Here is a 121,896-nt window from a genome sequence, read left to right on the forward strand (position 1 = left end):
GTGTGGCTGAGGTAGTTGTCCTCAAGCTGCTCTCCAACCTGCTGTAGGTATTGGTGCACCTCTCTGCTCTTCACTAAGGCTAAATATAGACTGAGACTGTGTCTGTCATGGGCACAAGGAGAGATGGGCATTCAATAAACAAAGAGAAGGGAAAAGAAATGCGGGGGGGGATGGAGAGGGGGAAGCGAAAACAGATACTTCTTGCCAAACCAGTGAGGCAGGCCAGTTCTAGTGCCTTTTTTTAGCTGTTTTGTGACTGAAGGAACTTCCAAAAAAAGAAAGAAGGAAAAAAAAACAACATTCTGGTTGAGATTATCAGTAAGAAAAAATACTTTGAGGTCCAAGGATGTAGCCTCAAAGGATTTTGAAAGGCTGGGGGGCAAGTTTTAAATATAAACCTAGATCACTGAAGATAAAGAATATCAATTTGAAAAGGAAAGAAAAAAGTGTAAAATTGCAGAAATCTGAGCAAGATACCCCAACCGGCAGCAGCTGTGCCCAACCATGCACCCAAGCTGTGATTTGCACCGAGGTGTGGGGTGGGCATTTCGTCCCAGAGCCCTACCTGCGGTGAAGCAGGAGGTGAACAGAGGAGGGAGCATTGGCCCTGTGAGACTGGAATGAAATATATGACAGATGGTTAAAAAAAAAAAAAAAAAAAAAAAAAAAAAAAAGCAATTATCAAAGGGGAAGATTTTGGAACATATCCTTTGAAATAAAAATTTGTTTAGCATTTTTAGCAGCTGAAATAATTTTCAGAACATCTGATGAGAGATTTAAGTGCTTCATTTCCTCCTCTCACTCGCCAAGCCATCCGTTTGAAGACTGTCTGTGGCACATCTCGTTCTCTGTTTTATTGCTATTGGTATTTTTCATTGGATAATCACAGAATTAGAGATCAATGGAGGAGAGGTATGAGCCTCAATATTCCCGGACGTGTGGCTGTGTGGATGCTTTTGAAATGCTCCTTGACTTTGCAGAAGATGGAAGGAATGCATTCTGTGATTCTTTAAAAACATCTACATGAAAGTCTGTCTTATTGCATCTTTCCTTTTTTCCCCCTCGTTTCATTGTTCTTCTGTTCTTCCTAAAAAAAAAATAAAAAGTAAAAAATAATTTTAAAAAAGGGGAAAAAAGACATAAGAGGGAATTAGCCATCTACCTTGTCCATTTTCCTCAGTAAGTAATTAATGAAGTCTCATACCTGAAGGAGAGGGAGTACTCATGCTACAGGCTGCCCTGTAATGCAATAATTCAATACCACTTCTCACTGAGCTCTGCAATGTGATTTTCATTTAAGGACCTGAAAAGAAAAACTTCATCATTTCACTTCCAGCCTTTCCAGCCGCACTGATGCTGCTGTCCGACAGCCCCAGCACTCACTGCATGCCACTCGAAGTGAAGGACGGCTGGAGGTGCGCATCATCTTTGTGCTCAGAGGATGGCTCTTAAGAAGGGGGGAAATTTCACACTGAACGCTTGCTAGCTCTCAAGGAGCAACATGAAAGGAAACGGGGCCGGTTTCTGCGTGTTGCAGCGATTTTCAGAATTTTCTGAAATCGGGGCTAATTGCCGAACTGTTTCGGCGTTAGGAAAAGGCACAAAAACGTTCCAAACTGCAAAGGGAGATCGCACGAGGAGCAGCTCAGCCGCGGCTGTTGGCGCAGAGCAGCCCCTGCGTCGCCTCCCGTGTCCAGCAGAGGGTGTGACAAAGGACGGAGCCGAAACCGCCGCTCCCGGATCCGGTTTGTTGGTCAGGATGAGGAACGGCGGTTGGGAACGGGCTGCGCGGGGAGCGGCGCAGAACCCTTCCCTGGACGTGCTCCACAGCCGTGGAGATGCGGCGCTGGGGACGTGGGTTGTGCTCGGAGCTCTCAGAGGTCTTCTCCAACCCAAAGGATCGCACAGTTCTGTTCTGGGATCTGCTCAGCACAGAAGAGCCCCGTGCACTTGGAGCTGTGCCGCCCTGCACCGAGGGACGTGCTCCAGTGCAAACGTTCCCACTGCACGCTGGCTTTGCCGTTGCCGAGGGAACGCGTTCAGTGCATGGGACCCGAAGCCAGCCCTGCCCCGTCCCATCCTGCGGCTTCCCACGTGGGGAGCTTCACCTTTCATCCTGTTAGGACTCCGCTGTAGGCAAAGCTGCGACTTCCTAAAGCTGAGATAAACTAAAATAAACATGATTCAATCGAGGAGATCAGTCATGGAAGATGAGTGGGGGGGGGGGACTGTGTTCGGAAGTACACTAAATCTGCATGGATTTCACTGTGCAGCTACGGGGGGACCGAAACACGCAGAGATGTGAATCACTCCAGAGGCATGAGGTTCTCATTTAAAGTTTTCATGCCTGTCATCTTTCCTTTTTAATTTTTCATTTTGTTTTTTTTTTTTTTTTTTTTTTCCATCCCCGCAATAAAGAGCGGAGTGACTGTCTTCATCTATTTCAATCATAGATTTTTCTGATTAGACCCCCAAGGAAAATGAAAAATACATTGGGCATCTAAGTGTGACTCCCGTCTTCCTAACCAGCGCGCTGCAGATGTGTGTGTTCAGCAGACGCTGTGCAAGAACCCAGGGTGGATCAGAGAAGTGCTGCTGCCATCTGGGCTGAGGCTGCCGTTCTTTGCAGGGTTGTCCTGGGAAGCTTCAAGGTTCTGAATCGAGATTCTTTTCAACTCAGCACTGCTGGTAAATTTTGAGGTATTCAAGAAATGCGGTATTTTAGGAAACAGTTTGGTGAGAATGGCCTGACAGTTGGACTTGAAGATCCCTGTGTGTCCATCCCTTCCAACTCGGGGTACTCTCTGATCTATGATTCTAGGCTTGGACACCATATGGCAGTAGAATGAGGATATTAATACCTTATTACTTTAAAAAAACACTTCTCTGTTGTTAGTGGAGTGCTGTGTCCCAGAGTCTTTGGTGGATGTGCTGTGCATAGTGTGGGTGGCACAGACCTGGCTGTGTCCCTGCAGCCCAGCACTGACTATGAGGAAGCTGCCCCGTTCCACCAAAACCCACTGGCTGCCTTACCTGTGCCCAGCAACACGAACTCAGACTTCCACATGAGAAGGTGAAAGTAGTTGCAGGTTGGTTTGGTGCCAGACCCAGTCCCCACAGTCCCATTGGGAGCAGCCAGCATCCCCAGGCAGCCATTTCCAGGACACAGATGTGCAAGAAGCAATTGTCCTACCCATGTGAGAGGAAAGGCCCTGCTGAAACATAAGGAGACCCAGCGTGGAAGCTGAAACTAGCACCCGATGGGGGCGTGCTAAAAAATAGAATGTTCTATGAAGAAAACCCATTGAGTTGAGCCAATATCAGTAATTTGGGATACGTGGATCCAAGGAGATGAAGCATGTTTAATGTAATTACACATCCACTTCTTGTGATGTACAACCATGTGAAGCATTACTAATCCCCAAACAGATACCTGCAGGGAGGACGATCAGGAACAGCTGTTTGGACAACAAGAAGAGAGGCACGTGATCTCCAGTTCCGCAGGCTTTCGGCAGAGCTGCTCTGGAGTCAGAGCCTGTCCGGGAAGTGTGAGATTTACAAGGAATTAAACTGTGCTCCGTAAGAAAGTGCATTCATTTCTTATATAAATCGCACTGCCAGCTCATTTATTATTGTAATAACCTTCAGCATTTCCATTATTGGAGAGGACTTCTCCTGAAATGAAAAATGACTTTCCTAACTGAGTGCGGGGAGCGTGCCGTCACCCTCGTTTTGGCTTCCTATTTCAGATGGCAAGAGAGAAAGACATAAACCCTTACGCCCAAAGAGTGCTATTGATTGCAAACTAATGCATTGTTTGAGTTTATTGTGTGTTTGGGAGTTGTTAATATATAAGAGAGATAATAACTCAAGAAATCTACTCGCTGGCTGCCGAGGATGGCTGAACTATCAGTGTGGTTGTTTCCATGCACATCATCTAATTAGCAGAACCTACAAACTCTTTACCATCATATTATGCTACTGTAACAACATATATTATTAACAACTTGATTTGCGGAGGGTTTTTAGAGTTAGGGTAGTTTGGTTAGATTGTGCTTGGACTTGGTGATCTTTAAGGTCTTTTCCAACCTGAGAAATTCTATGATTCTATATATTGTTTATAATTGTTTATAACCAGCTTCCAAGTTTATTGCATTTATTATCATACTCACTTAATAAAATAAAAGCAATAATAAGGATTGCTTTTGTGAATTTTTTAGGCTTGCAGAAAGATGACTGAATTATGTGCAGCCATTTCCCGCATGCTAACAGGTGCAGGGGGTTTGACAGGGCTGCTGCAGACACTCCTGCCAAGCACTTGTCAAAGCACAGAATGAAACCTCTCCATCATTATCGGCTGGCAACAAACAAGTGGGTTTGCCCAAACAGCACATCCGTGCACACACCTGAGTGCTCGGATTGGGGTACTATCCTGTTTCTGAGGACTTGGCCCATGGTACAACTGCTGCTGTTAGTCATGAGAGACATAAAAGAAGCGACAAATATGTGCATGTATATCACATATGTATATATATGTACATGTGAAGATGTGGCCCTTGGGACATGGTGGATGGCATGGTGGGGATGGGTTGGTGGTTGGACTTGATGATCTGAGAGGTCTTTTCCAATATTCATAATACTGTGATTCTATGACCACATGCCAATAGACATAATGGGGCCACTAATAACATCACATACATTTTTACCAATGTACTGGGGGCTATTTCACAGCTATACATAAACAACCACCCGAGGGTTCATTCCTAACCATGCAGCAGGGCACAGAGACCCACAGTGCCATGAGCAGAGGGACGTGGGTCAATGCCCTGCCATCCTGAAGTCATTCTGCTGCCTCTGGACGTGTGCATTGGACTTTCTTTGCATTCACAGTTTGCAAAAAGTAAGCCTTGCTACTGGGCTGAAGTCTCCAGTGAGTGAAAGCAGAGCCTTTTGATTATCACTAGTCTTATTTAAATGGTTTTGGAGTTCATGAACCAAGGGGATTCATAGATTCATAGAATCACAGAATGGATTGTGTTGGAAGGGACCTTAAAGACCACAGAAACATAGAAAGGATGGGTTGGAAGTGTCCTTAAAGCCCCTGCAACCCCACCCTTAACATGTGCTGATTGCCCCCCACACCAGCCCAGGTTGCCCAGGACTCTGTCCATGGCCATGGGCACCTGCAGGGACGGGGCACCCACAGTTCTCTGGGCACCTCCCAGAGCATGGAGCCCCACCATTGCCAACATACCCACCTGAGCTCCATCACTGCCAGCAATGACGGAAACATTGAGGCCATGCTCTGCCCTGGAACTGTACAAACCAACAATGCCTCTTGTCGCGCTGCCATCGCACGTATGTGTTATGAGCTGCAGATATAGGTCAGGGAGCCATTAGAGCAGATAGCAATCAGAATTGAGATTGGTTTTTGGGACAGTCTGACTAGTTCAGATAAAACCAAAATCTAGCCACATTTGTATAAACAACTCAGACATAATTATTTTTAAACTATTGGCCAACGTTATGCTGCCATGTGTGTCCTGCTTTCAGGAATTAATGTCTTTCATTCGTAAGCCACCTACTGCTGTTTACTTTATTAATGACATTCTGGTCATCTCTCCTGAGGGCAGAAAATGAAAGCTAAATTTGGCTCACCATCTTCATTCCAATCATTTACTCTATCCAGCCCTGACTTTTGATAAAGCCGCACTGAATGCGGACAAATACAAAGGGAATTAATGTTCATGGCTAATGAGCAATCACGTGGCCATCGCTCTGCTTTGCTGCAGCAATGAAGGGAATTTTCCATTCTCCCTCCCCAAAGCAGCTCTGGCAGCAGCTCCGGGAGCTGGGTGGTTCCTGGGAGCAGGAGGGAGTGGGTCTCTAAGAGGAAACACGTTGTCACCATCAGACAGATCACCACGGAGCCCACGCGGTAATGGCTTTCTGAAGCTGTGCATTTTCTCCGGTCCTTCAGATGTTTGATAACGGACGGACCACCCAAGTTAATCTAACACAAATGGAATTTAACAGATTCCTTGTGTACGGCTTCTGAGCATCTCAAGTTTCTTGTGGTGCGCATATATAGAAGTGCACGAGGTTTTGTGCTAAGCAGCACAGCAAGGGGAGGTTCAGCTGTAACCCATTGGTTTTAGCCTGCAGAGCTGCTCTGTGTGCCTGGAGCAGGCGAAGCCTCCAGAAAGCACAGCAGCAGGAAGCAGCAGGCAAATGGCAGCCACATTTTCGCTTTGCACGATGGAAACAAACTTGACGCAGCAGACCAAACGTTTCAGCTCAAATAATGATTCCCATTAAAGAAATGACAACCCTCCCTTATAATGCATGGTGTAGGAAGAAAGGCATTTAGAGTATGGAAAACTAATTGGTTTAGGAATCAAATTTGAAAAATGCAACATCTTCATACGGCAGTGGGAGAGCAAACACTCCTATTTTAATGAGCTTCCTCTAAAGGAGGCTAATGTGTAATATTTCTCTGTATGAGTTTGCATTAGAAATCTGCTGGGATGGGAATACTCATTACCTGCTACTATCTGAGCTTTGCACAAAAATATTGGCTTCTCCCGAGTAACCTGACGTGATTATCAATGGTTTGGGGAAGGCATCACGTGGCCGAGGCCAGAGACAGCCATTGCAGTTTGCAGGTGTGCAGAGAAATCTTTAGAAAGATGCAATGACTTCCTAGAAAATATGCACAGTGAATATTAAATGAATCTGGGAAACTCAGTCTTGATGTCTCAGATCAGATCAGCCCCATCTTTTTTAATGACTCTCATTTATCCAATTGCAAGCCTGTTGTTTTCATTACTTCTGGAGTACAGCAGCCTGGTGGGGCTGAGACCCTTGGCAGCCTGAAGAACAGACACTGCGTAGCAGTACGGGAACCATGCAGCCATGTGGTTGTTGTGCAGCAGGATGGACAGCACGCAGCAAAGTGGGCACTGTGGAGCAGAATGTGCACCATGCAGCAGGAGGTGCGAGCACTGTGCAGCAGGATGGGCACCGTACAGAAGTTAGAGAGGGCGTCATTCAGAAGGATGGGCATCATCCAGCAGGATGGGCACCTTGCAGCGGGATGGGCATCCTCCAGCAGGATGAGCACCATGCAGCAGGATGGGTACTGTGCAGTAGGATAGGCACTGTGCAGCAGGAAGCAGGATGGGCAGCGTGCAGCAGAACAGGCACTGTATGTTTGAGGGCAGCTGTGCCACATTCAGCCTGGGTGAAAGCATGGATGGAGAGTGAATTTGCATATGGGAATAGATTTCATTAGGGATCGTGCCTACAGGTGATTTGCTCTTGTCTTTCCTTGTACAAAACCCCATGAAGCCAATTTAGACAACACTGTGCCGACCTTTGTAAAGCAGAACAGCAGTATTCCGTGATTTGATCTGTACAACTGTATTCTGTTCTCACCAGCTGTGGTTCACATAAAGGCAGTGGGACCCAGAACTGCAGCGTTTTCACCTCTCATGCCCGCTGTTCCCCACACACTGCAGTCCCCTCTGCCTGGCACCTGGGCTCAGGGTAATTCCAGAGAGGGACTTTTTCCTATTGCTGTGCCATACTTCTGTGGGGCTGACTGGCCACAGAGCGATTCGGGCCGATCTGTAGGGTCAGGCAGCCTGCTGAGAAATGATCAAATGATTTCTATGCCCAACAGCTCTGTGCAAGTGGATGAATTTTTGAATGTCATGTCTAAAGGCAAACTTTTCCACAAGAAAATGCACCCACCAGGTGCATGCAAATGGAACAGTTAAGCAGCCCTGCTCTAATTTAGACAGTTGTTGCATACAGAAAACATGCAAAAAGAGAAACCAGGAATATTTCTGGTGGCCACTTCATGCCACTGTTTGCCATTTGCTGGCAAACAGTGAAGCAAAGAGCACTTCTCTCACTTGCAGTGACAGCAGTAGTCCAGCAGTGCCCAGCTCACACCTTGCTGCTGAAGATTAAAATCCTTTTCCCAGTGACGGCGTGCATTTCCCCATCTGAAATGAAAGAACTCTTTCCTCACTTTATCTTCAAAAGCTGGAGCCAGAGCTGCTAATGAATACGTTCCTCTGCATATTAGAGTTGTTGTTTGTTTGCATTTAGCTAAAATAAATCTGAAGCACAGCTTGCCAGATGCTTTTTAAAGACAGTGGTAGAAAAAAAAGAACCCAACAAGTCAGCATGGGTGTTTTGGAAAGAATTTTATTTCCATACCTTTGTTTACTTGTGTTTCCAGCTTGCTTCTGCAAATTTTTCAAAGCATGAAGCAATTGGACTTTGCAAGGACAGAGCCAGACGTTGCTGAGAAGTGTGTGCAGGTCATAGAAGCAGCACACAGCAAAGTGCATCGGGTGCCCAGCTCTGATGGTGCAGCAGTTGCAGGATTTGGGGGAGGGCAGGATGTGGCTGGTGACTGGAGCAGATGAACCATATGCCTGCAGACTCCTGAACGTGGGACAGAAATCACAGCATGATGCTCCAGCTGATAACGAGCCCAACATCACCAGAAATTACAGCTGCTTTTCACAATACTTACACCTTCAATAAAACGCGATGCAAGGACGCTGCTATTGCGCTGAGGAGTTTGTTCTGGAAGGACAGTGCAAACAAACTGCAGTGTCCCCCAGCTCTCCCCACGACACAGCGGCCGCAGCAGGCAGTGCACGCAGCTCAGCCCTGCCAGCTCCACGTGTCGGCATTCCTTCTGCTTAATATCTCTGTAATCTCTCTGGCATCGTACACCAGCCATTTTTCTCCTCCTACTTCACACTTCTGATAAGCCGTCTGGTCCCACAGCAGATGCATTGTGAATCTTCTCCTTCTAAGTATCTTGCATATGTTTCATTAAAAGTGTTTCTTTCTTTGATCGGCTTGAAGTTCTGATGGGGAAAGAAAAAAAAAAAAGAAGAAGAAGAAGAAGAAAGAAAGAAAGAAAAAAAGAAAAGAAAAGAAAAATCCCAACTTTTGGTTAAGGGTTAGGCCTAGGGATGGTAGTGGCATTTTGGCACCGCTCAGGGCCCAGGGCTGCCTGCACTCTCCATGCCATCTCATCACCATCCTCCAGCACCCAAAGATAGCAGCCGGCCGTTGGGTGTGCAGCAGAGCAGAATGGGAGAGAACAGGGTGGGAGGTGCAGAGTGGGAGCAGCACAACCGCATCGTTGCTTGGAGATGGGAGCGCAGGGGAGATGCCTCCCACCTGAGGTGATATTTCCCACAAGAAGGTGGCATTTCCCATGGGGACACCAGCCCTTCCACTGTGGCCAGGGGATAGGGCTGGAGGGCACTCGGCACTTCATGGTGGGAGATTCAGCCTGTGCTGGTGTGGCCCTGCCTCTGTGATATCTGCTCATGTCACCCATGCTGTCACTTGGGCACGGGTTGGTTGTCACCTGGGCAGGATGGGGAGGGGTTAATAGATGCAGAGGGATGGAGGGGGATGGATGGGGTGGATGGGAGATGAGTGGGGGTGAGTGGATGGAAAGGGTTGCGTTGGAATGTATTGGGATGAATGGATGGGGAAGGCTGGACGGGATGAATGGATGGGACAGATGGATGGGGAGAGGTGGATGGATGCTGGGTGGAGATGGATTGATGGGGATGGAGGAACAGGGAGGGGCAGATGGGGATGGATGGATGGATGGGGAGAGGCAAATGGGAATGGATAGGGGTGGATGGGGAGGGATGAGGATGAATGGGACTTGGATGAGGATGAATAGATGAGGATGGATTGATGGGGATGGATGGACAGGGAGAGGAGGATGGGTGCTGGGTGGGAGTCAATGGATAGGGATGGATGGACAAGGAAGACTGGATAGGGATGGATGGGGATGAATAAATGGGCATGGATAGAGATAGATGGGGATGGGTGGATGGAAATGGATGAATGAGTGCAGGATGGGGATGGGTGGATGGGAATGGATGAATGGATGAAGATAGAGGGGTGTGGGTGGTGATGGGTAGTTGGGTACTGGGTGGGGCTTGATGCATGGCAACTGGGTGGCACTGGGTCCCTGCTCCCCAGCCCCATCACTCCTCAGTGTTCTCCACCAGCTCTCAGCGGTGCTGTAAAATTATCTCTAAAAAGGTGCAATTTAAGTCAGAGCAGGGGACAGTGCTATATTATCACTGACCCAGTAGGTTCTTGCTGCCCAGCCTTGCCAGGGTTAATCATATGGCACATTAATTTTATTGAATCACTCCTAACACAGCTGCCATTCATAAAATACCTGAGCCTGTACTTTTCTTCCTGGTAGAAAACATATTTAGTTACCATTCCTACGAATGTGTGGCTCTTAAAAATAACATAGTATACTGCAAGCCCTAACACCTATGGTATTTTAAATTCCACTAAATCAAGTAAGAGTCTCCTAAATTATCTAATCCCAACTGTTTCCATGAAAGAAGCTTTCATCTGCCAGGGGGCAGGGAGCAGTGATGTCTCTGTGCCCCACGTGTGTCCCCTTCTTGCCCTGCACTTGCTCATGGTGTACAGCACAGAGGAATTAGTGATTTCTCACTGCTTTAATTAATTTTGCATGGCCTCTGTGGCACTGCAGAGCAGAATGTGTGGGAAAGGAGACAAGCAGCAATTCACATCATTCACCTTTCTTTCTGACACCCCTTAGCTTGGGGCACAGAGGAGCCTTCCAGTGCCAGCCTGTGGGCTGGGAGTACAGCAGCACTTTCCTGCTTTGGGGGTCATCTCCAACCCACGGGGAGGTGGCGCAGAAACTTGAGGTAAGCAGGTCTGGAAGTAAGTTCATATTAATGAATAGTTCTGAGTGGCAGCCATGCCAGGACATCAGAGCACGTGCATACCAGGATGCCAGGTCACCAAGATACATGGATGCAGGGATCCCAGGTCACCAGTGGAACCGAAGTGAAAATCAGACACTAAAATCATAGAATCATAGAATGATTAAGTTTGGAAGAGATCACTAAGATCCCCAAGCCCAACCCATCTGCACCATGCCCACTCAGCATTTCCCAAGTGCCACATCTCTGCTACATCTCTACACTTCTTGTTTATTTGTTCTGATTTTTTCCCAGTGGAATCACAATTAGCTTAGATCAGGGTTGGTATTTGTTTTTGTTTGGTTGGTTTTTTTTTGTTTTTAATCACCAATGTATCTATCTGCTTTACTTCCATTACTAGGATCCATCACTTAAATTTCATTATTTAATTGCAAACAGTTCCACTGCTGTGGGGCAGGAACCCTAAACAGCCCAGGGTAAGCCTTGTTGCACGGCAGCTGGCTCAGAGAGTCCTTGTCACTGAAAGTCATCTTGCCCCCAACTGTTTGCAAGTTTCACGTTCAATTTTTCTGATGGCTTTCATGAAAAATGATGTTTCCTTACCCATCACGGAAGATATTTTCCCCGGCAGGTATGCTGTCGAACATGTTGCACTCACAACATGACACAAAGTCTAAAAATCACAGAGAGACTAATTACTGGAGGAAAATTACACCAAAAGACCAATTTCTTCGTGATGGAAGTGACAGCCCTGTGCTCAGCTCCCCGGCCACTCTGGGCAGCTGGCCCACAGGATCTATTACACCCTGCTGCACGGCACAGCATGGCATGGCACTGCGCAGCACAACACAGCATGGTGCAGCACAGCATGGCATGGCACGACACAGCAGAGAAAAGCTTGGAATGGCACTCTGCAGCACAGCACGGCATGGCATGGCATGGCACGGCATGGCATGGCATGGCATGGCATGGCATGGCATGGCATGGCATGGCATGGCATGGCATGGCATGGCACAGTGCAGGACGATGCAGCATGGTGCAGCACGGTATGGTACAACATGGCATGGCATGGCATGGCATGGCATGGCATGGCATGGCATGGCACAGTGCAGGACAATGCAGCATGGTGCAGCACGGTATGGTACAACATGGCGGGGTATGGTATGGCATGGCATGGCATGGCACGACATGGCACAGTGCAGGACGATGCAGCATGGCACAGCATGGTGCAGCGTAACATGTTATGGTATGTTATGGCATGTCACAACATGGTACACCATGGCACAGAGTGGCCTAGTATGGCATGGCATGGTGTGACAGAGCATGACAGTGCGACACAGAATGGCATGGCACAGTAAGCCTTGAATGGCACAGTGCAGCACAGCAATGCACGGCACAACGCAGCATGGCATGGCACAGCATTGCATGGCACAGCACAGCATGGCACAGCACAGCACGGATCAGCATGATGTAGCATGGCATGGCACAACATGACAAAACACCTGACCCAAAGAACGTGGCACTCCACACAAAGAGTTACCTGGGGAGCGTATATGCAGTGACACCAAAAATGACATAAAATTGTGTGCTGTCCCTTTGGGTCAGATCTAACATTACTCTGCTTCACTGAGTCAGTAACTTGCAAATGCTAAGGGATGTGGCTATGCAATTGTTCTCAATCAACACAGAACAAATACTTAAAATAAGAAGGTACTGCACCCCTTTTTTCCTCGCTTTTAGTATTTCTTATCAGAATGTAACATTAGTTTTTTGGTAGAAATGGAATTAAATTAACACTGTAATAGTTTCAAATACAGCCAAATAATCCTTCAATTGTAAGAGTTGGAATAAAGCACAGAATGCCCCAAAGATCATTTATATGAAAGCTGAAATACGGTTGATGAATTAGTTCATAATATTTACCTAGATTATGTACAATAAATGTAATGTAAATCATTTATATCCATATACTGCTAATTTAGTTGCAATCAGAAAATAATGCAATATGAATTCACATAAAAAACAATTCTGTACAAGAAAATTAAAACGGTTGAGCATATTGTTTTATATGAAATATTGAGCTATGCAATCATATTTCTTATATGTTTTAAGCTTCAGGAGGAAAAATATATTTGTTCCCTTTGGAGCTTCTTTATATGTGTATAAAAGCTTTAATTTCAATGGCCATAAAGGGGTAGAACTTCACAAAAATGCTGTCAACATTTTTTTCTCTTTTCCATCAGCATTAAAATGTGATGAACAGATATTCAGGAGCGCATGGTGCCTCAAAGTTTGTTTCCTCTGTAAGTTATTCAGAGAGCTGTTATCACTTGTGTACTAGAAGTAATTATTAGAACCTTTTGATGGTTCTTTTAAGATTCAATCCAGTGGGGTAAGTAAGAAATATGTATTTTTTCCTACCTTTCTGCTGCACCCTATGTCCAGAACCTGTGCTGTACCACGTGGCACAGAGCTGCTGGCCACCTCCAGTTGCTGTGTGCCATGCAGATGGCCCCAGGTGTCCTGAGACCTTACAAAGGTCTGTTAAGAACTCCTGGTAGGCTGAGGTGCAAAGAACTGGCCTTGCACGAAGGTAGGGAGTAATTGTGCTGCTCTTGTACAGAATAAGCAGGCTTACTTTCAAGGAATGATGCATAGACTTAAAATGACATCTCCATTTCTTTCTGTTCTGGAGGGCATTGGGGTTGTCTGACTCCTTGGGCTCTCTGGATCTCGAGTTGGCTTCTGCCTCAGGCAGAACCAGTGCCAGGAGGGCTCCTTGGAGGGAAAGGAATGAACATTCTTAGAGAGATGAAATGCGTTTCTAAGCAATACATGTGTCTGTGTGATGTACATACAACAAATCCAAAACATGTACATGTGCATATGCACACACACACATAAGAATGATGAACTTGAAAAAGAATGTTTCTATATTAAGAAAAATGAAGGAAGGAAGGAAGGAAGGAAGGAAGGAAGGAAGAAGGAAGGAAGGAAGGAAGGAAGGAAGGAAGGAAGGAAGGAAGGAAGGAAGGAAGGAAGGAAGGAAGGAAGGAAGGAAGGAAGGAAGGAAGGAAGGAAGGAAGGAAGGAAGGAAGGAAAGCATTACTACTGAAGAAGTGTGAAATGCTGGAGCAGCACAGAGCTCAGAAGTGCCATGACCTATGCACCAGGCTGCTGCAGAGCAAACACAGCATTGTACAGTTGATGTTGGTTAATTCCATTAATTATGGAGCCAGTGACGTGTCAGGACTTGGTGTCTCATGGTGTGAGGCCAATGGAAATGCACTTTGAGCAACCTTCTCTGCTGTGACAAGTGGACATCTCTCTGAGACCAACATTTGTTTCTGTCTCAGAGGCCACCAGTGTAGCATCACTGGTATGGCCAAGGATAAAGAATGATCATCAGGTCAAGGAATGGCCATTGGTCCAATGAAACATCACTCCAAGGAATGGGCATCAGGTCGAGGATGGCCATCAGGCCAATGAATGGTCAAGGTCAAGGAATGTCCATCTTGTCAAGGAATTGTCATCAGTCCAAGGAATGGCCAAAGTTGGGGGGTGATCATCAGGCCAGAGAATAGTCGTCAGGCCAAGAAAGTTCCATCGGGCCAAGGAACCACTGCAGCCCCTAGGAGTTCCCATGTACTCATGTTTGGGATGGACAAAAATTCAAACCCAGGTAATTTGTAAGCTGACCTAGCAGTGCCGTGATGCTAGAAAAGTCCATCCTAAGACCTCATCCCAGACTAATTCTTTGGAAAGTTAAATGTATTCCAGCTTTTCTGTGCACAGATAAATGCACAGCAAAACAAAGCCATGAAGGCAGTGGGTTTCACAGGGGTTGTCATGCAGATTACTTACAGGTGCAAGCAAGGTCTGACTCTTCAGAAAAATGAACTGATAAAACACACTTTTCAGATTTCCAGATACATCTTTCCAGCTCTCAGTATAGCCCACAAATGAATTCCACAATTACAAGCCCTCATTTCTCTTTGATTTAGCACCATTCCCTCCAGGAAAAAATTCCCCAGGTTAAAGCACTTTGGAAAGTATTCCACACGTGTCCACACCATTATTTTTCCCCTCTCTAGTCCCTCCTTATTCATCTGCTCAGTTTTCCTCCCCTCACAAGGGTAAGTGCTTTCCTCTTCCAAGTATCCCTTTCAAATCCATTTCACCTGAAAAGCCAAAAGCGTTTCACTGCAGCAGGCACTCCTGCCCCCAGGCCAGCCCCATTGCACTGCACAGTGACCCCTTTGGGGGCAGGGATGCAACTAGAGGGGTTCTCGAGCCATGTGGCTCAAACAAGTGAAGAGGTGTAATAATAGTTAGAATAGTAATCTTCCATTTAAGTGTATCTGTTCTGAATAAATACAGCCAGATGAAAAATTCCCATTAAAATTCCCATTTTTCTGTTGTAAACCATGCTTTTCCCAAACCAACCCTTCTTGCTTTTCCTCACAGACCCCTTTTTGGCTCTCTGTTCCCTTCTTGGGGATCTGAAGGACAGGCAGTGCCATGCCCAATCCACATCCCACAGCTGTGCTTACTGATACTCATGTCGCCACGCGGAGCTTTGGATTTATGGAGATGTAAATCAAGAAAAAAGAAATAGCAGAAGCTTAAAAATGAGAATGAATAAATTAATATTTTATGAATGTTTGCTTTGGGAGAAAAAGGCATTTTCCCCAGTGAATGGCATGCTTATTACCTTTCTGTTGCGTTGCCTGAGAACACGGAGAAGGGAGGCAGTGGTCTTGGTGAGTAAAATACACGTTTCAAAGGTTAGAAAAAGCCACCAAGCAATTGTTATTGTCTTTTCTCTTTTGTCACAATGCTGAAAATTGGAAGTTTCACCTAGTGTTAATAATATAGCATTAGCTGCACATGGCTGCTTTGCTGGAGTTAAACCAACACGGCTCCTGCTCATCCAAACCAAAGCTATACAAGAAAACAACAGCCTTCATAACATGCAATATAGGTCAGCACTGAGCGTGACAGCGCTATTCTGAAGTCTTGTGAAACTTGCCATAGGATTATCTACAGTGAGTAGGAAAATGATACAGGAAATCATGGGGCTGTGCAATGCAGAGGGAAGTCCTATCTGTTCCTGCTTGGAAATGTGGAGATGTGGCACTTGGGAGGATGATCAGCAGGAAAGGTGGGGATGGGCTGGATTTGATGATCTTTGAAGTGTTTTCCAGTCTTTATCATTCTGTGATTCTGTGAAGCCGCATCCAAGCAGTGAGTTAGTATTGTGATGGACAGATACTCATCAAACACAAACCAGCACAGCTCAGCTGACCACAAATCATTTGTCTGGATAATTTGGGAGTTTGTGAATAACGGGCTCCACCAATAGCATGGATTTACATGGGAGAGCTCAGCACAGCTACCAGCACCCAGCACAGCTCATCCCCACCAGGCAGGTTTCCATGGCACACCATCGCCTTCCTCTGCAAACCCATCAGCTGCCATCAGCAGCACTGTGCCAACGGAAGAAACTCAGTTTCCCTCTGCACTTGATGCAGAATATTTCCCATCTTGACTCTGTTATGTTTATACCAGTGCAACTGAACAGAAAATTCGGCCCAGCAGATTTAATAACAAAAGAAACCGGAAACATTTCTGGCAGAAATTTGTTTTTGCTTGAGCATTTGTTAGATTTGACAATACTATCTTTATAAGCACCAACAAATTCTGCAGCTGATGATAGAGGAGATTCCTAGGAAATTAGACAATGTTGTAGAATGTAAGGTATTTCAAGAGTATTTGGGAAATGTCTACAAGAGTCTAGCTACGGCTTTGGCTCTCAGGCACCCAGGGCAGCTGGAGAAAGGAAAAGAAGCTGAAGGACACACTGAGTGTTGGGATGTTCCATTGGCACACCAGCAGGTTGTCTATAGACGAGGTGCTCTACAGCATCCAGCCACCACTGCTGCTTTGCACCCTTTGTCACCACCAGAGCTTGTACCCACACAGTTTAAAAACACATTAGCTCCTTGTTAGCCCTGCTATCCTGTGTGGGATCTCATGAGCTGGATGTTGGAACTGAATGATCTTTAAGGTCTCTTCCATCCTAAGCCATTCTATGATTCTACAGTTACAGCTGCTGCAATATAATGAAGATGCATATGGGGAAATCACTCACAAAGCTTCTATCTGTTGCATCTGTAAGTTCTGGAATGTGGATTAGTTAAATACATAATTATGAGATAGCCTTAAAGGCAAAAGCAGTTAGTAATGAGTTTTGCTAAGGATTCTCCTGTTGTGATTATACAGAGTGTGAAACACTGCGAATCAAAACAGGAAATTTGTCTTCAAGAAAGAAGTTAAAAGATGCAGAAGGTATGACTTCCTCAGAACATTTCTTCTCAGACTAGATAATAATTAAGCACAAATTAATTTTTCTCACAAAGTACATAATTTAGGCAAAAGCGTGCATTTTTGAGGAATGTTAGAGACTGGTTCATTAATTACACAGCTTTGTTTCACTGAGAGCTGGAGCTGCAAGTTCAGCCCTCAGTCAGGAGCTTCCTTGGGAAGTGCTGGGACTGCACCAGTGGTCTCCTCTGATAATCAGAGCTCTTCAGCTTGTTCAGAGCCACTCTGATCTTACTGGGGTCTAGTTTTACCAGTCCAGGTCAATTGATCGTGCTAAACGATTGACTTTTTAAATTGATTCTTTTATACCAGCAAGACAATTTTATTCATTTTTTCAAGAGTGCCCAGAGAGTGGGGTGAAACAACCAAATAATAGTGGCCCACCTTGTGCTTGGCTTCAGAGCTTCAATCCAAGGCACACAGCACATAGGCAAGGTGTAGGCAATGTGGCTGCATAATAATTAAGAGCATCCCAAAATCCAAACCTCTGCCCTAAGAGAGATTCCTCCTTTCCAACACTTTGCTTCAGAGTGAATCAGGAAAAATGAAATAATAAAAACATTTATGCAATGGAAACTCCAAAATATTTCAGTTTGAAAATGACCTTTTGGAAATGAAGCAATTATTTTAAATACTGCACATGAAGCACGACCTCAAAACCAATTGCAATGTTAATCTTCCACTGTTTGTGAAACTTTTTCAGAATTTATCCATTGATTTTTTTATTTTTTTTTTAACTGGAGTGTTCCCATAAGCCATGCCATTTCCAATGAAAGGGTGTTTTCCAATGAGAACTCATTCAAATAATTTCTTTTCTGCCAGCTGTAGCTGCACTGACTTGTTGAAGCAAGGGTTGGGAATTTCTGGGGGATAATGTTTTAAGCATGCAGCCTCACAGCTCGTTATCAGGAGTTCTTCATCTGGAGGAAAATCTCTGCTAACAGGAGGAATTTCTGGGAGCTCTCAGGTTGAAAACAAATCTTCTGATTGAATTTCTGCATACAGCTTTTTTTTTTTTTTTTTTTTTTTTTTTTTCCCCTCTGCTTCCTACACTGGAAGCAGAATTATGTAAAATTATATCATATGATAATTTATTGTTTATGAATTGAATGAAATTGGAAGCAATAGCTGAATGACTAAAGCACGACATTGGAGATCACGCCTTTATTTCATTCCAGACTAATAAAAGATTGCTGCACCCTGACACATTTACAGCACTGGATGCAGGAGTCAGCCATGTGTTTCTCTTCCACCCACAGTGCCCTGAACTGTGGCAGGAGAACTCCATAGGAATGAGTGGAGAATCCCATAGGAATGAGTGGAGGTCCCCATAGGAGTGAGTGGAGGTCCCCATAGGAATGAATGGAGATCCCCATAGGAATGAATGGAGATCCCCATAGGAATGAGTGGAGATCCCCATAGGAATGAAAGGGGAGCACGGCTGCGTGGCTGTGAGCGGATATGAAGAATTTGGTGAAGTGCTAGATTAGGGCTTTTAAAATAATTGTGATAAATGATAGCATCTGCACACAGTAATTTCCCTCAAGATGTGTTAGATTAATTTTATGAAATTAACATCCAGAATAGCAAACATTAGCCATTTGTGTGACCGAGGCTTGGAATCAGCTGGAGCTCTCACAGCTTTTGAGCATTTTGAATGCAGAGAACAGCACAGCTTTGGGGGGGGACAAGCAAGGGAGCCCTGAACCAGGACAGCCAGGAGCAGCTGCTTCTGGACTCCCCTGGGGGCCCCGAGGGGCTGTAGAGCTCAGGGCTCTGCTCTCCAGAGCCTGCCAGAGGGAGAGAAAATATGTTTTTCTGTTTTTTTCTTTTTTAATGAAGAATGCAATGTGTAAACTTTTTTTTTTTTTTTTTTTTTTAAATCCTTTGAAGTGCCTTTGCACCTGTGTACATCTGGACTGCTAAACCAAGGAGCCCTGGGCAGCAGCTCACCTGCACTGCCTGGTGCCTCACACTGAGTTTCTTCAGCACCATTCACTTTACCTCCATTTTTACATAGCATCTCCAGAGCCAAGTGTTCGGGAGCAATTACAAGCTTGTGCAATGGTCTGAATTGTGTTTTCTTCTCTCAGAGAGAGGTCCAGTCACTGGCACGGGCTGCCTAGGGAGGTGAGGAATCCCCATCCCTGGAGGTGTTACAGGACCACGGAGATGTGGCACTTGGGGACATGGTCGGTGGGCATGGTGGGGTTGGGTTGGATGAGCTTGGGGCCTTTTCCAACCTTAGTGATTCTGTGGTTCTATTATTAAAATACTTAGTTACTTTTACTGGGAATTTATACAGTATTCTGTGCATACGGTGCTGGTCGATGCCCATCGCATTAAAATTACTTGAGGCATGCTTCCAAGGAAAGGTACTGAAGTAGTACAGGAACTCCAATTAAGGTATTTGCAATCAACATTTCCTTACCAAGGCCCAGAAGAAGGAAGAATGGCCATCAAAAGAAACAAAAGGAAGGAGGTGTGTGCACAAGGCTCTGCTTATCCCCATAACTGTGCAGCTTGCCACTGGGACAGGTATTGACCAATACCAGAAGAAAAAACCTTCCAAGCACACAGGAATTCCCAATGCTAAACAGCCCACACCAGCACGCTGTACGGAACAGACCCACAGGTCCTGTCCTGTGCTGTTGGAGGTAGGAAGTGGAAATTCCCAGAACAGGCAGAGTTGTTCCCAGCTGAGAAATACCTGCATTCTGTGCAAACAGTGACACCGAGCTCCTTCAGCTCATCGCAAACCTGCTCTGGGCTGGACTTCCAACGGCAGTGACGGGCCATCTCTGGCTGACTGCTGTCTGACGTCCTGCACTCCCTGCACAAAGGGAGCTCCACAACATCTGCTGTCTCTGCCCAGCTGGGCAGTTGGAGAGGAACAGGGAAGAGTCACAGTTACCAGAATAACAAGTTTAAACTTGGCAAAAGTAATGAATTTTATTTACAAATACAGGTAATGAGGATTACAACAGAAACACTACCGAAACTCCATCTCAAAAACAACGATTTATTGGTAATGGCATTAAATGGAGTCTCTGGCTATGGTCAAGCAATTATCCAGGAGCTGTAGAGAAGTGAAGATCTCAGCTGGCTGCAGTAAGGCCTTCCAGCGTCTTGCACATCCTTAGTGGCTCTCTCCTTTTTTGCCAACTACCTGATAGAGGAAAAGACAGACAGTGGCAATGAGTGGTGAACCTAGCAAGTGGCACTGAACTTTTTTTTTAATTAGCATCAGAAAAATCAACAACCACAACATTTTTCAACTACATTAGTGCAGCTGAGCATGCACTGCTGCATGTGAAGAAGCTGTGAATCCCTCTGAGGTGCTAAGAGGGCTGCAAGACACCAGAAACTCTTATCTTCAGTATGAATAAAAGCAGCAAAGTATCAGTCTCACTTGAGAAGAGTTAGAACTGCAACACAACACGTCACATTTAGAAATGTTATACACCAAGCATTCGACCTCAGAATGCTCTGTGAAATAACACAGAGCAGGAAAAGCAGGAAAAGAACCACTGGGTGTTCCAATAACGTTTGTTCTTTTCCCTTGGTGACCCTACTGTGTAAGTGCCTGACAGCATCTACCTTACCATGCAGCTCAAACCTGCTCTTCGAATTGTTGACACAGAAATTAGAAAAGATTGTGGACTTACGCCCAAAGGCCACATGATGGCGATCTTAGACAAGGATAATCAGAGAGCCCTTAGGCCGCGTTGCTCGGCGGTGGAGACAGGTGGGAGCAAATGGAGGGAAGAGGAGAAGAAACACAGAGAAATTAAGTAAATTCAAGTTTGGGACGGAGCAAACCAAGAAGAGATTAAATAAATTTTGAAATAAACTTGAGTTTGGAGAGAAAGAAAGTCAGCAAGAGGGAGAGAGCTGACTGAAGTCCCGCGCAGGATGAAGACGGATGGAGGCTCCGAGGGCTGCACAGGAGCCTTTGGGGCAGGCAGCGGGACCAAATGGAGCGAGCAATGCTGAAAGCGTCGTTTTCAGTGACAGATCTGCTAGGAAATGCTTTGATTTGAATCCGGAAAAGGAAAGGGTTGCCTTCCTCTGCCTGCCACATACAAGCTGATTTGGGAAAGGGCACAGGCTGCCTCACGAGAAATAAGCTCATCATCTCCAAGGGCCAGTGCAGTACGGAGATGGAGAAAGGCTACATTCCAAATTTCGGAACCCAAATCTGAACAGGAGCTGAGAGCATTCCTGAGCATGGCCGGATGGTGCCGCTAGTGGACCGCAAATAGAACACTGCGAGCAGTGCAAAGCAAAGGACATCTCTCTGGAGGACTCTGGAAGGATTTACAAAATTAAAGCAAACCCTGATGAGTGTTCCAGCACGAGTGCTTCCTTTCATAAGTGCTTCGGTGGGAGTTCCAGTTCTCCTTTCATAATGTTATCTCCATAAGGCTGAGGGAATTCAGGTTTTCATTCTGTGTTTCTATTTCTCTGATATCCTTCTTTATTGTTTCCAAGCCACAGAGGACTCATTAACAACTCAGACTTCCAAAACTGGAGTTAATTTTGCTAATCTGCAACCACCTGTGTTGGACACTCGATCTTTGACTTGGAACACCCCGGCTGCTGCAGCATCACCGTGTGGGTGCAACTTGCTGGCTGTTGCTCGCTGTTTGCTTGCTGGTGCTGGGCCACAAACGTACAGTAGGGAAGAAGTTGTATCCATCCTGCAAAGTCAAGAATGGAAGTACTGAAAGCTGCTCCTTCTTTGATCAAAAGAATGGTCTAAAATGTGAAACTTCCACCTCTGACCAGCTCCTACTCGTTCATTAAACAAAGCATTGAGCAAGCACCAGCAGCTGTGAGGATGCCTCTGAAAGCTTCAGGTTGAAGAATCTCCAAAGAGCTCTGTTATTTTTGATTAACAGTGCAAGAGAACTAAAAAGTGAGCTTAAATAAAGCAACCCAGCAACCCAATGAAAAGATACATTACGTGCCATCAACAGAGATTTTGGTGAGGTTCTGCCCCACTTTTACACATCCATCTCCTTATCATACATGTATGATCTTCTGCCCCATACAGCTCATCAGTCTTGTGAACTAGTTTTGAATTTTCTTAAACCAAAATGCTGACTTGGTTTAAGCATTTTTTATAAACTTAAAAGGTTTCTAAAAGAGGGGTTATATATCCCTCTCCCACAGTTTTCCAGAAAGACTGACCCTTCTTTAAAATTATAAATAACAAATACGTAATACCACAAGGAATGAATTAATTGCCTTCTCCCACTCCCCCTCACTCCCTTCCTCATCTTTCCTGCCCATCTGGATTTCTCCTGCTCTACTTCCATGTTTCTCTCTCTCCTGTGATGTCCCTAACTGCCTAACTTCTCTTTCTCAATTGCATTTCATACATTGACAGACACACCTTGATGCTACCATATGCCAACAATAGGCAACTCCCCAAACTGAGTATTTACATGCTTCCTCTGATGAAAATTTATAATGAAAGTATATTTCTAAGCCACTATGTTTAAACAAATTAACAAGGAGAAAAACAGAGTGTACGTGTCTGTGGGTGATCACACATATAAATATATTACTGGACATTTTTGCAGCCGAGTAAGTTTCTGGATAGTGGATGCTTCTCTGCATGTTCATTTTAAGTCTAGATTTTACTCTAAATCTCTATCAATAAACTTTTCTGTAGAGAGGCGATGCACAAAAAGAGGACAGACCGAACTGATTTATTTCCAGCCCAGCAGAGGGGGCTGCCGAGATCCCATTCAGGTCCCTGAGATTACCCTGCTAGAAATCACCTCATTTAGCTGCTTTGGAACTCCTGGATGTTTGTACAACACTTTGAATTTGTAAGTGATGCTATTACTTTAATACCTTTTTCTGCTCTGAGTGATCCTGTTGTGGCACTGAATTTCTGTAGAATTACTGCAGGCATTGCCCTACAGAGCCAGTTTCAGCTTCACATCAGCAGTATGCTAAGCAAGAATGCTCCCTTAAGGAAGACACACAAAAATGGCAAATGACAGCTTGCTGGACAGATTGCAGGGAAGAAGGGTGACAGCCAGAAAATACAGGATTTTGATTTGTGAGAACTCATTGGAAAAAGAAGGGGAGGGGAGGGGAGGGGAGGGGAGGGGAGGGGAGGGAGGGGGAGGGGAGGGGAGGGGAGGGGAGGGGAGGGGAGGGGAGGGGCAGGAGGCAGGAAGGCAGGAAGGCAGGAAGGCAGGAAGGAAGGAAGGCAGGAAGGAAGAATAACCTGCTGCTTGTGGAAAACAAACCCAGGAAAGCTGAACTGCATAGACACAACAATAGCTGCAGGGCTGAGAGCTTGTAAAGAAAGCTCGTGTCTGGAGTAAGCTTTTACAGTGAGTTTTAAACCACTTTAAAATGTCAGGTTTGGTTTTTGACGTGGTTACGTTTACCCCATAAAAATAAAGTAATTTGAAGACAAGTTCAGCAATATAGCCTAGACTGACATTCCAGGCAGTCAGGATGTGGAGATACATCCTGATGAAGTCCACAAGAAAGCTATCATGATACAAAAGCAACAACTTCTACCTTTTGGTGAACTTTGGTTATTGTTATGCCTTGTACACAAAGAATTCTTAAAGAAGGTCCTCAAGATGCATGCTACCATCATGCTATGCAGACCCAGGATGAACAAACAGGACTGTCTGTCAAGTTATTCACCTTCAGGTCAATCCATGTCAAGCTCTTAGGATATGGAGAAAATCACTTCTCTGTGCTGTGTCTGTTTAAATCAGGACGGCACAACTTACTTACCTACCAAATGGAATTTTGCAAAGGGAAATTTGTTTAATCCTGAAATACACCTGCATGCAGTAGCGATCAAAAGCATAAAAATGAAATATATTTAGTCTGCAAATGTGAAAGCTACCGCTAGCATTTTGAACCAGGCAGCATGAAATTGGAACACGGCTGGAAGAATAAGGGAGAGAAAGGAATTATACAGGAGAAAAACTCAGAGTAGGAATAGAGGAGAAAGTTAGATGTATTTGGTGAAACCAACCTAGATCAGGGTCTGCAGGTGGCAGCAGTGGGAGCTTCTGCACGCGCCGGATCTGTGGGATGGTCACTGTGTTTTCCTCAAGTACAGGTAGTATTTGCCTGCACCATTAATCACTGTCATAGTAATTAATCACTGCAAGAAGTCTGTTGTGTATTGGTGGGTTTTTTGCTTTATTTGTTTAATGTGTCTAATAATTTTCTTCCAGACAGGGCACCAAACAAACCCAGTAGTGCATACGGATGCCTGCCACAAACTGATACAGAAACCATCCAGCCCCAAGCATGAAGTAGCTGTGTGGACAGAAATGGAATTCTCAAAGGCATAAACAAACATTTGCTTTTTTGTTAATCCCAAATGATACTGATTTTAATTAACTTGGTTTCATTTCTGTGAGAGGAATGTGATGCAGGTAGTATAAGAGAAAGGACTTAAAAGACAGAACTCCGGAATTCAGTCTTAGATTGTAGATCTAGGGGGAAAAAAAGTCTATTTGAATAAGCCTTTTCTAGGGAAATTGAATATTGTTGCTACTGAAAAATAAACCAAGTAATCTCTTACATCTCTGTCAGTCTGCAACAATGATCACTTTCATTACAGACTAGCATCCATATGCTGCAGGTTTCACTCCTGCAACACTTGCTCATAAACGAATGGCTAAACCATGCTAACCTTACTCTCCCATACATATACTGATCAGTTATACTTTGTTAGCTAAGCCTGCAGTGAGGGAACAAAAATCTGATGGTTTGATGATTCATTGATTAGAAACATCAGAAGTTATGTTCTCTTTTTATCATTTTTTCTTTCTGCTTGTACATATGATCAACAAGACTTGCGTTAAGCCAGAAGGAAAATATGTTAAGATAAAATGTAGATTTCTCGTTTCAAGAACACTGCTGCTGGTAGCCTTGCAGCTGGCCATGACACTGAACCTCACCACCTGAAGCACAGTAACATACCTCCAAGGGGACTGAGCAGACCACCTTCCAGGGAGGAACAATTCCTCCCTCCTGGCTGAAAGAAAAGGAGGTTTTGCATTATGATAGTGCTCTGCTGTGTGAAGGACCTTTTCAGTCCACTCAGGTTTGGTCACTGTGGAAAGATCCAGCCCCAGCTAGCTGCTAGTGTTAAGGGTCAGCACCACTGGCAACCGCAGCGTGCAGAGTGGCAGCTCGGCTGCTGCCCTCTGGGTGCTAGAAGTGGAGCTGGGAAGCAGCAGCTGCTGTTTGAGGAGGAGCAAATAGGAGCCATGCAAGCAGGCAGCACAGTGAAGATCTCAAAGCTGTACCCAGTGTGCGTCTGAGCAGTTCATGTTGGCCAGATGTCTACCCTTCCTGATCGAGTGCTTTCCCCTTATGCTTTCCCCAAGCACTGGACAACTGCTCATGGAGCCTGGGGACACTGCTCAGCTCCTGACTGCTACTCCCACAGGTGACACAAAACATAGCCAGCTGTAACACATCCAAGATCCAGACCTGCCCACAGCAAGAATGGATCAACACAGGCAATGCAACACCAGAATACGCATACTTCCCCTGTCCAGAGACAGGCACCATGCTGTGGGTGCAAGTGGGTGAGGTCTCAATCTGCCCTAAGGCATATGGCTTCAGAAGCAGAGCCGCAGGACATGGGTAGCCAAGCAGAAAGCAGAGAGAATGCAGCACAGCAACTTTTGCTGAAGTTATTGAGGCTTCGTATGTAGAAATAAGGTCAAATAAAAAATAAAAAATTTCACTTAAATGGGGAAAAAAAAAAAAAAAAAAAAAGCTGTGCTGGTTTAGGGAGAAACTGTGACAAAAACAAATATTTACCTTACTGTCATCAGCATCAGAATCAAAAATAGAAAGCATTACTGAAGAAAGAGCATGTTAAACACTGAAGTGCTTGACTGATGTTACATTTCCACCGTTTAAGAGAGAGCTATTATTTTCCATTTCTCCTGTTTGAGCAGATGTTGTGGTTTAACCCGGCGGGTTGCCAAATGCCACAGTCATTTGCTCACTCCCCTGTGCTTCTCAATGGTATGGGGAAGAGATTTGGGGAAAAAGCAAAGTACAACTCATGGGTTGAGCTAGAACAATTTACTAAGATAGAGAAAAGGATAATAGTAATGACCATATAAATTACATGAATGTATATAACAAGTGATGCAGAAACAATAGCTAACTCCCCCTATCCAACACCCAGCTAGCCCCGAAGCAGCAGAAGAGAGTGAGACGAATTCCAACCCCTTCAAAACTCCTTCCCACGTGATGCCACATGATATGGAATATCCTTTTGGCTAGTTTAAGTCCGCTGTCCTATTGTTTCCCCCCAGCACTTGGGCTCTTTGCTGAGAACGGCTTGGCTTAGCAGGCAGCTGTAAACATTGGTGTGTCAACACTGTTTTTCTCCCAGAACCAAGACATAGCATCATATGTATAGCACACTATGAGGAAATCAGTTCAGTCTCAGCTGAAACTAAGACATCAGATCAGCAAGCACATCTGCATTTCCCCTGCCATAAATGGCATTATCCGTGAATGAAAGTGCACGCAAAAGTCTTGTGCTCATTTATTTAATATTTCTTTATTCCTTAGGAATATTTAGTGACCATTTTCCTCTAGGCTGGGCTACATAATACATCTGATAAATTTTTTCAATGGCACTACATTTCACATTCCTTGTCTCTCATCAATCTCAGATTCTGCCAAGCCCATCCCACTATACTTTTCCTTCACAAGGCCAAATGCAGTGAATACTTGGAAGGGGCACTAAAACTCCCTGAGTGCCTGTTAGAGGGCTTTCTTCATTGTGCGTTCCTACAGCTCCAGTTTCAGCCTCAAAGGACAACCAATGCTTCTTATTTATCCATAATAATTCCATACTGGGATTGCCTAAGGCTCTGATTATCCTGCGTCCCCTGGTTAGGTGTAACCATCACACTGAAAGACATCCATCATTTTGCCATTCACACACATCAAGACATTTTGCATTTGCCATTCGCACAGCTGCCAGTTTGCCTTGGTCAAATCACGGCTCTCTGAGGCTGTGCTATGCAGTACTAGTTAAGTCAGAATAATCACGACAGAATGGTTTGGGTTGGAAGGGACCGTTAATATCACATAGTTCCAACCTCCTGCTACAGGCAGAGACACCTCCCACCACACCAGGTTGCTCACAGCCCCATCCAGCCTGGCTTTGAGTGTTTCCAGGGATGGGGCACACACAACCCCTCCGGGCAACCCATTCCAGTGTCTCACCACCCTCACAGTTATGAATTTCTTCCTAATATCTAGGCTACATCTTCCCTCTGACAGCTTAGAGCCATTTCCCTTTGTCTTGTCACTACTTGCCCTTAAAAAAGTCCCTCCCCAGTCCCCTTCAGGTCCTGGCAGGCCACAATACCGTCCTCCTGGAGCCTTCTCCTCTTTAGGCTGAGAGCCCCAGCTCTCTCAGCCTGTCCTCACAGGGGAGGTGCTCCAGCCTTTGATCATCTTTGTGGCCCTCCTCTGGACCTGCTCCAACAGTTCCATGTCCTTCTTGTGTTGGGGGCTCCAGTACTGCAGGTGGGGCTTCATGAGAGCAGAGCAGATGGGCAGAATCAGCTCCCTTGACCTGCTGGTCACACTTCTCTTGATGCAGCCCAGGGTACAGTTGGCCTTCTGGGCTGCAAGCACACATTGCCAGCTCTTGTTGTAGTCAAGTCCGAAGAAATCATAGAATCACAGAATGGCCTGGGTTGAAAAGGACCTCAAAGATCATCCAGTTCCAACCCCCTGCTGTGTGCAGGTCACCAACCAGCAGCCCAGGCTGCCCAGAGCCACATCCAGCCTGGCCTTGAATGCCTCCAGGGATGGGGCACCCACAACCTCCTTCAGCAACCTCCTCATATCCAAACTAAGCTTCTCCTGTCTCAGTCTAAGACCGTTCCCCTTGTCCCATCACTATCTGCCCTCACAAACAGCCGTTCCCCCTCCTGTTTATACACTCCCTTCATATACTGGAAGGCCACAATGAGGTCTCCCCAGCGCCTTCTCTTCTCCAAGCTAAACAATCCCAGTTCCCTCAACCTTTCCTCATAGGTGCTCCAGCCCTCCGACCATCTTAGTGCCCTCCTCCTGCCCCGCTCCAACAGCTCCACGCAATCCTGCGCCTTGCAGCCTCCCAGGCGTTACTCCACTTCACTGCGGTATCCAGGCCTCTCAGCCCGGCTCAGTGCCCGTCCCACACCTCAGCACCCGACCCAGGCCCGGCTGCAGGTCCGTCACACCCTCTCCCTGCAGATCCGACGTATGACTGCTGGCCTCGCGGCCGCCGCCGGCGCGGCGCCTCCCCCCGCACGGAACCCGTCCGGCCGGTCTGGCAGCGGGCGGAGCGGCGGCCGTCGGGGCACGAGCGGTCGTTGGGCGGGCGGGCGGGCGGGGGGGGCCGGCAGCCGCGCACAGGTGGTGCGGGCGGGCGGTGCCGAAACTTGGGGCGGGGGCCGGGGGCCGGGGGCCGGGGTTGGTGCCCGTCGGCCTTGGCGAGGCGTTGTGCGCTTTGCGGTGCGGTGAGGTGTGCGGGAGCGTGGCCGGACCTGGGGCTGGGGGCGGCGGGGCGGGAGGGCGAAGCAAGGGAGTCGAGCCGCGAGGCCTGTGGGCAAATCGTTTTGTTGTGGTTTTTCTTTCTTTCTTTCTTTATTTTTTCCCCCTTCAGGACACCCGAGCCTGAAGGCCGTGTGTTCTGTTGTCGTGTCGTTTAAAAACGTGAATGTCTGCACTTGCTCGCTCAGGAACGCCGTGTGAGGCGATGCGGAGCCGTGTCCCGAAGCCGGACGTCGACCTGGCCGCGCCGCCCGCGCTCTGAGCTGCGCACCGAGGGGAGGACGAGGCGTGCTGTGCTGCGGATCCCGCTGCCTGCGCCGCGCCTGTGAGTCGGTTTCCTTCCTCGTGTGTGTTCCTGAGGAAAACAGCCATAGTGGTTGTGGGTAATTACCCGTTAGTTCGTGTTTGTACGGCCTTTAGAGCAGTTACAGGAGTCCATGTTAAGAAACTGTCCTGATTCTGTAGCAGAGCGCTGGAGGTTGCTCGTGAGGCTGGAACAGCTGCCCAGAGAGGCTGTGGATGCCCCGTCCCTACAGATGTTCAAGGCCAGGTTGGATGGGGCCCTGGGCAGCCTGGTCTGGTCTTAAATGTGGAGGTTGGTGGCCCTGGATGTGGCAGGGGGTTGGAGCTTTGTGATTCTTATGGTCCCTTCCAACCTTGGCCATTCTGTGAGGCTCATCAGGCTGCTGGCAGATGGAAGGAGCCTTCTGACGGACACAAATCTGCATCTGAGCCCTACTACCTGCTGCTTTGTTTCCATAGCATCCCTCTTCCGGACGGCTAAGTACAGAGGTGTTAAATGGCACACGAGGTGTCCTTCCACTGAGCAAATGTCAACAGAGACACTGAAACTGCGGGCACAGTATGTGGTGCTCCTGGCAGTAACCATGCTGCCTTTGCTCAGTGCATGGCAGGCAGCGGGTGCTGCAGCTGCAGGGAGCCCAAGGTCTGGGCATGTTGGTGGGGCTGCTAGCAAACTTCGTTGCCATGTGTTCCTTAACTCTATAATTGTCTCTAGATAATGTGAGTTTAATTCCCTGCTTAAGGTGTCCTTGTTAAGCTCAGATTTACTCACAGTTTTCTGCTTGGATCTGTTTGGTTCTCTTTTATAAAGCTTTCTTTTCTGAGACTGATTCAAATGTCGGGGGATGTTTGGTCTGTGTTTTTCTCCACCAGTCTCTGCATTGATATTACTGAAGTTCACCTCAGCGTATGGTTGCTTGTGCATCTGTCCCACACCTGTTTGTCCCTTTGTTAATCTGTAGGTAATGCGAAGCAATGCCCTGTAACTTATTCTCTTCATCCACAGCCTGTGAATATTCCAGTCCCTTGGCTTGCAGTTTGTGATGTTGAATTCAACAAGCCGCTTGCTTGCTTTGCATTGAAGTCCTCTATTTAAATTAGCTAGAATTCATTTTCCATCTTCTTTTGTTGCTGTGGCTTTTATTTTAATGTCACTGGTTTTCATACTGGGCTTAACTGTAATGAGCTACCTCCATTTAGATATTGGTAGAGGTTTGATTGATTCTGTTTCAATTACGAGGGGTTTTGATGTTCTTCCTTGGCTGTTTCTTTTATCTGGCCTCTGCTAAATGAGGTGCTTTGTTTAGATGTAATTGAATGCAGGATATTAGCCAGGAGCTCCTGAAACCCAACCCTGGCTCTGCCTGTGACTTACCATGTGGCCTTGGGCAAATCTCTTACCCTTTGTGACCTGTGCTTGTTGGGGTGAAGGATGTGGTTCCTGCCTTGTCCGCTGGAGACTGAAGGTTCAGGAGCTCTCAGCCCCCTTTGCAAACACTCAGTGCACTGCTTCTGCATCTCTGCTTTTTTGCCAAGCTCACAAAGTTATTCTGTGACTTACAGTGATCCGCTTAGTGCTGTGTTGTGTTGTTGTTTTTCTCGTCTGTTCTTAGATGAATCAAAAATATGTATTTTAATCTGACCAGCAGAGGCAGACAGCTTGGGCAAACTTGTAGATGCCTTTGTCTATAGGCTGGTGCAGAGGGATGCGCAGGAAAGTGCAAAGAAAAAGCGTGGAAGGGTGAGCACTGCAGAGAAAGCAACGTTAGCAAACCCAAGGACAGTACCAGGACTGTTGCTGAAGTGTCTTTCTGAGGGCAGGAAGAGGAGGTAGCATGAATGGCCTGGAGATCTGATCAGAAATAGTGCTTTTTTTTCCCAGCAGCTCCCTCAAGCTATGCTGCCTGCTGGGCAGCCCAGGAGAGTCCCCAGCTTTAGTGGTGATGGGAGAGGTGCAGTAACTGCAATCTGCAACTGTGATCTGTAGTGGGAAGTAACTTTTACAGTTTAAAATGGCTGCTGGTTTTGGTGGAGAGCTGAAACAGCTGAGAAAATAACTGTTTAAACTTCCAAAACGTCTTTCAAGACAGTTTATATATGCACAAAAATAATTATTTCTTCCTTTATTAATCTAATCCATGTAGTTTTATACCATGAATCATGGGAGGAAGTTTAATAATCTCTGTAAAATGCAGGTGGAAACCCCTGCAGAATACTCTTACGGCTACAGCTTGAACAAAGGTTGCCTCCTTTATTATCGTTTGCAAAGATAACTTGGCTTGACTTGGACTTTAGGAGAAGGAAAGTCTATATCTGTTAATGAAAAATCCTAGTGCAGATAATGGGTAAAATTAGCATTTTGTTTCTGTAAGTGCCTCATCTTCAACCGTCATTGCTTGGCTTCAGACAACTGGGACTGTGGGCTGTGGATCTGTCTGCTGTCAGCTTCCAGTTTTCAGTAAGTGGTAAATTAATCTCTTCCTTCTGTAGAGTCCTTTTGGCTCATAATGATAATTTATTTATGTTAGAATATTCTTCGTGTTCATTTTCACACATTCAGTAATTTTGTAGTTCATTGATCCTCGCAGTTGAAAAAGTTTGGTGAAATACATTTTTGGAAACGCCTGTTTTAGTGAGTGGTTGCCGTTGGTGACTTTATCCTGGAGCTAAAATTTCAAGAGTGGAAGGGAAGGCAGGTGAGGAGAAGTTAGTTATTCACTGGATTGTAACCATCTTAAATCTGTCTTCTTGTGGTGGATGTCAGTGCTGATGTGACTGCTCGCTGTCAGTGTACTGATGATGCTAGGTGCCTCCACTATGGTAATATTTGAGGGAAAAGGAAATATCTGCTATTCGGATGAAGTTCTTAGTATCTTCTGCACAGGTTGTGGCCAAAAATTGCCTGAAATGATCTTTTTTTAGAAATATTTCCTGTGAGATGAGATGGTATTGTGAATCAAAATATACATAGTTTATGTATAAAAGCAGTGTATGTATGTCTGTTTGTATACATGTGTGTGTAAAATCTGGGTCTGGGTGAGTGACAGAAATAGGTGACCTAACCAAGCTGACTCAAATGGGATGCTGCTCACAAAACAGGTTTCCCAAGGTTTTGCAGTGATTGTCTGATTCTCTGAAAGGGCTGCCTTAACCTTTTCAGTTCTGCTATGCCACGGAGGTGAGCTCAGACCTGCCAGGTGTGACGTGTATTCTGGTGAGCTGGGATCTGTGATGTGGAGGTATTGCTGCACCACATGTATTTTTCCCTTAGCCACGTTTAATCACTTGAATTAGGATGGGAAGCGTGAGTCACCTCCTGTTAAGCCTGTGTTGGCACTGCCCAACTCCAGCAGGTTTCGAGGTGGCAACTTTTTTCAAGATCACCATGCATAGAAAGGGAGTGGGAGCTCTGATAGACCAGCAAGTCGCTGCTTGTTCCCTGCACTCTGATGGAGCAGCTTGAAAGTAAGTTCACCTATTTTCCCAGGACAGATATTCAGCAGTTTTGTTTCCTGAAACTGTGCTGAGAGCTGATGTGTGTCTGCTAGGTCAGGAGCTGAGGAACCAATTGCCTGGGCAGTGTGTGTCTGGGCAGAGTCTGCTTCTCTACTGTGCCAGGCACCAAACCCCACTGTTTATGATAGTCACAGAGAACTCTTAGGCTGGCATCAAGGTCGTACACCATATCTGATGTGTTCTGAATTATAAGCCTTGTTTGTTAGTTTGTTTGTTCTTAATGCAACATTTGTTTGATTAACCTTGAAGAGTTGAGGCCTCGGGATTCTAAGTGCATTTGAGAATCTCCAACTAAACTGAATCCTAGATAACATTTCTAGGTGTGGAACTTTAAGCTTTTAATAAACTCCTCACATCCTCCTCCATCTTGCGTGTGTCATAACATACGCAGTTAAGATAAATATTGTTAAGATATAGGAAACCAAAGAGAGGAAATTGTCTGCTGAGCGTTCTATATCCAAACAAGGAAGAAGTGGTTGGGGTTTGAAGGGTGGGACAGTCTTGCACGCTGGAGCCATTGGGTGGTGGAATTCGGAATCCTGACAGGAGGAAGCAAGGCAAGTCACAGAATCATTAAGGTTGGAAAAAATCTCAAAGGTCACCAAGACAAACCATCAGCCCACCCCTACCATGCCCACTGGCCATGTCCCCAGGTGCCACGTCTCCACAGTTCTTGAACATCTCCAGGGATGGTGACTCAGTGATTTCCCTGAGCAGCCCGTGCTAGTGCCTCACCACTCAAGTCCACAGCCCTGGACATGAGGAGAGCAAGGATCTACTTGGAAGTGTTCCATGGGGCACGGTCCTGGAGAAGAGAGTTCAGATTTGTTGTCTGGTTTCCAAGGATCTCCTCCTTCCAGAGCAGGAAGTCAAGCTAGTGTGGCTGGGATGTGCATAGATCAACAAGGAACTGCTGCCAAAATTCAGACACAAAAAGGACACGTACAGAAAGATGAAAACAGAGACAGATGATGCGGGAAGAACAATAGAGATACTATTTGAGTGTTCTCAGAAAGGGTTGGGAAAGCCAAAGCCTGCCAGTATGCTGCCTCAGATGAAAAGAACCATGCCTGCAGTCACAGGTGAATTAAAATAGTTATGTAAACTATTGAGGTTGCCTTTCTCCAATGTATTTCAAAATGGAACTCTACCAACATTCCAGTATTCCGTGAGGATACATAAGGAAGTTGGTGCATTTCAGAATGATGACTGATTGTTAGTTCTGATTGGGAAATATCATTCCTCCCATGTATGTCATTTTGGGGATATTTGGGGATGTTTTGATGTAGTCATTCCCTGAAGTAAGTCCAGCTGTTCCGTATCAAGTAGATACACAGATAGACGGCCTTGTGGCTGCAGGCCTTGAGCTCATTCAGTTGATGCTTAGAGGAGCTTGTAGTGATGGTTATGTCCTTGTCCTATTTGTGCTGTTCCATACTCTTTTAAGTAAATTCTTTTCCTTACAGTGTCATTAAGGAGGTTGTTCATAAGATACATTCTGTGTGCTCGTTCAAGAACTTGTCAACTCTAGAATTTCCTACCTATTTTGAGCAGTATGTCATCCATTTCACATTTTGAAAGCAAATCTAGTTTTGTTATTTGCCTGTTATCTTGCAGAAGCTCTTCTTACAGGTAGGTTAGTTCAACAATATATTTTTAATGAAGGGTGATAGTCTATTAAAGCATTTGGCTGGAATCCCTGAAGTGGGGATAGAAATGCAATATCTTGCCATTGAAAGGCTCCAGCTCTCACTGCTGCTTTTTGAGAGCTAAATAGTGGGCTGCAGGAGGATTATCCAGACCCATGCTATCCCTTAACAGAGTCATAAAATCCTTAAGGCTGGAAAAGATCTATAAGATCACCTTGTCCAACCCCATTCCACTCCCACTATGCCCACTAAGCCGTGTACCCAACTGCCATATCTACACATACATGCTGTAATGACCCCCTTCTCTGCTGGCAGGGTGCCCCCTGGCAGTTCAGTTCTTTGGGGATGTAAAAGGAAGGGAATCCCTTTCAATTTCCCTTGGACAGGCCATCAGACTGGTAGCATCATGGGGTATTTTAGGTGATTCCATTTAGCTGTGCATTTATAAAAGAAATGCAGGGTGGTGGTTTGGGTTTATTTTTTACATCTAAGTCTTTTCATGATTATTTAGTTGATTAATCAGTTGAGTAAAGATTAATAGACCGAAGATTCTGTGTGTCAGGTGTGTGAACTTATTTTGCCTTCACTTGAGAGCAGTTCAAAGATCCAGTGGTGCTTTTAGTTCTGAGGGCCACACACGTAAGTGTTTTCAGCTGTTCCCTGCATTTTGTTCCACACATGAGGTGTTAGTATTGCAGTGGCTGTGACTGCTTCTTTGCAAGCCTCAGTGGGGAGCAGCTGAGGGAACTGTGGTTGCTCAGTCTGTGAGTCTTATGAGTTCTGTAACTCTGAGAGTGTTTAGAACAGACAATTAAAAGTTTCACGTTGCATGTCCCATGTGTTAGTGACCAGCTGTAATGTCCCAGCTAATGGCATTGGTGAGTGGCTCCTAGCAGCCTGAGTGGTTTTTTAAGAAGCTGTGTCCATCTCTATATTCTGATTGGGTGCCTGCAGGTTTGGTTTTAGTTTTAAGCTAGCTGTTCTGAAGCATTCACTTGTGTGCTGCTGCTCAGAAGTGGATCACGCTTTGAGCTGCCAGCCCACGGTCGTGTCATTTGAGCAGCATATTAAGTGCTCATTTAATATTTATATCTCTCATAAGAGATATTAAGGAAGGAAGGCAGTTCTGCTCTGTAAAAATGGAAACCAAAGTGGTTACCAGCAGGGTTTGGTGTCAGCCCCAGTGATTGCTGTTGGCTGGCATTGCTGACAGCAGTGTGGAGATAGAGTGACGGAGCTTTACATGTGCTGAGGTGACACTGGGCTGCGGGGACCCAGGAGAGGCTGGCTGGGGCTGGCAGGCTTCTGAGCTCCAGGAGGCAGCCCCTTCTTCTCCCTGGAGTTTTCAATCACATCAGAGTCTTTTCAGAAGTGTTGATCTTCCAAAGCAAGTAACTGAAGCTTGAGTACAAGAAATTTGGAAATTGCGTGGCTAGAAATGAACTGTACACACTCACTGGGGCAATCTGAACTGTTGTACCAGGTCAGTCATTAAAATGCCAGGACACTAAGTGAAGCAGTGAATAGGCCAACTGTCAGTGTAGACCTCCCTAGGAGTTGTACAGGTGGCTGTTTGCGGGGGGATGTGGGTTGGAGTTACAAGTGAGAGTTGGTTGCTGGGTTCAGTTTACAGCCAATTAATTGGAGCAGCTGAAGGTGTGGAAGTGGTCTCAGTGACCTAAAAATGCTGAAGGAGGCTAGGGCCCAGCTCCTGCACCCCTCTGATCCTGATGCTGCTGCACATGTGGGTTGCATGGCTACTGAGAGCTGGATGTTCCCAGGCTTGCTTGTTTCTGCATCCCATTAAGGATGTCCTGCATCATGACTGTAAGATCCTCCTTGGTCTGCTGTGTGTGTGTGTAATTAAATATAGCACAGTTCAGTGCTCTCAGCTGCTCCAGGGGAACTAGTTTCAAATTTGTTTTTTGCTAAACATTATTGACAAAGTAAACTTACGGAGTTGTGGTTTCCAATACCTGCTTTGTTAGCTCTGCTTCTGAACCTTTACAAAATGCCTGCAGGGCAGTAGCAGCATGAGTTCGGAACGGGACTCGGAGACCACTTTTGATGAGGATTCCCAACCTAATGACGAAGTGGTGCCATACAGTGATGATGACACAGAGGATGAGCTAGACAGCCAGCAGCCTGCCGTTGAACCAGAGCAAAACCAAATCAACAGGAGCACCAAGGAGAGCCAGGAGCCACTGAAAAAAGGTACTATTCTGATGGAAACTTGCTTTGGGTAGCTAACGGTACCAAAACCAGAGGCTAAGCCACATGTGGATCCATCTTCTCTTTGTAATTTGTGTGTTAGATTGGATTTGGACTGGCTTAGAATCACGGAATGGCTCAGATTGGAAGGGACCTTAAAGATCTTCAGGTTCCAAAGATCATCTAGCTTATCCAAATGGAGAAGCGATTGGTGGCAATTCAATCTAATAAATATCTGTATGAAAGTCAGCTTAACTCCAGTCTGCATCTAGAATTCTGTGCCACTACCTGGTGCATAACAGTAATGATCTGCCTTGTATCCTCACATTAATTAAGGTGGATACTAGAAGTACATGGCCTGTGGTCCAAGAACTGCTTGAACAGAGCTTCACTTACTTGCCTTCTCCATCACCTGAAAATTGAAAGAAGCATAACACAGTTATTTCTATTTGGTTGTTGCTTTTCATAGCTTTCTAAAAAACTTCAACGTAGAAATGGATGGTTTCTTAGGAAATGCTTTTGAAACTTTTTCCCTGAGGAGGCTGTGTATCAATTCCAGCTTTAAATGCCAAATACTGAAGGTAACAGATCCAAGCAAGCTTGCTGGGTAGTTTGTAAGTGATTCTGAAGATTGTTGTCCAAAACTTCGGAAGGCTGCTGCTGACATCTCTTGTTTAGTTTTATTAAATTTGCTGCATACTGTAATTCATATTCCTGAGTTTTTAAGCAAGCAATGAAAATTCATGGCTGAGCACATTAAATTTTTACTTATGATTGTTAATGAAAACACACTATGTTTATATTAATGCATTTTTTTTTTTTTTTTTCAGAAAAATGAGTGTATCTTTCAATTTTTGAAAAGGCTGAGAAACCCTGTTTTTTGAGTGCACGGTGCTTCGCAGTTGTTAGCAAAAGAGTGGAAATAAGGGAATTTAGTCAAGGGTGCTTGACTGAATGTTTCTCTATGCTTTCAGTTTCCTGTGGGACTTCCAAATTGTTATGTGACTTTTTCCTACTTCAGTTTATTTTTTAACTAATTTATTTATTTGTTAGTAAAGACTAGTAATCTGGAAATATCTTACACATTTTATTGGATGATATAATATGAAAAGTCAGTTCCAGTCTTGTTTCAATTGGAATTACCTTAAAAAGATGGCGTTTGAAAGAACCTGACTCTGGTAGAATGGCTTCCTCATGTGTAACAATCAAATATTGACCCGTATTTACCTTTTTCTTCCAGACTGCAGCTGGCAAGTTAAAGCAAATGATCGTCACTTCCATGAACAGCCCCAGTTTAAGAGAAAAATATTTCTGTGCTTCAAAAAAAGCAAATATGCTGTAAGTTTTCTGTGCCTCAATTACATGGCTGTAGGACTTGTCAGGGTGAACGCTTTCTTGATCTCATTAAGGTCTTTTCAAACGTTGTTGACTGGTGTAAAAGCCACGATTAATGCTCTATTAGGATTTCCAGTAGAAGCAGGAAAATGTAATTGATTTGAGTTTGTGAATAGAAAATGTAGGTATCAAGAGACTTGCTTAAGACAAAGTAAAGAATTAAAAGCCAGATATCTTCAGATTCTGAATTTTATCCTGCCAAACTACAGCTGTTGCAAACATCAAGAAAGCTGCCTTCTTTCATCAAAGAAGGCTGTGTGTAGGATTAAGCAATATTCTGATGAAACTTGTCTGGAACAGTCTTAAAATTAGACTGTAGGGAATGTCTGTTCATTTAAACAGTGTTATTGCATGTACACCTGATTAGGATCAAGGAGACTGTTTAATTCAAAGTATTAAATTTGCGGTGCCAGTTGTGATTGACACAAAATTGGACTTTGGGGTTAACATGTCAACTCTGGTGTTATTGGTGGTGCATTGGCCAGTGTGTTTCATTGTGCCTGGTGAGATATCTACCTTACAAACTTCATGTTACTGAATGCATGATTATGAACATTTTATACCAAAATTTCTGCAGCTGGAGCCATTATTCAAACAGAAGTCCTTTATGTCTAACTAGGTAGGGACCACTGATGGAGGCTACTCTGAGCAAGTTTCACATAGTCCCTCCTGAAGTCTGATTCAAAGACTTGTGTCTGAACGTATTTTTGTAGATAGACATCTGACACCAATTGTATCCCTAATAGTGGTGCTGTGTATATAGCAAATAATGCTCATATGCCTTACAGAGAAAATAGAACAGGATAGGGAGAGCACTGAAGTTTTCCCCCCTGCACCATCTTCCTATGGGAGCTTCCTGGAGACAGGCTGTGCCCTTCTGCACTGTAGCTGTGTGATGTTCTGTAGTCCCTCAGTCTCACGAAGCTAGATATGAAGTCTGTGATGCTTTTTGGCTGTATTAATGCCAGTGAAACACACTATTTTTTTGTGTCATTATGATAGTAACCCACGTGAAACTGTTGAAGAAAGCTACAAGTCTAACAAAGTTTATAGGAAAGATTTCACTAGTAAATGTTTTATTAACATATGATCTGTACGTTTGTAAAGCAAGAAGAATCTTATGTTATGAATGACATTTGATTTATTCAACAGGGAAATGCAATTAAGACGTACAAGTACAACCTTGTCACTTTTTTACCACTGAATCTATTTGAACAGTTTAAAAGAGCAGCCAACACCTACTTTCTAGTACTACTCATTTTGCAGGTAAGGCATGATTTATAAACAGAGAATAGGAATTGTAAGTGAGTTTGAGGTGCTGATCTACCAAGTTGAATAACACGATACAATTAATTGCTGTCCTTTCAGGAAATTGCATGATATCTGTGAGGGACCATATCTGAACAACTATAGAAACTAAGGATATCTTAACAGAAATCCAAATCACCCTACCCTACTTTTGTATTACCTTAGATTAGCTAGTTGTTAAATTGATTAATTTTGTGAGGAAAAGTTGATTCTTTTGTCTGTTACTCTGTAAAACATGACGACTTCCACGTCCCATTCATAAAGCAGAAGCTCCAAGAGAAAATACAAGCAATTACAATTGCTAAAGAGGAGCCAATGTTCAGGCACGACAGCATGGCCAAGCTTTGCTAGCAGAGTTTTTCTTTCCATCTTCATAACCTGATTTAAAATTCTCTGATGTGTTGGTTCCTCTTGTAATGTCATAACTGGCCTGCTACTTACTGTTTCTGAAGTGAGCCTGATGATTATCCTGTACTGATTCTGTTTGTCTCTGATAGGCAATTCCCCAGATAAGTACTCTGTCATGGTATACAACGCTGGTGCCCTTACTCTTGGTGCTGGGAATAACTGCGGTCAAAGACCTAGTGGATGACATAGTAAGAAACACGTTCTGTTGATACTAAAAGCAAAAGAAAACAGTTGTTTCGTGCAGTTGGGAGTACATTCTCTCCTCCTGCTTTTCAGGTTCGTCACAGGATGGACAATGAGGTTAATAATAGAGCATGTGAAGTCATCAGGGAAGGAAGGTTCGTAGTTTTCTTCTTAAGGTAGTAACTGATGTTTGTTGCTTTGTTACATAAACCATACGTGACAGAGAATGTTCAGCTTTTTGTTCTCTACTATTCCATACGTCTGTGTGAAAAGCTAATTGGAAACAGAAGGGAATTGCTGAAAGGAGTCATTTAAACTTAGTTCTTAGTGACACTCAATCTGTGCTAAAAGCAGCTTCATTGGAGAGGTGGACAGAAACTCATATATAAGCAAGCAGGGAAGAAAGGAGATAGGCTTTCTTCTAAGTTTTAGACCCCCATCTAAATTACTGTTTCGAAAAACAAGAGACATCTTAACCAAGATGTAATGTTTTTGTACTACAGAAAGTTTAATATTTCATGATTTGTAGGGTGGATACTATTCCAGATGAAATAATAATAATCATTAAACTATCTTGGTACTAGGTTCAAAAGCATGAAGTGGAAAGATATTAAAGTTGGTGATATCATTCGTCTGAAGAAGAATACTTTCGTTCCTGTAAGTGCTTTAGATACATTTGTTTTGTATTCCTACAGAATTCTGTAAGATCTTGACTTGGATTTATTTGCTGCTTATTTATTTGTTTTACTAGGCTGATATTTTGCTGCTATCCAGCTCAGAACCAAACAGTCTCTGCTACGTAGAGACAGCTGAACTAGATGGGTAAGAATGTACATAAGGATTTTTTTTAATTTCGGCTTACTGGTAAAAGAGCAATAAGTGTATATTTCAGAAATAAGGCAATTAAATTAATACAATTATTTTTGAGGTAAGGTTGCAATTAATTGCTTTGTCTTCATGGGAAAGGTCAGTTCCTAGGTTCTTGTGCTAAGAAGCAATGGCAAACAACTGGAAGAAGAGGATGGTCCAGTCAGGGACCACCTGTACAAACTATCCCTGACAAGCCTGATGGGATTCATCTGAGGGTGGTGAAAGTTCTCTGGCATCATTGCTGAGCCATTGTCAGCCTTCTTCAAAAGGTCACAGAGACAAGGGGAGTTCCCAAGGCATGGTACACAGCAAGGATCACACTCTTCCACCAAAAAGAGCCAAAAGGATATGAAGGAAACTACAGACCAGTCTGCCTCGCCTCATTCCCTGGAAAAACTGCAGGACAGGAGAGATCATGGGAACTATTTACAGACATGCAGAAGACGAGAATTTGAGTGGGGAAAGCCAAAGATTAACATGGTGCTTAACCAGCCTGATTATTGCTTCCGTCTCGAAATGTCTTCTATATTGGATATGGGGCCCATTTCATAGCAGAAGATGTCATCCACCTTGATTTTATGAGTGCATTTGATAAGATATGCTTATTGACAAGCTGCTAGTGTCAGAACTGGACAGACAGATCACAAGTCTGGGAGATAGGAATGGGGAAACCAGCTGAACAGTTGAGAGCGGAGGTGGCTATGAAGTCCTGCACCTGGGGTGGGGTAATCCCAGCCAGCAGTACAGACCAGGATCTGACTGTCAGGAGTGCTGCTCCATGAAGCAGAACCTGGAGGTTCTTGTGGACAGCAGCCATTAGAGCACTCTTGGAGCAGTGGGCTCTGGCAGGCCTGCCATAACCAACCAAGAGATGAAATTGTTCTGTAGTTCCTGACACCTGTTAGCCACACCAGGAAAAATGTCCAGTGCTTGATTCCAACAGTTTGATGAACAGTAAAAACTAGCAAGGGTCCATTGAAGTGCCACCAAGATGACTGAAGTATTGGTGAACATGGTACACTGAGAACAGATGCAGAAGTGGTGTTATTCTGCCTGGAGGAGTGTCATTTAATAGTAGTCTTTTAGTATCTCACAGTTGGAGTGAAGATACAGTGTTCCCAAGGATGCACACTGACAGCATAAGGAATGCAAGAGAGTTCAGGGGAAATTCTGTCTGGATTTGTGTAAGAAGTGGTTTGTTTTTCTCACGATGAAGAATTTTTACCATTGGAGTAATCAAGATTTAGGTTGATGGGATCCTGGATAACTTCATCTGTGGTCTAGCTGCTGACAGGAGCTTGGACTGCTTATTGCCAGAGATCTGCAACCTGCCCTCTCCTATTTTTCTAGTCATGTCTTATTGCCTGTCAGAGCAAGAAAATTAAAATAACCAACAACAGAAGTCCAAATAAGCAAACAATTTTCTGTGGAAGTTTTTTTCATTGATGCTGCTTAAACAGTGTAAATCTTACTATTTCTGTCGTGTTGCTTTGCAAATGTTGTTTAGTTCATGTTGTCAGAGAAGGTAGTATTGATTTTTTGTTTTTCAAGAGAAGTCTGTGATAGCAGGGACTTCACCTAATGAGATGACATTAATTTTGCTTTCTCAGTCAACTTTTAGTGACCTTGTAAGCAGTAACTTGTAACATCATGCAAAATGTTTGCTCTCACTTGGAGCTCTTAACAATGTCAGTTATTAAATATTGCTTTGAGCAAACCATTAATTGCATTTAATTACTGCTGTAGTAGTACAGCAGTGTTTCTGAGAAACCTCACTTTTCTGAGTGAGAGGAGGTAAGGGGTTGTTACAGTGTCTGATCTTGTAGGTGAGGAAAATCAGCCAGTGTAATAATTGATTGTGTTGCTTGTGAGTGTTTCATGTCTGTGGAAACACACAGCTTTGCTTATTCCTTCCAGGTGGGAGGCTGCTGTCTACTGTGCATTGATTGACTTAATTTAATTTTGTTCAAATGTTTTTCCTGTCAAAGCTCTTAAAACAATGTGCTTTTTATCCTTTATTTTTAGTGAGACAAACTTAAAATTTAAAATGGCCCTTGAGGTAACAGACAGGTATCTTCAAGAGGAGAATGCGATGGCAGACTTCAATGGTTTGTACAGTTATATTTTTTTTATTACAGCTATTCAAATGTTGATCAAATGATTTACAGTCCACGTAAATACAGCAGAGAGTAGACTGAGGCATTAATACTGGTGCTTGTGACGCTGAAGTTAGCACTGGCAAATTGCACAAGGATGCTGTGAGGATGAGCAAAATACAGTCTATCTGAAAATAAGACCTGGAGCTTGAATGAACTATGACACATTGACCTTTTATTAGCATTTGCATGTGTTTTTCTATGGGGGAAAAAAAACAGTTTGCTGTCAGAGTTGAGCCTGGAAAGGTTTCTATTCATTTACTTATGTCTTGGTAAGTCTGTTGTCTATTTATTTACGTATCTTCTGATGATAGAGAATACAACATGAACCAAAATTCTAGGGCAAGCTGACTGTGGGAGTGATCAATCAGAGACAGTGGGAACAGGGCAAGTTCTAAGAGTAGAATTAAAATGTCACTGTTTGTAGCCAAAATATTCACAGATATCTGTCTTACCTTGTGAGATCGTTGCTGGGAAGTCTTCAGTAGTAGAAGAGCTGAACACTGTGTTCGTCCTGGAATTTAAGATCCAGAGAGAGCTTTGCTCTTGCAGTCAGGCCCTTGTTAAAATTTGAGAAATATTAAAAGAAAAAGTGGGCAAGAGGTTTTTGGTGGTAAATGCTGTGTATTAAACACATTCTCAAAACTTAGGTCTGATTGAATGTGAAGAACCTAACAACCGACTGGATAAGTTCACAGGAACATTATTCTGGAGAAACAGGAGCTATGCATTAGATGCTGATAAGATCTTATTACGTGGATGTAAAATTAGGAATACAGATTTCTGCCATGGGGTTGTCATATTTGCAGGTATGTCTGAAATTAATATGTGTAACATTTGCTCATCAAAAGAGTACTCCCAGGAGGAAAATTGTGCCCTTCTCTTATAAACTTTGACTATTCCCACTTTTTAAAAATGACGTTTGCTGTGTTAAATCTTTCCTTTTTTTTTTCTTTTTCCTTAGGTGCTGATACAAAAATAATGAAAAATAGCGGAAAGACAAAATTTAAAAGGACAAAAATTGACTCCCTTATGAATTACATGGTTTACACTGTAAGCCTTTTTCTTTAAAATTCAGAAGTTTGAGTTCATTTTTAAGTAAACAGATTGAATGCAAACTTAGGAAGCTTTTTTTTTTTTTCCTCTGATATAAACAGTATACATCTTTGTTTGGAGTTGGGATGAAGTAGGGGGAGGAATCTAGCAGTTGGAATCTATGGCCCTAAAATGGAGATAGAAGGCAGCCTGCACAATGCAGAAGTGTATTTCAAAGCCAGTGTTGTGGGTGCTTCTGTCTGCACTGAACTGCTGGGTAGAGAGCCTTGAGGATCCAGGTCCTGGTCCCAGGGTCTTCTCAGCACCTGCATTTCTTCTCTTGGAACCTGTATGAGGAATGCCTCTGTCCCCCAGCCCATGCTTTAATCAGCAAGATGATTCCCTGAGATATGGGAAAGAGGTAGAGGGAGCTGGGCAGCTGGCAGGTGGAGGCACTTAGCTCAGCACCAGTACAGCCCTGCTCGGTGCATGTTCCCGTGCCCTACTTGCTGCCTTCTTAAGCAAGTGTCAAAACATGAGAACTGTGCTTGGGGCATAGCCTGAAATTAGAACTCAGATTACCTAAAGAGTCTATTTTGTGGGAAAGGTTCGCTCACCTTCTCATTATTTATTGTTTATGTAATATTTTGGTTTGAACATGTTGATTTGAGAATGAAGTCTAGCAAATATTATTGAGGTGCCATACAGCTCTCTGTATACACTGCAGATCTTTGTTGTCCTCATCCTGCTTTCGGCTGGCCTCGCCATCGGGCACACCTACTGGGAGCAGCAGATTGGCAACTCATCTTGGTACCTCTACGATGCACAGGACTACAGTCCTCCGTACCGCGGCTTCCTTAACTTCTGGGGCTATATCATTGTTCTGAACACTATGGTTCCCATTTCTCTCTATGTGAGGTAGGTCAGCACCTTTCAATAGTTGGACTGTTGATAGGATTCAGTTACTAAACTTCAGAATTATATTAGGAAGAAATTCTTTACTCAGGGGATGGTGAGGCACTGGCACAAGTTGCCCAAAGTAGTTGTGGATGCCCCTTCTCTGGAGGCATTCAGGGCTGAGTTGACCTGGGCAGTCTGGTTTAGTGACTCGTGACCAGCCTATATTAGGGGGGTTGGAACTAGATGATATTCTTTGATTGCATGAACTAACAGCCAACAAAGTTTACTTTCCATGGTGGTGACAGATGCAGCTTCACGCTGGATGGGAACACAGGTTGATATACTATCTTACTGAGAAGATGATATGCTCTATTTGTTAGGATTCTAGAAGAAAGTGATTTTTTCTGTACCATTTTCATATAAAATCATCACCCAAATCCCTTGGACACAGAATTTGAAGATACTGAATTTGTCTTACATTGATAAGTATATATGTACTTTACAATTTGACTAAGGAAAAAACTTTCCCGAGCAGTGATCTGTGACAGTATAGGAGAGTTATCTTTCTGCAATTTAAATTCTTGATCTAATTCTACAATCTTACAGTGCATGAAAGAAACTACTTTTGTAATAAAATGAAATAACATATTCATTCTTCAAAAGAAAAACCTTAATGCTCTTATCATAGAATCATGTAATAGTTTAGGTTGAAAGGACCTTTGAGATCATCTTTTTCCAACCCCCCTGTCATGGATAAGGACACCATCCACTAGACCAGGCTGTTCAAAGCCCTGTCCAGCCTGGCCTTTAAAACTGTGCAAAGCTGGCCTTTTTCTAATTTAACAACTGTGATCCCAATAACATCAAAATTTTCACAAAGTTAACAAAAAGTTGAATACTACTTTTAAGACTTTTTACTTTATCAAAATAATTTCTATTTCCAGTGGCTTTTGCTTCAGCCTCAAAGCTCCTTGTCACACTTCAGTTTCAAAGTTTAAATCCTTCATAACATACAGTAGATCTAAAAGAAAAGATTACGGTACCACAGTGAACATGAATACAACAAAAAGGAGGTGCTTTTTAATAGTAGTAATAAAAATCAAGTTCTATTCATTGGGGATTCTACAATGAATTCTTACTAGTTGCTTCTAACAAATAGCGTGTTAGTATTTGTTTTACTTCAGAATCACTAGAATTTGGGCATAAGATGCTCTGATGTCAGAGTTTAAATGCATTAACGATTTTACCCTTGACAAGCACATCTAGAACATACCTAAAGTCCTTCAGTTTCCTACATCCTCTTCTCCAAACGGTACTTAAAATGCTATCCCCATGTTGGATTTCTATTTGCTGTAGCAGCATTGATATTTTTTGGCTTGATCAGGATACAGAGGCTTTTCTGCAGTCACTGCAGTGTTGTTGAAGTTGAGCTGTGTGGTCTGACGTTGGGTTGAGCGGCCTGTCTAGGGGTTATGGCACTCTGTAATGAACTGGTAAAATGTGATTGTTTTGTCTTAAGCTCCTATGCTATATAGGCAATCTTGAGTCTCTGAAAGTACAGCCAGAGCCCTCCAGATCTGATAAAATGTCATTATTTTGAATATAAGTTACAACTGGCAGCAACAACTTCTGGTTTATTTCATTTAGCGTCGAAGTGATTCGTTTGGGCCAAAGTTATTTTATAAACTGGGACCTGCAAATGTATTACCCTGAGAAGGACACGGCTGCAAAGGCCAGAACCACCACTCTGAATGAGCAGCTGGGGCAGATCCATTATATCTTCTCCGACAAGACAGGAACTCTCACACAGAACGTCATGACATTTAAAAAATGCTGCATAAATGGCCAAAGATACGGTAAGTCCGTGCCATGACGTTGCAAGCCCCACGGGGAAAACCAGGTTCTGATTTCCACATCAAGTGCCAAAGCATTGCAGTACCAAAGGCAGGGTTTGCTGCTGGCAGTAGCACTGGCAATTCCATATCTGGATGCACAGCTGGGAGTGTCTGTGTCCAGCCAGTATCCTCTGTGCACCTGATGTGTGTCAGGGGCTCTTTGGCAGCCTGCACAACACAGCTGGCAGCCTCAGGTTGATCTCCCACTGTAAGTCTGTGAAAATGAGTAGGAACTTGAATTCTGGTTTGAAATCAGGTGCATGGAGGTCTTTTTGTTTCAAATGAACTTCCACAGCATAGCCCTGGCATTGAGTAAAGCTCCAGTAAAATTGAACTGTAGTTTTCCCCTTGTTTTCATCCTTTTGAAGGGCAAACAATGAAGCGGAATCTTCCAAATAGAAAAGTCAGAAACGAGTAATTTACAGACTGCTTTCTTTTATTAGAAATGCTCTGGCAGAGTTAATCCAAGGAACAACTAAGAAAGTGTGGTAAGAGCAGAAGCTTTTCATTTTAATGTTAGTTCCTTCTGTTTATGAGTTTGTCTGTATTTGGAATAACGCAGTGATGTTCTCCATAACAGAACCACTGTTTGTCAGTGCAAACAACAGAGTGTGCTTCTTAAACATCTGACCTCCAAGTTAAGAAGAAGGATTTCTGACAGTGAAGGCTCTGTTAAAACAACAAGGATGTTTTATGACACTTGTACAAGATGCCTTTTTTCTAATTTTTCTGGTATCACTGACATAGTGATACCAGCATAGGCAGGTATAGCCACCAGAATAAAAGGTACTGATGATATGAATGAATCTGACTTTTTTTTTTTTTTTTTTTTAATCTGAGATATTCTGGTACGATAGATGTAGCTACTCTATACTGCTGACCTTGTGAATGAGTTGTAACAATCTTTTTTTTCCTGTCCTGTTTCTTGGAACGGATGGTGCTTGCATTGCAGGAGACTGCCGGGATGGAGCAGGCCAGCTCCCAAGCCACCCAGAGGTAGGTTTGTGTGATCCAGCATCACAGACCCTGCAGTTTGTAGGAGCACTGTCGTGCTAAAGTATGAGGAGAGGCAGGTAGGCACAAAAGATTGCACATGGGATAACGCTAATTCTTCTATTTCTAAGCAGCAGGTGGATTTCAGCTGGAATATGTATGCAGATGGAAAGTTCTTGTTCTATGATCACTATCTCATAGAACAAATAAAGTCCAAAAAGGAACCAGAAATCCAGGAGTTCTTTCTTCTGCTCTCTGTTTGTCATACAGTCATGGTGGATGTTTCTGATGGTGAGTATGTATTTTTTTTCTTGTGCTCTTGGAAACAGTAATTGAAGTTCAGTTGCACAAGAGGGCAATCCAAAACTAATGTAGATCTCACAAACAAGGAGATATAGACTGTTCTTTTAAACAGAAGCAAGACGCAGTTCTTCTTCAAGACCCAGATCCTGTACTGAATTTATCTAGCTCTTTGCGGAAGGAAAGCTGTCTTTAATGATGGTTACAGTTTTGGCAAATGTGCACCTTAAGTAACAGCAGATTGAGAAAGGTAGTGGAACGGTTTATATAAACATCTTGAGTTCCTGTGAACAGTCTTCTTTCTACTCAAATGCATCTTTAAATCTCAAAAACATGAGCCTGAAATAAAATGACACTAGCATAGTCTCTGGTTCCCCATACACATGTGAAAGTGCAAACGTTTGGAAACTTGTTTTCAGTGTGGAAAGCTGAGCAATTTCCACATGAAGATTTCATTTGTTTACTCTTTGAAATACAGTCCTGTACACATACCCAAATGATGTATGTTCTGAGAATGTCAGCAGCCAGTAACAAAAATGAGTAACAGAAAGATTGACAGAAACTAAGTTTGAAGGTGAATGAAGGTGTGATGAAGACTTCATACGTGTGAAAATTAAGGTTGAACATTTATGAGATGCTCAACATAAGAGGAGAGCAATATTGCCTTACTCCAATTGTAGAGAGATCTCTTTGAAACGATGAGTTTCCTCTATGTTCTTGCTCTTGCTACTGACCTTTTGACAGTTGTTTCAATTGTACTGTGTTGGTAGTACCTGTGGGCAAGGACTTACGTTTTGCTTTGGTTTTTGGCACTTCTGTGGAAGTGTTCGAATGACAATACTTGAGAAATTCAGTAATATTTGTTTTGAGATGGAGAAGTTAGTTTTTGCTTTTCTGCATGGGTGGAAGGGGATCAATGGCTCAGCCTGTTTGGGGAATACCTGTAATAAAAAGGGATGGTCCCAGTGCTCCTGCTCTGGTGGCACTCCTCTCAGGTGCTGCAGCATTGTGTCAGATGCCACTTCAAAAGGGGAAACAACGCGACGTTACATGTTTGGCTTTCAATCACTTTGAAGAACGGGCATGAAATTCTCAGCTATGTGATCCAAGTGCCCCAGTAATGCTCAGGTGTGCCCTGGCTTGTTTTCCTTCTCACTTGTCAATGACGCAGGTCAGATCAACTACCAGGCAGCCTCCCCAGACGAAGGGGCCTTGGTTACAGCAGCCAGAAACTTTGGGTATGTTTTTCTTTCACGAACACAAAATACCATCACAATAAGTGAAATGGGGACTGAAAGAACTTACGATGTCCTCGCCATCCTGGATTTCAACAGTGATAGGAAACGAATGTCTGTCATTGGTAAGTTGACTACAGCCGACCTCTAGTTTGCAAGATCTCTTCTAGGAAAAGTCAGTTGTATTTCCTAGGTGAAATGGCTCTGAGACACAAAGTTTTATGATAGATTTTAGTCCACATTGATCTCAGTTGCAAAATAAGGCATTGAAATTAGGTGCAGATGTGTCCATTTAGCAGTCATGGTGCTCAGATGAGGCCTCTACTGAAGATGATCTTATGTTCCTTTAGTAGAAGTTTGAAGAAATGTGAAAAAGATAATTCATTCCCCATTTTCCCAGAACCAAATTGGTTGTATGTGCTTGGTAGAAATGAGGTATGCAGACTGAGGTATAAATAGTTCTTTATTTTTTGTTCTAATTACCTTTAAAAATACTCAGTCTTGAGCTGTTTGCAGACCTGTTGATTTTGTGGCAATGGTTATGATGCATAATATCTTTAGTGTATGTGTCTGCCCTTCTCCTGTGTGCAAGTGGGATGTTAATGTTGTATGAAACATCACCAAAAACATATTTTAGGGGGACAATCTAAATATCCTGTCCTGTCATGGAAGCGAAATGTACTTCTCAACCTAGGTGCTTAGCTGAACAGTATGAGGGGTGATGTACCATGGAGAAACGTGGCCATGTAGTTTGTGTAGAATGAAGAATCTAACCTGAAATATTCCTTTATGTAAATGTCCTCCCACATTTTGTCCAACGCTCCTGTTTTACTCAACAGTAAGAGATTCCAATGGACGTATCAGGCTGTATTGCAAAGGAGCTGATACAGTAATTTTTGAACGGTTGCACCCAAGGAATTTAAAGAGAGAAGCGACGGAAGAAGCACTAGATGTATGTTTGCATTTTTCATGCTGTTTTTACAATTTCATGTCGAACTTTTTTTGATCGTAGTCTAAATTAGTTGATAGTTGATGTCCTTTTGCTGAGCTATTCAAACAAATGCAGACATGTAATTGATTCTGTACATAATCCCAAACTTGAGAAACGATCATTCCCATACTAGATTATCTTGCATATAAAAAAAAAAAAGCATTAATTGTATTTTCAAGAGAAGTGAGCTTAAATTTTGTCTATTACTTTATATTTTTGTTATTAATTGACGAGTATTCCGTATCACTAAGCTCTGTTCTGTTTATCACTTTCTCAGATTGCCTTTTAACTCAAGCTGCCTTGTCAGTTGTAGTTTAATTTTTGGCATTTATGAGATGTTCAAGATTTATTGTGCTGACAGACTTTGTTTTATTAGATCTACGCTTATGACTGTAACTTTGAAGTCCTTTTTTCAAAGGGTTTTGGTTGGTTTTTTTTGTGAATGTCTTTTTCATTATTTTTCAGGTTTTTGCAAGGGAAACTCTAAGAACACTCTGTCTCTGCTATAGGGACATTAGTCATGATGAATTTGAAGCATGGAATAAAAAGTTCATGGAGGCCAGTGTAGCTGCAAGCAATCGTGATGAAGCTCTGGACAAAGTATATGAGGAAATAGAAAAAGACTTGATTGTATGTCAGACGTTAAATTTTTAATGCATTTTTATTCTTATGTAAGAAGAAACACATCTCTTTGAAAATAATTTATCCTTGTTTATAGGGCCTTTTGATTTAGATCTTTTCAATATTTTATTGGCTTTAAGACCAATTCAAATTCTAGGGAAGGCTTAAAACTGAGGGGGATGTATTCTAGTCAACTAGTTTTCTTTACTTTCCACCATTTCAATCATCCACTTCTCCAGTTTCTAACAATTTATCTTCTTACATTTTAGAACCTGTATTTCAGTGTAGTGACTTTTACATGCAAGGGTTTGTCTTTACTTAATTCTTACTTTGAGCCTTACCTCGGTTTAAGACATAGCCAAAGTAGTTTCATTCTTTACCGTAAAAGAATTGTTTTCTACAGATGATAATCCTACTGAATGCCCGTGTCTCAAATGTCTTCTAGCTTCTTGGTGCAACAGCTATTGAAGACAAACTACAGGATGGAGTTCCAGAAACTATTTCAAAACTTTCAAAAGCAGATATTAAAATCTGGGTGCTTACTGGAGACAAAAAAGGTGAGTTTGTTAACAGCCAAAGAGCTAGCAAGAATAGGATAACACTGAGAAGAGAAACAGGGACAAATGCAGACTTATTATAAGGCACATTTTCTAGAAGAGCAGTATGAAAGTCCAGCTAAATCAGAACTGTGCTGAAGTTCGTGCCAGCTATTCCCAAACCAGATTTAATGGATGGGCTTCTGTGCACCTTCTGTTCCTCCAAGAGATTAGCTTTCATGACAGATTTTGTGGTTGTCTTTCTGTAGAGAAATACCCAGTGACTGCTTTTCTCAATGCAAAGCAAATAACGGCAGTTTGCTTTTAACAAAAAGCATCTTCATTGCACCAGGTTTGTCTGGCTCTGAGGACAGAACACTTGCTTGCCAAATTCATCGTTTTTACAATGAAAATGTACTTTTCAAAGAAACTACAAATGCTGCTTACCAAGATTAATTTACTTTTCTTTTGGTAGTTAATTCTGCAGTCCAGGGACACATTTCATCAAAAAAATGGCATTAAGTTTGCAAATAAGAATGACTGTACTACAGCCTGGATGGAGATGCAGTCAGATCAGCATCACTCGTGAATCAGGATTAAGGATGGGGCAAGATAGTGTGCCATTCTTGCAGTGACTGATTCTTGTGCTGGCTTTGGTGTAATGGCTCTCTGATACGGAGACAGCATGTCCATAAGCAAGTTAAATAAGTCTGGGTGGAACTTTCTTCCATGAGTTGGCTGATAGACTTCAGGTCACTAGCGTTATTGCACTCAAAACATCATGTAGCAATTTACCACAATAGTGTATGATGTGTAGTAAACACAGAACAGGAAATACAAAGTTGTTGACTTTAAACACCTTATCCACTGTATCTTTATTGCTACACAGCTCTTGTTCTATGGGAAATAATTAACAAGTATTCCCCTGCTTCTCCATACTAATATATTTTTCCCTGTTTCTCACACTGCGTGGTAGGAACACTTCATGCTGAAACATAATTTCAAAAATTACTTTTGGCTTCCTCCCAGCAGTTACTCAAGACTCAACTTTAAGCAGACACTTTCCTCTCTTACATATTCATGTATTTATTTTTATTGTAGAAACTGCTGAAAATATTGGATTTTCTTGTGAACTCTTAACAGATGAAACAACAATCTGCTATGGAGAAGATATCAGGCAAGTGAGAAACACAAAGAATTTCTTGTGTAGGAGTTAAAAATGTTCATTTTTTATAATTAGCAGTAACATTGGTTTGTCCCAGAGTGGTCATCCAGTAACTGAACAGCATTTGCTGGCTGTTGTTTAACTGTACACTGCTTCTTGTTGTTTTTTTTTCTGGAATTTTAATTTTACAAGCCAACATCTTCATTGTGGATAAAGGTGGTAGCACTCTGGAGGAGGTTTTGAGTTCTAGTTCAACTGCTGTTGACATTAAGCTTGTGGTAAAATTCAGTTCTGTGTCCTTGGTAGCGCAGCTGATTAAAAACCTGCAACCTCTACTGGGAAAACACTAATATTGAGGGAGACAGACTTTCTGAATGATTCAGAAGAATTTGTTTTTAAGATCAGCATTTTCTAAGCTCTATGGAGAAACGTGTTGCTAGTTGGTCTTTTTTTTTCTTTTTTTTTTTCCCCCTATGTAGTGGGTGATTGGCTCTGCTCACTTCTGGGCTTCTGCAGGAGATGGTCATGCTGAGGCTGCTCGCTGTGTGGCCATGTACAGGGTGGTCTCTACAGTATGCTAATAAGCAACCAAATAAGTTGCTGCCATGGTCTGGAGGAAAAAAAAAAAGACATGAAGAGCATTTGTACTTCATTGATTTGTTGGCATTTTAAGGCACTTGATGTGGCTGGCTCCTCTCTGACAATTTCTCATCATTTAGGAGAGGGGGTTATGCAATCAGTTTGGATGGCTTCCTATTTTGATTCATGGTCCCATTCCTCTGATAATCATGAGATTTCATAAAGAGTGCTCATCTGGATTGGGCTAAGCAAGTCTTCTGCATTCCAAATCTTGAGTATTTGCCATTTTTTGTTCTTGGTACTTATCCTTGAACTCCAGCTGATATTTCATGCTGTTCTATGCTCACACAGCACAGACCTAAGCTATAAAAATATACATGTGCTGGACTGCAAAGTATTCTGAGCTTAGCCAAAATGGGCAGACCCAAGGAAAAGCTGTGTGGGGCTAGGAGAAGAATTAGGGTTGTGTAACAGTGTGAAACCATTCCTGACTCAATTTTAGGAAAGTCAAGCAAAGAGAAGCTTTGCAGCAGCTCTTGCATTTCTTTCCTGCAGATTTTCAGTCCGGGACTGATTATAGAATAGTTGAAGCACAGAATTGCTTGGGTTGGAAAAAGTTATCGGGTCCGACCATGAGCCCAACACTGCTAAGTTCACCAGTAAATAATTACCCAAAATGTTGTGTCTGCAAACTTTAATTTAGTTCTAAGTTTAGTCTTAATTCTTTTTCTTTAATAGTGTTTGCTTTTCTTCCCAGTGGTCTTCTTCAGACTAGGTTAGAAAACCAGAGGAATAGAGCTGGATCAACTTCACATTCGTCTCTAAGAATGAATGAACCCTTCTTTCAGGGTAGTAGAAATCGTGCTTTAATCATCACTGGCTCCTGGTTGGTATGTATGAAGAAGGATCTCCCCTGTATTTGAGATGTGGGGGTGTCACGTTGTCCTTCCTTGGGGATTGTTCATTTGTATCCTTTGCTAAACCAATTAATGAAAATTCTGTGGGCATTGTGCCACCAGTTGACCATTTCTGTTTGCTATTTATGTTCAGAAGTATTTTTAGTTTTAAAGATTGAAAATAGCAGTCAGTGAAGGATTGCCTTGGGATTTTCACATCACCTTGGTAGCTGCCATCAAAGTAAAACGAAGCTTCTACAAAAGCACAGAGTGAGTTTTAGAGTGTTTGTTCTTCGTGGGGATCCAAGTCTAATGGAACAAAATGAGAAAGGGAAGGAGATCACTGCCAGCTGTAGAGGGTGCTGGGCTGTACAAGCACAGAAATTGTGCTTGAAATGAAATACAGGAGTGAAAGCATAGAAACAAAAGACAGGTTTTCTGGTCAGTCCTGCAATACGGTGCTCTTACATGAGCTCAGAAAGCAGAGAAGAGCTTTTAGCAGAGGTGACTAGCAGTAATTCAGTGACTGTTACCCGCCCTGTCAGCAGGCTGCTTTTACAGACACCTGCCAAGGAGAAAAGTCCAACAGAGAGCTAAGGACCGTCTGCTGCACTTCAGCATTCCAGACCTGAGCCTTTGTTCTGTATAAAGAAATGAACATGTGTGTATAAGACACGCTTCTACCTGTGTTGAACAGGTGAATTAGCTTCCATCAGAAGAAACATTCCTTTGTAGATGTGCTGTGACACTAAACACAAGCATTTTACTTTTGTTCATCCCACCAGGTGTATTGTTTCTGTTATCTCCATGGCTGTTTATTTGCTTCTCTGGACAAACATTTTAATGAGTATTTTATTAAAATGCTGTAAATGGGGCACAATGAAGTTAAATGTGTTGTGCATATAGGCAGCCCTTGGAGTGCTGTTTTAAAATGGTGTAGAAGGGAACATAACATTTTTGTTAAACAGAATGAAATCCTGCTAGAGAAGAAAAAGAAGAAGAAGAAGAAACTTAAACTGAAATTCCCCAAAACAGAAGAAGAGAAACAAAAGCAAATTGAGAAGAAAAGAAGGGCTGAAGCTTACAAAGAGCAGCAGCAGAAGAATTTTGTTGATTTGGCATGTGAATGCAAGGCTGTGATCTGCTGTCGAGTGACTCCGAAGCAAAAAGCTATGGTGGTTGATCTTGTGAAGAAATACAAGAAAGCTATTACTCTGGCTATTGGGGACGGTGCCAATGATGTGAACATGATAAAAAGTAAGGCAGCTGTAAGACTTCTCTTGGTAGGGAATATCTCGTGAGAGTTCTTCCACAGCCTCTTCTCTATTTCTGTTTGTTCAGAAGACTCTGCCATCTGTTTCATTATCCACATTAACGTTTCTTGAGACTTGTTAGCTTCTATGACTGTGCTTTCCCCTTTTGAGAAGACCCTTTGTGAAGTGGTTCGTGCTTTTTGCTGATATGTTTTAGCTTTTTATGTAGTCTGTAAGAAGGGATTTGATTTACATCTGTTACCATGTTAAGGATTGCAGAAGTGTAACATTACCAAGACAAAAGAGTAGCTTAGGTGCACCTTGCTCTGTGGCATTAGCCTCCTGTATTGCAGCTGGTACTCTTTGAAACACTTCCTAAGGAATTCCATTGAAAAACAAACGTCTGGGATATGGTTCATGTTAGGAAGTCTGTAACTGCCTGGACAGTTGGGTCAGGGATTTATTCGCTTTGTCTCATCACTTAGTTATCTCCTCAAATTTGCCTGTATCCATTCTGACAGAACAAGCATGGAGAGAGGATCCAAAAAGCAGTGAAGATGTGAGCACTAAATAACAGGGCAAGGAACAGCATATGCATTGTTGTGTTAATCTTTAATGAAGCCTTTGTGCTTTATACAGAAATAAAATGAGGCTGGAGAATGTGAAGCAGAGAATCAGAACTGGTGAAAGATTTGCCCTTGGTGACGTTGTTCCTCTCTCTTTGTTTAGCAATATATGTTGTATTTGTCTCATTAACTTAGCTGCCCACATTGGAGTTGGAATCAGTGGCCAAGAAGGGATGCAAGCTGTGATGTCCAGCGATTACTCTTTTGGGCAGTTCCGCTACCTGCAGAGGCTGCTGCTGGTCCACGGGCGATGGTCTTACATTAGGATGTGCAAGTTTCTAAGATATTTTTTCTACAAAAACTTTGCTTTCACCCTAGTCCACATCTGGTATTCATTCTTCAATGGCTTTTCTGCCCAGGTAAGAAGGCATGCTCGTGTCCAGTATTAACAAGCAAGTCTTCCTTTTTGTTAGTGCAGAATAGCAAACGTTTAGCCTGGGAAGCGCTGGGAACCCAAAATTAGCATCAGTAATTAGTAATAATAATTACTGAGCTATTTACTTCAAGTGTTACTTCAGAACACTTAAAATAAATATCATGATTGCACAGAGAAGAAAAAAAAGGAAGAGATTTTTAAACAGTAGTTTGGGAAACCTCTCTTAACGATTCTGCTTAAAATATTCCTACGTGAAAAGAGACAATGCATTTATTTATCAGTAAAAAATCAAAAAAAATTTTTTTTTAATCTTGAACTGCTGGTTAGAATGGCTTGAAATGTGCTCACTGTAAATGGTAGTGCTTGAAATTCACATGCTGTTGAAAGGCTGTGGCTCATCTGTGTGCCAGAAAGCCTGTGAGAGATGAGATGCATCTCCATGGGCTTAAGCAAAATGGTAAACAGAGATGTGATATAGTGGTATAATGGAGCAGATTTATTTTCTAAGGTACTAGAAAGAAAATCATAGAAAAAATGAATTAAAAAAGGTAATCATCAGCTATTTAAATTCTTCCTCCTTTTCAGACAGCATATGAAGACTGGTTCATCACGCTGTACAATGTGCTGTATTCGAGTCTCCCAGTTCTGTTAGTTGGCTTGTTTGACCAGGTATTCTCCACACTGCTAACAACAGATTAATCCAAAGACATTCAGCATCGAGTTTTAAGTTGCTTCTGTTTATGCAGAAGGAATTTTTTTTTTTTTAACATGTATTCTTTACAGCATGTGAGGTAGCAAAAGACGATAAGGAGAGCGTTACTGAAGTAGCTAAAGTCAGTCAATTCTGAGGTCTTCAGTGCCAGTGCTGCTTGTTAAAAATATGTTCTGTGACTTCGTGTACACACTACAGCAAGAACTTTTATTAATGGAATAAATACATCTTGTGCAGCTTTTTTTTAATGCAATAGAACAAGTGGTGTTGGCCCTCTTCACCTTTTTTTCGATGCAAGGGTTACTTGCTGACCAAACAAATCAATGTTTGTGTTCACATCTACTACAAAAGTTAAGAAATAAGTTTAGTATCAAATTAACCTCTCATTTGAGAGTATGTTAGAGAACAGAAGTCAGGATATGCAATGGTAGTCTTCTGTTTATTCACAGTGTAGGGGAAAAACTCCAACACAATTTGTAGCTAAAAAGCCCTACACAAATGTGGATGGTCTTGTCCTTGCAAATAATGGGCTGAAAACTGAGAAGCATAGAGTCATAGAACCTCTTGGGTTGAAAAAAATCATTAAAATCATTAAGCCCTGAAAATGGAGTATGCAATAGCTTCGCTAGAAGTTCTAGTCTTGTTCCTTCCTAATTGCACGCATGACTCTGTGGAAGGTTTGGCTGCCTGCACAAATGTTTGAAAAGAAAAATAAATCTGCCATTTGAGGGGGGGCATTGTGTAGTTGAATTTCTTGCTCTCTGAAGTTCACACTTAGAACAAGAAATTGCTGCAACTTTTCTTTTTTTGTTCCATTATTAAGGATGTGAGTGACAAACTGAGTCTTCGATTCCCAAGACTGTACGTTTTGGGACAGAAAGATTTACTTTTTAACTACAAGAAATTCTTTAGAAGTTTGCTTCATGGAGCTATGACTTCACTGGTAATCTTCTTCATACCATATGGAGCTTACCTTCAAACTATGGGGCAAGATGGAGAAGCACCTTCAGATTATCAGTCATTTGCTGTCACAGCAGCGACTTCTCTTGTGTTTGTTGTCAACCTTCAGGCAAGTAAGCTTTAGCTTCCTTACTTCTCTTGCTCTGAAAACACGTTCTGGTCATGTTTTTAATTTTGTCTACTAAAGCAAAACAATTTGCAGAAGTTTTTATTTGCTTTTTGCTTCTCTGTTAACATTATGTATCTTAGGCTGAAGTGTAACTGAATGAGAGAAGTCTTAACATTATTTGTCCTGTCATTGCTTTTTGAATTAATAAACTCATTTGGAGTTTTTGTTTACTTTCAGATTGGTTTGGATACATCTTACTGGACTTTCGTTAATGCTTTCTCAGTATTTGGGAGTATTGCAATTTACTTTGGTATCACGTTTGATTTCCACAGTGCAGGAATCCACGTTCTCTTTCCTTCTGCTTTTCAGTTCACAGGTGAGTGTTTTCTGTGTCTTGCCCTTTTTTTGGAATTTTTTTATTTTTAGGAAAACCAAGTTTTGTAATTTTCTAAAATCTTTTGTATCTTGCCTCAGATCTAAATATCCTCAAAAGAGATAACACACTCCTTAATTTTATGTTCTCCTGCTAAACTGAATCCAATTGAAAAAAGGCAGTTGCCTCTAACGTAATATTTTCTTTGACCTTCAGTAATGTTCTAGACTTCTATAAATACTTTCTAGCTGGATATTTTGTGTGTTTAAAGATACAGCTGTGACTTAGTTTGGCAAAAGTTCTGTGAGATTGGGTGTTTGGCATTTGTACTAAAATATCACTTGCTTTCCAGACCACATCTGTAGCAGTGATACCAGGAGAACTTCTTGCTTTGTAACCTTTAAAGCAGGACAAAACCCTTGCTTCTCAGCCAGGCATTTGTCTTGCAGCATTGCATAGCACTTAGAGGAGTTTTAACATGGGTATGGATAAATTGCAATAGAAGTGCTACAATAACTTTGTATTATTTTACTTATTTATCCTGGAGCCTCTGAATAAAAGCTGAAAGTTATGCTGCACAGCTCAGTGCCTGGGTGCCAGCTTCATAGGGAAGAAGCTGTGGCATTCATTATCTTATTTGTGTTGTGTAGCTACTTTCCACGATCACATCATACACTAAATTCTGCTCCTTTTATTCCTAGGAACTGCTCCAAATGCTCTGAAACAGCTGTACCTCTGGCTGACCATGGCTTTAACAATTGCTGTGTGCTTACTCCCTGTGGTGGCACAGCGTTTCTTATCCATGACAATTTGTCCTTCAGAAAGTGATCGAGTGAGTGAAGTCTCATTTTTGGCACATATTTACTTACAGGCATCAGCAGCGGTGCTAATATGAGGGACAAGCTAGGGTCTGTGCCCTGCTGGGCCTCCAGGGGCTGACTCAGGTTTGCCTCCAGCTGTGTGACAAACATTGCCTTACTTCAACATGTTGTTACAACCCTCATGTGCCTCTGTGTAATGCAGACGTACATGCAGCATCTCAGCCTACAGATCAGAGAAAATGATCAGTGGCTAATCTGTCCTTTGGCTTGGCCTAGCACTTCTCTTTGTACAACCACAGAAACCTGCTTTGAGGCTACTGATGGCACAGCTTCTCTTGTTATTTGCTCTGTTTCGGAGTGTCAGTTATGTGTCATGGGATAGTGGCCAATTTTTGTTCGCGTTTATTCTGCATTGAGCTGGCAAATTGCATGTGAGTTTGCAAATAGTTAATACTGCAATTATGTCTAAAAAGATATTGTTAGTGTGGGGAGTCAACTTTTTGAAAGGGTAGATTATAGCAGGACAAGGGAAATGGTTTTAAGCTGAAGGAGGGAAGATTTAGGTTGGATGTCAGGGGGAAGTTCTTTACAGAGAGAGTGGTGAGGTGCTGGAACAGCTGCCCAGAGAGGCTGTGGATGCCCCGTCCATCCCTGGAGGTGTTCAAGGCCAGGTTAGATGGGGCCCTGGGCAGCCTGGGCTGGTACTGAATGTGGAGGTTGGTGGCCCTGCATGTGGCAGGGGGTTGGAGCTTTGTGATTCTTGAGGTCCCTTCTAACCCTGGCCATTCTGTGATTCTGTCTGAGAACACAAGAGTAGCTTTCAATCAGTGCATCTTCAATTGGCTTTAATGAAAGACATTCCAAAAATAAATGAACATAACAAAGTGCGAAACGATGCAGTAGGTCACTCTGAAGCTTTCATGCGTTTGTGCATTTATTCTTGTTTCTAACAGAATCAAATTTAAACAAGAAAACCTTCCTGCTAAGCAGTTTCTGTTCAACTATCAGGTTGTTTCCCCTCTAAAAAAAAAAAAAAAACAAAACAGAACAAGTCCTTTGCCTTAGAACCCACAAACTGATCTCTCTTTGCATGCACGCAGATCCAGAAGAACCGTAAGAAGTACTTGGCAGAAGAGGAGCAGTGGCAGCGGAGGCAGAGTGCTTTCCGCCGGGGGGTGTCTGCCCGGCGCTCTGCCTACGCCTTCTCCCACCAGAGGGGATACGCCGACCTCATCGCCTCGGGGCGCAGCATCCGCAAGAAGAGAGCTCCGCTGGATGCCGTGCTGGGCAGCACCACACGAGGCACAGGAGCTGCTGAAACGAGCTGATTCACTGCAATTCTGGAGAGGTTTCTTATCCAAAAGACTGCAAACACACACACACACAAACACACACACACACACACACGAGATTTCTTATCCAAATGACTGCAAACACACACACACACACACACACACACACACACACACACACTATTAAACTCAGGATATTTTTTTTTAAACCGAATGGCATAAGGATATCTGATTTTTGTGCTTTATCACAGAACAACTTCAGTTTGCTGGAAGCGTGGAAAAGCCAACAGCGTCCTACAGAGCTCCAAATCCTTTTGCAGCTGTGCAATGTGAAACTGAAGGACGGGTGTGCTGCAGTATGAAAAGGGCAGTGTGGCGACACCTGGAATCGAAAACTTTTTTCCACATTTTTAACATGATGTTGGTATAAAATTGCAGCTACATTTCATATCGACTCTGAAAACAAATGGCTAAGCAACAGTGACTCTGTGCACCATTTTGTTACGTTTTATGGGGATAAAGACTCAGGGGGTTGATCGCTCCTGAGAGAGACATGGATACTGTCACCTGAGCTGTACACATCTGGTGACAAACATGTAGTCAATGTCAGACTGAGGTGTTCCAATGCTTGCAAGTCTTCCTGTTTGTTGTTATTCCTTCGGTGTCTGACTGCAGCTCGCTGCATGGCATGGAGCAGCTCTCCCTGCACTTTGTACGAGAGCTGTGCCACAGTGCCTTGCACAGCTCATTCCTTGAATTTGCCTGCAATGAAGAAATCCAAATCCATCGTTACAAGTCTGTTTCTCACTTGCTGTCTTTCTGCTCAGCTGTGTAGAAGATGTCTTGTTTCTCACGCCGTGTGTTTGTTAATGGATGGCTGTCCCAAGAGCACTGCTCTTAGCTGGCAGTTTGTTCTTTTCTTAGGTACAGCTGTCACCGTTACAACCAGAAAACGGCTGCTGTAGGAAGGGTATCACGAACCATTCTTGCAGTGTACAAAGTGTTTTGTGATCTCTGTGCTTGTAGGTGTGTTCCCTCGTTTATATGAATGTGCAGCTGTTACCTACTGCTGCCTCCGGATGGGGACGATTCCTCCAACGCTTTTATAGTCAAAATCGTGGTACGCAGTAATTGTCCTAAGGAATGTACATTTCAAACACATGATGCAAATAAACGCAGTGAAGTTTTCAGCTTCTCTTCTGTGAGGCATACGGGTATCAGCGGGCGTTAGCTGGGGCAATCCCCATTGAGAGGGCACACAGCCCCAGGGACGGGGCTCCTATTCCCATCTGCAGCAACAGGAAATTTGAGCGTTTAGCTCAAGAAAAAAAATCAAAGCAGATGCTAAAACAAAGCAAAACATAAGTATTTTCTAAGTTTGATAATAACCTCTGAAGGCATAAATGGTGCTGGGGAATAGACAGCTACTGGAAACATAAATGTGTTGTTTTGTAGCTAGCTAAGCCAACAAGGCAGGCACTATGCTTTCAGGGCTGTACTCTCTGATAAGGCATTTCTGTACAAGGCCTGTTGGAGTTGGAAATTAATTCTAAGCAGTAAGATCCATCCGTAATTCCTGTGACGTTGCAGTGGCTATACGCTTTGCTGTCACTACATTGTCACAGTTGTTCACTTTAAAAGGATTTCTAGAGGTCTGTAGTCCAGTCCAGGGCTCAGAGGAGGACCAGAGGTCCAGTGCTTGTCCAGCACACGGAATACACCCAAAGATGGGAATCCCACACCCTCTCTGTGTCTCTATTATAAGAGCTGACTACCCTCAGGGTAAAATACTTCCCCTAGTATCTCACAGAATTTCCTTATTATAACTCACGTCCCGTCCTGCTTGTCCTACTGCCAAGATTTAGTCTGTGCTTATTATTTCTCATGGTAAAGTCAGATAAATAAACATGAGTATGCCACTGCTGCTATTCCAGCACAAATAAGTGGAAGGATTCTTCTTCAGATGGAGTTATTTAGAATCAGCTTTTTAAAGGTATTTTTGTGCAGAAATACAGTAAATATAAAGAGTACAAATTTGAAGCCAAGATCACCTTTGTCTCCAGAACCTACAGACTTTTTTTGTTTTTTTTTAAGAAACTGGCAAAGGGTGGCTTTAGACTAGATATTAGGAAGAAATTCATTACTGAGAGGGTGGTGAGACACTTGGAACAGGTTGCCCAGCAAGGCTGTAGGTGCTCCATCCGTGGAAGCACTCAAGGCCAGGCTGGATGGGGCTGTGAGCAACCTGGAGTGGTGGGAGGTGTCCCTGCTATAGCAGGGGGTTGGAATTACATGATCTTAAGGGCCCCTTCCAACCCAAACCATTCTATTCCACCATTCTGACAGGCAGAAAACCCCAAGAAGAGTTCAGCCTGTAGTTTGATCACGTGTGGGCAACCCGCCTGCAAGAGAGGGGCGGGACTATGCGGGGCGGGGCTTTCGGGGGCGGGGCTACGCGAGTGGGCGGGGATTTCCGGGAGCGGGGCTGACGCGAGCGGCGGCGCTTTGGCGCAGAGCGACGGAAGCGCGGTGCGGCTAATTCCGGTCGGCGGCCATGGCGGGGGAGGTGATCGGCAGGACGGCGGCTCTGGCGCTGGGTGAGGCGGCGGGGTGGTCGGGGAGGTTGGGGCGGTCAGGCACTCAGCAGAAGATGGCGGCGGCCGCCTGGAGCTGGGGTCGCGGGGCTTCCCGGTGGATTGGGCCGCGGGTGCCCGTCTGGGCAGGCCCCGAGCACGCGGAGCGATGGGTCGGCACGGCGCCCCTGGGCGCGGCCTGGCCTTGGCGTGTGGAGAATTCGGCTCTTGGAAGGGAAAACTGTTTCAGCTGCGCCAAACACGGTGACTTTGTGTGGGGCGCAGCGGAACCCTGCCGGCGGCTGTGTCATGGCAGCGTGTCACGCACGCAGCTCAGGTTTTTTCAGTCTAAAATTATTCTGCGGCGTTTAAGTAAGAAGAAAACAGACAAGAGCTGAGCAAATAATGCGTTTCTCTCCAACGCAGGACTTCTAATGCGGATTTTGGCAATTCACGGAGAACAAAGAACAGAGCATATGTCTGTGGATGACTATCTATGCTCAGCTATCTATCTCTATATCTGCACACGCATAGGTACAGCTGTAGCTGTGTGCATAAAACGCAGGTATATATAGAAGGCCTTGGTGTGCATTGATCTCTGCAAACTGAAATCAAACCATGGAACCTTGGACACAAGGGTTCACTCTGCTCTGCCCACATGATACCCCATCTGCTGTACTGCATCCAGATCTGGAGCCCCCAGTGCAAGAAAGACAGAGAGCTGTTGGAGAGGGTCCAGAGGAGAGCCACAGAGATGATCAGGGGACTGGAGCACCTCCTCTACAAAGAGAGGCTGAGGGAGCTGGGCTTGTTCAGCCTGGAGAAAAGAAGGCTGCGGGGTGACCTCATTGCAGCCTTTCAGTACCTAAAGGGAGCCTACAGACAGGAGGGGAGTCAGCTCTTTGAAAGGGGAGATAACTGCAGGGCAAGGGGAAATGGTTTGAAGTCGAGGGAGGGAAGATTGAGTTTGGATGTCAGGGGGAAATTCTTTACAGAGAGAGTGGTGAGGTGCTGGAACAGCTGCCCAGAGAGGCTGTGGATGCCCCGTCCATCCCTGGAGGTGTTCAAGGCCAGGTTGGATGGGGCCCTGGGCAGCCTGGGTTGGTCTTAAATGTGGAGGTTGGTGGCCCTGGATGTGGTAGGGGGTTGGAGCTTCATGATCCTTGAGATCCCTTCCAACTTGGGCCATTCTGTGATTCACACTGCAGCAGTTCGCGTGTGGGCAGGGCTGTGCCTGCAGGGCTGTGGGCCGCACAGGTTTTACTCTCTGGTGTTTGCTGGCAGAAGAAGGGAGGTTTTTCTGTCTCTTTGGTGATGCAGTTGTTAGCTGTGTGTGAGCCATATTCTGGCCTGAGCTGTCCGAGCTTTCTCAGTTTGTTCCTGCCTGCCTGAAAGTTAGTTAGCTGTAAGGAAGGCAGAAGGCAGCTCCATCGGACTCGATGTGCATTCCTGGGTGTGTCTGGTTTTCTCTTGTGCTTTGTTATTGCTGATTTTTTGGTTTTTCCTTGAGTAACTGCCTGATATTCATGATGTGTTACAGAAGAGTTGTATGTTTCTGAACGAGAGGGCAATGATTCCACCGGTGATGGAACGCAGAAGAAACCATTCAAAACTGTTCTAAAGGTAAGTGCAGCAAATGCATTCTTTTAAGCTGTCTGAGCTTTTTCAGCTCTGACCAAAAGGGTCAGAGCTGCGTTGCCTGCTTAGTCTCTCTAACAGAATTACTTTAGTTCACTTGCAGCACCACTGATTAATTTTTTTTTTTTCACTCCTCACATTTTTAGGCTTTGATGACAGCAGGAAAGGAACCATTTCCTACTATTTATGTGGATTCACAGAAGGAAAATGAAGTACTGTAACGTTTGAGCTTCCTAATATAAATTGTTTTAAAGTTTCTTTGCATGAAGAGCCACAGTTGTAACTTTCTGTCTTCTGCTGTCTGCTTGGATTGATCTAGAGATGGGCCATTATTTCAAAGTCACAGATGAAAAACGTCAAAAAACTGTGGCACAGGGAACAAATGAAGAATGAGGCGAAGGAGAAGAAAGAGGTAGGTTGCGAGTGGTGCCAAGTTGGAGGAAGTAGCTTGTTTAGGGAGTAGATTTAGTAGCTTGTAGTAGCAATGGTAATGGGAGGAGGGTTGGACAAGATGATCTTGTAGGTCCTTTCCAACCTTGTGATTCTACGATTCTATGATTTAAGCATGCTACCTTTCCTTTACAAAAACACTGGATGTCATTAGTGTTGTTCTCCCCATCCCATAAACATTTAGTTTGTTCTTCACCTTTATCATTGCTATACCTATGTTATTTACAGCTTGTCCTTGTTTAGACAGGGGCAAGCAAATGAGTGAAACTGAGTGAGCTTTGAGTTGTCACCATCTATTCGGTTTAAGCTTTCTGGGAAAAACGAGAAATGCTGCTGTGCAATGTTTCTCATTCTGGCCTTGAAATAGGGGCAGGCCTATGCACCCACATTTTACAATATCAGTATCTGTAAGTGTAGATTACAATGCTTACTTACAAAACCTGGTCACAATTACTTAGTATTTTCTTTTTTATCTCAACTAGGCAGAAGATCTGTTGAGAAGAGAGAAGAACCTGGAGGAAGCCAAGAAAGTTATTATCAAGAACGATCCCAGTCTTCCAGAACCAAAATGTGTGAGTAAGATATGGGATGCTTGGTACATGGCTCTGTTTCAGCATGTTGTCTGCACAAAGGTTGGTTCTCTGCTCTGTAGTTCTGGCATCTGCTGGAGGCCACTGTTGGGTTCTTGTCCCTAAACGTCATTTTATTTTTCTGGTTACTGGTGTATTCCAGTATACAGACAGTCTTTCCCACACACCCAATGGGTGTCTGAACCATTTTGATTCATGCATCAGGCTATTTTGTGTCAGTATCTGCTGGCAGAGGCCATATTTCTGTTTAGATTAGTTTTGCTTTGGCTGGCTATTGTAGTGGAGAGTGATGAAACACTGCTGATCAGAGGACATAATTTAAGTCACCGAGGCATGGAAAACAGTTCCTGTTTGGCTATTTGTAGATTCCTGCTGCTTTTGGGGATTTGGTGCCTCAGCTACTCATCTGGGTATACCTCTGCCAGGTCCATGTTTTGGTGCCTTCTGCTTCTTTTCTACCTGGTCTCAACTATTGAAGGTCTTCAGAAATTAATCCAGAGAGATATACTCACACTTCAGACTGCAGGAGAAGGTGTTTGAGGCACCCTTTCTAAATTTTCTGCTGATTTAGTTGCATCTGTGATGGCAGTTCCTGTTTTGGGGAGGGAAATGTCACACACATACTTAAAGTAATTGTGTAGAAAACTCCATCTAAATGGTGAGTTGTGTTCCTCTATTTCTGTTCCTTGTTTTACAGGTAAAGATTGGTGCTCTGGAGGCTTACAGAGGCCAGAGAGTAAAGATTTTTGGCTGGATTCATAGATTACGTAGGCAAGGTAAGCCACAAGCTCTTGTAAGGTGCCAAACCTTTGCAGAGAGGTGGAACAAATTTAGTAGCCATCAGAACTCGCATTGAATGAAACAATGCTTACTCTTAAGTTTTCAGACTGTCACTCATGTGGCCTTGTTGGTATATCACACCAATCAGTCCAACATTGACAAATTCTGCATATTGTCTGAGGATGGAGATATTTCTTAGTCAAAAATTTTTGAGATGTTGGATTTGGAGCTCTGTCTTACAACATTTCTTAAAAGACTTGTTTTGTTTTTTAATTTAATCCTACAGACTAAGGAGTTAACTAGCACCTGCTCACATGAATAACAAAAGAGAATTTTCTTTAAAGCTAAGTAAAGTGGCATAAATTCTTTTACAAGCATAATGAGTAAAACTTGTTTTCAGAATGATTGGTGCTCTTGTTTGCAAGGTGACATTTGCTGAGAAGTGACAGACTTGTGCACAACTTTCTAGTACAAACTAAAAACTGTAGGCTGCTTATGCAAAAAAAAAAAAAAAAAAAAGCCCCTTAAGGGTATGACAGAGCTGATACCATTCACAGATGGTATTTTTTCACATTATCACTCAAGGTGTTGACCAAGCAGATACACACCTGGATATCTCAGGCATTTTCCAGAAAGTCAATCTTTGGGTCAGAGGCTGCTGCGGGGAAGTGGATGACCAGGGTGACATCACTTCAGGTGTAGCTTGGGCCTTTGTGTACAGCATTACAGTTAAACAGACTTGTGGTTCTCTCTGGACCATAAAAGTATGACAAGACAGTGCAATCCCAGCTGTGCTGAGCTTGGAGCATGCTTTTCTCTTGCTATTTCTATAACTGAGCTAATACTTCAGTGTTTTCTTGGAACATGTTTGTGGTTTTTCTTTAATAGAAGAATATAATCATGGTCCTTCTGCAATAATCTGCACATCAGTGGGTAATGTTTTTTTGGACTTGGATCTTTTCAGATGGATCAGTGAATACATCTGAGTCTCCCTATTTTTTTTTTTTTTCCTCTTTTTGACCAGGAAAAAATTTGATGTTCATTGTTTTGAGAGATGGCACGGGTTTTCTTCAGTGTGTCCTTTCAGATGCATTGGTAAGTTACATTCATAGAATCACAGAGTGGCTTGGATTAGAAGGGACCTCAAGGATCATGAAGATCCAACCCCCTGCCACATCCAGGGCCACCAACCTCCCCATTTAAGACCAACCCAGGCTGCCCAGGGCCCCATCCAACCTGGCCTTGAACACCTCCAGGGATGGACGGGGCATCCACAGCCTCTCTGGGCAGCTGTTCCAGCACCTCACCACTCTCTGAGTAAAGAACTTCCCCCGACATCTTCCCTCCCTCAACTTCAAACCATTTCCCCTTGTCCTGCTATAATCTCCCCTTTCCAAGAGTTGACTCCCCTCCTGTTTATGATTGAATTCTGTTATTAAATAATTGATGTTCTTCTAAGTCTACTGATTAAATTATGTTATTGTTAAGTGGTATCTCCTGACACTAGAGAGTTGGTTTTTTTGTCAGTGTGAGAGTTAGCTATCTTGTCTGTGATTTCAAGAAATCCTGTGGGAAATCTGAAAATTAGGAATTAACTGTGTCTCTTTCTCTGTCTCTGTAGTGTCAGTGTTACAACGGGCTCCTTCTCTCTACAGAGAGTAGTGTTGCAGTGTATGGCACGCTGAACCTTGTTCCTGAAGGCAAGCAGGTAGGTGATCTGGATGGCGCTCTGTTCTGGTTCTCCTCTTCAACATTTTTTCATTTTTCAGACAGGAGGAAAAGCAAAGGTGGAAACATTGAATGATTTCAGGATGAATTTGGTTTAGGAAAAAAAAGAAAAGAAAAAACAACAACTTGCCAAAGCTACTGCTGTGTTTGCCTGTCAGAAATTAGCACAGTCTTCTTTCCTTCCAGGCGTTTACAACAATGATGTCTAAAATTAAATGCAGGTGAACAGGGATCAAATACATTTTTAAAACAGTTTTCGTGCATTTTATAATTCTAAGCTACTCATTTTTTTTATTACTGCTTGTGATGTTATATACCCTGAAAGCATTTTGGTTTTTTTTCTGTCTTCTCACAGCAATGTAATGCTTTTAGTGCAGAGATCCACCAAATTTATAAAAATTGTTGGTCTTGAAATGAAAAAAGATGCCATTTTGTCAGGCAGAAAGCCTGCAGTGACCCACACGGTGGAGCTGCTGAGAGCAGCGCTGAGCCCTGGGGTCTGCTTGCTGGATAGCAGCAAACAGCATAGGGGAAAGTGGCCAGCATGAAAACTGCTCTTTTCATGTTGTGGTGAAGTGCTGACTTGTGAAAACCATTTGGCCCATCTTGGAGATCTGATGTGAGGTCAGGCTGCCAACTGTCTTGTCCACGTGTGTTTGTGAACGTCTCCGAAGAAGATTGCGATGTCAACAAGGTCCATTCTCCAGGATTTCACCAAACTTTGTTACAGCCAGTTGAAATCTCCTGTCCCACAACTTGAGATATTTGCCCCATTTTCCTCTGTAACCACTCATTAATTAGTTGAAGGTAGTAAGAAATTTTCCTTTGTCTAGCTTTCTGTTCTTCCAGATGAATAAACATAGCTGTCTGTGATGCATTACACTTAATGCATCTGGAGGCTTCTACTTATCTGTCAGTAGTACTCAATCCCATTCACGTTAAGTCTGAGACTTGTGGTGGGTTCCAAATGGCATTTGCAAGGGTGATATGATCAGATTACTAAACAGTCACTTTGATACCACTATGCTTAGAAGGATTTTAGTATGTTTTGTTTCAACTGCATTGCTGTCTCTACCACAGTGCCAGACGGAAGCAAAAAATGCACTCCTGAAAGTTTTGTTTCTCTTTCAAATTGTCAGGCTCCAGGAGGCCACGAGCTGAACTGTGACTACTGGGAGCTTATTGGTCTGGCCCCAGCAGGAGGGGCTGACAATCTCCTCAATGAGGATTCAGAGGTTGATGTGCAGCTTAACAACAGACATATGATGATTCGAGGCGAGAATATGTCCAAAATCTTCAAGGTGCGCTCCATGGTGGTACAGGCCTTCAGGGATCATTTCTTTGCCAATGGATATTATGAAGTAAGTATATTTGCCCTTCTTGGCAAGTGACTGCTTTAAGCTCCTTACTCTAAGGCAATTTTTTTTCTGGAAAGCCCTTACAGACTTCCCCATTAACCTGAAATGGAGAGAAAAAGGTCATTTCATAGGGAGCCATGATGTGATTGCTTTCATAGACATAGATCTCAAAGGTGTATGGACACTTCTGAGGTGTATAAATGTTACAAGATGATTCACAAACGGCATGAATACCTCTTTGTGGGGTGCTGAAGAATATCAGAATGAAGTGCTTGTATGCATACATAACAGACTTCTGTAGATGGTATTCTGGAAGGGTGTGCCTTACGTCACTGCCGTAATGCATTGTCATCATTGTCCTTAATTCTTTGTCTTTTACAGGTCACACCACCAACGTTAGTCCAGACACAGGTGGAAGGAGGTTCAACTCTGTTCAAGCTGGATTATTTTGGTGAAGAGGCCTACTTAACACAGTCATCCCAGCTCTACCTGGAGACCTGCATTCCAGCACTAGGAGACGTCTTCTGTATTGCTCAGTCCTACAGAGCTGAGCAATCCAGGACACGCAGACACTTGGCAGAGTATGAAGAGAATTGTACTTTGTTATTTATGCATGCGTGAATTTCTAAATTGGGGGAGTAGCAGGTGGCTGGATGATAGAATGCACAGTGAGAAGGCAGCAGAATGCAAACGTGAAACAGCTGAGCAAAAGTATATTTGGGGGTAACTCCTGCTATCAGTGAATGTCCAGCTGGTTGTTGATTCAGTGATTGAGGATTTGGTCAAAGCAGAGCTGATGCATTTGTAGGAAACTTTGTCTTTTTAGAATGCACAGTTCATACTGTTGGTTTTTTTTTGTTTGATTTTCTTCGCAGAGTAGAAGTGGGAGAGCTGAAAAGGGGGACTAAAGTGGTTTTTGTGTATTTTCTTACAAGATTTTTTTCATAGCTAAAAATCTGTTGTGTGTGTTTATGTAACATCATGACCTGATGTTTCAGATATACTCATATTGAAGCTGAATGCCCTTTTATAAGTTTTGAAGACTTGCTGAACCGTTTGGAGAGCTTAGTTTGTGATGTAGTTGACAGAGTCTTGACATCACCTGCATCAGGCTTATTGCTTGACCTCAACCCGGTAAGCGAGCAGTGGTGTGGGAGCCATGAGTAGGCACAGTCTGGTCTTTACCTTTCCTGGTCACCCTGCTCACCTAGGAGAGACAGGGCATGGCAGTGGGCTCTGCTTATATAAGAGGAATTTAAAGTGACATCAAAGAGTGAAAATGCTGCAAGGCTGGCAATGACTATTCCAGGAGCTGGGGACTGAGGGGAAAGAATTTACATGGCTGATATGTTCCAGGAACCAGCAGTGTGCTGGTATTTATTGTGTACAGTACCAGTGGAATAAAAACCTCTATCCTAAAGCTCATAATAATGTTCAGCTGGTACTCGCAGGTCACACACAAGTGAACAATGAAATTCTGCTGTTGAACTTTTATCCTGGAAGATGAAGCTTTGTAAGGCTGTCTTCATTTGTTAGAGACCCTTTGTCTTCCTGCTGCCTTTGCAAGGAAAGTTGGTACTCTCTTAAAGCCATCTTATCTCTTGTCACCAGCTTTCCTTTCAGAGCACATGTGCTCTCATCCCTGACATTTTTGACCTATTTTCCTGATAAACACTGGGAGGTTCCATTTTAAATTTGATCACAGATGAGCAGGAGATGTGAAGAGTAACCCACCCTATGAACTTCCCACAAGAGCAAATTCTGCACCAGTTCAGTGCGCAGGGAAGCAAAAGTGCTTTTTTGTGGCCCTGGTTTTGGAAGCCCTGCAAACTGCACTGTTTGCAAAATCAGTGTTTGTGATGAATGCAGACAGAAAGAAAGCAGCTTTGAAAATGCTTCCTGCCCTCCCTCTCCTGCTGACTTTTTCAGCATCTGTTCTGTGAGAGGCGCTGGACTTGGAAGATGCTTTTGTTTGGTTCTAGTTTTTCAGTACTTCCAAGCTTTTAAGTAGTAACTTTTTGATGCATGACATAGAGTATTGTGTGTGCTCTGACTGAGGATGTGGACTTGTTGATCAACTGGAAAGATAAATCTTAGAATGCCACACTCCTAAGTGTTGGGATCTCTACTCCTGTTTACAGAACTTCAAGCCCCCAAAACGTCCTTTCCGACGAATGAACTATGCTGAGGCAATTGAGTGGCTAAAGGAACATGATGTGAAAAAGGATGATGGTACCTACTATGAGTTTGGGGAAGTAAGTCTTTCTGAGGCTCTTCAGAAATTGAAAACGAAATCCCTCAGCTGCATGCTGAAGGTGTATAAATCCCTTGGAGAACAGTGTTTGGACCATGATGCCCTTGTGTTTACTGTTTCTGTGTGAATCTTTGTGTATTGCTTGGAATGATAAAGAGTGAAATTCTCATCCTGTTTATAATGAGTTTTGCTGTAAACCTTCGAGAGGCCTTTTATCTGGAGAGGATTTTATCTGGACTGTTTTGTTGTAGTGCACTCGCATTGAGGAATGTAAATTTGGAGGGGGAGTTGGGTTCCATGTAATGCCTTTGGACCCTAGAATCGAAACGTGAGTTTTCCTTCCCGAACCTGTGGATGTGGTGCACAGCACTGGGTGGCCCTGCAGGGGCAGGTGGGGTACCCCAGCCAGTCTGAGGTTTTTGTTCTTAAAGCCCATGGAAAACAGTTTCAGGGAGGAAAAAAATTAAGCTGTTCAGTTGTTAGCTGTGCCCAATTTTCTGTGTGGATTATTGGGTAGAGTTGAGTTTTATTGAACAGATTTACAGGTGTTTTTTTTTTTTTGAGATCTGTATGTTTTTTAGAGAGATATATATATATATAATCTCTAAATTTAGATATATATGTATACAGTTTCTTGAGATTTTCCTGAGATATTTGTTTTAAAAATATATGTACATCAGGATGAATGCTTCAATATTTGTGGTCTCAAAGTGTCTTCTTCCATTTCCTCCCTGATATGTTGTGGGTCTTGAGGTTTTAGAGTGTTTTTGGTTTTAAATATTAATAGAGCTTTTTTAACCTTAGGATATTCCTGAAGCTCCTGAGAGATTCATGACAGACACCATCAATGAGCCAATTTTGCTGTGCCGATTTCCTGCAGAGATCAAGTCCTTCTACATGCAGCGCTGTCACGATGATTCCCGGCTTACAGAATCTGTAAGTTCACTTTTTACATAGTGTTGCTTTCTAAATAGAGTGGGGATATCTACTTGAATGAGTACTACAGGAAAACTTCGGTGAGTTCATACCAGAATTTGTTCTGGGCATCTCCTGGTGTGACTTTGTTGGTGCTACAGAAATAAGTGAAACAACACTGAAGTGTTTAAATGTCAAGACATCACTACGAGCTTACTTTTCATTGCCTTTTGGTTGGCGACTCCTTATAGGTTGTACTGTCTGAAAACTAGCTGTCTGGCAGCCAGGAGGAGTGGTAGATGTTAGGAGAGCTACTGCTTTTGTAGTTCAGCAATTCAGTGTCACCAGGAGTATAAAAGATTAAGTCGGGGAACACAGTGAGTTGATTCCTGCCATCAGTAAATTGAGTCTGGAAGAAATTGCCTTTCTTCTGCTTTGGAGACTTGAAATTGCATAGGAAAATGTATTGTCTTTTAAGTTTGAGCTGTCTTTCCTGCATGTTCTGAAGTTGTAACAGTATGGTCTCCTGTTGTATCTTGTAGGTTGATGTGTTGATGCCTAATGTTGGTGAAATTGTTGGAGGCTCTATGCGTATCTGGGACAGTGAGGAGCTACTGGAGGGCTACAAGAGAGAAGGCATTGATCCCACGCCATATTACTGGTACACTGATCAGGTATGTAGAACAGGTTCAATGTGCTGCTTGTCATTTTCTTAAACCACTTTTAAGATGATGCAGTCTAAATTGGAAAGATTTTTTTTGTGGCCAAAAGCAGATAGTCACTTAACCAAGGCCAAAATGCTATGGATAATAATTTGCATTCTGTTAAAATTGCTTTTCTTTGCTGAAATGGATGCTGCTCATGTCAGACTGCCTTCACTGAACTGTGCTTTGCAGGTACATTGCTTATGTAGTGTCTTCCATACTGTGCTACGTTTCTGAAGCCCTTGTATTTGCATAAAGGCACACTGGTCTTTTCAGACTCTAGTAGTTTTATCTCATTTAATGAGAGGAGAAAAGAATGAGGTTGGAAAAATGTCATTACGACTTCCTCCTTCCATTTTCCTCTGCTAGTCCTTACTTTGCCCCAGGAAATTCAGGAACTGAACACAGATATCTTGCCTGAGAAGAGCATCATCTGTATTCCTCCTCACTCATGCAGAAGGTGGTGTTGGAAGGGTTTTTGCTTTAATGTTTGGGGCTTTTTGGCTTTGGTGGTATCACTGCAGCTGAGGCATAAATAACAAGCAAATGTTTAATCTCTGTGTTTTTAATTTCACAGAGAAAATACGGTACGTGTCCTCATGGTGGGTATGGTTTGGGATTGGAGCGATTCCTGACCTGGATTCTGGATAGGCACCACATCCGAGATGTCTGTCTGTACCCTCGCTTTGTCCAGCGCTGCAAACCATAGCCATCCTGATGATAAACTCCTAAGAAATCAAGGAACTGATGCTTGGGAATGAATGATAAGCTCTGCTTAACCTGTCTGAGAACAAGACTTTTGGCACCCTGTTGTTCATACATTCACTAAATTGGCGTGTGAAAAGTAAAACTTAAACTTTTTTTTTTTTTTTGAAGTAAAATGCTACTGATTAACTGGAAGAAGGCCTAGAAAAAAAAGAATGTTAGATGCATTTGTCAACATAAAAACAAATCTTGGTAAGGTGGCGTTTAAAAAACAAGATACGCTTCTGCTTTTAATTTCTGTGCTTTATTTAAAAAAAGAAACACACAGGGCATCTAATTGTTTTTAGACTTTTCTTTTCTCTTGTCTTTTCTTATTGGAGAAACTGGGGATTCAAGCTTTTCAAATTCCTAAATCCTGACCTCTGAGAATGATTTGAAGATATTTCTAAATAGATTAATGAAGTGTTTTAAAAAAAAAAAAAAAAAAAAAGGGGGGGATAATTAAGTGGTGTATTTGTTTTATTATCTCTTAATGCTTTTAATGGAAATTCTGTTTGAGATTGTTCGGTTGCAAAGTATGTAGTACTGAGCACTAAATTCCACTGCAAAAGGCTTCTGTTCTTTCCAAACTGTGTATTGGTTAGAAATGATAAGACTCGCTGTGAGGTTTGCTTTCCTACCTTTCCTGATTCCTGTGGACGGAGTGCTGCGGTGGGACCACATGCACCCAACGTGGGCTGAGTTACAGGAGGAGAGGACATGTTCTTGGAGAGCTGTCCACGGACAGTGGACAGTGCCTTTGAAATTAAGGTTATTTCACCCATCAAACAAGAAACTGGTAACTTTGAAATGTAATTGGATTTCAGCATTGTGCACTGTTACTGTCCTCTCCTGATCACTGTAATTCAAGCACTGCTTTCTCACTTGATGCTAGGGGATGTTTTGAGTGTAGAACAGTTCTGTGTTTCCTTGCTAGCTCAGTTCACTCTTGTGCTACTGCATCTTAGCAGATTATAGCTGTAACCAAGCTACCAAATAGAATTAATTAAATATTTAATGTATTGAGTCATCTGTACGCTTTTTAGCCATGAATAATATGAGTCCTTGTACTAGGGGAAAAAAATCAGTAGGTGCATCATTGGCTAACTGCACCAAACTTTATCTGGATTTGCCATTCATGCTGAGCTATGCGATATCCATATTTTTGTAATAAAAGGCTTTTTTCTTCATCTTGCATGCTATTATGTAATCTGGTTTAAATCAGCAACCAATAAATTATGGCAGCACAAGTTGGTGTGCAGGACAGCAGTTCTTGATCTGTAACGTCTGCTTATTTCCATGTGCTTGGCCTTTACAGCTTACTTGTTTAATATGTTCTCCCCTGGCATAGACAGTATCTCCATGAGGAAGAACAGAATTAAACTTTCAAAATATAGAACTATACAATGCTTAGAGTTGGAAGGGACTCTAAAGGTCATCTAGTCCAACTCCCCTGCAATGCACAGGGACACCACAGCTCCATCAGGTTGCCCAGAGCATGATCCAGCCTGGCCTTGAATGTCTCCAGGGACGGGGCATCCACCACATCCCTGAGCAACTGTGCCAGTGCCTCACAGCCCTCACTGTAAGACTTTTTCCTTATATCTAATCTAAATCTCCCCTCTTCAAGCTTGAAGCCATTTCTTCCCTTGTTCTATCACCACAGATCCTGCTAAAGTCTGTCCTTTCCTGCAGCTCCCCTTTAGATACCGAAGGCTGCAATCAGGTCACCTCGCAGCCTTCTCTCCGTGCTGCACAGCCCCAGCTCTCAGCCTATCCTCATAGGAGAGATGTTCCAGCTCTGGGTCATCTTTGTGGCCCTTCACTGGACACACTCCAACAGCTCCATGTCTCTCCCACAGCATATCTATGTTCTAAAGTGGGGGGTGGGGGAAGTGTTGTTTTTTGGTTTTTTTTTTTGGGGGGGGAGGGTTTAAGCTAAATAACTGTTAATTTAGATTGACACCAGCCAGTGCAACTGAAAGCAACGTGGCCATTTGCAGAGCTGCTGTGCTGGGGTTTCCTGGGGATCACAGTGGCCCTGTGGCCTGCAGGTTGCCTCTTTTGAGTGGAGAATTCAAAGGTGCAGGATGAAACAAGCATGGATAACAACCAGGATGGTTCTTATCTGCATCTCTTTGAGTTCATACTCCTAACTGGTTTTCCCAGTCCTACTGTGGCCTAGAGAAAGAAAGACAGCAGATTGTAAGAGCTGCTTCTTACACAGCGCCGTGCTTCAGCTGTTCCTCACATTTGCCCTACTTCTCTTTTTGTACATATATTTTTAATGTGTTTGTTGTCTGGACTTAGAAATTAAGGGATTATTTTAAATACCTACACAGGTGTAGTCAGCCATTAATTTCCTGATATTTGGGGTACTGTTGCATAGGTGCTAATTATATAAAGTAGAAGAAGAAGGGGATGATGAACTAGCTTGATTGCAACAAGACAACAGATTTCTAGCTCCTAAATGACATAGGAAATGCACTGGCAGCAAGCTATGGGAAGAGTCCACCCTTATCCAAATGCTGGCCATGATACCAGATGGTAATCGCTCCCTTTGGGCTTGTGTTGTTCGTGGGGTTGGGATGTTGGGTTTTTTGCTTTTGTTGTTTAATTCTTATTTTTGTTTTCACTGTTGGTGTTTTTTTTTGTTTGCATTTACATCTGCTGCTGTGCTGAGATGCTTGGGAAGCTTCTGTAATTCAGAATATGTAGAAATTTATGAACATATTAGTATTTTTTATTATATATATATATATAATATATACTGTCCAGTATATATTATTTATATATATATATACTGTCCAAACTCTTGCAGTGGTAAGGAGGGAAGAGAGAGAAAAGATATCTCTTGTTGGTATATTGCCATCCTCTCCTCTCGGCCCAGAAGGGTGAGCTGCTTTGTCAAGGTTAAAAGCACCACGTCAGGGAGGAAGGATGGAGGACTTGGAGGGAGCTCATGGAAGAGGCAGATCAGATAAGGAGCTTAGAAGGGGGCTGAGATGAAAAGCCATGGAGTCAACTGTAACTGAGTGTGCTGCACAGTTCCATAATCTGCTCGTGGTGCAGAAGCAGGGCTGGGTAGGCCCAGGCATAGGGCAGAGTACAGAATTCAGCAAAACCCCATTCAGAGAGTCCTGCAGGAGAGGGTTAGGAGGAGCTGTGGCTGCAGCTGGAGCACAGCCCGTGGGGACGTGGCAGTGCTGAAGCGCTGCTTCAGAACAAGTCTTGCCCCAAGTTAATGCTGGCTCTTTGTTCCTGACTCAGCATCCAGGTGTCATTCAGGTCTCTGTTCTTTAAGGAAAAAATCAGAGGCTGAAAAATGGTAAAAGCTGCTTTCTGTCCCTTCAGCTGTGGCTGTGCAGTGTGTCTTTTTTTGTTGTTGTTTTAATTGTGTTGAGTTTGTTACTTTCTCTGTTGATGATCTTGTTGATCATATTGATGATGATCTTGTGAGTTTCTAGCAGCTCTCCAGAAAGCCAGCTTTCAGGCTCTCCAGCAGAAAAACTTTGTTTTTAAGCTCTTACTGGGGGCTAATTTAATCACATTTGTTGTTCTGTTGCTTCTGCTGTTATGTGGCTAGCGGCACACCTTGGTCCTTCACATCTGACTTCATTTTTTGGTAACGCAAGCACTCATTTTTGGGTAACAAAAGCACTCATTTTTTGCTAACACGAGCACTCATGTTGTTTGCACTCATGGGTAACATCAATTAGGTGCTGGGGAAAGCACACAGCAGCTGCCAGGGAAGAGCAGCAGCTTCATGCCGGCTTCTCTACAATGCCTCATCAAGTTCACATCCCTTGAGTGTTGTGGCCACTACTGAGAGCACTCCAGGTGCTTGCAATACAATAGCGCTTAATTTTACATTATCAGAAGGAGTAAACAGAGCCTCCACGCTGATTCACCCTCATGCTTTCTTTCATTTCTCCTCGAGGTATTCCTGCACAGACTGACGGCTGGACGGGGGAACCAACCTCGGCCCCACGACCCTCCCGCACTCGCAGCTCTGAGATCACCGTCGCGTTCCTTTGTTCTCGCCAAAGTCGGACCCGAGCTGCCGGGTGTCTGCGAGGGACGGAAGAGAAGCATTAAAGTTCTGCATTACGGGCCTGGGCTGTCGCGCCCGGCACGCTGGGGGAATTCGTTGAGGCGACGGGGAACGCCGGCTTTTCCCGGGAACGGCGACGCGGAAATCGTTTCCCACGAGCGCAGCCGCTGCGCGGCACCGAGCATCCCTCCGGTCCCGCGCGCGGAGCGGAGCCCCGGGGCGGCTCCGGGGGCGGCCCCCGCCGCGGCGGGCGTGCGCCGTGCCCGCGGGTGGGCGGGCGGGGCTGGGCGGAGCGGGCGGCGGCGGCCGGCGGGGCCGTCTGAGGGAATGCACGCGGTCGCCAACATGGCTGCTGCCGGCCGGGCGGCGCGACCCCGTGAGTGCGGCGCGGGCGGCCCGGGGGCGGCGGAGCGCGGCGGGACGGAGCGCGGCGGCGCGATCCCGGCCGCGGAAAGCAGCGCGCGGGGCCGGGAGGCGGCGGGGCGGGCGGCCGCGGCGCGTTACACAACGGAGGAGCCTTTGCGTAACGGCGTCGGCCGCGTCCCCGGGCCGCCGCAGCCCGGGCCGGGCTCTCCGCGCTTGGGTCTCGCGGCCGGCACCGAGCGGCGCGGGCTCTCCTCGGGCTCCGGAGCGCCGTCTGAGCGCGGCCGCATCGCCGCCCGTCCCGTGAACGGGGCTTTGTGCTTTGTCATCTGTGGAAGGAACTCGAGGCGATGTTTCAAACGGACCGCGTGGGGCTGGGCGCTATTTTTGATATCGAGAATTTAACGCTCAGACGGTTCGGACCGGAGCCCGGCGCCCCTCGGCGCCCATCGGCACCGCGCTGACAGCGCCGCCCTCCGCGGCCACGAGTGGTGCCGGGCAGGAGCCGCCCCGCCGCGCTGCGGTCCGGGCGGTGCGCAGCTCGGCGCTGCCGCCGTCGGTGCTGTCAGCGGCGCGTTGCGGGGGGCATTGCTGGGGAGGTTAACGTGGGAGCGGGCGGCAGCCCGGGACGTAGCGTTGTTCCCGCTGCGGGAGATCCGCACCAGTACAGCTCTTACAAAAAATGTGCCGTGGGATGACAAAAAGCGCTTAGCAAACCGCGCTGTGAGCAGCGCGTGGGGAGCGGTCCGCCCAATGGGCAGCGCTGGCACTGAGGAGCGTCGGCTGGGAGCTGCACGTTGTGCACCCAGGTGCTGGGCTGTGTTACCGGACACCCCAGGCCGTGCTGGATGCTTCAGGCCTCACCTGCTGGCTTCCCCATCTCCCCGGGCTCCTGAGCGAGCTCCTGAGTTCCGCCGTGCGGGCTGAGCTCACCGATGTGCCGTTGTCTCTCTGCAGTGGTGGTGGGCGGCAGGCAGCTGGGGGTCCCGCTGCGCTGGAGGGGGCAAGTGGCTGCGGCGGCGCCCAGCACCAAGCTCCAGGCTGAGCCAGAAACACGGTAAGTCTGCCGAGGGCCACAGGTGGCACAGCCACGACCCTGTGCTGTCTGTGGGGTGAGTGGCCCAGCCTGCGTGGTGCAGCTGGTTGCGTAGCAAAAAGAACGGCTGTGGGGATGGGTCTGGCTTGTGTCACTGCTGCTGAATGCCCTGAGCCTCGCTGCCTGCGGGACAAAGACCCGTGTGTTTGTTCTCTGCTGAGTAGAATGAAGCGCAGGTCTGCGGTAAGGCAGTGCAGGAAGCACAGAGCAAACATTGCTGTTCTGGTTTCTGGTTCCTGCCTCCTCATCAATCCTCCTGGAGGAGGACAGCAGAAGCCAAAGTCTCGGCCCACCAGGACAGCCCCAGGCTCGTCGTGTGCCCACCTGGCTTGCCAGACTCTCGGTGCCCGTCTCATGAAAGCCAAAGGCCTCAGAAACTGCAAAGCTGTGCTTGGGAACCCCCATGGAAATGGGGCTGTCGGCCACGTGTTGGCCTCACATACAGCTCATGATGTACAGCCAGGTTTTGCTTCTCTCGCTGCTTTGAGAGCGAGGTGTCCCTTCCCCGGATGGAAGACAAAGCAGTGTTGACACGTGTCCTGCGTTCTGCAGGAGGTGCTGTGTGTTTTGGTCTGCACTGTGGCTGGCATTCAGCTGAGATGACCCCTGGGCAATGCTCTGCCCCTTCCTTTACCACACAGAATCGCAGAATGGCCCGGGTTGGAAGGGACCTCAAGGATCACGAATCTCCAACCCCCTGCCACATGCAGGGCCACCAACCTCCACATTTAAGACCAACCCAGGCTGCCCAGGGCCCCATCCAACCTGGCCTTGAACACCTCCAGGGATGGACGGGGCATCCACAGCCTCTCTGGGCAAGCTGTTCCAGCACCTCACCACTCTCTCTGTAAAGAACTTACCACGACAGCTGAGAGAATCTTCTCTGTACATTTCCAGTTAATCTCAGTGTTTCACAGTGATCATTTGTTCTCAGGCTGCTCATATTTGTTGTTCGCATTTGTTTCATAAGTGTGAACTTTAAATAAGATGTTGCAAAAGATGTGCTGACAGGCAGGCTGACTGTTTCGCAGTTAAAAAAAAAACAAACAGTACATCACTGGGATTTGAAATATCTCTTTCTTCCATAGGAAACCTAAAACAGGAATCCTGATGTTAAACATGGGAGGTCCAGAAAGGCTGGATGATGTACATGACTTCTTACTGCGCCTCTTCCTGGACCGGGACCTCATGACACTTCCAGCACAAAAGTAAGGAATGCTGTGAACTTGTGTGTTACAGTCACTGTTCAGTGCTTGGCTCTGACATTAAACTGTAGTTTAATTTATGTTTGCATTTATTGGGGCTGCTCAATCTTTGGACCTTTTGGTGCAGGGAACGGTGTTGTAATTCTCTGGGAAAAAAGTGTGCCAAGATCAATCTCTTTAGTCTGCAGATTGTGGTTTGCTGTCATCTAGCAGGTTTGGAAGGGTGATGGAATAGAACATTAGACATGCAGTGCTGTTTTGTTTATAAGTTGGGGACATTGCCCACTCTAGCAGATGTGTCTGGAGAAGGGGCTGGGGATGCCAGGGTAGTGACATTAACACGGATCCCTTCTGAATGCTTCAGTAAATTGGCACCGTTCATCGCTAAACGCCGCACACCACGAATTCAGGAGCAGTACAGCAGGATTGGAGGTGGGTCACCTATCAAGAAGTGGACGGCGGTGCAGGGAGAAGGCATGGTGAAACTGCTGGACAGCATGTCTCCTCAGACCGGTACTTCTGCACCCCTCTCTGCTTTCTAACAGCTTCTTTGGCCTGATGTGTTCTAAGTATGAGTCCCTGAAGCAACTTTTGCTTCTCAGCTTTAATCGTGAGTGTAAAGTGTTCTCAGTCCTGCTAGGAAATCACAGTGCAGACGTTCCTATTTTCAGTATACACAAAAACATGGGGTCCACAGACATGCAGGTGTAATTCTGTGCTGTAGTCACTGCTGTGACTGCTGGTGGCTTTGGTTTCAGAGAGCAGCCTGCTGTCAGTGTGCATCCATCCCACTGTAATGCAGTGTAGCACCATGAGCTAACGGCCAGATGTGCACCCATCTTCTCCAGCTGGATCCAGTGCGTACTGTGGTTCAGCTGCCTCCTCTCTGCCCAAAGTGACGAGTTTCAAAGCTGCCCTGGTTATAGCCACCCATGGATTCCTCTAACACATTTCATCTTGCTAACTGCAGCCACTAGAGTTGAACTTCTGGCCTCTGCTCCTTCCTTGTCTTATCAAGAGAGTAGGGCATATAGAGAGTGGTTCAGTGCATCTCAAGCTCACTGTCAGAGAGAGGAGCTCACCTGCCAAAGGCACCCTTATTTCACTCCTTTTGTTGTGGAAAGAAACCTGGATGACTATCATAGACCAAGCACTTAGCTTTCAGATGTCTGAAAACAGGTGACAGGAGTCTCAGCTCGTGCTTTCACAAATGCAAGGTGCAGACTCTACTTGAACTTGAAGAAGTCTGCCCTAGAGAGAAGTGATTGAACCTTGTATGACAGGAAAGGAAAGTGTATTTCATTTGAGTTGATAAGGGGACAAGAAATGGAGTGAAGTTCTCACTCATAAAGAAGGTGGAGGTTTGTGGTTATTTATGAAGATACACAGTGAGAATGATGGTCATTTGGGACAGCAAATGTCTGCACCCACAGAGTAAAACTGTATGTCCATCCTGGCTGTTGATGTTGTGCCAGCCTGAGCTGAAAAGACAGGGGGCTGCATGAGAGGGGGTCAGGAGTCCAGAGCAGTTCTGCAAAGGTGTGGGTCTGTCTTGTGTTCCTCTGAGATTTCTCTCTGGGTTGCTTTAGAGCTCTCGAAACTTGCCTGAATCTGTAACTGCTAATAGTGTCTAGGAGACCTAACAGCAGATAGGCCCCATTTCAGGAGCAAGGAAGAAGAAAAGATAAGGTTTTGTGGTTGAACTCTGCAGGGCTTGGCAGAGGGATAGTGGAGAGCCCCACCTGAGGAGCAGGAGATAAGGCCTAATAGCTTGATGTGGGTAGAAGCAGATAGTACCTTCGCCAGCAATTCTGATCCCCACCCGATCAGGCTGCCTAGGGCCCCTCCGGCCTGGCCTTGGGCACCTCCAGGGTTGGAGAACACACAGCTTCTCTGGGCAGCTGTGTTCAGCTGCTTTTCCCTAAAACTCCCAACAAAGTTGACACACAAGTCACTTTTAACTCACTTGTGGTGGAGTTTGTACAAGTTTAGCTACACTTCAGCATCCATGTCGCAGGATGAGCACAGTGGCTGTACTCTGTATTGTGCCTGACCTCTTGTGGGACAGACAGAGTGAAGCATCGTTGCTGTGACAAGCCGGAAAGGCAGGGCCATAATGGTTGGGCTGCCTGAAATGAGCTATCTGGGGATCACCCCTGTTCATGAAGGCCTTTGCAACATGCTTTTTCTTGAGGCAGCAAGCAGGCTTTGAGAGCAGAAGGAATTAATGAGATCACTGAGCTACCCACTGTGCTCTTCACCAATGTGTCAGCTGCAGAGAATACTTCTCATCCTGCCACTCCAATAGGAGCACTAAACGTTTGTATTGGAAAAATTGCTGGAGTACAAGGAGCCAAAGAAAAGAGCTCTCTATTCTCTTCAGCTCAGCAGCTGTACAGCATTGCTGCTGCAGGCTGCCTTCTGCATGCACTTTCCAAAATGTTTGGAAGCATGATGTTGGTGTGTCAGGGAGTCACCTTCTGTGTTAGACCACATACATTCCCAGATTCTCAGCTGTTTAGTGGAGCATGTTTCTTCAGACTTGGATAGGAGAGGGCTAGAAGTAGGAGATTGGGGTTTGTTTGTTCATCTTAATTGTGTCTGGAGGGTGAAAAGTAATACTCTTGAAAGGCCAGGACAGAATTCCCCATTCATTCAGCATGCAGCATGTCACTGATGCCTTCATTCAGATGGTATTTGGTCTGTTTTTCCACTCAGATGCTATTTCTCAATTCCAACTGTAGTCCCTGCAAGGACAGTCAAAGCCTGAAGCTAGGCATGCCCCCTTCTGTGGCATGGAAGGCAGCAGTATTCTAGCAGCTGCAGCCCTTGAAGGGTCAGGCTTGCAACGGGTTCTGGAGATAAGGCTCACAAAGTTTATCTGCTGTTCTCAGTGTACCACTCCCACTTACTTTTTTGTTTGACGGTTTTTGCACAGTCATGCCTGACTCTCTGCAGCCCTTACCTTTGAGAATTCATTTAAAGACTTTGGGTTTTGCCCAGTGGTAATTGCAGTTTTAAATACTGAATGTGCCAGCCATTCCCTTGAGCATTTTGAGAAACCTGGTCGTGATACCAACACTGTGCTGCTTCAGAACAGCTTGAACCAGGTGTGCATCCAAGCTGAGCTGTGCATGTTAGCACTGTGTCAGGGCACTGCTCACAGCCCTGAGCCCTGTTAATGAGTAACTTGTGGCTTGTGACTATGAGACATGAAGCTCGTGGCGAAAAAGTAGTATACTGCACGCTGTTGTTGCCTTGATCTGGCCTTCTGGTGAGGCTGGAGTTTGCAGTAATTTGTGTATTTGCAGCTGGTGAAGAGCTCGAGCTAGACAGGTTCAGTAAAGTTTCCTTCTACACACATAAATCAGTCTGCTGATGCACTGACTCGTGGGATATGTTTGACACGTTACACTTTGGCAATGGGACTAAGATCAAGTAATAAATAAACAGCCTCACCAATGTCATCTGGGAACAATATAATTTTAAAACGAAGCTTTATTGTTACAGACAGCAGTCTGAAAATAAACAGGAGTTCTTCTGCTCACAAAGAACAGGGCTGGGTAGGCTCAGTGGTCTGTAGGAATAAATCACATGAATATGATGACAGGAAGATCCATGTCTGTTTGTCTAGTGCTGGTATCAAATAGGCTAATGTCTTGCGATGGTAATTAGACTTCAAGAAGATGCATTTTGCCTTTTTCACTGTTTTCAGATTTAAGGGTTCTTGTTATTCCTTACAAGCTGTATTTTAGCTGAGATTCCCTTGTCAGCAGAATGGAAGCTCCCAAGATGGGGGGGACCAAGATGCTGCTTAGGTTGGCAGCTCTTTGCTGAAGGGGCTGTCATATAATCCTGATTCCAACTGTAACAACAAATTGAACATGTGTACACATGTTTTACACGTGTGAAACGCTGCCCTTTGCTGCCTGTGATCCAAGACAGAACGCAGCAACGTGAGGGTATTGCAACAAGTTCCCACATTGATCATCTTTTTTTTCCCCACGTCTCCTTTCCCATGTTAAACTCCTAATATCTTTGCTCTAGTTTGTCGGAGTTTCGGTTTTAATACCATTTAAATATGCTCAGGGTCACCCCTCAGGTGACCTGAAGGCAGCTCAGGACTTGCAGCTTCTCCCAGCTGGGAGCTCTCTTGCCTCCTGCAAAGAGCTGGGGCCGGCTAAACCTGCTTTCTGAATCCTGCCTAAGCCTACAGAGTGCAGAACAAGCACAGGACGTCTGCTTCTTTCAGAAACCTGTTACAGGTTTTTTCAGAGCTAGTGACCTGGAAACTATGAAAAAGAGACTTTGGGTTTGTTCTAGAAGCCTCTGTCCTTCACTTAAAACAAAGCAAACAAAAAAACCCCAAAGCTGACACCCTAAAGATTAGAGTTGGAAAATGGAAAAACCTGAAATGTCCTCAGAGAGGACAGGATTGCCTCCAAAATGAAGTGTTTAAAGGCACAAATATCTTGGTGAAAAACAAACTAACCAGAAATGGAAGAATCTGTGCCTCTCCTGAGCACCCTGGCGGGCTGGCAGACAGAGCAGGCTCACCAGGGTGGCAGCTGATGCAGATGCATCAAGTGGCAGTTCTGCATCATCTTAGCTTAAACTTTGCTTTTTAAAAGGGTTACCTGGAGGCAAGGAAGTAGAACTCTGTCTCGTTTTTTTCCATCTACATAAGTCTGTCTGGTTCTGTACACCGTGCTTGTTAGCTAGCAGTTATTTACTTGGAGGTATTGGCAGATGCTGTTCCTGCAGTTTCTCTTCCTGTTTTGTCTGGCAGCACCCCACAAGTACTACATTGGCTTCCGATACGTGCACCCTCTGACAGAGGAAGCAATTGAGGAGATGGAGGATGACGGCATCGAGAGAGCCATCGCCTTCACGCAGTACCCGCAGTACAGCTGCTCCACCACAGGTCAGAGCTTGTGAGAGACCTCCTCCGTAGGCTTTAAGGTCTTCCGTGTTTAATATCATTCTGAATTTCATGTGGGGACTTCTTAGCTCAGGATAGCTTTATGTTTGTTGTAGGATAATATAAACTGAAACCGGGGAGCACCTCTGAGTAAGTTTCTCCATGGAAACTCCAAGTTCTTTGGTTAAGGAATGATTTAGCAAGTCACTCTCGGCTATAAGATGTTTGTCCTGCTCTGATGCTCTCAGCTGTGATTTAGAGTTGCCTTTAAAACATGTATAGCGTGTTAAAATATTACAGTGCTTTCCTACACAACTGCTATCATCTGACAGTCTGCTGATTCCGTGGACAAACTTCTGTTCTTAATTCTCTGTATTTCAGGAAGCAGCTTAAATGCTATTTATCGCTACTACAATAAACAGGGGAAGAAGCCAAAGATGAAGTGGAGTATCATTGACCGATGGCCCACACATCCCCTGCTCATTCAGGTACAGATCTGTGCAAAGCTGGATGGATATTTCATGCTCGCTGTTTTGGCGTGATAACTTGAGAAAGTGACCACTTTGTCCGGAAGTATTCGTGTTATCACAGCAGAGTTGGCAGGAAGGGACCTCTAGAGGCCATCAGCTCGAATTCCTGCTTTAGCCTGTATCAAAGATAGACACGGATATGTCTGTTTGTCAGATGCTTCTAGGAATTAGGACATTTCTAAGGCAGCCTGGCGTGTGGAAGCTGCTGTCTCATTTGTGAGCACATGTTAACTTTAAGCAATTCCTGATCTCTGCCTTTTTGTTTCCTGACCAGTGCTTTGCCGATCACATACAGAAGGAACTGGACCTGTTTCCACCTGACAAGAGGAAAGACGTCGTCATCCTTTTCTCAGCCCACTCGCTCCCTATGTCTGTGAGTTACATCAGTTACTGCTCTGTGACCATGAGGCCAGAATCTTTAGAACCGTAGAATCAGTAAGGTTAGAAAACAGAGTAAGATCATCAAGTCAAACTGCCACCCCATCTCCACCATGCCCACTAACCATCTCCCCAAATACCACATCCATACGTTTCTTGCTGTCTGAGTTGAGTTGGAAGGTGTGCAGCTGGCAGGGAGGCACAGTGAAACCACCCTTGCAGAAGTGCCACGCAGTTCCTTTGTCAGGGTAGGGGGGGTTGTGGGGACACTGGTAGCCAAACCCTGGTGCCCCTGGCTGTGTCCTCACCACCATCCCACACTCTTAGTAAGGGCAGGAATGACATAAACGCATTCCTTGGAAGAAAAAGCTCTGGTGTTGATGTGTTGAAGGTGGTGAACCGTGGTGATCCGTATCCACAAGAAGTAGGAGCTACTGTCCAGAGAGTCATGGAGAAGCTGAACCACTCCAACCCCTACCGGCTCGTCTGGCAGTCCAAGGTGGGTGCTGGGGACAGCAATGCTGCCAGCTTGTATTTCTGCTAGGACAGAGTCACAGCCTTGCACCCCAAATCAGTTTTTCCAAGTATTTTTCATCCATAGTTTCTTGCCTCTTTGGTACACTGCATAATCTGAGGTAAATTTTTGATATGTCCCATGATTTCATAACACACAGTTTGGGTTTTTTTCCTCTGTTGGAAGGAAGAATTGAGCACTCACTGGATTTATTTTGCTACTTTAAGATGACCTTGGAGCAATTTTTCAGAAATTGTCCTTGTGAAATAAACATTCTTAACAATGGTAGCACATAATCCAAACAGGCCTAATTATTCTTGATGAAGACTTCTTGCGTTATTTCACATTTATTATTACTATTGCAAATCAGAAGGAACTGAAGTTTTAGCACAGTCGTGCACTACAAGTAATTGTATATCTCAGGGTACTGGCACTCCCATGCCAGTGTTGTTTTGTTCTTTAAGTTGCATCTTATAGCACATCAGCACCAAACACGTCATGGATAGCTCAGTGGATTCGTTGCATCCTGATTCCTCACGTCTTGCAAAGCCAGGGAAATGAGTGCAGTTGAGGTCTCCTTTAAGACCAACCCAGGGTGTCTTTTGGGAGGGGTTTAAATGGGTGGTCAGTGGGATGGTATGTCTTTGTAAAACCTAACAGATAAAGTGAGGGAGTCAAAAGCAGAGACATAGCAATAATTGACTCCTTATTAAAAATCTGAGTTGTCCGGCTAAAGAAAAACATGGGTGCATTTTCTAAGAGTGATTTATTGAGGTTTGTTTCTTCCCTCTTCCCAGGTTGGGCCAATGCCTTGGCTTGGTCCACAGACGGATGAGACAATTAAAGGACTGTGCCAAAGAGGAAAGAAGAACATGTTGTTGGTGCCCATAGCATTCACAAGTGACCACATTGAAACACTTTACGAACTGGATATTGAGTATGCCCAAGTTTTAGCAAACGAGGTAAATGGTTGACAGTTGTTATAACTGGACTCCCAAATTGTTTTACCTTTTCCAAAATATTGTTTTCTGGTTGCTCTTTGCATTATGATTTGGGGGATTTTTATTTTTTTTTTCTGTAACTTGAAAATAAATCTAAACTCAAAGGAGTTTTTATAGCAACACAAAACAGGTGAGAATTTGTCTTTCTAGGTTTAAATCTAAACTTGCTAAAAAAGAGTCAGCAGATTTTTGGCAGCAAAGTGAAATTGTACATCTGAGTTACTTTTACTATGTTCAAAAAGGTGATATTTCATTTTATTGTTTTGAGGCAGCTTCTGAATGAAGGAGAAAGGGTTTTGGAGGCTAACATAGTGAAGGATCTAACAGACTTAACTTTTCTCCTTGCTTTTCCTTCAGTGTGGCGTTGAAAACATCAGAAGAGCAGAGTCACTTAATGGAAACCCACTGTTCTCCAAGGTATCTTCTTTGATGCAGTAATTAGTACAGCTTGCAGTTGTGTGTTTCCTGCTACACTGTGGATGTCTTTGCGTAGATTTAAAATACTTTGAGTTAAGCACAGAGGATAGAAGTCCCTGAACTTAATCTGTGTATCACAAAGTGCTTTTATTTGCCACGTATTTTTTAAAAAAAACAACTCCCACAACACAAGCTTTGCTCTGACAAAGAAGAACAGTTTTATATTTGTTAGTAGTTGTCTTTTAGTGGAATATTTATTGTAGGGTACTGTGTCAGCACAGTTTTAAAACAGGATTTTCTCCTGAAAGACGGGGGGATGGTTCAAAAATATTAAAAAATAGCAGACTGACAGATGTGCACTTAGGCAGTTTGGGTGACGCATGTTCCAGTGTTTCCTGATTTTATGCAGGGAGGTTTGCTCACCGCTGTGTTTTAATTAACTCTCTTTCAGGCTCTGGCAGACTTGGTCTGCTCACACATCCAGTCCAATGAAATCTGCTCCAAGCAGCTGACGCTCTGCTGCCCGCTCTGCGTGAATCCTGTCTGCAGGGAGACCAAAGCCTTCTTCACCAGCCAGCAGCTGTGATGGGCAGGCTGTCTTGTGCAGGAACTGTCCTGGTGAAGCGGTGCTTGACCAAGCTCTCCTGTGCTACATCCTTAGTCTGGTAGTCCCAGCAGTGGTAACCTCATAGAGCAGTGAGGAGGATTTTGGTTTTTTTCTTATGTTTCCTTAGTTTAAGAAGTGTTTGTAACAAGTAGGTTTATCCTGTGAGATGTGGGAAGGTCTCATCTCATCTGATTCTGATTGGAGTTAGCATGAGTATGCACTGAAAAACTTCAAGAATATGAAAAACGGGGCTTCTATACAGATTGGCTTCTATTTCCTATGCAGGGATTTATTTGTATGCAATTTTGTCGTGAGTGCATTAATTTCAGTTTTCCAGATCAAGCATACAATTATTTTTGTTTTTACGTAAGGCATAGCATAACTAGCGTAGCCACCAGTTGTTTCTTCTGACTTCGGATGGGTTTGAAGATCAAGTGACCTCTAATGCTTTTTAAATGTCTATTTTTTTAGAGCCTGAAGATAAGCTTTTGTTTTGTTTTCTCTTGCTAGAAATTTCCTGTGGGATAGTAGAACTCATAAGGTTTGTTTACATTTTCTAGAGAAGAAAACCACTCATCACCTGCAGGAAAACCCCTGCATTTGCAAAACATACAGAAATAATTCTGGTTGCTGATGCTGCAGCATGTGTACAGCGTGTGTTTCAAATCCAGCACACGTTGAAACATTTTGGATCATCTTCTAAGCAAAATGGCTTTTTTATCATTATTAAAAAGGGCTTTCTCTGGTTAAGTAAGTGTAGGAAGTTGGGCTTGTTCTCCAGCAGGTTTATAGATTGACTGTGCTTTCTGCTGTGTCACAGCCCTGTGGTTTTTGTGGGATGCTATGGAGTTACATAGGTACAATTGATCTAGCTTAATTGATGATGCTATTTAAAAATGAGATGATAAATCAAGAGTCATTTACATTGCAGATGTCCAAGCACACAGTGAGAGGAGAGCAGGCTGCCCCTCACACTGATGGCTGTGTTGTTAGCATACCTCTGTCAGAAGCTAAATTCCATCTGTTCAATTTCTAGCAGCAGTGGTGAGCCTACAGCTGCTCTCTTAGCTCACCTGTGCTTATTGCATGTTGGGCAAGTATCTGTTTGCACCAGGGCTCCTGCATCCACTGCTAAGCAGCAGCAGTTCTGTGGAGTGAGAAAGCTCTTAGGGCTTAATCAGCACTGACATGCCAGTCCTGCAGCAATGCAGGGTGTTCTGTAAAGTGATGATAGCTCATCATGAAGTTTGGGAATCTGACAGCTTGCTGCTCGGACAGTAATTTTTGCTTATGTAACCGAGGCAGGAGCAGTTTGAATCCCTGATCTTTCAAGGATGGCATTGTTTAAAAAACTGATAGGCCTCTGTTGGTATAACAGGGACTTATCTTGTTCTGTTTTATGCTACAAGAGTTAACTAGGGGATATTAAAAAAGTAAAAGGCTGCTGTGTTGGCCAGCCAGCAGCCTGGGCATTGCCATGGAGCAGCACAAATCTTGCCACGTGGGCATCCATGGCCCCGTATGCCTCAAGGGTTGACTGAAACCTCTCCACTGCCAGCCTGTAGCTCCCAGTGTGGCTCTGGTGAGACAGGCTGAGTTCTCAGCACCAGGGCCTCCTGTGTTGCTGCTGTAGCACAGAAATCTTCCTCCGTCTGTGGTATGTGTGCCTCCTCTTGGGGCAGGAGAAGCAGGGACAGGCCTGCAGGTGCCCAAATGGCAGCACGCTCTCTGCCCAGGGCTGTGGCTTCCAGAACCTCTCTGTGCTTTCAGTGCTCTCTGATTAGCAGAAGTTGTTTTCAAACAGCAGGAGAATCTGTAGGACAGTTTTTCCCTGTCAGTGGACATGAGTAGAGAGCAGACTCTTGGGTGTTGAGTAGGACCAGTGGCATGGCAGCAGGGTGCAGTCATCCAAAGCTGTCTCCCTCCAGGAGCCTTGGTTGCCTTCACGCTTTTCAGCTCTCGCTGAGCCTGTCTTGGCACAGCGGGCATCCGAATGCCTGCGTTGCTGCAGGGAGGTTGGCTCCCTCCTGCCTTCTGCTCAGCCCCTGGGCTCTGCTCGCTGTCCCAGCAGGAGGAGGGAGCAGGAAGCTGATCCCTGCCCAGGTGCAGTTGGCAGGGTCACCGCATGGTGTAGGGCTGAGACTTCCATAGAAAGACTTCGAATCGATGCCATAAGAACGATGATGTCAGCAGTGAGTGTGGGCAGTGAGCTGTTGCCTTATGTCTCTCATTGGTTGAGGACTCCTCTCGATCCCCACTTCTCTGTGTGATGCTTGTGGGTGGGTGGCAGAAGGCTTTGTCAAGCCTTACTGCTCATGCCCTTTTCCTACCAGCTAATGGTCGTGGCCACCTCTGAATCTGGGAACTGAAGGTTAACTTTACATGATCGTTGCAGTGCAATAAATACAGATTGGCTTTTTATTTCCATACTGGAGAGAGTACTGAAAATACTAGCTGGCACTAATTATGAAGCATTACATAAAAGGTATTTAAAATGCACTTTTTAGTGAGCTAACCGCAAGCGAGATAATTACTAAGCATCTTTAGCCATTGTTGCTATCAGACCATAATGCAGAAATAGCTTAATTTTCCAGCTTTTAGCAAATGGATCACGTCACACAGCCACTGGGTTATTTCATTTTCCTGAATAGTTCATTGTGATATCACCCTGTCCTGTTATTTAGCACACGTTATTTCATCTTAGAGCAACACCAAAAGCCTGTCAAAAAGCTTTCTGAGCAAGCTCTGCTCTTATTTTTAATAGGAATAGTTTTTTCCCCTTGCACTTAGAAATAAATCTGAAAAATGAAACCTGAGAGACTGACAACAGTGGGAATTTATCAGCCATTGAGATCTCCCGATTCTGGGCTTTGTCTGGGGGCATTTAACACTGTGTTTTTCAGCAGTGCGGTGCACTTGACCTTCCTTTGGATGCTTCCAAGCCGGCTGTCCACATCCGAGCCGCTGCCCTAGGTCCTGTCTGTGGTGAGGGGATATGTTTTGGGGCATTTTCCCCTCCATTCTTGTGCCTTCCTGCCATCCACCCTCCGCGGTGCTTCGTAGCTGCTGCATTTGGGAGGCTGTACTCTAAGCACTGCTGCTGCGCGTTCCGTTTTCCTCTCTGACAGATTTTCAGCATTTGGTGCTATTAACTCAGGACCCGGTCTTGTCAGATCCTGAGCACTTTGCTCTGATTGAATTGATCCAAGTGCATGGAATTGTCAGCACTGGGAGGCCGCCGTCCTCTAGCCATAATCTAGCTTGACTTTTCTTTATCAATTATATTCCTCAGCAGAACTTTGTCTGAGAGTGTTTGTCATTTCCATTTGCCTTGGCAGTGCGCAGCAAGGTGGGAGTGTGGGTGACATTTTTCTCCCTTGGAGTTCTATGAAATCTGGCTGCATTTTAGCAGACAGGACAGCTTCCAGGAGCAGTGCTGTAACACTGAACAGCGCAGGGATAAATTCAGTGAGCTAGGGTCAGAGGGGTTTTCTTTGGAAATAAGCTCCATCTTGTGTTCCTCTTTTGTCACACCGGGAGAGATGGAAATCAACACGAAGTGTAAGGTGTAAAGGAGGGAGGTGTTTCTTTGACTGTTTCATGCCAGATGTGCACAAATACTTGTGTTTAGTCTACCGTGTTTATTTCATATTCAAGGACTTCCATGTAATGTAAGGATTTGTATAACCTTGCTGTGTGTCATGTACCGTAACAATGGAATTTCAATTAAAGACTTTTGGAGGAAATGGCTGAGCTGTGTGTCTCAGTGAGAGCTCTTTCAGTGCCTTATTGGAAGACAGTGTGTGAAGCTTCACACTGGTTCCCACCTGCAATCATTAATCTATTTAGTTATCTGTTAACGGTCCCTAGGCATCTTATTTCTTATGTTAAAAATTAAGTGCTTGATTGATTATTTTTTAGAACAGTGATGAGAGTTGTTGTGTACTTAAGCAGATCCATTAGTGAGCTCTCATTACTGGATGTGACGGGTGGGAGCAATCAGCTGCCATTGGTTTTGACTGGGGTAAGAGTTTCATTCCAAGTCCATATACCTACTTGAGTAATTACATCTGCATGTTTTCCAGCAGAAGACAGCTTGTTAAATTAAACTGCAGCACTCTGCTTCCATTGTCAGAGCTAGCAAGAAACTGAAGCTACTAAGTATGACTTTGGGGTTACCGTTGACTTCATTGTGAGCAGTGTAGCAGAAAGGGAGCCTGGGTGGAGAAAGGAGTCCTGGAATGATTTCCTGTGCACCTGAGCCCAAAGCTGCCTAAAGGGAGATTGTTGCTTCCCATGCAATGCAGCACTGTAGATCTTATAATCGTTGGAGTTAGAGGGGACCTTTAAAGATCATCAGATCCAACTCCCCTGCAATGAACAGGGACATCTGTACAGCTCAATCAGGTTGCTCAGAAGCTTCTCGAAAGCTTCAGGAAGCACTCAAGGGAACCACAGACCAGATCCAAGCATTGCCTGGGCACAGAGCCTGGATCTGCTGAGCAGAAAGCTGCTGCGGGACCAAGGGGAGTGGATTTCTCCTTGAATTTTGCACTGAGCAGACAGCATGCCATAACATCCAGGTTTGGACCCTGTTTGGTTCATGCTGGCTTTTGTGAACGAGGTGCTGGAAGATGTGAGGAGTGCTTTGATAATGGTTGGTGACTTAAAGCTTTAAAAATCATTTGGGAATTTGTGACCTGTTCTTCTGAGATCAAATGGATCTGTACAGAGATCATGGGGTATGTTTTTTTTAATTCTTTTGTGTGCTTTGATGTCCGATATCATAGCAGGCATGGTGATTTAGAGAATGACTCCTGTCTTTCTACCCTGCATCAGCACAGTGCTGGTCAGGGTTCTTGGAGCCCACTTGTCCAGCCAGTATCTTCCTTCCCCAATTCTGGAGCTCAGGACTTGGTCAGCTCTGACACTGTGGCACCACTCCAGCACTTCACAGCTGTCTTCCTGCTATACTGTCAGGTAAGTCATCTATGAGATTTAAAAGCTTTCAAGATGTCAAGGCAATTAAGACAAAAATAGTCTGATCCGTGTGCTATACATTCTGTTATTATATCATATTGTATGCATACTAAATAATCACATACGTATATAGTCAATCAAGGATAAGTTTTGTACACTTAATATGTACTCATATTTTGTACACTTTGTGACCATATAATATATAGGTCTTTGCACATGGCAAACCTTGCCGGCTGAGGAAATGTCAGTTTCTTTGGCATAGTGACTTGTGAAAATGTGTGTAATGCCAATGCTCAAAGCTGGGAGAGCATTGCAAACCCGTTGTTTTCTTGTAAATTCTCATATGAGCAGTTCACGCCATGGCCCTGTCGCTTTTAAGGATGATCCATGATGTGTGAACATTGCCCACAACTGAGGCCTAATGGCATTTCTCAAGCAAGTACGTTGCATTTCCAAGGCAGTCCTAAACGAGCACTCAGTGCAATGCTCCTGGGTACTGGGCGCAGCACTCCCACAGCACTTTTATGGCTGAACTATCAGACCGTTATGGTCTCCGATTGTCTTTTACTGCCTTTCATTTCTTCTGCTGTCAGACATGAGGAAAGCAGTGTGTAATCTGATCCAAAATGCCCTTGTTTGTTTTAATCTTCTGGTTTAATATATTATGGCTTCCTGCCATTATGCTGTTTTCAGATGGGCCCTTGAGTCACTCAGTGAGGTTTTATCCGTGTGTGGCATCATCCCAGCAGGTTCCTCCTGCAGCACGGCCCTCACTTCCCTTTACTGTGTGCACCAACCTGGCTGTTTCCAGCTGGGCACCGACCTTCCTGTGCTGCCCACAGTGTCCCTATGTTGCCTGCTGTGGCCATTGTCAAGTGCTTTGAAAAGGTGTTCCTGAGGCTGTAGTCCCAGTGAAATGAGAATGACCTGCTGTGGGTTGCCTTAGTTTCACTGCAGTCACTTTATTTTATGTTTTTTGCTGTCAGTGCTCTTGCCCCCACCCAGTCCTTCTCCAACCCTATATCTGGGCGTAGTATCACTGTCATTGAAAGCATCATCTGAGCCTGCTAGCCACAGAGCATCAGGACAAGAGGAAACAAGTTTAAGCTAAAAGAGGTAAGATTTAGGTCAGATGTGAGGAGGAAATCCTGTACCCAGAGGGATGTGAGGCCCTGGCACTGCTGCCCAGATCTATGGGTGTTACATTCCTGGAGGTACCCAAGGCCACAGATTGGGCCCTTGGACAGCCTGAGCTGAGGAGGCAGCCAGCCCACAGCAGGAATGGGGCTGGGGGGCTCTGGGGTCCCTCCCAACCCAACAATTCTGTCACTGTATGGTTCTTTGATCTTAAAGGACGCTTCCAACCCAACCTGAATCATTCTATGGTTCAGTTATTTTATGATCTGTATATATTGTCAGCTTTGTGTAAGAGGGATTGAAGTGCCTTCCGAGAATGTCCATGCTTATCTTGGCATAGTGGACTGTAGAACTGTGATCCACCATAGGTGAATTAATGCAGTTATTTGACATTAATTACAAACTGTGTAGTGCTGACTTTTAATGACGGTGATGTGAATAGAATGAATCCAATGTCAGCAGTGTGTGGAGGGCAGACATCAGAGTGGGAAAATGATGATGCTGTGCTGATTGCACATCAAATAGGCATCTTCCTAACGTCTGGCTGGATTGCCAAAGGGGCTGGAAATTAGCAAGAGTTTTAAAGTGCCCAGGACCAAGGGCAACAAACCACTGCCTGAACTTCAGGCAGCAAGCAGCCAGCACCTAACTCTGGTGGCCACCCTTTGCCAGGACTTGACTGAAGCAGTGTGAATTTGACTAATGGCAGACCCCAGCTCATGGCAGCAGGAGAGGGCTAGGAAGGGAATGAGTATGATTTTTTTTTTTTTTTTTTGTGATTCCATTAACTACAAGGTTAAAAATCAGTGCTAAACTTGGATGCGAGATAATAATAGAAATGGTGCTCAGAGCAAGGCACAGTGAATTCAAGAAGGTAAGGAAGGAAGTGCCATCCTTATGCTCTGTTGGTTTTGTTTGTGTGTTTGCTTTTTAAGAAATAAACATAGGGAAGTGCTTTTTCTTGATTTTTGGTTCTTTTCTCTCTCTCTTTTTTTTTTTTTTTTTTTTTTTTTTTTTTGCATTTTAGACACTTATTATGAGGAAGAAAGATTTGTCCATAGCTAGAGGGAAAATAAATGTTCGACTGCAAAAAAAAACATCTCAAGAGCTATGGAGCTACCATGTATAAATACTGTATTGTTTTATTTTCAGCCAGTCTACATAATTATGGGAGGTATGTCTTAAGTTTTTTCCTTACAAAAGATATTAACTACTCACATGCCAGTTCCAGCTCCCTGTCCTGCAAGTACCCAAGTGCTGCAGGAAGTGTGAGTACACCGTGCTACCTATGATGACCAGGAATACAGGTGAATGCACTGGGGAATCTGTGTGGAATGAGGCCCAGGAGAGAAGGTTTCCTAATGATCCACTGATTACTCATCTGCGAGATCACTGAGTTGCTTTTCTTCATACCTTGTTTTTTTTTCCTTACTCCATTACACAATTCACATCTGGCATTAGCAACATAAGCTGCATTCCCAGATGGATGTGCCAGCTTTTTTCCATGCATCTTTGGCCTGTCCTTTCCCTGCCCTTGGCTTCAGCACAGGGTGATCAGGACGTGTTCAGGACAGGGTTCCTGCATGCTCTGACCTGCACCTGCAGGAGGATCCCCGTTGCTCACCATGAGAGTGCCTGGAACAAACAGGGACGGCTCAGTGCACAAGAAAGCACAAGGATTGTTTTCCTCTTTTATTGAACTTTGGCAAATAATATGGATGTGTGGGTTTTACATCAATAGCTATAAATAAAAATTTTAAAACAATGTAGTACTTGTCATTAGGATAAAGGACATCTATTGGCACAAATCATTGAGTAAAAACCCTTTAATGATAAAATAACATTCACTCTTTAGCTACTTTATTTGTCTGAAAAACTCAGCTTACACTCGGTTCAACATATCACCTTCCACAAAGTTAAAAAAGGACATAAAATGGCATAATAAAATATACCTTGAATTTCATAATACAAGTACCTTGGAAAATTTTGGTAAGCTGGACCGCATACTGCTGAGCACAGCAGCGCCCACTGCCATTGTCTCACACAGCCCTCGTTCCTCCGGACTGAACAATGCACAAGAATTAACGTGGAGCAGTGCAAATACTGTGCTGCGTGTGAGTCTGTGGGGTCTGGTAGTGTGGGGTGGGTTTACTGAAACAAACACTGATTCTGCTTATTGCGAAAGAACATATAAAGCTTTTCAGAAGATTAAACACTAATACAATCATTAACTGTCTTACCAAAAAAAAAAAAAAAAAAAAATCCTGTTTAAAATTCTTGTATCCAGTACTGTCTTTGGCAGATAAATAAGAAAAAAAAATAAACAGACGATATTACAAAGCTGTCATTATCACAATCTACTTTATAAGGCCAAATAAAAATGTGTTTCTTTGCACTAATGAAAGCACATCTCTAATATACCCTTAATGATAGACAATATAAATATAAACATCCTACAGACATTAACTCCAGATGTCTCATTAGAAGACTGCAACTTTCGTACTTCCCTAAGTTGCACTCTTCTATGCAAAGTAAAGTGTACTCAATTGTTGGTTTGGCTTTATGCTTAGTGCCATTGGTGACTTAGGGTCATATGAAAATCTGGACCCGGATGTAATGGACAGTAAATCTGTTAAGGAGGAGCTCTCAAGAGCAACTCTCACCAATGGTAGGAATGGTGGCTTGAGTGGGCACAGAGCACTGTGACCAATGCTGACTAAGGGAGGGTGGCAGTGGGGACCCAATGGGAGCAACAGTGCCCACAGGAAGCCTACAGCCAGCCTTGGCTTGGCCATAAAGCCAAAGGAACTGCTTTTTTTCCAGAGAAGATGCACAGCTGGCTCTGCTGTCAGTGCAGTGTGTTTTCTAATGACTTCCTTATAAATTGGCTGGGCAAAACTGCCAGATGGTTAGATTCTCCTCAAATAACAATTGAATTTAACTGGGGTTCAATTTGAGTTGATTGCTTTCCAAACACAAGTAGCTCAGATCTAAATACTGGTATTTATCGGTACTTCATTGTACGAGGCAAAACTGTGCACGTTTTCGCAGTTTAAATGTATACACAACTGCTCCACGACTGCTAACAGATAACAGGCTCCCATGCATAAATAAATACCATTAAACCAAAAGATCTATTTTCAAATTTAAGAAAAGAAGTTGCCATTAAGAACCACGATGCATCACATTGCTAAGAAGTTTTTGTCTCATGCATAAAAATGATAGCACTGATTGGCAGTTGCTAATTATAAAACTACACGGTAACACAGAACAATTCGCTGTTCAGACCAAGTAGCACAAATGTAGAAAATAATTTTTTTTTCTTTTTTCTTTTTTTTTTCAACAGAGCAAATTAACACAGATTGTTTCTTCAGCAAAATATGAAACTGTAAACTTTGGGCTCATTCTGCAACTTTTCCTCAATCCATAATTAACAAACAAAAAAAAAATCCAACGGGAAGAAAGACTGACATACATTTTTAAGCGCACCTTTTTGTCTATTACAAAAGCACAACCTAAAACGTATAAAGCTTTTTTTTTTTGGTGTTTTTTTTTTTTTTTTTTTTTTTTTTTTAGATCACAGTTACCAAAAAGAAACAGTGAATAATTTATTACATACGCTATAGTAACATTACTCTAAACAACTATTATCTATGAGGTATATCTGAGAAAATTCGGTAAGGGATTGCACGGTCTGCGTTGCCAACATGCCCAGGTTTATATTAAAGCTTTGGAACCATGAAGAAATAGAAAAGAGGAGAGCAGAAGGGGAAGGAGAAGAAGGGAAGGGGGAACGGGAATGGTAAAGGGAAGGGGAAGAGGAAGGGGAGAAAAGGAAGAGGGAGGTGGAGAAGGAGAAGGAGGGGAAAGGAGGGAAGGGGAGGGGAAAAGAGGGGAAGGGAGAGGAGGGGAGGGAAGCAGAGAGGAGGGGAAGGGGGAGGGGAGGAGAGAAGGGGAAGGAAGCGGAGGGGAAGGGAGCAGAGGGAAGCGGAGGAGAGGGGAAAAGAGCCTTTGGTATTATTACAAGTTGTTCTTTGCAGAGTTGCATTGCAAAGCACCACAGTACAATAAGCCCACCAGGTACGATATGGCGGCCCAGTTGAAGCTGAGGTATTCACAGGAAGAATAAAAAAAAAAAAAGCACAGAGAGGTCTAGACTGGCAAAATCGTTGCTTTGGTTCAAGCAAGGCACTCGTCCCATGGTAATGTTACACTTTCCAAGTAAAGCATGTGTCTGGTAAGAAAAGCAGTTACTGTTAAGAGGAACCTGCCAACTCTGAGCATCTTCTATGTCCATCCGATCCCCAACCCTTCTGTACAGGGCATGGCAAGAGGGCACCGCATGGAGGGGTCACCTCACACAAGACCAGTGGCTCCTCTGCGCTGGGAAGGCATCCTGAGAACTGTTATATCTTTCTAGTGAAGGAATATACAGAGATATAAAAAGCATATTTGACAAGTCCCTCTATTTTCCCATAGACTTGAAGGTCTTGAAATACAAAATAAAAGTCAACATTTAATGAAAGCGGAGCTTGTGTTGAGCCATTGGCACTTTGTTGCTGTGGATCCACAGTGGGAGGCCAGATCCCCTGCAGCCTACTGCGGCCTAGTATGGCCTAGTGCGGCCTAGTGTGGCCTATTGCAACCCACTGCAGCCTAGTGCGGCCTAGTGTGACCTCATGTGGCCTATTGCAAATCACTGCGGCCTAGTGTCACCTAGTGCGGCTTACTGCAGCCCACTGCAGCCTAGCATGGCCTAGTGTGGCCTACTGCAGCCCACTGCAGCCTAGTGTGGCATGCACACATCTCAGGGCAGGGCCCAGCCTGAGAGCTGTGCAAGGGGTTCCAATCCCCACTCCATCTGCAGCCCTTCCTCTGGCTCTCAGTGGGGTGTGGGCTCTGCTAGCAGCAGGAAGTGGCAGGGACTACATAAGGGTACAAGTGATGGATAGGGTGGGCTTGGCTCTCCAGAGTGCTGCATGCAATCCCATGAACAGGATACAAGGAACGAAAAGGAATGGGCAACATTTATTCCCCAAGCAGCCAACTTTAAATAATCATCTAGGAATAGAGCTTCATGAGATTTGTTTTGTGGGCTGACTTGAGAAAAATAGTTACTTGATTTTCACATGGAAATTGTAAAAACAACAAAGAAATATCAGGATTGAGCAGCCGCTGCCACATCCCTTGCCTACAGGGCTCCTAAAAGCCCAGTGCCAAGCCTGGGGTGCAGCTGCCCTGGAGTGGAATCAGAGTGGTCCATACCTGGCAGGCATCATTCCCCCAGTGGCCAGGAAGAGTGACACAGGATGACATGGGGTGACATGGGGTGACATGGGGTGACACAGGGTACCATGGGGTGACACGGAGACATATCATCTTGATAGCATCTTGAAAGGTGAAGAAATCAATTTGTCCTGTTGAAAATGGGAAAACACAGTGCCAACTGCATTTATGTGTTAATTTTTTTTAAATACTTGTTCAGATTGGCAAAAAGCCACACTGCATTATGTAAAAGACAATGGTTTAAGCATGGGCAAAAATGTGTTCCAGGTTGAGTGAAGGACATACGCAATGCTCGCTAGAAGAGCAGACACAAGGCATAAAGAGGGGTGATACTGCATCTCCTTACACAACCTGATCCAGCAAAAGACTTCAGCAAATACTTAATCTTACTGAGTTTAAATGAATTTAAGCATTTCTTTACAAGCTTGATTAACTCAGTCAGCTCTCAAGAGGGAGTATGGACATACAAGAAACGTGTCAGAAAAGAGGGCTTGTGAGATTCACCCTCCATCTCCGTGACGGATCCCGACATAGTGTGACATGGGGTGACACAGGGTGACATGGGGTGATACAGGGTAATGAGCTCAGCCTCACCATATCTGCATGAATCTTTTTCCTTATTGTGCCCCTTGCCTGCTGCCAGCATCTACAGACTATCAAAGAATGGACAAGACCTTTTCTTCCCTGTGCCCAGGGCTTTGTTGGAGCACGGGACTTTGATGCTTATTTTCTCTGTCTGGAACTCAGTAGAGGAATCCCACCCCTTTATCCACACAGCAGCCTGCAGCCTTTCACCAAGGGCTGGGCTGGAAACGCCACCCAGACCCACCCCTGGCTCAACACAAGTGCTCCAGCCACTGGGCTGTGGTGGGGTGCAGGGGGTGATGGTCTTGGACTTTTTTGCCTGTCAGAAGGGCATAAGGAAAACAAAGAAAATGCTGTCTTCAGAATTAGCAGCTTCCACCAGAAGTATTTCTTTGGGGTATCTAAGTTGCAGCTGTACATTACTGTAAGTAGGAGAGAAAAAGTTAAAACTATAAAAGAGCACAAGCAAAATGCAGACCGCACAGAGAAAGAAATCTTTGGTATCTTTGGTATCATCAACACGATTAAAATTACAAATGGAAAAAGTCAGTGAGGTAGCCTCTTTGGTTCTCACTAGAAATAGAAAGGTTTTTTCTTTTTTTCTTTTTTTCCTTTTTTTTTCTTTTTTCTCTTTTTTACACACACAGAAGTTCATTCTTGGAAGCAGCTAGGCTAAGGGTTTCTCTCTCTTTGCTTGGCATGGATTATTTTTCCCCCAGCTTAAGTTTTAAGAAGCCACAAAGTTCAGGCAAAGTATCTCAGTGTCGCTTTTTCCTGTTGTTTCTGAATGCACGGTTTTAGGTTGAATATTCATTGCTTGTCCTCAAAATTTGCTCTGTTTTTGGACAGGAAATTATCTGTAGTGCTCTACAAGTAATTCAAAATTAAAAAAAAAAAAAAAAAAAAAAAAACCCTCTACAAGGGCATCCTGGGGTGATGATGAATAAGTTAAATAAATAAATCATATTATGAAGACTTTGTGTGCCATAATAAAGGTACATCACACTTTCTAATCAGATGAGAAGAGATTAACTTAAATAATTTAAATTTTTATATTTAACTATTAAAATCAATTAAAAGAAGAATCTAAAATTAGGCTCATGTTTTATGTAACTCATAATTTTCCTCCTGCCTGTAACACAACTTGGCTGCTTAAGGAAGCTAAGCTAACTTTTAAGTGTATCTACTAACATAGGCTGGCATCTCTGATGCACTACAACAATAAAATGAATAAATAAGGAAAATCAACCCAAATTCACAAATGGCTGAATTAAATACTTACAAACAACTAACACCTGACCCTGATCCTGTTTTCAGGCAAAACTTCCATTGAACTTTAAAGATAAAACAAAAATAGGTAGGATTTGGACTGAACAGATATTTCTATCTACTCTAAGACATAATTAATTAAATTACATCATTGATAGATAATACATTAGGTTAAAAGCTACAACTGTCAGGAAAAAATAAAACCATCTTAAGCTTTCCATTTAAAGAAAAAGACAAAAAAAAAATCCCCTTAATAAGTTTAAAGGAGGCCAAGTAGAAACTTTCCCCATGTCTTAAAAATCCGTAGGTATCATGACAAGCAAGAAAAGCATTGTTTTGTTTTGTTCTGTTTTCCAAAGCTAGCACACTCTTTCCAATACCATGTCAATACCATGTCTTGTTTTGAAAGAGGCGGACCTTATTCCCTTATGCAGGATTGAGAGTAGTTTGCTGGTTGAGTTCTTCATAGGTCTTTGGATTTAGCTTTAGTTAAGAGAGATCCAGAATAAAGCTATTCAACCGAAGTAATCAAGCACATTCTTTGTTCCTTCACAGGTGATTTAACAGTATCCAAGGTTTCTTGAAAGTTGAATTCATCTTGGATGTGCCCATGATAGTAACTCCAAGCGCACGGCAAGGAGGATGCTGGGATACTGTCCGTAGATAAAAGTCTCTCATATTAGAATACATAAAAGGAATGAGTTACATTACACAGCTATACAGATTTATAAATATATGGTGTATAAACATAACATATCTATTTGAGGTTTTTCAGTATGAACAGAATATAGTATATATTACGGTATACATAGCGGTGTATACATATATATAGTAAATATATACTCTATATTTTGTTCATGTGTGTACATACAAATATATCTACCCACAGTATATGCTATCGATACTCCTATTCTGAGTCAGCTGCTACACAGAAGCCTGCAGTAGTTGAGGGTGAAATGGAAGATGTAACATAGGACCATGAAAGAAGCAGGGATAAAAAATGCAGCAATATTTTCAGATGAAAGTGAATTTTAACAAGTCTGAGGGAAAAATGGGCACTGTTACAGTTGCAATCCCCAGCACAGAGAAGGCTCACATGTTCTGTTAACCAAATACTATTGAATGGACAATTATGTCATCTTCAGTGCCACTCCATCAGCTTACCTATGTTACTTCCAGTACCGACATTTGTAAGATCAAGGCAAGAATTTAAGCAATAACAAGGACTCCCATAATTTGGGTAAAATAAATTATTTCATTGAAGATACATTATTTTATAAGTGATCTGCACTTTATCAAAGCTGTTGGATGAACTCTGAATAGACATAAAAAGGTTTTTGCTCACAAATACCAAGAGGTATGCTCCTCTTTGCCTCTGCAGTGTATGGGATGCACTGTCAGCCTGTGCGTGCCCCTCACTGGAGGTGACCAGCAGTTTTTTTTGTTTGTGGCAGAGACACCAACTGCTATGTATGCTCCTCTCTGGTTGGAAACACACTTTTCTGCCTTGTGATTGCAGTGAGGTAAGGGAAGGTAGGAAATGGCGTTCTGGGTTTCTAACAATGTTGCGTCCATTCTTTGTGTAGTTACAAAGGCATTATGGAATGGAATGAGAAAAGTAACCTCAAAAACAGCACTGCATAACACTGCTATGAAATGCAGTAGAACACTTTCAGAATGAGAAATTCCCCTTGAGGTCAATGCCATGCTCAGAATATGCATGTAGAGGCTGGTATGCATGGAGCCCCTTAGATGTGAGCAAGGTGAACGTGGAGTACAACCACAGCATCTCAGCACCCAGCAGCATTGGTGCACAGCACCCAGACCTGAATTGTTTGTTTCAGCTTCACAGTATGGCTGATTAGAAGGCCCCTTGGATCAGTTTGTAACCGTGTTTGATCAGACTGGGAAATCCAGTTTTGAAGAAGTTTTGATGTCCAGAGCTAGGACGTGTTGTCAGCTTGGTTGCTGTGAAGATCTTGAATTTACTTTTCAGGAAACCCTCCTGTCCTGGGCAGACAAGGTTTTTAATTTATTTATTTATTTTTAATGTAAATTGTTGTAGTTTTCCACAGAAGTTAAAAAGAAGGTTTCATTTAAATGTTGGGATGGAGCAGAATGACACATGGGGCATCGCTCTGCGCTCAAATTTGGATCTAGGTCTGCATGTGATGATTTGGATCACTGTGACTTTGACCAAGGAACAGAACACATCTGGACAAATCACCAAATTGCCATGTGAACTGCTGAAACCTCAATTACAAATCAGATTAGATTCTGATCATAATGAGCTGGGCTGTAACAGTGCTCAGTACTTAAAAGTAAATAATTTGGTACATACATTGCAAGTTTTATCCCTGGGTATGAGAAAGGGGGTATAGGCTATTCAACTGGTTTCACATACAGAAGATCTAAACATACAAGAGACCTGATGCAACAAGCAATATCCAACCAAAACATTGTTCATACATCCCAGTTTAGTATCCCAACATCTTACACTTGGAGTGCAACTCCCAGAGAGATTCCATGTGGGGTAGACACAGGAAAAACATAAATGAACTCACCCATTTTGTTACTCAAAGAAACAGAATTGATTACCTTTCCACAGATCAATGGTGCTATACTCATCTTAGTCGTGCAAGAAGAGATAATGAACTGAAATAACAATTGTGAAAATCCTCATCTTTGGTATTGTAGCTGTTGAGGTTTTGGTTGCCCTGTTCCTTGTTCTTTTGAAAAAAAACTGCATAGGCACAAATTAAAGACAATCTTCAACTTTAAGATGACTGAGTTGTCAAATGAAGCAGCAATCATACCGGCTTTACTTTGTTTTTGTTCTTGTCAACCCTTTTTTTGAAATCTGCTTCCTAAAATGTCCCACATGTCTGTCAAAACACAGTGTGTCACTTGTTTGCTTCCTGACGTGCTTCCTTGGTTGGTTTGGGTTTGGCTTTTTTTTTTTTTTTTTTTTTCTCCTTTTATTTCATTAAATGGAACAGTTTGTTGCAGAAGAAGTAGGTGCAGAAAACGTTTCTTTGGTTTCGATTAAGTAGTACATAAAAAAAGTCTCAAGTGTCTCTAACGAAGCATTACAGCGTTTGGCTTGCTTTCACAGGGGCCATTCACTGGTAAGGACGCACACGGAGTGGCCGCGCCGCTCGGGACTTTGCGTACATGTTTTGGTCAGCCTTTGCTTTCTGGTGCAGCAAATGACCGTGAGAGATTTACAAACTGTTCGGTGTTTGTGAGGCTTTCTGATCTCAAAAACAACGACCACGCTAATGATGGCGAAAAGAAAAAGGCGAGTTACAAATATCTTTGGCTTGCAGAAATCCTGTCTCTTTGGTGTGCTGCATTCTCGTCAGGTTTGATGAAATGGTGGACAAAAAGAACTTAAAGTGTGATGGGTTTCAATGGCATTTTTAAGTTGTATGCGGCACATCTAAAATGGTCAATGACATCCGAAGGGCTTGTTTGTGGGTTTGGTTTTTTTTCCTGCTTGAAAGTACCATAAAATTCCCATAAGGATTTTGAAAAAGAAAAAAGAAAAAAAAAAAGAACAATAAAACATCAAGTGCTAAATATGTTTCAGTAACGGTGAGACTACAAAGGAGAAAATAGATTCCTGGTAACTGAAAATGACTTCTTAATGACCTAAAAAAACCTAGATCTTTCAAAAAATTGTGTTTGCATGTACTGTAGCAGTTAAATTGACCTCCTGAGTGTGCATCTGCGTCATGTACAAACACAGAATTTGTGACAAACTGCAAACTGTGCTTGAGACTTGTGTAGTCATGTACTTTTTCACTATCAACTTCGTAAATTCAAATGCCTCTCAAAATAACAGCTGTAGTGAGTCCAGAATCGTACCTATTTCTATAGCTATTGTCTTTGTGCTTGACACTTTGAGCTCAAGTGAACTGATTTTTTCTGGTCCAAGATCAAGCTATACTCACTGATTGAACAAAAGAAATAAAAAATAAATTAAAAAAAAAAAAAGAAAGAAAAACATAAATTTGATCTTTTGTTCCCCTAGAACACTCAACAAAACCATGCCTGAGATTCGAAAACAGGTTCTCGGCCCCCTTGGCATCTCGGTGTCAGCCTTGTGCTCAGTTCCGGCGCGGAACTCGCCTCACCAACGGCTCTTCCTTCAGACCTGCTTCGCCTGTCCTGAGCGTAGTGTTACAGAAAAAGAGGTTACTTCTTCGCTTGCGCCTTCTCAACTGACTAAAAGCCGTACAGTGTCCTCTCCTTGCAGCCAGGCCAGGACGATCCAGGAGGATTGTGCTTTCAAGTCACCAGTGAAGGGCCCCACCGCGCCCGCGCCGCTTGGCGGCTCGCGCGGTCATGCTTTGGTACAGGTGCTGGGGGCTGAGGAGGAGCCCCCAGTGCTCAGGTCATCCTGCCACTTCTCCAGGCTGCGCCGCCGCGCGTTCATGAAGAAGTTGCTGACAGTGGTGAGCTCCAGACCCAGCTGCTGGGAGATAGTGATCTGCATTTCTTTGGACGGGCGCTTGTTCTCCTTGAAGATGGCAAAAAGCGTTCGGCGCTGTAGGTCAGTGAAAACCAGCCGGGATTTCTTCTGGGAGTTGTTTCTTTCTTTGTTCGGTTCCTGCTCTTTACGTTTGCATGCTTGGGGAAGGAAGAGGTGAGAGACAGAGAGAAAGAGAAGGTCAGCATGCGCCCACCAGAGCAGCCCTGACCCACACCGAGGGAGCCGAGCGCACCTCACAGCCCTCCTGCACCACACAAAGGGAAGGATCAGCTCTGCAGTACTTCCCATGTGCCACTGCATGGAACAACTCCCAGCTGCTATTCCTTAAGGGACCTGCACAGCCACCATTCCATAACGCATACCGCCAGGGCAATTGCTACGACACATCGACATGCAGAGAGTACAACTGAAAGCTGATGTCAGTGCACTCAGAATGAATATTTTGTCCACACTTTTGGGACTTTCTTGGCTTTGACATTTCAATGCCTGCTTCCAAAATTGACCACGGGCCAAAGGTGGAAGCTAAGGTCTGTGCAGGAGCAGGAGCCACCCAACTCCTGGGGGGCATGCCTTCTCCTGGGCATCACACGCTGGCACAGTGGGACCACAGCCAGTACAATCATGCACCCTATTTCATTGCTGCTGGACAGCGGAGCCTTAAATAGCAATTATTTCATTTTTTCACAAAGCTTGGAAGCATTGCTGAAACCAGCACTACATACCTGACCACATGCAGTCACACCTTGTTCTGTTTCCCCACCTTCTTAAGGCTTTAGCCCCAGCCTTGCCCACATCCCTGTGCACCTGTTCCCTGTCTCTCCCTGTCCACAGTCTCCTTCTGGTGGTCCCCAGCTGTGCCCATCCTGGGGTGCCTGTCCCGAGGTGCCCATCCAAGAGTCCCCATTTTGGGATGCCCATTCCCTAGATGCCCCTCCTGACGTATCTGTCCTGGCTTGCTCGTTCCTTTGTTCCCCTTCCCCAGATGCCCTTCCTGGGGTACCCATTCCAGGGTGCCCATTTCCAGATGCCTGTCTTGGGATGCCTATCCCTGGACAAAGGCTGCAGCCAGCCAGAGCACCCACCCCATCGCCTGTCCAAAAGACAGGCACTCACTGTGCCAAGTGATGCTAATGGGTCCCAGAAAAATCAGTATTAATAGCTGATCCGTATTTATTAGCACAGGGAGAACATCAAGTGCTGAACCCAATACTACTGCCACAGCACATCCAGATTTAAAAATAGACTGATAAGGCTGTCTACACCAAGCAGCAAGATAAAAAAAATCCATACGTTGACATGATTAGGTAATGTGCTGGGACACAATGAGGAGAATCAGTTGGGAAGTGGACAGACTTTAAAGCAGCCACATTAAGTAAATCTGCAGCTCCAACACATGGAATGAGAAGAGTAATGTTCAGACTCCAAAAATGTCTGCAATTACCTGAAGTAAGGACTGCACCCATCGCCGTGTGCCTGAGCATGGCATTGCAGTGAGCCTGGCTGCACTGGACATTTACAGGCTATGCTGACCACAGAACCAAAGAATCACATTAGGTGGGAAAAGACCTCTAGGATCATCAAGTCCATCCCCAATCCATCCCCACCATGTCTTCTGTTTCTCCTGCCCCTTTGTGCTCTGTATCACTGAGCTCCCAAATAACACAGATAATGTTTTATTTAGCTGAAAAAGCAGCCTGTAGCTGGGATGGCTGCATGCCTCCATGCTTGTTCCACCAAGCCTTTGTCTGGAGCCCTGTGTGCAGGGAGATGGTTAGTGCCCACCCTTGTGCTTCAGACCCTAATCGGTTCCGGGACACGAGGAAGATCCCAGTGTTTCCTAACATCACTAATTTATGTCCAGAGATACTCTGCATATTACTGTTATTGGTATCTCATAATAAATAATGCAAAGGGATATGCTTTTCAATGCATTCCGTAAATACTTTCCTTGAACTGTTAAGTTTGCTCTTGAAAAGGAACCATGAAGGCAAATGTTTTTCCTTGACATGCATTTATCAGAAGAGAAAAACGGAGTGAGCACTCTAATAAAATAAAGTTATTAGCCAGGAAACCTGCCTGCAGAAAGAGAAACATTTTAATCATGGAAGGAAGGAAAGTAGCCATTTTGATTCTAAGAGCAATTTGATTTATTAACTCTAGTTAATTCTGAATATATTCCATGGAAGAATAGAGACAATTAACAATAACTGAAAGCCGTAGCTGTGAAAAAACGAGACTCATCCCTTTTGTGCACATGAGGCTGACAACGCTTTATACAGAAACAATATGAGAAGAGCTCTGAAACAGACTCGTTACTGCCTTATTTCATTTCTACTTAGGGGAAAATCTCCTGATTCCAAAGGCATTAACAGAGGCACAGTGATGCGGGATCCCACAGCTGCATTGGACTGCACAGAGGGACACTCCACCCTCAATCAGTGAAGTATTGCCCTGCAGTGAAACCAAGGGAGTGTTAAAAAAAACGCTGCTTCAGAGCAGTGAGGTGGGTGCACTCACATAGCAGGGCATTGCTTAGAAACCCAAAAACTGAGCACCCAGAGCAATGTGCTGGGTGTGTAGCTAGGGTAGGCACCAAGAGATAACTGGATGTGCACGAGGTCCCACAGGTCTCAGTGCTAAGTGAGATTCCCTGAAGACAAATTTTTATATGTTCAACTTTAAACACACAGGATATCTCACTGGCTTTTGATCAGGGTGTTTGCAAGCCTGAGATCAAGCAGGTGCCAGAATATTTTGCTAGATCCCAGAGATAAGGAGAGCAGAGCAGTCAGCCTCAGCTCTTTGTTAGCAGCCACAACGGCGATGTCACCCACCTCTGTCCTTCTGCTCCCAGCCTGCTGGGGTGTCCTGTTTCTCTGCTGAGATGCCCAATTCCTCTCCTGAATTCTGAACTGAACACTATATGCTACATATTTTGTATTTAAGCGTCTTCATTTTTCTTTTCTTTACAGTACGTGGGTCCTGGGATTTACTTTGGAGCTGCATTCTGCACTTGATGTGTAACACAAGATGAACGTTCTGTTTATTAGCCAAAGAAGCAACAGCTTGTTCCAGTGGCTGGTACTCCTTTTACAATAATATCCCAGGAGCTGAGCTCACAGGCAGAAACGTTTGTGATGATGATGAACCAACAGCAAGAACTTTTATAGCCCGTTTGGAATTCTTTGCTGCATGATTTTTCACAATAACCCCTTAGCTTTCAGAGGTCATTTGCACAGTAGAAGAGCAGAACGGTGCTGTGAGGCTCATACATCAAAACCCCACAGGCACAGCTCACACTCTGATAGCTGTTCCGTGGCTACACACAGTAGAAGGATTCAAAGAAGCATCACTGCTGGTTATTGCCACAACTCCATTGGCCAGAAACTGGGACATAACTTATCATTCGGGCATATATAAATGAAAAAAATCCACTACGACAACCAATCATGCTTGATAGAGGGAACTGCAAAATGACATTTTTTCAGCAGTAGTCTCCTTACAGTTTTGCTATGGCCCAATAGCAATGCTCCTGCCCACAGCCTTCCCTGGGAGCCCCAAGCCCACAGCACCAGTTCTGAGCACTGCAAAGGCCAAAGGCAGAAGGCCTTGATGGTTCCCTATGCAAACAGTCTCATGACCGAGGGACTACAGACCCACACAAGCAGAGAAATGCCTACTGACCATGGCAGGAGGGCAGAACACTCAAACCCATCTGCTTGAAAACAAGCAGGGATTTTTCACTTTGATTTCTGACTGTGTTTTGTGCTCCTTGGGAGCAGTGCAGCTTCTGGATTAAGCTCATTTTTTTTCCTGAGTATTGTTACTCTGATTCTACTGATAGTTTCACTGCAACAATATTCCTATGTTCTGTAACAATAACTCTTATTTTCCATTTTTGCCGTCAGAAGAGAGGAGCCCAGCCAGCCTGTGCATTACGAATAGCAATAAATCCTGGCAAATAATTGGAAGCACTGCAGTTGAGAAGCATTTTTTAAAAAACTTCAGTTTATAAAGATTGAAGTATTGTGAAATTTAACTCTAGTCATTAAAAATGAATATATAGCAACTGCTAGCAAATGGCAGCGGCTTCTCGAGTGCCATTACCACTGCTGAGTAAAGCTGCCAGAAAAGTGAGATTTATGTGTGCATCCCCTCCACCCGAGAGCTGCTGCTGAGGGCAGGCAGCAAGGGGCTGGATCCTCCTGGGGCTTCAAATCTGTGGCTCCACCTTCCTGGGGACATAGGAAGCAGGGCAGGGAAATGCCAGGGGATTTTGTGTCCCACGGCATGTGCAGTGCAAGTCCTGCTTCTGCCCCAGACAAAACTCCAACGAAAACCTGACCATGTCCTCAGGGATCTCTGGTTTTAGAATCACAGAACCATTAAGGTTGGAAAAGACCTCCAAGATCCCCAAGTCCAACCCAACCCATCCCACCATGCCCACATGTGTCCCCAAGTGCCACAACCCCATAGTTCTGGAACACCCCGAGGGACAGTGACCTCACCATTTCCATGGGCAGCTGTGCCACTGCAGCACCGTTCCTGGGAGAAGAAATTGTTCCTAACATTCAACCTGACCATCCCCCGGCACAACTTAAAGCAATTACCTCTCATCCTATAAACCAAGCAGGCAAGGAGGTTTGAACCAAAGATGCTGGAGGACAATGCAGGCATCTGAGATTTTTTCAGGGCTGTATTTTATGGCCTATGACCATTGAAAAGAGACATGCTTCGTCTTCAACACCTCTAAATCTGGTTCCTTGCAGTTTCTGAAGACACCCTCAGATAATCCCCATCTTTATGTTTTAGCATTATTGTAACTGCAACAGTGACACAAGAGCTGCAAAACCAATAATCAACTCTTAAGGATCCAAGCAGAGAGCAATATTCTCTGAATCCACAGCAAGTCATTTCTCTCTACTGCCTGCAAAGACAAGCCATGGATATTGATCTCCTGTATGCTGTTTCAGATGGGTGTAGCACCAAGTCAACCAAACCAAGTTATCTGTATGGTGGAACTAAAAAATGTTTCTCAATTTGATTTCAGAGAGAATTCAATGTGAAGGAAATTTAATTACGCTAGTTAAGCTGAACACAATGAAATGACCATCAAAACGTTTTCAAAAGGTTTAAAATGTTTTCTTTCAATATGATTCACTTAAAGCAACCCCTTCTGTATCTGCATTACTACAATCTCTTAAAAACTAGGCCTCAAAAATCAATTTGATTACCTCTCTGAATTAAGTATGCACAAATGAAAGCAATTGAGATCAATACAAATTAGGTTAAGTACTCCACTGTGTACAAAATCATTATGTAACAAGAAACAATTTGAATGAAGATGCAAATAATCACATTGTGAGAGTGTGCAGCCAGCACTCCTTTATCTGCTCCTTCCCATCTGCCGCATACACGTGCTAAACTCGCCTGATCTCTTTCATCTCCGTGAGCACCCTCTGAAGGCACTCATCGGCAGGAACAGGCGTTAATCCTGTTCTTCCAGAAGAGAGCAGCCGCTTTCTGCTCACCAAACATCTTCCTGAAAGGGTAAGGTACTCATCTGGCACAGATGCAGGGGTTCCTGCAGTGCTCTGAGAACAGCTCCACAGCCATCTATTTCCTGCTGGGACTGTTTTTCTGGTTCTCACCCTAATCCTTCTGTCTTAGCTCTGCCACATGGATGAACACCTTCCTATATCTCAGATTTGCATCTTTCAGTTATTTAGGAAGAAAGAATGGATGGATTTGGAGACTTTGTTCTTCTATATTCCTTTCTGGCATATAGCAGGTCTCAAACTATTTGTGTCGACCCTCCTTCAAATCTGCTGGATAGCTGAAATAGGGCAAGGTAAATCCCATGGGGCAGGGACTGTTTCCTCTGTGCAACACTGCAACACCAGTCTCAGCGTAGGATCTCTGACAAAGGCCTCTAAGTACCATTGTAATATACTTCCATCATTAATACAGAGTAATAAATAATAGATGGGATAGACCAATTTATTGCACTCTGGGGCAAGAATGAGTGGAGCTCAGCGAGCATGCAGCACACTTTAAATGCACCGTGTGTCAGCAGGTGGCTGTGAGCTGCAGCCAAGCAGCCCCAGGCTGCCTGTTTGGGGCTGGGGCACAGGAATTCCAAGTCTTCTATGAGCATAAATCTCCATGGTTTCCTTTGGAGTCAACTCACCGTCTGGTGGGCTGCTGCTTCAGAGATGACTGTTAGCCCCCCTCAAACCAGGAATTTACACGCTCCCATGCCTCATGAGACACTGACCCAGCCCAGGCTGTGGCTTCATCTCAGCACTAGAGCCTTTGGGATTTTCCCTGATCCCACAGGTTCTTGCTTTCCCAGCAGGGGTACAAGCATTCTGCTAAATTCCAAGACATCCAGCTCTGGATCCCATGGGGCACTCACAACACAGAAGCCATCCTCTGGTGTTGTCCAGGAGCTCTGGCAGAGCAAGAGTTTGAATCACAGAATCATAGAATCATGGAATCATTGAACCATTAAGATTGGAAAAGACCTCTAAGACAAGTCCAACCGCAGCCCATCCTCACCATGCCCACTGACCATGACCCCAGGTGCCACATCTCCATGGTTCTGGAACACTGCCAGGGATAGTGACTGCACCACCTCCCTGGGTAGTCTATGCCAGTGCATCTCTTCTCTTTTGGAGAAGAAATTGTTCCTAATGTCCAACGTGAACTTCCCCTGGTGTGACTTAAGGTCATCATCTCTCATCCTATCGCTGTTACCTGAGAGAAGAGGCTGACTCCCACCTTGCTACAACCTTTCAGGGAGTTGTAGAGTGATGAGGTCTCCCCTGAGCCCCCTCTTCTCCAGACTGAACAATCCCAGTTCCCTCAGCTGCTCCCCATAATACTTGTGTTCCAGACCCTTCACAGCTTTGTTGCCATTCTCTGGACACGATCCATAGCCTCAATATCTTTATTGCAGTGAGGGGTCCAAAACTGAAGACAGAACTCAAGGTGTGGCCTCACCAGGGCCAAGTGCAGGAGGACAGCCCCAAAGGCAGCTCCATTCTTTTCTCACTCTCATTAAGTAATTTAGGTTGGAAGGGACTTTCAAGATCATCTAGTTCCAACCCCCTGCTATAGGCAGAGATGCCTCCCACCAGATCAGGTTGTTCAAAGCCCCATCCAGCCTGGCCTTGAGTGTTTCCAGGGAGGAGGCAATCACAGTCCCCAGGGGCAACTTGTTCCAGTGTGTCAGCACTCTCACAGTAAAGAATTTCTTCTTAATATCTGGTCTAAATCTACACTCTTCCAGTTTAAAGCCATTTGTTCTTCGTCCCCTTTGTCACTACATGCCCTTATAAAAATTCCCTCCCCAGCTTTTCTGTAGATCCCCTCCACCATGCTTTATGCCCCTCACCAATACATGAAACAGACACAAGAGAAGCACTGCTGCATTGCATCCACACACACTGGTGGTGGCATTCAGAGCACCAAATGCAGTGCAGAATACAAGGAAGTCCACTGGTGGGGGGTCTGGAGTGGTTGCTCCCCACCGCTGCTCAGGCTTTGCAGGAGGCACCCATTGATCCCAGCACTGCTCAGGTATTCTAGCAGCAAGGAGCACTCAGCATGTCCTTCCCTTCCAGCACTGCTTCCTCTTGTTTTGAAGATGCTCTCTTTTGAATTCCCAGATAGTTTCCAATGCATTGTAACACTTTTCTGCAGTGAGGACTTGTATACATTGTTTTACCTAGAGCACAACACTGGAACCAGGGCTTGCCTGGTGCAGCAGCATCCACCTGTGAGGCCCCATCACAGCCCTCAGGCATCTTCTCAAGTACGAAACAGAAGTGCTGAAGCACCTTGTGCAGGAAACACCAGGAATTTGCAATGCAGGGAAGTGAGTGGGTCTGAAATCATAAAGAGAATTGAACTATCTCATCTTCATTCTTTCTTTCATATTACTTCAGATGGTTTCCACTCAGGTATGTGGCATGATGCACATCTACTGTTTGAGCCCTATGGGTCCTATTGTGAGGGAATGGATGGATCTGAGCTCTTGCTCTGTGATTCTGAACCAGTCTGTTTGCAGAAATTCTGGCTCATGACAGAAAGCAGGTAATAAGAGTTCTTACTAGTAATGGCTGTGCAACAGAGTGCAGTGATGAAGAACCCAAAAGGAAAGGAGCAAAACTCCACAGACATCTCTGGGAAAGGAAGGTCTGAGTTGACCTCAGCCCTGACTATCTGAGTTTTTCTTGCATTCCAAAAAATGGCTGCTTAATACAAAATGCAGGAGCAGGCCTGGGAGGCACATATCTACCTTCCCAGAGGTTCACTAAGTCACAGCTCCCCAGGAGCAGTGTGCCCTGGACTCACAGAGCCATGAGGCAACGTCCTGCAGGGGGCCAAGGGACATGGGAGACACAGTACCTAGCAGGTCTGGGCATGCTGGAGGGAAAATCTGGTAGTAAGGTGACAGGAGGAATGGGGAAGCTTTGGGAGCTTACACCAAACCAACAGGGCTGCACGGTGCCAGTGTCATGTGAGGTGTAAGAGACAGAAGAGGGAGGCTGTCCATGGGGCGACAACAGCATAGGGAGGGCAGCAGGTCTGTCTTTGGTTACAAGAGCAAGTAGGCACTAAAGGAACAGAGGAAAGCTATGTGGCGAGGAGGGGAATCGCTCCCAGGGAGCTTCCTCTTGCTCCTCCTTTCCCTCTTTGGATGTGTGCTGCTTGCCAAAGCTTAATGCCTCGGCACAGACCCGTGTTTCTAAATGGCCATTACTACAAGATGAGATCTGCTGGAAAATCACCGCTACTCATAAATATGTTCCCTGCTTACTTAGAGATATTTTGGTCCCAGAGACAATTTGCGTTTTGGGAAACTGCCAGCCTCTCTTGCTTGTCTAATAATTCCTCTGTGAAGCATTTAGCAGTGGTTTGATCCCCTCTTCCTTACAATGGAGCAGTTTGAGTTTATAGTTCAGCAAATGCAAACTACCCCAAAACACTCCAACTTCTTTTTGATCGAGTTTCTATCTACCATCAGTGAGTTGTCCTCCTGACCTCTTCACCAAACCCATTTGAGACTACTTAGTTTTGTATGATTTCTGCATACAAAAGTCCTCTATAAATCAGAAAGCATTTTATGCAAGTCTGTTAGATTGACAGGGCCGGATACAAAAAAGATGTATTATCACTCCCATCAGATATCATGTTTTGTTTGCATATTCACCTCCAAAGTATGATAGGGCTTTTTGTAGAGAAGATGGGAGCCATGGTAGCTGTCTTAAATACAAACAGATTGCTATCAGAAGAAAGGAAGTATTTTTTCTTTTTTTTTTTCTTTTTTTGCTCTGTCTAATGGGGATAAGATGAGAAGCAAAGGATTTAAAAGACAAAAAGGGAGATTAAGGCTAGTCATTAAGGATTTTTGTACCTGCAAGCTCTGGGAGAGATTGCCTAGGTAGCCAGAAAATCCCTATCACTGATGATTCTTTAGGAATGGGGCAGACTGGTGGCGTCACAAGACTTTTTCCTGCTTTCCCTATCAGATTAATGCTCCATACTCCTGCAGAGCTCGGGTTCCAATCCAAAGGTTGCTTTTTAAGGGATGAGAAAGTCTCTTGCAATGGATGGATGGCAGGAGCATTCCGTGCAGAAAAAACAAAAGTGCAAAGTTTGAGTCAAAATGCTGCTACAAAGAACAAGGAAAGAATGAGAAGTTATTAGGAAATAATCCTTTGGCCAAAAATGTTCTCTCCTTTACAGTTCCTTGTCACAAATAAATTGTTATTTTTAAAAATGCAGAGAAATGTTTGAAGGTTGTTGGGTTGTTTTTTATTTTATTTTATTTTGTTGTTGTTGTTTGTTTGTTTTTCAGATCAAATGGCGATAGAGACAGAATATTAGAGGAAAAAAAGAAGTCATGCTGAAAAAATAATTTTAAAAATACTAAAGAACAGAGATTAGAAGAGCTCAGAGTAACATATCTTGACAGAAAAAATGTTTCTTACAAAAAAAGTAGAGTTAATAAAAGATAGAAACGTATTTAATGATGAAAGTGGTCATATTTTTCTTTGTCAGCTGACCAAGAAGCTGATAAAAGCTTCCTGGCTATAACAAAAAGAGCATTCAAATATCTGCAGAGCAGGAACACCTTTAGTGTCTGCGGAAATAATGAGGTACAAAAAAGACAGGGCGGGATGTTAATTCAGAAAGTCGGTACTTGAGAGATACGATTTACCACTCAGCTTCACGATTTACTGCACAGATTGTTCAGACACAACCACTAATCTATATCTGAAGAAACTACTAATATTTCAAGTTACTAAACACCTTTCAAATAATCTTTATGCACCTGTATGTTTAGTTCAATGCTAAGAAACAGCGGTACGTATACTTAACAGAATTGATACAGGCGTTATTACGTCTTAGTTACAGCTACATCTACAGACTACAAAAAATCGTCTGAAAATTCAGAAGGAAATTCACGTGGAGAACGGAGGGCAGCGCTCCCGCCTTCAGCACCACGGACAGCGCCGGCGGACCCCGGGGCCCGCGTCCCTCCTGCCGCTGTCCGTGGTGCTGACGGAGCGCTGCGGGCGCTGCGCACACGGGAACACAGAAGGGGACACGGAGACGCACACGGGGACACTCAGGGGGACGCGGGGGCACGCCTCACCCTGTGGACCTGAGTTGGCTGCTTCAAGAACCGCCTGGCCGCCATGAAACTAGGGGAACATAAGCACAGCAAGGTCAGCCAATGAATCACCGATGGTGTTTCAGTACAAAACTGTGCAATCACCAATAACGTGATTCAGCAAGTAGATGTAAACAAGTGGAGAAAGCACTCTGCTGATCGGGACAGCACCACGATGAGCAGAGTCCAGTGAGAACTGGCCAACAGGGGCTTCTTACCCAGCATTCAGAGCCTGCATGAGCGTGGTAACATACAGAAGGATATGGCACAAGAGTTATTTTAATCGCATTCTTCCTGTATTTACCTACCACGGATTTGGTGATAATATGCCACAGTTGAGCACTTTGTAGGCAACGCAAGCATGAGGATGTGGCTCCGCATCCAATTAACCTGAACCACAGTTGAACTCTGCCCTTCGAACCCCCTGTGCTGATAAATGCATTGACTCACCTGGTGATCATTGATATTTTTTATCCTGGCAGAAATGCAGAGACTGCCCTACCCAGGCCAGAGCAAACAAAGATTTCACAGGGACGTTTCCGTGTGGCAGGCAGTTCAGAGAGAAGGCTGGGGACCAAGGGGCCTCCGTGGGGCCGCAGGCACACTGTGGTGCTGTGGGGGCAGTGGGACACATCGTTCCCATGCCCTCTTCTCCTCAAGCTTCCCAGCCTCGTTTCTCACCCAGATCATGGGTGGAAGCCACCAGCTACTTTGGCTGCAGTACCATGTAACCAAGTATATAGCAGGCACGAGAGTGAACCTATAGAGGGGCTTCCATGATGCGGCTTCTGTGAAGGGGGAGATCAGATCAATGGATCTTATGTGAAAGGTTTCGCCACCTCTATATGAGGCAGGAGAGGCTTCTCCTTTTCTTCCGGCAGACCTGGTGGCAGTGGCAGCAGCCCTGGGCCAGGTGCATGTTGGGGCAAGGGCCAGGAGTGAAGCCACAGCTGCAGCAGAGGGGTTTGCCCAAATTCACGGCAGTCCCCAGAAATGCCCTCCCTGTTTCACCTCCCAGAACTTAGCAAAGGCACATGGTACTTCTTGGCCTGCAGAGTGGGGTCTCAGTGCCAATGTCCCCTCAATAAAACCACACAGCTCTGCTCTGCCTCGGACACAGTTGCTGCTGACCCCCTCTCCAAGCTTTGGAGCCCTTTCAAAAATAATCATAGCTCTGGCCCAGCTCCCCTGGGAGAGAGGCTGCCTCTCATAGGATAGAACATTTTGGGTCCATTTTGAGAAAAACTTACGGTAAGAGCGCAGGGTGGGCAGGTTGCCAACTCTACCTCCACTCCTGCTCATAAGAGTTTCAGAAAGCAAGGAAAAGAAAAGGAAACACCGAGGTAACGAGGCTGCATATTCACACGTGGTAATAAAAAATCGATTTCTCGAAGGGGCCAGTAATTTACAAAGGTCTTTCCCGTCCTTCCCCCTCTCCTATCCGAGGTCGCGACGGCTCCCGCTGTCCGGGCAGCCGCTGTTTCCGCTGACTGCCCGCGCCTCGGCCGCAGGGAGCGGGAGCGGGAGCGGCTCGGTGTTAGGAGTACTCAGGAGCAGAGCAAGCAGCTTTTCTCAGCGCCCGCGTTTCAAAGCAAACCAGAGCAATCGGAAACGTAGTCTGACGGTGCCGGAGTCCCGGCAGTGGTAACGAAACCAGAACCAGAAACGGGCACGGCCGCATCTGGCTGACACAGCTGGAAGCAAAAACGGGTTCAGGGGTATTTTACCGCCCTTCTTAAACCCATGTAGGCTCAAAACCCGAGTCCCAGACCCAAGGAGCGCACAGGCAGCGGTGCAGGGCAGCCTCGTAGCTCGATAGGAGCCCGGCAATGCCCGCCGCCTTTCGCCGCTCCCCAAGCACGACGGGCTCCTGGTGCTCGGCGTTACCCCTCCGTGTCGGGCCCGGGGCAGCCCCGGAACGGCGGGACGGGGTAGACGGGGTCGGAGGCAAGCGGGGTGCTGGGAAAGCCGAGCTGCAGCAATGTTCTTGGAAGCAAGCCGGCTCAGGTTCCAGATCAATGAACGCTGGGTCCACGCGTCTACGTTGCTAGCGTGAATGCTCTTTTAATCTTCTAAACATCATCTGCATCGATTTCCTTCCACGTACGCGTTTGTTTGGGAAGGCGACGCGGCCGCGTGCGCCGGGCCCCGCGCCGAAGGGTCCACCCCGTGCTGCGGCGGGGGGCGGTCGAGGCCCTGCGGAAGGGCGGCAGGGGGCGGCCGGGGCCTCGCGGTGCGGGCTCGGGGCTCGGGGCTCGGGGAGTTCCGGAGCCGCGCGTTGCATTCACCCGCCGCTCACGAACGGGTGAAGATTCGTCGCCCCGCATCGGGACCGAACGAAATGAAAGAGCGGCGGAGTTATCGCAACAAACGGCTCCGCAGCCTCCCCACAGCTGCCCCGGCTCCGCAGAACAATGGAGCGCTGCGGCACGGACAGCCCGCGCCAGGGGGCGCCCGGCCGCGGGACAATGCGGGGCGAGCGCGGAACAATGCGGAGCCTCCGCGCCCGGCTGCGGGACAATGAGGGAACGGCAGCTTCCGAAGCCGCCGGCCGGTCTCCCGGCCCGGGGGGCACGGCCAGAACCGGGGGGCGGCATCGGGAACGCCCAACGGGGGAGGTGAAGGAAGGAGGGAGCGGGGCTGCCCCACGTACGCTCCGAGGAAGCGCCCCGAGCCAGGGCAGCGCCGCGAGGTCCGGGGAGCGGAGCTTACCTGCGAGCCTTAAGGCTGACATCCTCTGGAACTCCGGCTCCTGCAGCCACTTCCACATCCTCCGGAAGGTCTCCCTGCCGGATTTCAGTTTACTCCAAGGCTTAGGGTTCCGTAGCAAGTCCGAGAGGGTGCCCTGAGAGCGGCACAGCACCCGCTGGGCGAAGATGGCCTGGGGGATGCTGTAGCGCTTCAGCTCCGCCGTGATCCTCTGGGCCACCTCCTTCGTGTTGATCTCCTCCAGCTGCTGCGCGGGGGCGGCGGCGGGCGGGCGGTCGCGGGCGGTGGGCAGCGCGTGGGGCGGCGGGGCAGGGGGGTGCTGCCCGTTGAGGTGCGGCAGCGGGGCCGGGGCCGCCGGCAGCCCCCGCGGCAGGTGCGGCACGGCCTCGAAGCCGGCCCCCAGCATCTTGTCGTGCCCCGGGGGCGGGGGCGGCCCGTAGCCGTGCAGGCCTTGCTGAGCGCCGTGCAGGGGGGCCAGCCCCGCGCCCAGCGGGGACAGGCTCTGCCCCACGGCCGGCACCTCCTTGTACGGCCCGTAGAGGTTGTTGACGGCGGGCAGCCCGCGCTCGTCCCGCATCAGCGCGAAGCCGCCGCCGACGTTGCCCGCCAGGCGCTGGTGGTGGTGGTGGTGGTGGTGGTGGTGCGGGTGGGGGTGCGGGTGGTGGAACTTGTCGGACACGGCGGAGATGGGCGGCAGCGGCTGCAGCGGCGTCAGCGTGGTGTAGGTGCCGCTCATGCCCATGCCGGGCGGCGAGGGCTCGCAGGGCACGCTCATAGCGTGGTGCAGCGGCACCGACAGCTCGGGCCGGAACTCTGCGCCGTCCAGCAGCGGGGCCATGCCCGGCACCATGGCCGCCCGCCCCCCCCCGCCGCCTCCGCCGCCGCCGCCGGGCAGCTCCTGGGGCGGCGGCACCCGCAGCGTTCCCCCGCCTCGGCCGCCGTGGTGCGGGCCGGGGCTGCCCAGCAGCTCGGGCTCATGCAGGCTGCCCAGCGGCTCCAGCGCCAGCTCGGGGTTCATGGCGCAGGCAGCGGGCTCGGCGGCGAGGCATCGGTAGGCGCCGCGGCCGCTCCTCATTCGGGCCGCTGCTCATCCGGGCGGCGCGCCGCCTCCGCCGGCCCCGCGCTGCGAGCCGCGGCCGCCGGGCCCCGGGCAGCGGCCGTTCAGCCGGGCCCGCGCCGGCCCCGCGCCATGTCCGCGCCGCGCCGCCGCCGCCGCTGTCTGCGGCCGACGGGAGCTGTCCAGATCGCGCGGCCGCTCTGCATGGCCGCGCCCGCTGGGCGGGGCACGCGCGACCGACGGGCTGATCCACCAATGGGAGGCGGGGAAGGGGGAGGGCGGGCGTGAGTGGCCAATGGCGGAGTGAAGGGCGGGGATTCGCTGCGGCCCTTAAAGGTGCCGCCGAGTCTTTGTAGCGGCGCAGGGTTCCGCCGCCGGACCCCACCTGCGCCGCCGGGGCTGCCGGCGGGAGCTCCGGGCTCCGGGGTTTGGAGCTCCGGGCTCCGGGGTTTG

At 44.7% G+C, this 121,896-nt stretch overlaps 4 protein-coding genes and 1 long non-coding RNA gene across 13 annotated transcripts; 3 read left to right on the plus strand and 2 right to left on the minus strand.

Annotated features, from left to right (window-relative positions):
- The first annotated feature begins 28,522 nt into the window (after positions 1-28,522).
- Positions 28,523-61,605, plus strand: ATP8B1 (ATPase phospholipid transporting 8B1). 7 transcript variants are annotated; one of them, XM_085212966.1, is made up of 29 exons: positions 28,523-28,554; positions 28,937-29,073; positions 36,238-36,430; positions 37,668-37,765; positions 38,975-39,088; positions 39,628-39,726; positions 39,815-39,876; positions 40,306-40,378; positions 40,473-40,543; positions 42,617-42,699; positions 43,398-43,556; positions 43,712-43,800; positions 44,510-44,700; positions 46,330-46,538; positions 47,530-47,573; positions 47,702-47,861; positions 49,042-49,230; positions 49,945-50,057; positions 50,562-50,726; positions 51,163-51,274; positions 52,355-52,430; positions 53,755-53,887; positions 54,862-55,150; positions 55,908-56,131; positions 56,734-56,817; positions 57,684-57,923; positions 58,161-58,305; positions 59,004-59,134; positions 60,224-61,605. In XM_085212966.1, the coding sequence occupies exons 3-29, from the start codon at positions 36,250-36,252 to the stop codon at positions 60,449-60,451; spliced, it is 3,762 nt and encodes a 1,253-aa protein (XP_085069092.1). In that variant the 5' UTR covers positions 28,523-28,554; positions 28,937-29,073; positions 36,238-36,249; the 3' UTR covers positions 60,452-61,605. The 7 variants fall into 7 exon arrangements, 6 of the variants coding, with proteins under 6 accessions (XP_085069092.1, XP_085069090.1, XP_085069089.1 ...); XM_085212964.1 differs by having other exon boundaries at positions 28,533-28,610; XM_085212963.1 differs by lacking the exon at positions 28,523-28,554 and adding an exon at positions 28,586-28,719.
- Positions 61,606-62,874: 1,269 nt separating this feature from the next.
- On the plus strand, positions 62,875-75,399 carry NARS1 (asparaginyl-tRNA synthetase 1). The gene is made up of 15 exons (XM_085212637.1): positions 62,875-63,012; positions 64,529-64,611; positions 64,773-64,838; positions 64,946-65,038; positions 65,559-65,648; positions 66,364-66,442; positions 67,471-67,541; positions 68,068-68,154; positions 69,314-69,535; positions 69,914-70,113; positions 70,531-70,666; positions 71,674-71,787; positions 72,591-72,722; positions 73,244-73,375; positions 73,983-75,399. Exons 1-15 carry the CDS (start codon positions 62,970-62,972, stop codon positions 74,112-74,114), a joined length of 1,680 nt encoding a protein of 559 aa, XP_085068763.1. The 5' UTR covers positions 62,875-62,969; the 3' UTR covers positions 74,115-75,399.
- On the minus strand, positions 74,576-79,573 carry LOC146542097 (uncharacterized). The gene is made up of 2 exons (XR_014880287.1): positions 79,431-79,573; positions 74,576-78,220 (listed from the first exon to the last, which is right to left on the minus strand). It is a non-coding gene; the product is annotated as an uncharacterized LOC146542097 (long non-coding RNA).
- On the plus strand, positions 78,462-92,983 carry FECH (ferrochelatase). Its single transcript, XM_085212642.1, has 11 exons — positions 78,462-78,579; positions 79,524-79,623; positions 80,751-80,870; positions 81,232-81,380; positions 85,657-85,791; positions 86,170-86,276; positions 86,593-86,691; positions 87,088-87,195; positions 88,008-88,172; positions 88,569-88,628; positions 89,080-92,983. Exons 1-11 carry the CDS (start codon positions 78,531-78,533, stop codon positions 89,212-89,214), a joined length of 1,227 nt encoding a protein of 408 aa, XP_085068768.1. The 5' UTR covers positions 78,462-78,530; the 3' UTR covers positions 89,215-92,983.
- A 4,048-nt stretch (positions 92,984-97,031) lies between these two features.
- On the minus strand, positions 97,032-121,617 carry ONECUT2 (one cut homeobox 2). 3 transcript variants are annotated; one of them, XM_085212639.1, is made up of 2 exons: positions 120,390-121,615; positions 97,032-107,127 (listed from the first exon to the last, which is right to left on the minus strand). In XM_085212639.1, exons 1-2 carry the CDS (start codon positions 121,459-121,461, stop codon positions 106,841-106,843), a joined length of 1,359 nt encoding a protein of 452 aa, XP_085068765.1. In that variant the 5' UTR covers positions 121,462-121,615; the 3' UTR covers positions 97,032-106,840. The 3 variants fall into 3 exon arrangements, with proteins under 3 accessions (XP_085068765.1, XP_085068767.1, XP_085068766.1); XM_085212641.1 differs by lacking the exon at positions 97,032-107,127 and adding an exon at positions 109,114-119,371 and having other exon boundaries at positions 120,390-121,617; XM_085212640.1 differs by lacking the exon at positions 97,032-107,127 and adding an exon at positions 109,114-120,187 and having other exon boundaries at positions 120,390-121,617.
- Between the last annotated feature and the right edge of the window lie 279 nt (positions 121,618-121,896).

The sequence above is a fragment of the Meleagris gallopavo genome, chromosome Z (genome assembly GCF_905368555.1).
Source record: "Meleagris gallopavo chromosome Z, MGAL_WU_HG_1.1, whole genome shotgun sequence".
Classification (NCBI taxonomy): Eukaryota; Metazoa; Chordata; class Aves; order Galliformes; family Phasianidae; genus Meleagris; species Meleagris gallopavo.

Coding starts and splice junctions, on each gene's coding strand:
- ATP8B1 (XM_085212966.1), top strand. CDS start 36,250: ATGAGTTCGGAACGGGACTCGGAGACCACTTTTGATGAGGATTCCCAA. Junction 49,231..49,944: donor GAAACGAATGTCTGTCATTG/GTAAGTTGACTA, acceptor TTTACTCAACAG/TAAGAGATTCCAATGGACGT. Junction 51,275..52,354: donor GCTTACTGGAGACAAAAAAG/GTGAGTTTGTTA, acceptor TTTTTATTGTAG/AAACTGCTGAAAATATTGGA.
- ONECUT2 (XM_085212639.1), bottom strand. CDS start 121,461: ATGAGGAGCGGCCGCGGCGCCTACCGATGCCTCGCCGCCGAGCCCGCT. Junction 107,128..120,389: donor GTCAGCCTTAAGGCTCGCAG/GTAAGCTCCGCT, acceptor TCCTTCCCCAAG/CATGCAAACGTAAAGAGCAG.
- FECH (XM_085212642.1), top strand. CDS start 78,531: ATGCACGCGGTCGCCAACATGGCTGCTGCCGGCCGGGCGGCGCGACCC. Junction 88,173..88,568: donor CCCAAGTTTTAGCAAACGAG/GTAAATGGTTGA, acceptor CTTTTCCTTCAG/TGTGGCGTTGAAAACATCAG. Junction 88,629..89,079: donor GAAACCCACTGTTCTCCAAG/GTATCTTCTTTG, acceptor ACTCTCTTTCAG/GCTCTGGCAGACTTGGTCTG.
- NARS1 (XM_085212637.1), top strand. CDS start 62,970: ATGGCGGGGGAGGTGATCGGCAGGACGGCGGCTCTGGCGCTGG. Junction 64,839..64,945: donor ATTCACAGAAGGAAAATGAA/GTACTGTAACGT, acceptor GGATTGATCTAG/AGATGGGCCATTATTTCAAA. Junction 67,542..68,067: donor GTGTCCTTTCAGATGCATTG/GTAAGTTACATT, acceptor CTGTCTCTGTAG/TGTCAGTGTTACAACGGGCT.